Below are 144179 nucleotides of genomic sequence, written 5' to 3'. Positions count from 1 at the left end.
ACAGAACATGTTCGAAACGCGTTGTATTATGTTAGATTAAACATAAAACGAAAAATAAGAAAGTGATTGGTAGCAGAAATTACAAATACATATTTTAACAAATCTACCACAAAAAAGCACATCAACATACGAAACAATGTCTCATAACCAGTTTTCTGTTCGTATTTCTGTATACCATAGATCCAGTGTCTGAGAACTATCGATCTGCTTGATCCCATCTTCCGCCAACTTCTTTCGTTACTAACATTGTTTTCCTTCTTTAAGTTGATAATCGTAGGTTTAATTCGCATCAGGTTTCCGAGAAACACGTTCGTCGGTCATCATTTTAGGTTTCACAAAATCCCTGCGTAATCTGCGTGATGTACTTTCGCCTGGCTGTGCCTTCTTGATTTTTACCCTCCAGCAAACATTACACTATGGCCAAATATGCAGCATCCAGATTTTTCTCCTTTTAATCACCCCCTGTAGCTCATGCGTATATTCAGTTTTCTAGAACCCTGCTTCATCTGACATCTTAGGTGGCCATGAGATTTTGAGCATGCTTTTGAAACAGTATATTTCGAAACTTTCATTCCGTTTCCTTCCGTCTGTTCCAAGTCTCCAAGTCGCTCTCCGGTAAAGGAACGCACTTCGCATAATGATCTTTATTAGCTGTTTCCCCAGGCACAGGATAAATATATTTGATGTAAAACGTTGTTTCAGTTTTTGGAGCACACTTTTGCTAGATTTACTCTGCTTAACAGACTTCATCTAAAATACAAACAATGGAAAATCCAGGAAGGAATGTAACACTATTATGAAAAGGAAAGTAGCTACTCACCATACAGCGGAGACGCTAAGTCACAGATAGACACAACAAAATGACTCTCAAGATTAAAGCTTTCGGCCATTAAGGCCTTCGTCGACACACACACACACACACACACACACACACACACACACACACAATTGCGTGTGTGTGTGTGTGTGTGTGTGTGTGTGTGTGTGTGTGTGTAAAAAAAATTGTTGTCGAAGGCCTTAATGGCCAAAAGCTTTAATTATGAGAATCTTTTTGTTGTGCGTATCTGCGACTCAATATCTCTGATGTATCCTTTTAAAATATTTTAGTCAGATTTATTCTGCCTGTTATACTTTTTATAACACGCCCGTCTCACGCTATTGAACTTTCTAAAGTACAAAAAACTTACACTGTTATAGTTTCTGTCTGTTCGGTAACAGTTGTATTCATGCCGTGTTTCCTCACTACTTGTTTTTTTTTTCAGTTTTGTAATGGGAAGCAAGACTTTTACCCAAGGCATCCGGGATGGATTGCAGTTGTTGTTTCCCTTCAGTTGTGACATCTGTATCAACAGCAAATCGCAGTATATCGATGTTCTCTCTTCATTCCTACGTTCCAGTACCGTGAACTAAATTTTGTCTTGGTCATCCAGTCCTTTACGAACATAGCTATTAAGGACACCGGAATGTGCAACTTTTAGTGCAATTTAAGATCGATACATTTTCTGTTAGATGACGTGCGGTAGAGGAGAGAGTTTCTCCTTGATACATTTTTGTAATCTCTGTAATAGAAGTTTGGTATAGTTTCTTATTTCATTTCTGAAAAATGGCATTCATTTTTTATGTTTTGCAGACATTTTATGAAATCACAAAAATTACTTCGAAAACTTAAGGATTTTCCAAATGTCAAAACGTGTATCAATATGGTCGTGTAACTAAGAACAAATAGTTGACTGACATTTAAAAGAGCTGCAGTCGAGAACTTCCATGTTGTTATGTATTTACACTAGCAGACATGTAAGTCTGTATTCAGTCTCTTATTATCTTGGTAAGTAAATAATTTTACGTTTTAAGGAAATAATTTTACGTCATTACATTGTGGTGGTGTGTTGATTCAGACGCTTTTTCATTTTTTATGTATTTCCCGAAACCTTCAAATTTTTTAAACAGATTTTGCAATTCCGATCATTATGATCGAGTTTGTCAAAATACTGCCATGTTTCACTTTTGCGTGACACCATTCTGTACGCCGATTCAGTAATTATTGTGAGGAACTACTTTAAAAAAACAATAACAAAAAACCAAAGAAGTAAGTAGAATTGAGGAAATGAGGCGATTCCAAGTGCACGAACTGCAAACCAAACATTTCCAAGGCCGGTGGAGCGTCGCTAATGTTCCTCCATGGCGCACCCAGTCTGTCGATAGCACGCACATCGCTCGTTCAACTGTTCGCCTGCTGGGGCTCGTGGAATTGTTGAAAATGTTCGAAGTGAGTCACGAAGTCAAAATTTTACGTAAATATTGGAAAGATAATTAGTAATTCGATTCGATATCTGCTGTAAAGTACTGACATGAGTAAAAATAATCGCGTATAAAAGTATCAGTATCGGGAAGCGCTTAATGAACTGCGTGTCAACTTTCCATTAAGAACAACTTTCCAGAAACTGGCCGTATTACGGTAGGACAGTCAACCTGAAATTCTACAAACCTCTGCAATGGCACTATGCTATTCTTCGGCAGAGTATGCATGACCTGTTTAGTATATTTCAACATAATCCAAACAGTTGGACATAGCTCTCAATGACACCTGCAGAATCATAACAGATTGCTAAAATTCCGGTCCAGTCGAATGGCTTTACCACCTCCCAGAAATAGCACCACCTCCTGTCGGAAGAGAAATAGCCACGAATAAAGAAAGAAAGATAGTGGAGCAGGAGAGAAGGCATCCATTGCATGGACACGAACCGCATCCACAACGATTGAAGTCAAAGAGGAGTATCCTAAGAACATCGACAGCACTTGGAACCACTGCTGAGAAAGGTAAACTGCAGCTGTGAAGAGCTACTACTTGCCGGGAAGGGAGTTTCAGAAACTCTGCCTCCTGGCTAGGAAGAGAAATGAATGACTCTAAGTCCCTGGACAGATTGAGACTTGGAGCTGGGAGATCAAAGGTTAACTCCACTAGATGGGACCAAACTGCTCAAGATGATATTCAGCGCGACTGTGGAGAAGACCGGACTTTTTTCACCATGTACTTCAATGCCGACTGCGTCCAGCCTCCTGCACGCAAGATGAGCTCCATCAAGGAGCAGAACTTACATTGGAAATGAACAAGTTTTGGTCAAAAGTAATATAAGCTGTGTGTGTGTAACATGTATGTTTCTGATACGAGAATAAATAAGTATATAAATACTGAAAAAGTTAATAACATAACCATTTTTTCAATGTGACGATTAAAAATGTATGGCTACTCGTCAAGTGTGTTCCTTCTTCAACAATCGTGCCAGGTATTCTCACACGCTGTTCGAAACTGAAACGGTAGATATGCTGATTGGAAATGGTCTTTCGTACCTCCAATTACGCACGTAAGTGAGAATAGCAGAAGAGCCATGTAGATGAAGATAAATTTCTTTCTCGTGAAGGTACTCACTCCACGGATTTGTCATAGAGGTCTCAGAGTGTGAAACCTACAATCGACGTCTGCGGTAAAGCGCAAAGACAACTCGAAGTCTAGCATCCAACACACAGAATTCTTATCGAAAACAGACACTTTGAGAAATTAGCCTCTCGTAGAATTATAAGGAATATAGCCACCAGACAAAAGTACAGTATAAAAGTTTATTCACATTTAACCATCACCGGTTTCATGTTTTTAAATTTTTTTGTACCGATAGTCCATACAAGCTGTCATGCTGGGGCTCCACTTTCATGCTTTGCTGTATGTTACTGAGCGACGTATTCTTTTAATACTTTTGTTTTACTTTTATAAATTTCCTTTGTGCCCCGCATGCACTATGTATATGTTGTACATTTCACAAATAGTTGCATTAATAAGCACTATTCGAAGTTTTGGCACACCACAAACTATGTTCTAGATTGACAAATTGTAGTCCTGAACAACGCGAACGCATCTTGAACAAAGGTGACATCGTTTGTATAGGCAGGCGAGTACCGATGATAAAAAATTACGAATGAAACGTTCAGTTTCTCCTGAAGCCTTTCGATAACATTCTGGTTCGGTAGCCATTGAAGGCTTCACGTATTGACGTCTTGACAGACAAGCGTATTTCATTAGAATTACTGCGTCTATATTTGTTTAGGTTTACTCTTCTTGTGTAGTAATCGCCGTTCCTTTAGAAGTTTCTTTTTAGAGTTTGTGTGCTGCGGAGGTTCACTGTCACCATGAGCTACTGTGTATAAGGCAACAATTCAGACAGATATCTTGTGGAAACACTTAGTAACACTTAAATTGATACTGTATGCTAAAAATAATTCGTCTTTCTCAGGAATGCTTTTCTTGCTATCGCCTGTCTACATCTTAGACAGCCTCCGCTTCGTTTCCTGTGTTATTTTAAAGCCAAAGTAAAAAACTCATCTATTATTTTTAGTTTCTCATATCGCACTGCAATTGCCTCAGCATCGCTAGATGTAATTTGATTACACTCAATTTCCCTCGTTTAACTTTTGTTGAGGTTCATCTTACAATCACGTTCCAAACCACCATCCATTCCGTTCAACTATTATTTAGAATCCTTTGTTGCGTGGCAGAACTGAAATGACACTGGGAAATTGCAAAGTTTTTACTCATTCTTCCTTAACTTTAATTCAGTTTTAAAATTTCTCCTTGGCATTCTTTACTGCTTGCTCAGAGTACAGACTGAATAACTTTTGGGTTGGCTACAAACCTTCTTAACTAAGTCCATCCTCTCATGTCCTTCGACTCTTAACCGCCGTGTGGTTTCCGCACAAGTTTTAAATAGCCATATGCTCCCTGCATTTTATGTATGTTAGTTTCAGAATTTCATAGGGTTTAGTCCAGTCAAAATTGTGAAAAGGTTTCTTTAGATCTACAAGCTCTCTAAATGTATGCTTGCCTTTTCTAACCTCTCGTGTAGGACAAGTCGTAGCGGGCACATTGCCTCGTATGTTCCTACATTTCGCCAGGATCGAAACTGATCTTTCCTGGGGTCGGCTACTGTCTGTTTTATCTTCGCTACGTAAATAATTCGTGTGAATATTTTGCAACCTCCGCTCGTTAAAGTGATGTTTTGGTAGTATTCATACCTGTCAACAGTTGCCTCGTTTTGGATTGGATCATTGCTTTCGTCTTGAAGCTGAGGGTGTTTCGCCTGTCTCATATATCTTGCACATTAAGTAGCATCGTTTGGTCATAGCTGACTCTTCCAGGGCTATTGATAACTCTGTTCTGTTCTCTGGGCCTCGTTTCCTCTTACGTCTTTCAGTGGTCTGTCGAATTCTTCTCGCAGTATCATATCTGCCATACCATCTTCACCTACTTTCTCTTCTTTCTAGAATATTTTCGTCAAATTTCTTTTCCTGGTACAACGCGTCCCAGGAGGAGTGAGTAGTACTGAGGGATATGACAGGTACGATCATACGAAGCAAAAGAAGTCTACTTAACATGGGCTCTAAAAAATGTTAAAATGTGTGTGAAATGTTATGGGACTTAACTGCTAAGGTCATCAGTCCCTAAGCTTACACACTACTTAACCTAAATTATGCTAAGGACAAACACACACACCCATGCCCGAGGGAGGACTCGAACCTCCGCCGGGACTAGCCGCACTGTCCATGACTACATGGGCTCTAAAATGCGCATACCTTACCAGCTGTGAGCACTGTTTCATGTTCGATACTGTGAAACAAATCTCTTCAAGCTCTTTGCTTTCCATATCTTGAGAGGTGGCGCTTCAGTCTGGAACCGCGCGACCGCTACAGTCGCAGGTTCGAATCCTGATTCGGGCATGGATGTGTGTGATGTCCTTAGGTTAGCTAGGTTTAAGAAGTTCTAAGTTATAGGGGACTGATGACCTCAGATGTTAAGTCCCATAGTGCTCAGAGCCACTTGAGCCATACTATGGAACAAAAACAAAACAAGAAAGTGTCTAGTAAACGTGGGTTCTACATATGAGAGCTATGAGGACTTGTTCATCTACACTTGCGTGAAACATATCTCTGGCGCTGAAGAAATGCTCGTAGCTGTTAACGTACGTGTTTTGGAGCCTGTGTGTGCTAGTTGAACACTGACCACTCCTCCTAGGACACCGTGTTCACTCTTTCCAGCTTTCCGCTCTGACTTCGCTGCTGGGTACTGGCTTGTCATCGGAGCTCCGAGCGAGGTGGCGCAGTGGTGGCACACTGGACTCGCATTCGGGAGGAACTCCGTGATTTCCCTAAATCGCTCCAGGCAAATGCTGGGATGGTTCCTTCGAAAGGGCACGGCCGACTCCCTTCCCCATCCTTCCCTAATTCGATGATACCGATGACCTCGCTATTTGGTCTCTTCACCCCAAACAATCGAAATCCAATCCATCTCTGTCCCTGTTCTCCATCACCTTCACTTCCTTCGGAGCTCCCGATATTCATACAGCTGCTTTTCTCTTCTCCGGAGGTCTCTTTAACAGTCGTACAGGTAGCATATATCTGTCCCCTAGTACGGAAAAATTTGAATTGACTGTCATCTAAGACACGCTTGAGTCTCTTTTCGATTCTAACATACTGAAAAATAGGATAGAAGCCCGATTACGACGGTGTCGTTGGGCATTGTTGTCAAACAAATGGTGAGAGGAGGAAGTCGACTGAGTCACCAGTGTGTGTTGCGGAGGTGCTGTCGACAGACCGCAGGCGCCAGCCGGGCGGTCAGCGGCCTACTTGCCCGCGGCTGCCCCAGGTGTGTCAGTCTGTCTGCAGCGGCGGCGCGAGGCAGACGGTGCTGCAGCTACAGCAGGCGGGCCGCGCCCGCAGCGCCACGGCTTAATTTGAATGCGGCGCGCGCTCCGGCTTTTAATGAGCTATTTATTGTTGCGTTTTAATGGAACAGCGGCGGCGCTCTATGTTTTACTGTCGCCATTAAATTCTCCATCTCTTAATGAAATGGGCTGGCGCGGCTGCGAAGGAGCTCCGGAGAAAGAGCTGTGCAGACGGCGCACTGGGCGCGTGGAGAGAGGGAGGAGGGGGTTAGAGGGGGCAGGAGGAGGAGGGGGGGCAGGCTCGTTCCTCAGAATCGGCGATTCACCGGCTGATACTCGTGTTTTATATTTCAGAGCTAATGGAGTGGCTGGGCGGGATTACGGGCCGCACTCAGCCGCCGCCGCCGCTCATCTCGCAAGGAGGCGGCGGAGTAGAGAGTGGGAGTAGCGGCTGGGGGCAGGAGCAGGAGTAGGCCGCGAGTAGCAGAGGGCGGGGCGGGGTGGGTTACAGGCAGGCGCTTAAGAGCCGCCCGCGCCGCTGAGCGGCCAGCAGGCTGAGCCGCGCTACGTTCCTACATCTGCATCCGCGGCCCGCAGCCTCCAGACTGCGGCGCCGACCGGCGGGGGTGGAGGCGACACTCAAGCAAATTTGTATACTGTCAAAACAAATGGCATGCTGGCAGGTAGTGTGCCAACCAACTATCAGATAATGTCCAGCTGGTGATTACCTTTGCTGCGCAGTGCCGATGGTACTGTTACCGACGACTGAGCCGCTAAAGCGGAGTTATTGAACGTAGTTTTCCGAAATTCCTTCACCAGGGAAGACGAATGGAATATTCCAGAATTTGAAACACGAACAGCTGCTAGCATGAGTTCCTTAGAAGTAGATACCTTAGGGGTTGCGAAGCAACTCAGACCACTTGATACGGGCAAGTCTTCCGGTCTAGATTGTATACCGATTAGGTTCTTCTCAGATCACGCTGATACAATAGCTCCCTACTTAGCAATCATATACAACCGCTCGCTCACCGATAGATCTGTACCTACAGATTGGAAAATTGCGCAGGTCGCACCAGTGTTTCAGAAGGGTAGTAGGAGTAATCCATCGAACTACAGACCTATATCATTGACGTCGGTTTGCAGTTGGGTTTTGGAGCATGTACTGTATTCAAACATTATGAATCACCTCGAAGGGAACGATCTATTGATACGTAATCAGCATGGTTTCAGAAAACATCGTTCTTGTGCAACGCAGCTAGCTCTTTATTTGCACGAAGTATTGGCCGCTATCGACAGGGGATCTCAAGTTGATTAAGTATTTCTAGATTTCCGAAAAGCTTTTGACACAGTTCCTCACAAGCGACTTCTAATCAAGCTGCGGGCCTATGGGGTATCGTCTCAGTTGTGCACTGGATTCGTGATTTCCTGTCAGGAAGGTCGCAGTGCGTAGTAATAGACGGCAAATCATCTAGTAAAACTGAAGTGATATCAGGTGTTCCCCAGGGAAGCGTCCTGGGACCTCTGCTGTTCCTGATCTATATAAATGACCTGGGTGACAATCTGAGCAGTTCTCTTAGGTTGTTCGCAGATGATGCTGTAATTTACCGTCTAGTAAGGTCATCCGAAGACCAGTATCAGTTGCAAAGCGATTTAGAAAAGATTGCTGTATGGTGTGGCAGGTGGCAGTTGACGCTAAATAACGAAAAGTGTGAGGTGATCCACATGAGTTCCAAAAGAAATCCATTGGAATTCAATTACTCGATAAATAGTACAATTCTCAAGGCTGTCAATTCAACTAAGTACCTGCGTGTTAAAATTAGGAACAACTTCAGTTGGAAAGACCACATAGATAATATTGTGGGAAAGGCGAGCCAAAGGTTACGTTTCATTGGCAGGACACTTAGAAGATGCAACAAGTCCACTAAAGAGACAGCTTACACTACACTCGTTCGTCCTCTGTTAGAATATTGCTGCGCGGTGTGGGATCCTTGACGGAGGACATCGAAAGGGTGCAAAAAAAAGGACAGCTCATTTTGTATTATCACGTAATAGGGGCAGATATGATACGCGAGTTGAGATGGAAGTCATTAAAGCAAAGGCGTTTCTCGTCGCGGCGAGATCTATTTACGAAATTTCAGTCACCAACTTTCTCTTCCGAATGCGAAAATATTTTGTTGAGCCCAACCGACATAGGTAGGAATTATCATCAAAATAAAATACGAGAAACCAGAGCTCGAACAGAAAGGTTTAGGTGTTCGTTTTCCCCCCGCGCGCTGTTCGGAAGTGGAATGGTAGAGAGATAATATGATTGTGGTTCGATGAATCCTCTGCCAAGCACTTAAATGTGAATTGCAGAGTAATCATGTAGCTGTAGATGTAGATTACACTGACAAGGGAACTCCCCATCACCCCCTCCCCCCCCCCCTCAGATTTAGTTATAAGTTGACACAGTGGATAGGCCTTGAAAAACTGAACACAGATTAATCGAGAAAACAGGAAGAAGTTGTTTGTAACTATGAAAAAAATAAGCAAAATACTGAGTAGTCCATGCGCAAGATAGGCAACATCAAGGACAATGTGAGCTCAGGAGCGCCGTGGTCCCTTGGTTAGCGTGTGCAGCTGAGGAGGGAGAGGTCCTTCGTTCAAGTCTTCCCTCGAGTGAAGAGTTTAACTTTTTATTTTCAGACAGTTATTATCTGTCCGTCCGTCCGTCCGATGCGAGGTAACTGCGCCGTAGTATTGGGACAATAATTGTACAAATTTCGACAATCGTTCGATCCCTTAAGGAACTTTCCTATTCCTTACAGTTCAGAAAATATTCATTGACCTTGTTATTGAAGTCGAGAGCTATATTTGCTGGATTCATATTGCCCACGGAATACATCTCACGTATTTAATGCACTCTCGTCCAAAGTAGCGAACTGTCAACTGCCAGCCAGGGAGCCTCGTTAGCAGGAATACTCTCTCTTCCGTGCGCTGTAGTCGACAGACGTCGTGTGTTTCGATGTTTGTTTAGGTGTAGCGTCCCCATACAAAGGCGCAGTTACCTCGCATCGGACGGACGGACGGACGGACGGACAGATAATAATTGTCTGAAAATAAAAAATTAAACTTTTCACTCGAGGGAAGACTTGAACCAAGGACTTCTCGTTCCGTAGCTGCTCACGCTAACCACGGGACCACGGCGTCCTGAGCTTACACTCTCCTTGATGTTGGATATCTTGCACATGGACTACTCAGTTTGTATATTTTGCTTATTTTTTCATTGTTCCACACAACTTCTTCCTGTTTTCTCGATTGATTTATGTTCAGTTTAAGACCTATCCACTGTGCCAACTTATATCTAAATCTGTTCGGGGAGGGGGAGGGGGGTTGCGATGGGGAGGTTCCCTTGTGAGAAAAGAAATTAATCGTGATTATAATGGACGAACACTCTCTACCTCTAAAAAATATTGTCTCTATGTTAGAAAAATGAATATATTAATTTCAGAAACTTTCTCCTCACTCACAGAACCTCTACTTCAGGTATCGTGTTCAATTGCTGGCCAAAACTGACTATCTGTTGGCCCTGTGTTGCGCATGTGAACAGTGTCGTGAAATAAAACTTTAGACTTCATGACATGAAAAATATGAAATAAAGGAAATGAATCTAATCAAATGCCAAAAAAACTAATTGTGAGCTCAATGAAAACTTTAAATCTAAAACTCAGTGCCGGTGTACATTATGAATGTTGCGTGATATGAAGTGCAGTGTTAAAATATGCACAAAAAATAAATTACTGCTCTACTCGGAAGAAGATAACTGTTTGAAATTACTAATGCTCTTCAGTGAAAATTAACCTGCTTGCAAGCATCACACCTGACGATTCCGAGTACACACTGTTTGCTCAACAATGCAACGTGCGATCTGTCCTGAAACAAAAGGCACTTACCTCTTGCTCAGCATGCTGTTTCTTATGTCTGGAGTACTAAAGTTCTCGAACGCAAACACAAATCAACAGATGCAAGAGCTAAACATAAAAAAACGTACCCTAAATTTGTTTCTTTGTCAGAAACAATCTTTCACTTCACACACAAGTAAAATTACAATGAAATCCAGACCATTAGCTGCTTACAGGCGTTGATAAATATCAACGGGGACAGTTGAAAATGTGTGCCCCGACTGGTACTCGAACCCGGGATCTCCTGCTTACAATGCAGACGCTCTTTTTTTTCGTTAGTGTTCGTTTTATTTGTTAGAGGCAGGCGTTCCACGTCGCTTGTTCATGGTCACCGGCTATCCCTTAACTCAGTTTTTTTATTACAGAGGGCAGCTAACCCTCTGACCGAACACGCTGAGCTACCGTGCCAGTATATCCAACTGAGCCATCGAGGACACAGAGGATAGTGCGACTGCAGGCACTTATCTCTGGCATGCTCCCCGTGAGACACACACTTCCACCTTACTGTCCACACACATTTGTGGTACCCCTGCCCACTATACTCATTACTCGCGGCAGTCAGTCTACCAATTTCCGTAAGGGTATGAGCAATGTGAGTGCATCCGCATTCGGACATGTCCGAAAGAACAGAGACCATCTTCATATAGATGAGGCTTACCGGCTAATTATCATCTCCAGTGCGGATGCAGTCACATTGCCCGAACTCCTACGGGAATCGATAGATTGACTGACACGAGTAATGAGTATAGTGGGCAGGGGCACTACAAATGTAGTGTGTGGACAGTAAGGTGGAAGTGTGGGTCTCACGGGGAGCATGCCAGAGATAAGTGCCTGTAGTCGCACTATCCTCTGTGTCCTCGATGGCTTTCTTTCCGCTTCGAGCACCGAGCGGGTAGGTTCTTGTTTATTTCACTTGCCGCAGCGTCGCCTGTGTGGAGTTTTCCTCGTTAGCGTTGTTCTGTCTGCCGAGTGAGTCGTAACGCCTCCGCTCCGCCTTTACTTTCTGTTTGTGTTCGTTTACTTGCAGCGGCGTCCGCCGCTCCGCTATGGCTACCATGGTTTCTACGTGTGTTCCACGAAAAAGTACTGTGAGCTTTACTGTCGATAAAACAACGCGACACGTGCAGCCCGGCTCTCTAGAAATCCACGATTGGCTTGTCGATACAATCCATGTGAACTCTGATCAGGTTCAAATGGCTCTGAGCACTATGGGACTTAACATCTACGGTCATCAGCCCCTAGAACACAAAACTACTTAAACCTAACTAACCTAAGGACATCACACAACACCCAGTCATCATCACTCTGATCAGGCCCACACCGCTTATTTTGATGCAGACGAGTACATGTTTTACGTGAAATTTATGGCTCCCCTTGACGTTGAAAGATTACTGTCGCGACATGGTTCTCAAGTCCCGTTCAAGCATCGCGATAATTCTCAGATGCTGAAATCACATATACCAAAGTTCGAGTGTTTAACCTCCCGCCGGAAGTTGTTGACAGCTTTGTGAAGGACATATTGACTCCTTATGGTAACGTGAAAAACGTCCGTCGTGAACTCTGGTCTACTTAACACAGGTTACAGTGCTATGCCCGCATCTCGTGGTCGTGCGGTAGCGTTCTCGCTTCCCACGCCCGGGTTCCCGGGTTCGATTCCCGGCGGGGTCAGGGATTTTCTCTGCCTCGTGATGGCTGGGTGTTGTGTGCTGTCCTTAGGTTAGTTAGGTTTAAGTAGTTCTAAGTTCTCGGGGACTGATGACCATAGCAGTTAAGTCCCATAGTGCTCAGAGCCATTTGAACCAGCCATTTTACAGTGCTATAGTGGAATTTGATCCGGGCAAATGCTCCATCATATTTACAAGTGTGTGGTTACCGCGTTCGTGTCATGTGTACTGGTCAAGAGGGAACCTGCTTCCTATGTAATGAAAGTGGACACGTTCGGTCAAATTGTCTGCAGAGGGTTTTTGTATCAAAGCCGTCATTAGTGCAGCGTCGTAAATTGACGGTTGCTGATCTTGTCCCTCCCACTCCGGCCGTCGGGCCTACTTCTGCTTCGGATTATAATGAACAAACAGTCAGTTCTCACAATCGTGTCAGTGAATTTCCGCCTTTACTTCCGCGACAGGTCCAGAATGCTATTGGCCCCAGGATGGAACCTATAACGACGATCAACAAGCGACGTCGCACTCAGGATGGTGATGGTGAGGATCCGGCTGTGCCTTCCGCGCCAACCTCCTCCGCATCGATTGCGTCCCCTGATCCTCTCGATGCTACGGTACCTCCCGTCTGTGGTACGGTGAGTGTCGAAGAAGTTATCTCCAGCATCCCTCCTGCTCGCGAAGTGGCTCCTTCTCAGCTGCCTGTGTGTGGAGAGGGAGTGGAGTCTCCCCCCCACCCCTTCGTCTTTGTGTCCTCCGTTACAGCCTGAGGCGATGCAATGTCCCCCTGCTCCTTCGTCTTCAGCCGCCGACGGTTTCCTGCATTTGCCAACTACAGCAACTATCGAGGAGAATAAAATTAGCGACTATGTATCACCTGTTGCATTGGCAGTTCCACAGAATGGTTCCGCCTTAGTGACTGGAACTGCCTTACATGACCATGGTTCTGATGGGCAGGGAGCTGTGCCTATGACCCCTCCCACACCTCCGTCTGCAGAGACCGCCATCCCACGTAGCCGACAGAAACAGCGTATACAACCTGACCGTGCGGTGGCACGTAAGAAATCTAAGTAAAAAGGTTGCGATGACGTGGGTTCTGGTTCCCCGATGTCAGATTTCCCTGTTGATTCCGCAATGGACCTTGACTCTCGGCTGTCTACCTAATTCTACTCGGAGCTTCCGTACATCCCTGTGCAGCTGTGATCAATGACCCAAGACTACACGTTCCTTTCCTAAAACGTTAATCGTATGGAATCAGAATTGCGATTGGTTTAGCTGCGTTAGTTCATTTATGATTTGTACGCGGACATAGTCATCTTACAGGTGGTGTTATTTTGTACTTTCTCCTTACCTGGTTTTCGTATGATCTTTAATGCAGCGCGCGAATTTTCTACGGGGACCACTTATTCTTTCGCGAAGGCATTGTTGCTGCTGATATGGAAATATTGGATTCTGGCAGGGGCATAGGTTGTCAACTTTTTAATCTTACCTTGGTTCTTTTATACGCCCCTTCTGGCACTGGTCGCGCAGTGGATCGTTTTTATAAAGAGGATATTGTTTATCTGTTGCGTAAGAGTCCTCCGGGTAATCTGTTGGGTAGTGATTTCAACTATGTATTGCGTCTTGCAGATCAATCTCCTAATTTTAATTTCTCTCGTGAATTACATGAATTGGTCCGCACCTTACGCCTAAAAGACGTCTGGATATGTAAATATCCAACGCTAGTTAAATTTACCCACTTTACTGCGACTTCTAGTAGCAGGTTAGATAGGTTTTTCTTATCAGACTGTCTGAGCGATAGTGTTCTTGATGTTGAAGTCATCCCAGCTTGCTTTACGGGTCACTGCGCTGTGGCCACAACTCTCACAATCTTGAACGGCAACCAGTCAAATCGTTTCGCCCTCCGCGGATGTTAAACGTCGCTCCCCTAGCTGACCCCTCTCTCGACGACGTGATGCGAGTCGTGTGGGAGCGCACTCTACGATCCACTGGGAAAGACTCTTCCACTCTTGACTGGTGGACACAACTAGCAAAACCGAGGCTCAGCAAACTTTGATACTTTTCTGTGCTGTCAAAGCGCGAGACTATCGTAGAACTTGTGAATATTACTGTTCCATCCTGCGTGAACTTTATGCTACTTCGGATCATACCACTCTGCGAATTGCAGATGTTAGGCGTGTAAAATTGTTGACCTAGAAGAAAATAAAAATTGAAGGTTTGAAAATCCAATCGAAGCCGCGTTCATTGGTGACGGAAGAATTGACTTCTTTATATCATTTGCTTCGGCATCAGACCCGTCGCCGACGCGCTCGTATTCATTCTCTCACGACAAATAATGGACGTACCGTAATGGCCCAAGCTGATATAGTGCTTATCCTTCGCCAGTAATATGTAGAAATCTATGACGTCGATGAGTCCAGCGAAACCTTTTACGACCCACTTGTCAGCATCTTGGAAACGACAATTACACCTGAACATAATGCAACGTTCTTAGCTGCCTTTCCGCCTGAAAAAGTTTACAAAATTATTGTGGGATCGCCTTCTCTAAAGTCCCCGGGCCTAGATGGAATTTACGTACGCTTTTGACCGTTGTTGGGTGCTACCTTTGCCTCCCTTTTGAATAAAGTGTTACAGGGTAGGGCAGTGCCGACCTCGTTCAAAGTGGGAAAAATTGTTTTAATCCCGAAACGCACTGGACCGGCGGCCCCTGATAGCTCTTACTTTGTTAAACTTCGGTTGTAAGACTGTGGCGAGGGCAGTTAACAGTAGGGTGTCGGCTCTGATGGAGACGATTGTTGCAAAACATCAAAGTTGCGTACCTGGCCGTACCATTCTTAACCCTATAGCCGAGTGTCGTGACGTGGTTCAAGTTGCTGCTGTAACGTCCGTTCCTTGCGCCCTTGCTTTTCTAGGCTTCGATAAGGCATTTGATTGTGTTAATCACGACTTTATGCTTCGGATTCCGGAGGCAATTGGAAATTTTGGAAACTTGTGGTAAGATCTTACGTGACCAAGCTGCTGAGGTCATCGGTCCCTAAGCCTACAAGCCGGCGTCCGGAGTGGCCGTGCAGTTCTAGGTGCTACAGTCTGGAGCCGGGCGACCGCTACGGTCGCAGGTTCGAATCCTGCCTCGGGCATGGATCTGTGTGATGTCCTTAGGTTAGTTAGGTTTAATTAGTTCTAAGTTCTAGGCGACTGACGACCTCAGAAGGTAGGTCGCATAGTGCTCAGAGCCATTTTGAACCTGAGCCTACACACTACTTAATCTAACTTAAAGTAACTTATACTAAGGACAACACACACACTCACGTCCGAGGGGGGACTCGATCCTCCGACAGGGGAGGCAGCTGGTTTCACTGTTGACACCCGGCGAGTGCTCTCAAATCTGTTTACGGGTATTTCGGCTTCGGTTGTTGTCAATGGTTAACTGACGCACGCAATAAATATCCGTAGGACAGTGCCTCAAGGTAGTCCGCTGTCCATGATTTTGTTTGTGTTGTCTCTGGAGCCCCTGCTTCCTTACTCGATCTTCTGAGACAGCGTACAGTACGGACATCATATTGCTCCCACGTTCTTCTTTCTTTCCACGGTCGAAAACCCATACCGTTATGTGGTTGCTGGGACACTTCGTTCATTATATTGCAAAAGGCGAGGGGGAAGATCACATGAACTTCATGCAGTACGTGATCACTGCCTATTGGACATTCTTGGGACTGCCTCGATATCGAGACCGCTTCGCCAACATGTTGAATCTTGTTTTCCGTGGGCAAGGTGTTGGTTAATGTAATTTTTCTGATAAGTGGTTTTCTTTGTTATGTATGTTCCCATCTGATTTGCTTCGGCTTGTCCACTCATGGTTTCCCTGTTCGTTTTGTTTTGTGTATTGACTCATCATCGCTCCAGTTCTACTGTAAAATGAGTATAGATGAAGTATAGATACACATGAGCGTCGACAATCCTTGTAACCAAACTGGGATTTTCTTAGTTTGCTATTTCGAATGTAATCTGGTTTCGTTTTGCTTCTGTTTGTAGGTTCTATTAAAAACTATAAAAATAAATAAAAAACACAAAATAACAAAAAATTAAAAATGACAAAAAACCCATATAAAAATAATTGTTGATGCATATCATGTGAGCTTGGTGGTGGTTTGTCGGCTATGTTCTGTTTTTTCTTCTTTCCTTTTCATTTTTCATTTTTTCTTTATTATTCTGTTGTCATAATTTTTTTTTTCTCCCATTTGCAGCTTATATTACATGATGATTTAACTATGGTCTACTGAAGTGTCATGATAGTAATAAGTCATTCTGTTAATAAAAAAAATGGCTCAATCGGATAGAGCGTCTGGTTCGGGTTCGAGTCCCGGTCGGGGCACACATTTTCAACTGTCCCCGTCGATATTTATCTACGCCCGTAAGCAGCTAAAGGTCTGGATTTCATTGTAATTTCATTCTTCGAAAGCTGCAAGATCACCAATGGTATCTGTTCTTTCGGACAGTTACCATCTCCATATCTTAATATCGTAACTAAGTGGTTGCCCATGCGTCGTGGCATTGGGACTGTGTAGTCAAAATCCGGCTATCTGACAATATTATAAACAGGGATAAGGGGTAACCTTTAAGTAAGAGATGGGAACGTTCTGTTTCACATTAAGAAAGAACGGTCCTTGTCATGGGCTTCAATAACTGTCAATAGTGTTCGATATCGATTTATCGTTTCCGCGAGCTTTCACGACTGGTGCGCTGTTATGCCTGTCGCTAGAGGTCAGTTATGTTCGTGAACGTGCGGTGGACCCCACGGTCGGTGTATGGAGTCACTGCGGCTTCTTGTTTTTAGTTCCGGCGAGATAGTGTGACGGCCTACTCATCGGGCTGGAGACCCGATATGAATACAACCAATTATTCCGCCGGGAAAGTTTACTGAGCATCTTATTACTTCCGTACTTCCTTCCCTACGCCATAAAATCACCAGGAAACAACGTTCAAATCATCCTGTCTTCCGCACCAATTTTGTCATTGTATCACCCGTCTTCACTATGAAAAGCAACGGAGACAGCGCTCTTCATTGTTTCACACCCTTTCTCTGATTCAGTCTTCCTGTTTGCTCTCCCGCACCTCTCTCACAACTAGCAGTTCCATGGTATAAATCTTTGATCCTCAGTCCAGTCTATTTCTTTTCTTCTTAATACCCCCCTAACTTTACTTCTACATGCAGTATCGTACACTTTCTGTATATTCAGAAAGACCTTCGGTAGATCTCTGCCATTCTCATAGTGGCGTTCCTGCAACTTTCTCACTATAGGTATGAGATTTGTTGTGGAGTTTTCTGGCCTGAAATCAATGCGGTCTTTGCTCCTGCTGTGCCACTGGTCTCTGGATCTCTCTTCAGCATCTTCTCACAAAATGCTATACATTGAACCATGAGGGTCTTTCTCATCTTTTCGGCTTCCGTTCTTGAAGACAAGTATAGTTATTTCTTTCTTCCAGTCTTCTACAGTTATCACCTTCATCAATACATGCCTCATAAATCTATGCAACCAGTGGGTTCCCACCTCTTCTGCTCCTCTCATCATTTCCACACTTACTTCATCCGACTCCAATGTCTTTCTCCTTTCAAGTTCTTCAGTGCCGCTACATAATATTTATACTTAAAGTTACGGACACACTGTATACATTTCACTGCAAAAGCTGGCTCTCGCTATTATTGATTCCGCAGTGTATTGTTTATTTACTTACGATGTCCTATCATTAAAGACGATCTTTTCTGGGGCACTGTAAGAGCAATTTACCGCACACTTGACAGTTTACTGGTTAGACGATGGACAAAAATAATAAACCTTCGAACAGGTGAGCACACAACAGAAGCGATGTGACTGTGCTGTGTAGGAAATGTGAGGGTTGCCCAGAAAGAAATGCACTGCATTTTTTTTTCTCAGCCGAAAACAACGCTACGAATGCGAAACGTTACGTGTGTATTATTTGACGTCTCCTGAGTGAGACCCGGGTTCCCGGGTTCGATTCCCGGCGGGGTCAGGGATTTTCTCTGCCTCGTGATGGCTGGGTGTTGTGTGATGTCCTTAGGTTAGTTAGGTTTAAGTAATTCTAAGTTCTAGGGGACTGATGACCATAGATGTTAAGTCCCATAGTGCTCAGAGCCATTTGAACCATCCTGATTGAGAGAGGCAAGTTTCCGACTGATAGCAAAGCTGCAGGGCGGTTTCAAAATGGCGTCTATAAGTGATGTACGTTACAAGCAACGTGCCGTCATTGAATTTCTCACTGCAGAGAAAGAAACTGTGGGGAATATTCACAAACGCTTGTGCGAAGTCTATGGAGCATCTGCTGTCGACAGAAGTACAGTTGGTCGCTGGGCACGGAGGGTGAGGTCGTCAGAATGGCGGTTCGGCGGAGCTCCACGATTTGCAGCGGTCGGAGAGACCATCCAGGGCTGTCACACCTGACAGCCCTGACCTAGCCCCTTCGGACTTCCACTTGTTTGGGCGCCATTCGTGGGAGACATTTTGAGGACGATTAGGAGGTGATTCATTCGCGCTGGAGGAAGGCCATATAATGGGATGGAGATTATGTGGAAAAATAGTGTGTATAGATAAAACACCATTCTTTCGTCTGTGTAATTCTCATTAGGCTAAATAAAGAATTGTTGAAGAAAGAAAATGCGGTGCGTTACTATCTGGACAATCCTCGTAAGATTATACAGGTGGCCTGTATAGAAAAAGAGGTGAAGGCGAAGAAAGGATTAATTAACAAATTAGGAGCGTCCAAGAAAATTAGGAACTGGATGTTTCGAAGTGTTACGCGGATGTCGAAGATCAGTAAAGGAAAGAACTGAAAATATCAGCAAGGCGCTGTCAGGAAGGTCCTAAATAATGAAATGGGTTAATGATGAACGAGAATAAGATGCATTAGACAGAACAGGCAAGCAAAAATCTGCAGTGATAAATTTCTTAAGGGATGCCCTGGTCATTGGGAACTGTTCTAAAGCATATAGAAATTGAGGAATGGAAGGAGCGAAAGAACAACAAAAATCTAAAAATTTTTGAGTAGGTGAAGTAAATAACAAAGACGGAAAAGTGAGAGAACATACCAACAAATAATCTTTACAGAAGATGAGTTATGTTATGAGGAATTCGAAAGTATTTTGGCAATAGAAAGACCAAACGGAACTGGAATCGCGAATTGGACACTATTATCACAGAGGAAGATGTGTGTAGTAGGCTTGACGACAATAACACATAATACGAACAAAATGTGGTCGGTTTTAAATCTGTCGGAGCCCTAACAGTTTGTTTAAGCTTGCTCAGATGTATGACAAACACAGGGAGGCGAAAGTGCCCTTTAGTTTCTGGTACAGGGTACCACTACCCTGACTGAGCTTTCAGAGAGTATCCGGACATCTGCAGAACGGAGCTTGATTTCTGATCCATATTTTGCTGCAAGCCTCTCGAATTGGCCGTTCTCACTGCCTCTCTCCTTCATTCTTTTCTTGTGCCACGTCTCATTCTCTTTCTCCTGCTGCCTTCTCCCTCCCCTCACACCGGTTGCCCCCTCTTCTCGCAAGTAATGCGCGCTCCTCTGTTTAATTACCTCGCGGCTAAGAGCTCGGGCTTAATTAAGTTGCCTCTGCAGATTAAACCCGTTTGCGCAGGGAGACCATCCGAAAATGTGCAATAGCTGATCGATTAGTGCGTGCCAAGGAACGCCCGTGCCGTAGCCTAAGCTGATGCAGGCGGCAGAGAGCGGCAGATCAGAAGCCGATAAAGCAGGAAATTGTGGGATGGCTTAGTCAGCGAACGAATTTTTCTGAGAGTAATGGTGACGTGGACACCTCCTTGCAAAGAGGAAGACGTCAAAAATAACTGTATTCTTACGTGTGTACTCTTTTGATTCAAGCAGAAAATCCTTGAGAAAATAAAGACTAGTTGAATTATTGCAATGAGTTACTTTTTCGATTTGCAGTAAATTTTAACGAGGTTTCCGTTTTCATGGAAATAAATACGTCATAGTACATGTAACTAAAAAAATTATGGTTTCTTATTTCTCGTTCCAGTCGGCAACAGCGCGCTTCATGGCAATTTTACACGTCATGTATGATCCCTTGCTTGATCGCGGTCTGGAAAGCAACACAAAGGTGATTTTGCGTGGCATAGGTCCGCCATATCGTCGGTAGGTTTCCGGTAGTACGTGGCACCAGATATTTCAGCAAAGGTCACGGGTTCGTGGACAGGGACCTGGCTCCCGATAGCGTCCCATATGTGTTTAATGCAGTTTAGGTCCGGGAATTTGTTGTTTAACATGTCAACGTGGGTTCACTGTCATGCTCCTGAAACTACTGTACTACATTTCTGGCCTTATGAGACAGTTATCCTACTGGAAAATGCCACCCCAGCAGGGAAGATAGCAAACATGGAGGGATGCAAGTGGTCCACGATAATGCTCACGAAGTCCACAGTCGCCACAGAGCTTTCGATTACTACCACAGATTGCCTGGAATCCAAGATGAGCGTCCCTCATAGAGTAACACTACCGTCACCGTCCTACGGCCGTGGCGGAGCGCATCTTTCCAATAGCTCTTCACCAGAATGACGGTGTATATGGATACGACCATCGGCCTGATACAACAAGAATCGTGATTCATCAGACCAGTCGACTAGTTTCCACAGGCCCAAGGCCCAATCTCGATGATCCGATGCCCGCTGCACTGCTAACTGACGATGTCGTTGAGTCAACATGGGAGAATGTGGACGTCGTAGAGTCGTAGTAAAAGCCTCCGGAAGCTCTTTAAGACTGTTCGCAGGTGTTGTGGTTGTCTATGAGGAACAGAACTGATTTGCAGAATGCCCAACAGAATAAATGGTGCAGGCTATGGCAGTTGATCCTGATAGTAAATACATGTAACATACTGCGCATTATAGGAAAAGACATCCACTGCTGTACAACAACATTATTGATGACGAATTGCTGTAAACAGCATCTAGAGAAAAATATCTAGAAGTAACTATCCAGAGTAACCTTAATAGGAATGACCTCACAAAAGAAACAATAGCAATAATAGATGACAGACTGAGATTCTTAGGAAAAATCTTAAGGAAATGTAACTTACCCACGAATGAAGTGGCTTACAAGGCGCTTTTTCTATCGCTTCTTGAGTATTGTTCATCAATCTAGGACTCTAACGAGCCAGAACTCTTCCTGTGCAAGTTCTGTACAAATTCCAGCGTCGGACGTTTCCACAAATTTCCAAAATTTCTACCACTGAAATTTGCAGAGAGTACTTTCCGGGAAAAGTGGCACAAAATACTGCTTCTTCCCACATACGAGTAAATCTCGCGAAATGATCACGACGAGAAAATACGAGAAATTAGAGCCAATACAGAGGCTTACCGACAACCATTCTTCTCGAGCACCATTCGCGCGTGGAAACAGGGAAGAGGGGATCAGTTAGTGGTACCGTGATTACCCTCCGCCCCACACCGTCAGGTAGCTTGAGGAGTGTTGATGTAGATGTCGTCTGCTGTAGACTTTTTCTTTTTTCTTTTAATTTATTTAAAAAATCGATATTAAAGTATACTTACCACAATGTGGAAACTTCATCACACAATAAAGGTATGAGCTGATGCAGGTCACAATAAAGTATACTGCAGAAGGGAAGCAATGTGTTCCGACAACTGTAGTGATCCCACGACGAACAGAAACGGATTGTCGTAGCAGTTTCCATACACCTGATGCAATGTACTACCACAACATGTCAGGCATAGACAGAGGTGGTAAGACGTATTCCCAAAAGCTTTGGGTTGTAGGTATGCTTGCCAAGAACCACAAATGACAGATTAATTCTGTGGTACGTATCCTTCCTGAGCCCCTTCCAGAAACTACTCTGATGGTAACCATACTTCCCACGAACCATTAAACCACCGTTGTTTGGTAGGATATATACTTCCCCACAGTCCTGAAGGCCGTATTTCATAAGAAACAGAAACTACAGCTGGTGCAGCGGACTGCCAGTACATACCAGGAGCGTACAGAAGTGGTAACATATATCCTCTTGAATCCTGTAAAGAAATACATTTAGTGGGGACTGTATGCTCCACGGCCCGCGAAGACGTTAATCCGCGCGTTACACTGTACGACCACATACACTGAAGCGCCAAAGAAATTGGTATAAGCATGCGTATTCAAATTCAGGTATATATAAACAGACAGAATACTGCGCTGCTGACGGAAACGCCTATATAAAACAACAAGTGTCTGCCGCAGTTGTTACTGGTGCTACAATGGCAGCTTATCAAGATTTAAGTTAGTTTGAACGTGGTGTTACAGCCGGCGCATGAGCAATGGGACACAGCATCTCCGAGTTAGCGATGAAGTGGGGATTTTCCCGTACGACCATTTCACGAGTGTACCGTGAATATCAGAAATCCCGTAAAACATCAAATCTCCAATGTCACTGCGGCCGGGAAGAGATCCTGCACCGTGCGGGGTAGCCGCGCGGTCTCAGGCGCCTTGTCACGGTCCGCGAGGCTCCCTCCGTCGGAGGTTCGAGTCCTCGCTCGGGCGTGTGTGTGTGTGTGTGTGTGTGTGTGTGTGTGTGTGTGTGTGTGTGTGTTGTCCTTAGCGTAAGTTAGTTTAAGTTCGCTTAAGTAGTGCGTAATCTTAGGGACCGATGACCTCAGCAGTTTGGTCCCATAAGACCTTACCACAATTTTCCAAAAACATCCTGCAAGAACGGGACCAACGTCGCCTGAAGAGAATCGTTCAACGTGACAGAAATGCAACCCTTCCGCAAAATGCTGCAGATTTTAATGCTGGGCCGTCAATAAGAGTCAGCATGCGAACCATTCTTTGAATGGGATTTCGGAGCCGAATGCCCATTCCTGTACCCTTAACGACTGCTCGACACAAAGTTTTACGCCTCGCCTGGGCCCGTAAACACCGACATTGGACTGTTGATGACTGGAAACACGTCTCCTGGTCGGACGAGTCTCGTTTCAAATTGTATCGAGTAGATGGACGTGTACAGGTATGGAGACTACCTCGTCAATCCATGGACACTGCATGTCAGCAGGGAACTGTTCAAGCAGGTGGAGGCTTTGTAATCGTGTGGGGCGTGTGCAGTTAGAGTGATATGGAACAACTGATACGTCTAGATATGACTCTGTGAGTTGACACGTACGTAAGCATCCTATCTGATCATCTGCATCCATTCATGTCCCTTGCTTATTCCTACGGACTTGGGCAATTCCAGCAGGATAATGTGACACCCCATACGTCCAGAATTGCTACAGAGTGGCTCCACGAGCGCTCTCCTGAGTTTAACATTTCGCTATCCATCAAAATCCCCAGACACGATCATTATTGAGCATATCTGGGATGTCGTGCAACGTGCTGTTGAGAAGAGATATCCACCCTCTCGTACTCTTACGGATAGCCCAGCAGGATTCATGGTGTCAGTTCCTTCCAGCAGTACTTCAGACATTATTCGACTCCATGCCACGTCGTGTTGCAGCCCTACACGACATTAGGCTGGTATATCAGTTTCTTTTGGCCTTCAGTATAGATTAGTAGTTCTTCCGTTCACTTAAAGCAATCTCATAGGATTACGGCGCACACTGAGAAATAAACAAAAGCACGAAGTGCTTGGAAACATTTAATGGTGAAAAGGCCAGCTATTAAAAAGGAAGATGCTTTTTTAATCTCCGTTAGTCACCGCTACAGATAACTACGTGTCCTGCCAGTCTTCTAACGACGAGAATCTCGTCCTTCCCCGTGTAAATGAGCTACTGAGTTCCCCGCCGCACCCCACCTTTCCCCGGGACTGCGTCTCTCCGGTTTCCGCTGCTGCAGGCAGAACTTGCCACCTCTTCCTCCGTGTTGATTACTCTCTGTCCGCCTCGCTGACGTCCGCACTCACCATTCACGCTCGGAGACGCCGGCTGCCTGTGCTCTCCCGTGCTGCCGCATGCGGCTGCAGTTTCTGCTCTCTGCTCTCTCAGTTTAATTGGTTGTCTCGCCAAACAGTGGTTACTTGGTTCCCTCCCACCCCGCTGCCTTGCTTGCTCCTCCAACTGAGTTTCCGATTCGGCCATCGTCTGGAAAGCACAGGTATGACTCTACAAAAGGAGACTTCCCACCTACAAGCGCACATCCGCCTGGCGCTCGCAGACATGCTACGGCTCCGTAGCTACTGCAGGTATCGCACAGACTTCGCAGCTATCACTGCCGTGGCCGGCGGTGTCCGGCGGTCCCGAGGCTTTTGTACCTCGCGCGCAGGTCGGCCTGCCTTCCGGCTTCGCCGCGCCGATTTACTATCCGCACTTGTTTCACCGGTCACCACACATTTATTTGTTCCTTAGAATTACAGTTCATTATCTGGAAACATAAATTAAGCCATAGAAACCACATTTTGTTGGATAATAATAAATTTATATATTAACTACTTATTTCTGAAACTTTTTGCTAATACTACGACTACTTCCACTACTATCTGTAGCGTCTAGGAAGCCTGCATAGTCGATTCGCTAGACAAACAATCAAACAAGTCGTATTAACGACTTTTGTTAAAATAAGAAAATTAGAGATACTCAGCTTCGGCAATTACACAGATGTGTCGCAAGCAAAGGGTGGCATACGAAATCATCTGTCTTCTTCAGTACAGATAATCCTAAGTCTGTGCTACATAGAGAATACAGGCGAAATGAGTAGAGTTGATGCTGCTATACAAGTTGCTAATCTTGAAGCTACTATTGAACTGAGCCGCAACAGTCGGTCGTGGTACATATGTCTTCTTCACGTAGGGGCCATTGATGTCGCGTTGTCGTCCTGGAGGGAGGTCCAGTCAGCGTGCGATTGGCTGCCTTCTTCTCACAGCCTTCTCTTCCCTGTCGTTCCCTACTGGCGTGCCGGCGCTTGACTTTAATCCGTAACACTATCAAAAATGCAATGAAACTCTTAACCAGTTACCAAACTACTATAATCTCTATAGAATCTGTCCCGTGTTTGTTCATTTATTCTTGTGCATTCAATATGTAGATGGCTGTTTCTGCTGCCCCCGTCAACAACCACCGTCTGCTGGGTTCCTTGGGCGTCGAGAAGAACGTCAGCAGCGTTTCCACTATAACAAGCAATTTCACCAACCACTCTTAAGTCTTTAAGTCCACAGTTGCATTAGTACTTGTACCAACGCAACTATTTCATTCGGGGGGCGCCGACTTCAGTTACCTTCTCTCCATCTGCAGAGTATGTTGTCTAGCCTGCATGGCAGCATACGGTTGAATGCCTCGTGAAGTCTTTCTTGGCCTTCCTGGATGCTGCGGCTGCACTGTCGTCCAGGATGTGCCGGGCTCCTTGGTGCTGCTTTGGGATCCAACGTCCTCAGTACCTGACGTCCTTTACCCGCCGCATCTTCACAGAGCGCGCAGTCCCACAACGTGTGTTCCGGTGTGTCCACACTGCCGCAGCCGCAGCCGCAGCCGCAGCCGTCATTCATCTGTCTTTTGACTTTAGATAGACATGTAGCGTACGGGCCACGGCCAAACACGTAATGTATCGACTCACTAGACGGGTCAAGAAATCTCATTCTTTGTCTCTCCCTGATTTTAGGGCGAAAAATGGATGTTCTCCTGTTTGTGCCTGAAGTGTTCCATTCATTTTGCCATAGTTGTAACATGCAATCTTTTGTTAACTTTTACTTAGTGGCCTCAGTTCCAAGCATCTTTCGTACTTCCATTTGACTGCCTCTCTTTAACCAGTAAGTCCCTAATTTCCAAGTCTAGTGGGCATATTGTTAGAATTACTAACAAAGCATCATTCGGTGTAGTGCAGTAGGCCCGCGTTATTCTCAATAGCAGTGCTCTTGTTACTAATGAGCTTGGCTTCACCCCCTGCAATCTATCAGCCGAAACGGTCGCACCATATCCTATCACTAATCCGAATATAGATTGGTAGTACGCTTTCAGTGTTTTCAAGGGAAGCCGAAATTGCCTATTTGCAATGGTTATATATTCGCAACGTTTGTACCTTTTCTGCCTGCTCCCTCTGCATGGTACGGGGACCGTTATCGAGGGAGGGGTTGGCTGCTCTCACAGTAACACCGACAGTGCCGTCGCCGGAGTTCGACCGATGACGTCGGCTGACGAATTAGACACAGCGTCCAATCTCCTTCGCCAGTTCTTGGCGTGATGAATGTCACGACTAGTGTTCCGGCGTAACGACAGTTGTCGGCACGACGATGAAGAGCGGAGGAGCAGATGGGGCTGCCGTGAGACGCCGTCAGCCAATAGCACGCTGACTGGGACGATACCACGACAGGAGCGGCATCTAGGCCAAGGGAACAACATAAGCGCCGCTCCGCCCAGCCGCGGAAGTGGAACGAGTTCCGCCATACAAACGCTACAAAAAAATGGTTCAAATGGCTCTGAGCACTTTGGGACTTAACATCCATGGTCATCAGTCCCCTAGAACTTAGAACTACTTAAACCTAACTAACCTAAGGACATCACACAACACCCAGCCATCACGAGGCAGAGAAAATCCCTGACCCCGCCGGGAATCGAACCCGGGAACCCGGGCGCGGGAGGCGAGAACGCTACCGCACGACCACGAGCTGCGGGCACAAACGCTACAGCAGCGACTTGTGAACTGGATGGCTTCGCTTGCATTGAAATTGTATATACCGAAGGACACTGATTATTTGCATGTCGCCATTTGCTTGCGACACCCATTTGTGAACACGCAAGGTTAAGCATTGACAATTTAACGTACTGTTATAAACTCCATTAACACTATTTGCTTGGATTGCAGTCTAGCGATCCGAGAAAACAGCTTCCTAGGTACCCTGTATTAGCCGAATGGGCCGGATATACTACAACTACATTGCGGATTTTACCATTAAAACGACACTAAAGGCGTGCGAATGAATTATATTAGCCTCTAAAAGAACACGGCAACTATCGTGCATTCTTTCCTCAGTTATGGAATAACAAGACCAGTTATACGAACGTGAAGACGAAGGGAGCAACGATGTTTACGTCCTCGAGATGATTCGTGGCGACACTGGAAAGCAGAATTACAAACATTCTCAAACAACTTCAAAGAAGTTCAGAAAACCTTCGCATGTCAATTAACCTACAGTGACTGACATTCAGCATTTTTGTGAACATAAATTTTAGAATAAGATCCTCTGAGCACCTAAAGAAGTGGAAATATACAGTCCACACTGGAAAATCATCTACTGGCATAGAAACACAAGTAAGCATCAATAACAATTCGTAGACAGCTAATGATCACGCGCCACAGTCTAAAAAAGGTCCACCGCAGTAACTCTGGGCATCAAAACTGTCATTCGACGTATTTATCTCTTCAATATATAATTTTTTGACGATCTAATATAGGCCTAAATTTTCGATGTACATTTTGCCTGCGTTGCATTAACGGGGCATGCTTGTGAAAATGACCAAAAATTAGAAAAAAAAATTCTTCCTCTATAGAAAATTGCGTTTTATGCTGATTTCAAAAATCTGTAGTTTGTGGGCATTATCGTTTTCCGTTCGTCCTAAAAATGAGGTTGAATGTAATGTTGCACACGGGTCACGCCCATCTCTCAGTTTGAAGTGAGTCAGAATACGTGATGCAGTATTTTGTTCTTCCGTTTTTTCCGTCGTTAGTTACGGATCGTTAATACAGGTGTATTCTAAAAGGCACTGACTCCCGGAACAAAAGTACAGCCATGTCTAGAAGGCTGTGGTTCTAATGTAAACAAAGATCTGAGAATATATGGTTTCGGAACTTCATACGCGTGTGGTTTTGTGGTTACTGTGTGTTGTTCTGTTTCTGTGTGTGTTTCCTGTGCTACAAACGCCGAGAGTAAAGAAATTTAGCCCCAAACCAAAGTTTCGCGGCAACCAGTTCCAAACGCAACCGAATAGTACACGTCAGTTGTCTCAAGAGCCACCTGCGGAAACTGTGTGTACAGGCAGTGCTTCTAGACGTAAACTTTCGCTTTCTGAATGTATAAAGAACAAGCCTAGTAGTACTGTCAGCAGCAATAACGACGGAAATGTCATTGTGAACCTAAATATGCTGTCAAGACTTCTGAAGAGTGCTGTGAAACGTAAGTACTGTAATTGTGAAGATAGTATTGACGTTTCTGAGGACATTTAAGCAAGAAACGGTCTTTCAAGTCAGTTAGTGATTGCCTGTGACTCGTGTGAGATGCACAGTGATACTATTACAACGTCAGTAACTGACAGTCGATATATTCAGCTTGTTTATGCATTGCGATGTGTGGGAAGGGAAAGGAGAGCTGCCCAGACTTTTTGTGCAGTGATTGTTTTGCCTCCACCTCCACTGAGATTTGAAGGATACAGTGAATTAATACATAACGCTTTATTTGGGGTAAGTGAATATTCAATGAAGAGATCATCAGAAGAAGCAGTAGCCTTGTCTGATAATACAGACATTGTAGCAGCATTTGATGGATCTTGGCAGGAGAGAGGTCATACTTCTCTGAATGGGGTTGTAACTGCCACATTTATTGAAACTGGTAAGATACTAGATTATGAATGTCTAACAAAGCTCTGCCAGGGTTGTTCAAGTAAATTTATTGACACCCATGTTTGTGTAAAGAACTTTGATTGCTCAAGTGGAAATGTAGAAACGAAAGGAGTTCTAAACATTTTCAGAAGATCAGAGGTCAGTGGTGGTGTGAGGTATGAAGGCTACAGGCTAAGAAAGTTATGGAAAGACTTCAGTGGAAAAAACTGTCAGATGGAAAACGCATAGGTGGCCCAGGTCGTCTTACAATAAGTGAAATTGACGCTTTGACTCAATATTATGGACTAGCAATAAGGAGAAATGTAGGAGATTTGGAGAGCAGGAGATGAGCAGTTTGGGCAACATCGTTTCACGGAGTGTCAACAGATGAAACCCCACAGCATGGTTTGTGTCCAAAAGGGGAAGATTCGTGGTGCAAGTACTGGTTGAGCCATGCTACAGGCATACAATACACCCACAAGCATTCTTTATCACTTGCTGTAATGGAGGGAACTACGCCTATATATGGGGATCCGGCAAATAAAAATCTACTTAGGAAATGTATGCATGGTCTCTCTCAGAATGCAAATGAAAGCTTCAACAGCTGTATATGAGACAGAACAACCAAAGCTGTATTTTTTGGGCTAAGAGTGCTGAAGATTGGTGTAATGAATGCAATAATAACATTCAGTAATGGTGCAATTTCGAGGATCAATGTCATGAAGAAATTGAACATCCAGACTGGAAGGAATGTGGCTGCAGCTCTAACTGCTATTGATAAGCGCCGGGTAACCGGAAACAGAGACAGCTGCAGAAGCTGCTACCAAGGAGTCAAGGATAAAGGAAAGAATGAAGAAAAAACATATGAAGGGTAATGAAACAGGAGGACAATTGGAGTATGCAGCTGGAATGTTCTAAACGAGCATAGTGGTAAGTTAATAAATCTGTAAATCTTCTTTAGCGGTTTAACGGAAACCTGAATTTTCATCATTCAGGTACACTTTTCTCCTAAATGACTGAAGTTAAACTCACAAAAATTGGTACAGATATTTAGAATGAGCTCTTCCACCTCTCTTGCCTAGTATTTCCTGATAACTTTAAAACATAATGATGATGTCGGTGGTATTTGAGCTACATTTTTAAATATTTTTGTTGTAGTGAAATAAATTACTTGTCTTTTTCACAGATCAGCATCAGGGAAGGAAATTGGAGGCATGAAACACTAATATGAACGTTGTCTGTACTCTGACTCTTTTTCCAAATTGTGCAGTCAGTGGTTCCAAAGAAAATGGTACCGCAGTGAAATAGTGTTCCGTTTTTTATACTATTATAAATATTGTTGTCAGTACCAAAATATAATAAATATCTCAATGATTTTTTGGGGAATGCTTTGACTAATGACCCTAATTGTGTGTAAGAATTTTGAACTATCTCTCATTTACAGATCAGTTGCACTATGAGGGTGAAGATAATGCGTGTCCCCTTAAACACAGACTTGTGACTGAAATGGCAAGACGGGCACTGGAGGTGCATAATGTAATACAAGATAGCGTTCAATTAATTACTGTGAAATTCTTACGTTGTGCAAATCATGTGATTTCGAATGGAGTAGCCATTTCAGATCATAAATTCCAAGACATATGCCTGTAACAATACTTCTCATGCTCACGATGCCACAAACTACTCCATACTTATACTAAGCTTATAAGTTTCTCACAATCCACGTTTGCGTGTGACTAAGTTGCCCGATTCGAGTGAAGAAAACTCAACTGTTTCAAATTCCGGGGACCATCGTCCTAAGATGATACGTTCGCGTGTTGAGATGTATTGCGCAGAGACAGCGTACAGCTTCGGCCGAAATCGGTTGTCGGCGGAATCACACGATATCGGTACCACTGTGGCTACAGCGTTATTCTCCTTGCGGCCGCAGTCTACAGTAGATTTCAATCAATTGTTTTTAATCCGAGAACGATGCACATTGAGTTAAGCATTTCGATGAAAGTGTCACGATAAGGACCATCGCAATTCGTGTCTCACAAGATCAGGATCTATCCGTCGCATCCCGTGCAGGAGTCCCGTGTGGAAAAAAAAAAAATGGTTCAAATGGCTCTGAGCACTATGGGGCTTAACATCTATGGTCTTCAGTCCCCTAGAACTTAGAACTACTTAAACCTAACTAACCTAAGGACATCACACGACACCCAATCATCACGAGGCAGAGAAAATCCCTGACCCCACCGGGAATCGAACCCGGGAACCCGGGTGCGGGAAGCGAGAAAGCTACTCCCGTGTGGACAGGTAGTAGCTAGCGGTGGGAACATTTGCCCGTCTGCCCCGGCGCGTGACTCGCGTGGGACGGCGGCGGCGGCCACGTGCTGTGGTCGGACTGCGACGCGCTGCCGTATCAAATTAATGTGGAGGGCTCCGCGGCAGAAAGCCCCGACTCAGTTCGGGCTTTATTAACGCCGGCCAATCAGGATCGGCTGTCGCTGTGGCGACGAGAGGGGGGGTGGGGTAGGGGGGTAGCGGAGCTTTTATGTCGCCGAATCACCTAATTATGCCGCGCGGCGGGCCGCCCGATTAAATCAGTTCAAATCCTACGGCCGCGTAGCGCCTGGCCGTGTTATCGTGCTTAAAAAATCTATGGCCTCGGACATTTTCCCCGTACCCCCTGCCAGCTGCGGCATTTTTCGCATTTTTTTTGCTAAAAACTGCGCTGATTAACGTCGCCGATTAGCGCCTGTAGGGCCAGGTCGCTGGGGGCACTGGAGGTTATGGGGGGGGGGGCCGAGAGGGGGGGAGTGAAGTGGTTTCGGTGATCGATTTACGCCCTCATGAACGTCGATGTGCGGCCGCAAACGCATCCTTTTTAATTTCCCCCTGGTAACTGTAAAAAATCTGCGTCACCGAAAAATATGAAAATGACTCGGCCGCAGATAGCGGGGACGTGTTAATCAGCCCGCTGCCGATAAGCGCTCTTTTTCACTTGCCGGATGTTCGGGGCGGACAGCGCTATTTTCGCACGTCACGGCACAACTGAGTCGCTCCCTGCTGACAAGATGAGTTTAAAAAATGAACAGTAATACATTGCACTGTAGGGCGGTCGTTAAAAACGGTATGCGTTACAATAAAGCAATCACAGTGCTACACGAGTATGATCTTAACTTTGACATCGGTAGTGTTCTGACGTCTGCCTTCTTGGTGATACGTAATTAAGCTATTCGTTTCGGTGACGTCTTAGATGTGGCTCTTGCCATTTTGTCATATCTCAGCTAGCGTAGCAATCGCATCTACTTCGCGTCCATAGCGTTCCGAGTGGGTACGAGCGTGTCTTCAAATCGTGCGGAACCCAACATTAAACAATCCCTCTCATGCCCAACTGTTCCTTCAGACTCTGAAGCAAAATCGTACCAGCAATAATCCGGTCTCGCGAGCTAGCTCACGAATCGTGTGGCGTCCATTACTATCCAGTGACGTGCTAAGTGTAGACGCTGAAAGCGGCTTACCACTGGTCTGTAAACGCAGATCCCAGGCAAGCCTCTTGAAGACATTGATGCATCATCTGGCGCGTTCGACTTTTACCCAGTCCCATTATTCTTGTTTCGACACTATCGCAACGCCACTATCTTGGACCGATCGCTGCACGAGGCTGTGTTTCTTTCGTAGATGCTCATAAGCATGAATTGGAAAGGAAGGAAAAATGGTTCAGATGGTTCTGAGCACTATGGGACCTAACATCTGAGGTCATCAGTCCCCTAGAACTTAGAACTACTTAAGCCTACCTACCCTAAGGACATCACATACATCCATGCCCGACGCAGGATTCGAACCTGCGACCGTAGCAGTCGCGCGGTTCCGGACTGAAGCCCCTAGAACCGCTCTGCCACCGCGGCCGGTTGGAAAGGAAGAGTCCTGTTGCGCTGGGGTAATGAAGGTGAATATACATACAAAATCGTAACTCCAAGAAGGAGCTGTGCGACGTAAAAGAAAGTTGGTAGACATGTTTCTACAAATGAAGGAAGATGTCCATTCGAATTTCGCGCCTGTCGCATAAGAGTGGCGCTGTTAGTGCCACTATGAGAATGCCAATGATGTTTGCTCTAGATACACGCTGTAACGTTCGTGGGTGTTAGTTATCTTAGAGATTGTAATTTGATGTTACAATAAAAAGTCTTTAAGGCGACGGACACACCATCATCAGCACATCACTGAACCTGAATGCAGTCGTGTAATAGGGCTACAAGAAGCTGGATGTTTCTTCTGCGCCACTGCAGAAAGATTTGGCAGGAATGTAGCCACCGCGCGTGATTGATGGGAGCAGTGGCCTCCAGAATGTACTGTCGCAAGAGGACAGGCCTCCAGACGGCGAAACGGCGCTACCGAGAAGGTGACCATCGTATGAGTCTGGTGCACGGTACTGTGTCTGCAGCAGCAATCTGGTTGGTACCACAGCGACGTAACGAAGTGTTACAAATCGGTAAGTTCAAGGGCAGCTGTGAGCCACACGGCTTGTAGCGTGCATCCCACTGAGCCCGAACCACCGCCGTTTGCGATTTCAATGGTGTCAAGAGAGAGCTCAGTGGAGGGCAGGGTAGAGGTCCGTTGTTTCTGCTGAAAGCTGGTTCTGCCTCGGTGCCAGTGGCGGCCGTGTGTTGGTAGGAGGAAGCCAAGTGGATGACTGCAACCAACTTGTCTGCGTGACAGACACGCTGGACTTCACCTGGAGCTAAGGTCTGGGGTGAGATTTCGTACGAGAGCAGGGGCACGTCCTGACTGCAAATTTGTACCTCAGTTCGGTGAATCGACCTGTTGTGTCACCTTTCATGAACAGCATTACATTGGATGCTTCCCAACAGGATAACGCTCCCCCACATACTGCTGTCGTAACCCAACATGCTCTAGGAGTGTCGACCTGTTGCCTTGCCCTGCTCGACCACCAGATCTGTCTTCAATCGAGGACAAATGGGCGGACGACAACTCCAGCATCATCCACAATCAGTATTAACCGTCCTTTATTGACCAACCACGTGCAACAGGCATGGAACTCCATCGAACAAACTGGCATCCGACACCTGTACAACACAATGTATCCATATTTTTGAGCTTGGATTGAAGACTCTGGTGGTTACACCGGTTGCTAATGTACCAGCATTGGAAATTTGCAATGGCTTATCTCGAGCTTACATAAATCTGTAAGCTTGCAATGTTAATCACTTAAATATGTTACCTAGAAAAACGTATTCCGGAAATTTCATTACTCTATTACTTTGCAGTGTAGCGGTTTTCTCCTAAGTGTATCTAACGTGTGATATAAGCGACTTTATTCGAATGCGTTGCGTTACGTCCTTACGGCAGAGTTGCCGCTATTAAAAGTTTCAACCCTCGTAGGTTCCGAAACATAGAATGTGACGCACAATAAAAGTAACGCAGCATAGGTCTTTTGCTGGTCAACTGACAAGTTTTAATAAGTTTCCTTTAATTTACGTCTATGGTCACAATCTTTTCTGTTTAACAGATTACCGGGTCGGTCTTTAATGACCATCATCAGATCTGTCTCATAAAAACAAGGTCGTAATGCACTGCAGCCATAGTGGCATAGTCAACTGTTAAATGCGGACTATGCCACTATGGCTGCAGTGCATTAGGACTTTGTTTTTATGAGACAGATCTGATGATGGTCATTAAAGACCGAAACCGGAAATCTGTTAAACAGAAAAGATTGTGACCATAGACGTAAATTAAAGGAAACTTATTACATACACGGGTCACTGTGTTTTTATCGCGACGATGTCGCATCTTGTGAGAAGTTTTACTTCGGCAGTACTTTGAGGAGCACCAGTTGCAGGATGCGGGCGTTGCCACTGGCGCCAGCCACTGTGCGCGCCGCCTCGTCTGAGAGGCGAGTGAAGTCCCAGTTGGAGGGTGCAGCCCTGTGCGGATTAATGGTGCGCTCGTAAACTGGTTGGCTACGAGCGCAATGCGGGCGCGCGTGCCTCGCTGATGGGATGGCGGCCTCCATTACGCAGATGGCCCGCCACGTGGGCAGGCTGCGCGACCAGCAGGCGCCGGCGCCGTCACGTGTCCAGCCGCGGCGCTGCTCCACGGCTCGGGCGCCTCAGCCCCGCCGAGCAGTCCGGGCAGCTACTGCAGTGGCGTGCAAGTAAATAGCCGCGTGCGAGGCACGTTCTGCAGTGAGAGGGGCGAGGAATACGTTGCGCGTTGCCAGTATCGCCTCCGTGTTCGTCCCACGTCAAACGCTCCTGCCGTTGCCAACCCTGGTAACAGGCAACGCTCGGGCGAGTGCCACACCGGACCAGTGTTTCAGACCTTCCCCCCAAAAAAATTTTATGCTCGGAAATTGCTACTGTAGGTTCTTAATGTAATATCTGTCGCACTTGAATCAGGCCACGTACAATAAGCAGTAACGTGGCACTCGCCATATCTAAACTAATGAGAAAATCACCATTAAATTTTGTACATGCGTGCTGAAACGTCCAATACAAACGCGGTGAAGGGCGCTTCTAAGTGGAGTGTCACCTTGTGCACTGCCCCTTGTTGTGGAACATCGCTCCTCTATCTACCTCCCTATATGAAAACTACTGTAGACTGGGTTGCGTGCTTTGTTTTTGTAGAAATCAAGTTCACTGTCTCAGAGCACTACTGGTTGTTAGTGCAGGTAAATGAGCCCCAGCCTCTTTGCCCTCAGATCTGAATTCTACGACTATGATGTGTACGGGAAGACACGTTCGAAGCTCATAACGTAAGTGTTATCCAGTGACCCTCTTACTGTACGGCATGTTACATTACAACACAGAGAAAAATTTCTTTACAGGGGTATGTAAATGTACTCTGATGGTACTGACGATATTGGGGCCTCTTTTTTCTTCCTTCTCTGTTGAATGGTTGTACAGAAGAACAACTAATATTTGTCTTTTGCAGCTAACATTCTTTTCTTTCTAACATGTTTCGGCCACTGAATCCAGATGTAACTTCAGACTTTTTGTTCCGGCCTGAACACTAACAAAAATAGGCTGAATCTTAATAAAAGTCCCGACTGCAAATCAAATGAACCGTTCGATTCCACTTCGCGATGTATAAGCGATGCAGCGAATCTTAATGACCACATGTTGTAATGTTAATAATTAGCTGATAGTATGGTACGTTCACCACAGTTATGATGAATTTTGATGAAATTGTTATGAAATGTAGTTTTTAATCGGAGAAGTAAAAACATAGTAGAACACTAATTTAGTGCCATGGTCGCCGACGTGTTGCAACATCACCCGAAGAGTGGTATCTGACCATCTTTGTGTAGTTGAATCATACGGATTTCGCCAGAGCACTGTAAGATCATTTCAGAAGGGCCACCGAAGCCGCTCTATCTGATCACGTTGTTAAGAACTGGTCACGGGAGAGGACCTTACGACCAACACGTCCGCTCGAGTATCCCGCTTGACATGACATGACATGACATGACACAACGTGACGGCCACTTTTGTGTGTGCAGACACCATGATGAGCGGTACCTGCCAAACGTTGACCATTAAATCGACAGATTCGGCCAAGTTTCTGTAACGGCTTGGGGGGACCATCGGTGCTGACAGCCGTACGGATGTTTCGTTGTCCACGATCTCCTTATCGTCACGTAGTACTTCGAAAAGATGTAGGACCATGTGACAGATGCTGCACACGGTGGTGGCCCTCACTTCCTTCTTGTGCTTGATGACACCTGGGCCCATGTGGCAGGCGTCACCATGGATTTCACGCGAAACCTGAAAATTGAAGTAATGGAATGGCCTGTGGTATGTCCCGATCTAAAGCCCATCGAGCATTTGCGGGACCTGTTTGACAAACGTGTTCGTGGTGTCCCACCACAGACCCTCCAAGTACTCACAAGGGCACTCACTGAAGGATGGGAACAGGTACCGAAGGGCGACCTGGAAGCACGCCACGTAGTGTCAGGCGGTGATGAACACTCGCGGAAGGTATACACGTTACTGGAGCTGTCAAATGGAAGCTACTCAGGAGGACGGAATGAATGAGTTTTAACTTTGTTTTCGACACCTGTTCGACGTTTCAGTACTTATTACGTAAATGAACGTAGACTGTAACGATGATTTTCTGTGTACTTAATATGTGAAAGATAAAGAAATAATTTGGTAACAGATAAAGAAGTAATTTGGTAACAGATAAAGAAATAATTTGATAACGTATCCACACTCAATTATTGCCCAGTGGAGTATGGCAGATGCCGAAAGTCATGTTCCCCTAATTCTTTTGAGCCGTGTATATTGTGAAATGTGGTGGTGGTGGTGTGGCACTCCCTTAGGATATTCCCGAAGTTAATTTCATGCGTGAAGGTTTCTCGCCGTTATTTTGTCAGTGAACAACGTGAACAATAGCTGTCCAAATGTTGGAAAATGGAACCAAGTGAGGTGGTCGCACTAGTCATTCCTGTGATGGTGGACAGCCTGAGCAGCGACGGTAGATTGGGGAGTGCTTCTGCGGCCTCTTGTCTGGCAGGGGGAGAGCCCGGCCTGTGACGGGGGCAGTCTCCATGACGCCGCGGTGGCTGGGGGAGTGGCTGGAGAGGGGGGAGGGGGTGGGGCAGTACAGTGCTGTCGCCTGAGACAGCGCGCCGGGCCAGCAGACGTCGTGACGCGTCGCGCCGGGACGACAATAATTGAGCGATGAGCAGCGCAGGGGGGGTGACGCGAGCCGGGGGGGGGGGGGGGAGGGAGGGAAGTGGGAATGCCGCGGTATTAATAAAACCAGCCGCGGCCCGGCCCAGGAATCATACAGAGGAAAGCAATAAAGGCCAGGCCGTATAATGGCGCCGTCCGCGGGGGAATGAAGATTATATTGCCGTACGGATTTTTCCTGGCGCCCCCGGGCGCGCGCGTTACGAAACGATTCATTAAGCGGCGGATTCTTGCGCGCTCCGGGTCGCCTCTCCGGCGGACCCGCCGGTTATTGGGTTCTGGACCACCTCCAGTGCGTCCAGGCGACGTGCACACCACCCAGCCGCCTGGAGGCCAGCAGGGGGAGGTGCCGGCTTCAGTGAATGCTAAGCTGCTGCTCTGCGTACACACTACGTGTGCTTGTTACCTTATCAGACAGAGAAGTCAGGCACTGAGAAGCCAGTCACCAAAAGTTTTCCGTGATGGACTGGAATGTCTGCGGCTTGCATTTCCGCCAGTGCTATCACATTGGGCAGCTTACCAACAACTCCTACATACCAGAGTTTCATAGCTACTGACCTTCTGGAGACTGGTTTTCCTGGCATTCTCGTGATGGGCTGAAAATGAACTATCTGTAATTTTTTCCGTACCTCTACAGTAAATGCTGCTCTGAGATAGGAGATATTCGATTAACAGTGCACTGTCATTCCGAAGATTTAAATGTACAGTAAAATAGTCAGCGCGGATTAGACGTACCTGGAAACATGGCGAAGTTCATTTAATTTATACTCTTCGTCAAATAGTTGGTGTCGTAACTTTTTTAATTTCTGTATTGTAGGCTTATGATACCTTTTAATAATGAAGAATTAGCCTCCAATGCAGAGACTTTTGGCAAATGCTTGATGTAACAGCTATTATTTACCAATAAGACAGCGTAGTTATAACTGTAAAGAGAAACTTTGGACATACATCTAGATCGTTAAAAAATCAAATGCGGATCGCTACTTTATGAGGCCATAACGACTATTCGTCAAAATCAGAATTAATAATCAAAATGTTTTGCGTATAAAAACGAATCTTAACGGGAATATCTGTCTCACAATATATCTAAAAATTAAATGTCGCGTGGCATTGTTGGCTTCGACATCCCAGAGGAAAGGGTGTTCTTTCTCCACGCACATACACCCCATTCCCTGCGGGTACGTGAGAGTAACGTCGTAAGTGCATTTGTGGAGTGCAGCTGAATGTAATGGATGCAAGTATAGCGTCGTGTTATGTTTGTATTGTATCGGCAAGCATGCGACAATATGCGCTACGTACGCAATATCTGCCAACATCTGGAAACGGTTTTTTTTTTTCGGTGCTCATACCTCGGGTTCTGTTGGTAATAGAAAGGTAGGGTCTACTGTTCTGGATAACTGTTCGGTTAGGAATCATTTGTATACCCAACAGAAATATCTTCATACTGTAACCACCCTACAGTACAGAGTGAAAGTGTCAACATTACACACTCCCTGCAGATTTTGCAAATGGAGCAAATCGGTTGGCGTTTCTCCGTTAGATGTTTTCTACGGAGCGCTTTAATGGGCTTATGGAGGCACCATTAAATTCCTGGTCGGTTTCTGAGAGAACATGAAAAACTTTTTTTTTTTTTTTTTTCAAAACCGAGGTGCGGTTTCCCAGACGGCTATGCACAGTAAATGGGTGTAATTTTTACACTGTAGTCCTAAGATCCCGGTGTCTAACAACCTTCAAAATTTTCTTTATATCTTTATCCGTTTCCGATGTACAGAAGTTCAAAGTGACCCTACTTCTACACGCAAAATCCGCGTATAAAATCCGGTGTGACGCAAAAATGTAGTTTATAAAGAGACGTAGCACGAAGAAATATGCTGTAAAGTGTCTACGTTATCATCAGAATGGCTCTGGAAATTGTTGTAATACTGAAGCACATACAAAATGTTTGTGCACATAAAATCCGTTGTGACGTATACAATTAGTTTCGCGTTATTTCAGACTGAAATAAATAAACTATCAAGATATCTTTTCATATAAGAGCGTGCCCTGCTGTAGCAGTGAGAACAAGCGATCCAGCGAAAAATGTTCATATTGGGGCCCAAAAAAATGACTAACATGCTTCTGTTTGAAAAGACTGATTGGAAAGTGGAGTACCAGCCGCCCGATTCTACTTTCCTCATCACGTTTTATGCTGAGAATGAAGAAGAAAGCACCAGTAGGGGAGTAATAAAGAGAAGGAGAACATGGAAGTGGGGGAGAGCCAGTGATAATGAGAGAGAGATTCTATGACAATGACAGTGAGGAAGAGAAAGACAGTGACACCGAGAAGAGGGAGCAACGATGGGAAGGAGTGAATGAGACAGTAGCAGTAAGAGAAGGCAAGAGGGAGCCGGTGACAGTGAGAGGATGCAGTAGTAGTAAGACAGAACGAAGGAGGCTGTGGCTGAGAGACAGGGTACACTGACTGATAGAGAGATAATGACAATAAGTTGGGCAGAAGGAGTGTGAGAATGGGCAAGTGGGAGTGGATGGGTATGAACGACTTGCAGCGATGGACTAGCGGGTGTAAGAGAGGTACAGTTAGGGGAGCTTGTGGGAGCGAGAGGTGAGTTGCATGTTAATAAAGAGCGCGAATATGTTTGGTGTGTCGCAAAAGCCGTCAAGCGCCGACGCCTCACGGCAACAGACCACCGTCGGGCTGGCTGCCAGTTCTGCCCCTGCGACTGAACGGCGCTCCGCCTCCGTCATTTGCAGCGCCATAGTACAGAGGGTGTGTGAATCGGCAAGAGTGGTCGCTCGTGCCCCGAACCTTTTGTTACATCCGCCAATGTCACGGGCTGCCAACCGAGAAGAAGTGTAACTCCGCGACGAGCACTGCAGTTACGACGGAGCCAGCAGAGAGAAGTAGTCTGCTCCGGATCCAACACCGCCGACCGCACGCCGCCGTCACGGGCAAGGGACATCGAAACCGGTTAGCTGGCCTGCTGGTGTTCTGTCAGACTCGGTTGGCAAGTCTGTACAAACTGTTAACTCGTACTGACTGTATCTTAAGAGTTAATCTTTCTAATGTGCTCTGCTCAAGGAGAGAAAGCATTTAAACATTTGACAGTGAACTAGTAGAGACCGAATTGTGACTGTGAAAGCATTCTTTTTGTTGTTCCAACTACTTGCGTTTAGTGGTGAACTTATTTGCCTGTTAGCAAAGGCATTACTTGTTTCTTTTGACGGTCAATGAAGACCATCTTTGTTGAACTGATTGTGTTGTTAAATATAGAGGATGAACTACATGCTCGTGTGTTTCTTGTAGGAATGTTCAAAATTCAGGCTACTTTAATGCTCGCATGTCATACACTTTGGGAAAGTCTTTAAAGGTGCTGAAGAAGGTACAACGAGGCAGCTGGTACCTCACTATTCAGCGTCTTAATAAATAGGGGCGTATTCGCCTTTTTTGTGCTCCAATAGGAGCATTTTCCGGCTGATGATGATAATGAGAGAATGGAGAGGGTGGATCCCGATTCCAGCAGATAGCCTTAACGTCCCCATCCGACAGACGGCTCGCTATCAGACAGCGTCACACGCCGTCGCTTCATGAAGCACTCCGGCGAAGTTTGGATTTTATACTGCACACTGGTACAACGTCTTTTGAACAGGAAATTTACGGCACTACCTCTTCTCCCCTTTCCGGCCAAGTACTGGTAGTGAAAATTTTCATCGGATTCGAAACGACTTCCGTCCGATAAGCGCGCCCCCGAATAAGACTGCGTTAGCGACCTCGGCTGCGGAGGCGGCTGTCACATACGTGAGATTCGAGGAAGCAACTTTATCCTGAGACCACGGAGGTCGACTGTTCGAAAAACTCGCATGGCTCCTGCTCCCTATTCCACTGCAGTAACTCGGAGGGTCCCACTGAAATTATGCCTGAGCCCTGCGTCTGGTAATCCGTTAGCGATTGATGGCGTTTTGTCGCACTTAAATTTTCGATCCCGGCGATGAGGTATGATGTTCTCTGTGTGTAATGGTCTGTAAACAAAAATTTCTGCGTCGTAAAGACCATTGTGAAAGTGTTGTAAGTGGAGACAAACGATCTGCATCAGCGCCGAGTACGTGTTGCGAAGTCACCGCGGGTAGAACATCCGATCGGCATTGCACAGCAGAAGCGGCGGGATGACAGAGAGAGTGGTGGGAGCTGGGTAATCCGCGAGCGAGCCGCCCCCCCCCCCCCCCCCCCAGCCGCCCCTCTCCCTCTATCCAGTTATTGAGGGCCCGCGCAGCCAGAGTTAATTAAACGCATTGTTAGCTCGTTGGCGCGGCGCGGGTCATGCCGGCAGGCGGTCACGACTGGTGTATCCGCTCACACCGGAGGCTCTCCGTCAGAACCCGACGCCGGGCAGGTTCCTGCTGCAGGCGCTCCCACTATACAGCAGCAGGAAGAAACGGTCCCAGGACGTACCAACCTGACTGTACCGAAAGGAGCCATCACCCAATAATATTGTGGAGGACCATCTAAAGTGAGTCTAAAGATATTATTGTGTGTGTGTGTGTGTGTGTATGTGTGTTTGTGTCTGTGTGTATATAAACGTAGGCTTCCGCGGCCATTATCACAGTCAATAAAACGTTTCTGGGTTTGTGGCCGCATTGTCAATATGTAAAATTACCGACGTTTCGCTCACTGTTAGAAGTGACCTTCTTGAGGGTGTTTTTGTTTACTGACAGTGTGAGTTTATGCTTTCCACATCTCCTCCTAAATCACTATAAGATTTCAACTAAACTTGTTACACCGGATACACCTTACTGCCAGGTGACAGTCGCTGTGGGGTAAGAATAATCTAGCTATCAAAGGGGTAAAGGTAGGAGTGATAAAGGAACGCAGTCCGCAATGTTTGAATTCCCAGTCCTTATTCATCCAGTAGCTGAGAATGAGAGCACTTAGCGACTTACAAGAAATTTTACGCAGTACTCCAAACTTTTTCTCACTGACAACCCCTATAACACGATACTTTTCTGCTGTTCATGCACTTCTGTGTTAACAATTCTATTCCCAATAAATTTCGCATACGGTATCCACATATGTCGCTGAATGGACATAAGTACAAAATTATATGATCGTACAACACGTAATTCAGAGCGTATGATATCATAAACGCTAAGCACAAGGCCATATGCTGCGCGCTACACGCGTGGACGCACAGTTATAAACAAGTACCTGGTTCAAATGGCTATGGGCACTATGGGACCTAACTTCTGATGTCATCGGTTCCCTAGAACTTAGAACTACTTAAACCTAACTAACCTAAGGACATCACACACATCCATGCCCCTAGGCAGGATTCGAACTTGCGACCGTAGCGGTCGCGCGGTTCCAGACTGTAGCGCCTAGAACGGCTCGACCACCCCGGCCGGCAAGTACCTGGGCAACGACTAGTTTCTCCAATAATTTCAATGTGTTATCATTCTGCCAGTAATCCTACATCCACTCCTTGTTCATGAAAGAATCAAACTCTCTTGTATAAAATAGCTTTTAAAATCATATTACTTTACAAATGAGTTCATATGCACTCACTATCAAACTCTGGATGAGTTTAAATGATAAACGGGTATTCATTGGACAAATAAACTATACTAGAACTGACATGTGATTACATTTTCACGCAGTTTGGATGCATAGATCCTGAGAAATTAGTACCCAGAACAACTACCTGTGGCCGTAATAACGGCCTTCATACGCCTGGGCATTGAGTCAAACAGAGCTTGGATAGCGTGTACAGCTACAGCTGCCCAAGGAGCTTCAATACGATACCACAGTTCATCAAGGCTGGCGTATTGTAACGAGCCAGTAGCTCGGCCACCATTGACCAGACGTTTTCAATTGGTGAGAGATCTGGAGAATGTGCTGGCCAGGGCAGCTGTCGAACATGTTCTATATCCAGAAAGGCCCTACAGGACCTGCAACATGTGGTTGTGCATTATCGTGCTGAAATTTGGGTTTCGCAGGGATCGAATGAAGGGTAGAGCCACGGGTCGTAACACATCTGAAATGTAACGTCCACTGTTCAAAGTGCCGTCAATGCGAACAAGAGGTGACCGAGACGTGTAACCAATGGCACTCCATACCATCACGCCGGGTGATACGCCAGTATGGCGATGACGAATACACGCTTCCAATGTGTGTTCACCGCGATGTTGCCAAACACAGATGCGACCATCATCATGCTGTAAACAGAACCGAGTATCGTCCGAAAAAACGACGTTTTGCCATCGTGCACCTAGGTTCGTCGCTGAGTACACCATCGCAGGCGCTCCTATCTGTGATGCAGCGTTATGGGTAACCTCGGCCATGGTCTCCGAGCTGATAGTCCATGCTGCTGCAAACGTCGTCGAGCTGTTCGTGCAGATGTTTGTCGTCTTGCAAACGTCCCCATCTGTTGACTTAGGGATCGAGACGTGGCTGCACGATCCGTTACAGCCATGCGGATAAGATGCCTCTCATCTCGACTGCTAGTGATACGAGGCCGATGGGTTCCATTACGGCGTTTCGTATTACCCTCCTGAACCCACCGATTCCATATTCTGCCAACAGTCATTGGATCTCGACGAACGCGAGCAGCAATGTCGCGATACGATAAACCGCAATCGCGATAGGCTACATTGCGACCTTTATCAAAGTCGGAAACGTGATGGTACGCATTTCTCCTCCTTACACGAGGCACCACAACAACGTTTCACCAGGCAACGCCGGTCAACTGCTGTTTGTGTATGAGAAATCGGTTGGAAACTTTCCTCATGTCAGCACGTTGTAGGTGTCGCTACCGGCGCCAACCTTGTGTGATTGCTCTGAAAAGCTAATCATTTGCATATCACAGCATCTTCTTCCTGTCGGTTAAATTTCGCGTCTGAAACACGTCATCTTCGTGGTGTAGCAATTTTAATGGCCAGTAGTGTAATTTTACTGATACATTCAGTGATGTATGTGGGCACTGTGCCCAAAATGTGTTGCGGGTGGAGTTGGCAGTAAAATAGTAATAAATTAAAAGCTATGCCTGATACTGAATAGATGTAGTTTAATGGGGAAAAGGTTGTATGCACTAATTCTTCTTCCGTTCACATTACTTTGTTCGGGTGGGCGTCGGGAGGGCTGCAGGTATCAACAAAAATTCTCGGAATGTCTTGGAATTATGTGTGAAGTTTACTGGAAGTCGGTAAACCCTCTCATTCTCATATACTCCATGACTGCACTCCCTGTAATTTACAAGTCGTGGGTTACGCTGTCTCAAGATACATACACTTTGTGTAACTTTAGTACTTGAGTTATTGGATTAAAGCTCTCAGATGACAGTCTAGCTTTTGATGACTGGATTATAAGTGTTTAGAATGCTGAAAGTCAAAGTTCTGTTGTCCCTGGAAGCCGTTATCCTCTAGATAGGCAACTGAAACTGGTGTCTGGTGACTGGGCGACCGTTTTAGCCGTTTGGTAATAAAGATTCCAGCGCTTAAACCGGAGAAGTAGACAGCGTTCATTATTTTATCCCTTTAAATAATAGTCATTGTTAAATATAAAAAATTTTCAAATGGGACTTAACTGCGAAGCTCATCAGTCCCTAAGCTTACACACTACCTAACGTAAATTAACCTAAGGACAAACACGCACACCCATGCCCGAGGGAGGACTCGAACCTCCGCCGGGACCAGCCACACAGTCCACGACTGCAGCGCCTCTGACCGCTCGGCTAAGCCCGCGCGGCATTGTTAATTATAGTGTGAGGAGAACTGTAAATTCCTCAACAACAATATTGTTTCCTCCATATGATACACTGGTAGAAAAGAAACACATATGCATTATAAATGTGTATGCAGTATACATGTATACATGCACGTATGTACGAGGGCTTGCTGAACGCCTGAGACCGTTTTATGCTGCTTTCAATCTCGGGTTGAGGCAGTACATATCGTGCTTGTTACTCGGCCCAGTCTCCCACGCGAGTAGCAGCCCTCTGCCGGTAGAGGGCTCCAAATTATAGCGTATAACATGGCTGTGCGCGGGGCAAACGCGATATACGGCCTTGCAACGGACTTGTGACGTCACACTAGTCGGATTCTGTTCCACACTTCGCGAACGCGCGGCTCCGTGCAAGGCCCACGGGAACTTAGTATTTATTTGAAAAGGTACCCACTAAAGGTATTAATTTTGTCGCGTGCTATCGAGAACTTGCAGGCGTTTAAACACGCAGTCCAGTATTATTAAACTCGTCTGAAATAGCAATTCGCTCCTCGCCGCAGACGGATGCTGGCACTCGTACACGTCACGACCTGTCTTTCTCGTGGGTCGCGGTCAGTGCGCGGGAAACGGCGTGCTGTACACTAGTCTCGAAATCGAAGAGTTCGTCCACACGTGGAGCGCCCTCTTCCTTCAGCATGACAATGTCAGACCACAAGAGCGCTGCCACATCCGCAACAGTTCGACGCTCCGGGTTCACTCACATCGATCATACCCCATGCATCTGGATTTGGCCCCATCCGAGTTTCGTCTGTTTCCAAAACATACAGAACACCTTTGAGGACTTCGCTTTAATAGTCATCAAGCGGTTCAAGTAGAGGTGATGTTGTAGCTCTGTCAACAGAGTCAAACTTTCTATGCTGTCGGTTTCAACAAATTGGTCTTTCGTTCAGAGAAATGTGTTCGTCGTCAGTGTGACTGTGTTGAGAAATACATATGTAGATTTAAAAAGCCTTAAGATTTTTTATACAGAAAATTCGGAGGCTTTACTTTACAACACGCCATCGTACCAGCTTGAATATACGTTCCACATCTTCTAAGCCCTTGATCGATTTCAACCAAACTTGGTAACATACGAGACGTTTTCTCACTGCGTACCCCCACACCCAGCAAAAATTATCATTACCTACAAACATCAAAAATATCAGGTAGTAAAACTGCCGCTTCGGGCATGACATTTTAATTTATTAGTTCTACACTATTAATTCTATTTGTAAGAAGTTTTACAGACAGTATTCACTTTTGAAAGTGCTCGTAAAATATATCAATGCACGACTCACAGTTCAGAAGGGATAACTTCATAAACACTGAGCTGCGTTAAAGTGAAACTCCATGGCGAAATTCGCTAGAGGTACTAGTGAAATGGATGTACAAATTAGTATGAAATATGTCAAAAATATGTGAAGCCTGGAGTAAAAAGCTCCTGCCAAACTCCTAGATCTATTCCAGAAAAATTTGGCATAGATATCACTTACTATCTGAAAAGGAATACTGTAGGGGTAAGAGCCAACCCTTTGGGGTGGGGGTTTTATCGTAAAGAAATGAAATGAAGTGATCGTATGGCATTGATGGCCGGGAGGCCCCGTCTGGGGGGAGTTCGAGCCACCGAGTTGCAAGTCTTATTGCAGGTGACTTCGCATTGGGCGACTTGCGTGTCGATGATGATGACGACGATGATTATGATGACAGCACAACACCAAGTGCACGAGCGGAGAAAATCTTCAACCCAGGCGGGAATCGAACACGGGCCCTCTGCATGGTAGACAAGCACGCTACCACTTTTTTTCCATCTGAGCCGCTTTTTTTTAAAAAAAAAAAAAAAAAAAAGAATATGGATTTTGGAAGGTTTGTTTTTCTGTTTTCTATTTTTATTTTATTCTATTTTTATACAAATGGATAAAGGAAAACCGTTCCTCTTTGGCTACATGAACACAATGAGAGGAAGTCGTCCCGTTACGACAAAGGATACTCCATATTATAGCCCGCTGCGAATTTTTCGATGGCTGTCGTCTCGATGCTGTGTTGTTTCCGTTGTTTGTTCAATCTCATAAGAAAAGGGTATTGTAAAGGGGTGCTACGGTTGTCTTCTCAGGTCATCGATAATCCAGCTGCGTGGCGGATTATGGAATGCGCTCCAAAGAAAATTAGAAAAATATTGCCTGTATTTAGGGTTCTTAACGATCGCACATGTCGTTCGTTGAGGTAATACCAAAAATGGGGTACTGTCTTTTCGCCATTACCGAATAGGTAGTGAATAGCGTGGCCGCTAATCCACGTTACAGATTTCGTTTTTGCTCTTGGGAAATACATTTCATCGGGGAAAAGAAGTGGTTGGGCAGTTATCCTGTCGGGAGCCGTGCGTGTGAGAAAAGCCAATATCTGGAGCACCAAATACCAAAAGTCCTTTGCCGCCCCGTATTCGAAACGATGTTCATCCGTATCAATCACTTGGCATGTGGCACACAAGGGTGAATCGGCGAGGTGGATGTGATGTAGGCGGGACTGGCACAACTGTTTCCCATTAACAGTTACGTACCATGCAGACTGCATGTCAGTATCAAGGGTGGTAGCATTCACTGCCTGCCACACAGCACGTCACTTCGTAGTGGGGTGTTTGCTTTCAGTCACATTCGGCTTCCTGTTCATTTGCATGGCAGCATATATCGCACTCGTCATCATAAAGCATGTGGGTAGTAGTGCGGTACGGATGTAGCTTAATTCAAGGAAGAATTGGCTAATCTAGAAGAAAGGTGCTGGGATGTCCGATATCATCACAGGGGGTGCGAGTGAGGTTGGTCGTAAGGCCTCCAGTAAGAGATTTGTGAGGCACGTCGGGCTTCGTCGCCACAGTTGCAGGTGACAGCTTACGAACAGGGCCTTCGCTCTGTTTTGAACATGACAAAGGCCTAAACCCCCTCTGCTCCTCGGGAAGGTTAGAGACTCGTAACGAATCTTAAATAACATGTCCGTATTAAAAAAGGATCCCAAAACCGCCAACATGCGGTGAGTCAGGGTAGGTGGTATCGGGAGTACCTGTGCAAAATGGGGGATACGTGACGCCAAATAGAAGTTAGCATATCGTGTCCGTTGCAGGAGGTCCAGATGTCTCAGACGGTGGTCACTTATTCCTGCTCTCATCTAATTCAATAAACGCCTGTAGTTAAGGGCTGTTGAACGCTTCATGTCAGATGTAAATTCAATGCCAAGACAGCGGATTGAGTCACTGATTCGTAGCGGTGCGACGCTCTCGTCGGGTAGACCTCTGCCTATAGACAGGGCGTGCGATTTGTGGAGATTGAGTTTGTCCCCGATGCCGCGCCGTAGGTCGCCACCCACGCCAGTGCTGCACAAACATCGTCATTACTGCGAAGAAGGAGTACCAGATCATCCACATAGGTGCAGTAAAAAGTGTGTCCACCAAGGGACATCCCAGTCAGGCGTTGTCGGAGGCCGCAGAGGAATGGTTCCAAGACGAGGGCGTACAATATTGCCGAAAGAGGGCAGCCTTGTCGCACCGATCGCTGGATCTGTATCGGCGGCGTGAGACGGCCATTATATAACACCTTCGACGTCGCTCCGCGTAGGAGACGCATCAGAACCTTAACTGTGATATCCGGATGCCCCATGTGTCGGAGTACCTCCATCAAAAACGTGTGGTCGACTCTGTAAAAGGTCTGGCTAAAGTCGAGTGAGGCCAAAACTCCTGGCAGTTGGCGAGCTTTAGCTGGCGCGATCGTATCTCGATATCGGCACAGTGCAGTACGAATATTACGGTCACCACTTAACGACGCCTGGTCCTGCGACACAACATAATGTACCGATCGCTTTAGGCGTGCCGCCAGAAGCCGGGTGAAAATCTTCAAGTCACTGTTGAGTAAGGTCAAGGGGCAATAATCACTGATTCTGGATCCGCCTCGTGGTTTGGGTATGGGCACAATCTGTCATTCTAGGAACGCCTCAGGGATCTGCGTCGTGGGAGACATGAGATCGCGGCAAATATCGGTCCATGCTGGTGCCAGCAATTGCTGATATGTCCGGTGCTCCGAGTACAGCCTAGGGTAGTGAGCATGAAGGGCGTTTCCTATGTCGCGCTAGGTATCAAGGCGCCGTTCGTCTTCCGTCGTGATAGCTTGGATCAGTGTCCTGCGTCGGTGCCGTCGTTCTGCAATGACGTGGTACATGGACGGTTCCTCCTGGGCCACTCTGTCTTGAGTACGCGCTCTGACGATCGCACCCTCAAGGTGGCAACGTGTTAATCTGATGATCTGTGCCTTGGCACGGTTCACCGTCACCTGCCGTGCAGGTGAGTACGGCAATGTTATACATTCCCTGAAGATGCGTAGTAAAAGTCCATGGTATGTCTCTTCCATGCTGCAACATCTCGGCCGTAGCCTATCAAGGTCTTCCGAAGGGGTGGTTTGGCGCAGAGTAATCACTACGACAGTGTAGACCGGCGGCTACAAGAATCCCGCGTGTTCTCTATAAGGTGGCGGCATTCCAGAGATGCTAGGTGAGCGACGTTCAACTTCCAAGGACCACGGCTGCGCCACACCTTCTGGCGGCCGAGGGTAATGGCGCAGATGTCGGCCTCGTGGTCAGAAAACGCTGAGGGCCAAACTTCGGTAGCTCTCGTCCCCACAGCTATGGAGTGCGAGATGTAAATCCGGTCGATGCGGCTGGAGGAATGGCTGGTGTAGTGAGTAAATCCGGGCCGATCGCCACAAACATGTTCACATGAGTCCACCAATTGAAGATTATTTATAATTGTCGCAAGTTCTGTGCAGGGATAAAGATGTGGTAACTGATCCTTAGGCCGGCCGGAGTGCCCGTGCGGTTCTAGGCGCTACAGTCCGGAGCCGAGCGACCGCTACGGTCGCAGGTTCGAATTCTGCCTCGGGCATGGATGTGTGTGATGTCCTTAGGTTAGTTAGGTTTAATTAGTTCTAAGTTCTAGGCGACTGATGACCTCAGAAGTTAAGTCGCATAGTCCTCAGAGCCATTTGAACTGATCCTTAGGTGCTTGGCTACAGTTGAAGTCCTCTCCGAATATCAAGGCGTTCTGACGGCCCATGAAGAGGGTCGTGATTGTATGAGCGAAAAAGGCGGATCGTTCGCGACGCCGACCAGATCCTGACGGTGCATAGATGTTATTAAGTTTGACTTCTTGGATAGTAAGAGCCATGCCTCTGGCGTCAGGGAGATACTCGACGTCTTCTGCGGTTATGCCTTTACGGAGGAGGATCGCCACACCACTGCCATTGTCCGACGCATGTGAGACCCAAGTCTTGTAGCCATAGGGTTCCTTGAAGTCCGCGAAATACACCTCTTGAAGGAGCGCAACGTCGATGTCTGCTGCGTTGAGCAGATCCTGTAGCATCGCTAGTTTATGTCAGGCACGTATGTCATTGATGTTAATCGTCGCTAGACAGTATGTTTGGTCAGCCAGGTTTGCAACTAGATTGTTTAGGAGGCCAGGTGTGGGCGGCATGGGCGGCCCCACAGAGGCTGACGATACAGCCGTAGTTACTGTGGTTGGTCGGTGCTGGGTACAGCCGAGGGAGCATCTCTGCCCTCGGCATCCTCCTGGTGCTGTGGCTCGTCCTCGACATCATCCGCCCAAGAATCAGATGCAGCAATTGGTAACTGTTGATTAGTTCTGTCAGTAGAGCGCTCGCGCGCATGTTCAGTAGGCAGAAGCGGTGTTGTCAGACTGAGGCTCAAGAACTGTATTCGCCGTAGCATCGTGACGGGAACGGTGAATTGTGGTGGTAGAGTCCGCGCCGGATGCTCGTCCGAGTCACACATCCGAAGCAGGCAATCATCGGATGGCGTATAGCGCCGTTTCTTGCGTTTTCGAGGGGACCGTTGTTTTCGGACATGTTGTTCTGTGTCAGAGTGCGGGTGCCAATCGTCTGATGCGGTCTCCATCAGGCAGGAAGGCAGAAGTCGGGACAATTTCCACTTCCATCTTCTATTTAGGCTCGTCTCGGTGGCACAATTGATCACCGTCTTGAGGCAAGTCTGTCGATGACGTAGTAGAGGGGAATATGCTGTCCGCCACACTGTCAGCGACCACTGGCTGCAATGTGGTGCTTTGACCCTGGGTAGGAACAGCTGTGGCGGTTGCAGCCGCTGCATACCTAATGGGGAGTGAAGTAGGTGTCGCCGTGGATGGAACTCCACCAACCGGTGTCTGAACGCAGGCCTATCGGACATGTCCTTCCTGGCCACAGCCGGCGCAAGTACGCGGTTGTCCGTCGTACATGACAATGGCTCTGCAGCCGCCAGTTACTAAATAGGATGGCACATGCTTCTTCAGTTCAGTCTTAATTTGTCGCACTCCGTTTAAGACGGGGTATGTCTCATACGTTTGCCATTTTTCAGCCAGGTGGCTTAGCACGTTGCCGTACGGTTTGAAAGTTGTCATCACAACATCTGGCGGGACTTCGAATGGCAGTTCGAAGACCATCAGAGTACGAAGGCCTAGTCCGGTGTGGTCGATCGTGACAGTCCCTATGTGGCCATCAGGATGCTTAAATTTAAGTCCATGAGTGTGTCGGCACACAACATCAGTGCGCACTTTTTCATTGATCAATTTTATGTTATAGAAAAGTGGATTACAATGATGTCTTGAGGTGCAATATGAAGTTCTTCCCGGATGAAACGTTCAATGTCAAGTGCTCGAGGTATTGCGAAGTCGGCATGAAATGTGATCTTAAGTGTGGACTTGAGGTACGAGTGCGCCGTGGCACTACCGAGACACGGACGCGTGACACTCGCCGCAGCGGACGGTAAACAGGAAACACTCGCGCGCGCGGTACGCTAACAGGGGGACACAGGTTCAAATGGCTCTGAGCACTATGGGACTTAACATCTATGGCCATCAGTCCCATAGAACTTAGAACTACTTAAACCTAACTAACCTAAGGACAGCACACAACACCCAGTCGTCACGAGGCAGAGAAAATCCTTGACCCCGCCGGGAATCGAACCCGGGAACCCGGGCGCGGGAAGCGAGGGGACACAGGCACGACGACCTTGCCCCACCGCTGCTAACAGCGGACTGCCACTCAGCTAAGCAGGCGGACTTTAAGTGAAGAGAAAGGAAGAAGGTGGCATGAAAAGAGAGAGAAAAGAAGGCATGAACAGAGAAAGGAAAGAGGAGGAAATGAACAGAGAGAAGATGGAGGGGGGTGGACAGAGAAAGGATGAACGGACGGCGAAGGAATAGATGGACAGTGGGTTGCGGAGCACGTGAACCGAGAGAGAGGGGTATGGAGGAGATGGAAAGAGAGAAGGGGGAGGGCGGAGATAGATAGATAGAGAGAGAGAGAGAGAGAGAGAGAGAGAGAAGGGGGTGGGGAGGAGATGGACTAATAGAAGATTGGAATTTAAAAAAAATATACCCGAGCAACGCCAGTTACTCAGCTATTACTCAATAAATGTAGGTAGATAGCTGATGTAACCATTACTGCTGATGTATCAGCTCGTTTCGGTGATATGGGTCTACTGAAGATTATGAACAGTGGAGAGGAAATCCACTGTGGACAAATAGTGAAACTGAATTTCATAAAATACAGGTACTTAATATAACCATAATTTGTGCTTCGCCGACAGAACCTTCCTGAGGTACAGGGCTTCACTAGGACACTATTGACAATCTGAACTGAATTGTAAGGTCCCTGAAAATGTAATATTCCTTCTTAAATACGTAAAGGAGCAATAAAAACGTAGATACGGAAATTTCGTAAATTTTTGCAAATAAAATACATATCTTCCAGTGTCTGTTTCTGCGATAGTACGTAGATACGTACCGTAGCTTTACTCAAGCGCCATACATCTAGTACACATCATTTCCATTACATTTCGTTGACGTATGAGTGAAAAAGTTTATTCTATATGTGTCTGGCTTATCATGCGCCTTACAACAGTGACAATTTTTGAGTAATGAATCAGCCGGCCGAAGTGGCCGCGCGGTTCTGCCTCGGGCATGGATGTGTGTGATGTCCTTAGGTTAGTTAGGTTTAACTAGTTCTAAGTTCTAGGGGACTAATGACCTCAGCAGTTGAGTTTCATAGTGCTCAGAGCCATTTGAACCATTTGAGTAATGAATCGTGTCTTAATAATTTTGTACGGCATTCGTGGCATAACGTACTGCGGTTTCCTCTACAAACAGTTTTCTATTTTAGAATTGTTTCAGTGTGTAAATCAACCACTTCCTATGCAATTACCGATATCTGTTTCTTCGTACGGTAGTTCAAAACATAACTATAAAATGAAGTCTAAAAGGTATTTATACAAAACCTTGAAGAGAATAACTTAGTTGAGAACGTCTCATACATGGACAAAGATGTACTCAGCAATTCACCAGAGCGTACTCGGCATCCTCTATGAAACACAGTGGTGCTCAGCAGCGAGATAATGAGCTGTCTGTTGACAAAACTCTTCCACAATGTCGAGGAATATTCTAACTCTGACATGAAATGAATTATGCTTTCCATAATGTATGTAATTCACAATAGCACGTGTATATTATAATATTTCATAGCTTTATGTCGTTCCATTGTGTTGTATTTGAAAAGAAAGTGCAAATTTGAGTTCCAAATTCGTCTCTCACTGTTTTCTGCAGGATGTGGCACATATAAATTACGTAACAGTAAGTGAACGTCACTGACAGATTGTACACTGACGATTTAACTGACTATAGCAAATCCTGCAAGATTTGAATAAGATTTGTTAAAGAACATTGGCTAAATACCATGAGGTGAACTTGTTCCTATTTCGTGCTCCCGTTGTTCAAGATGTGGACCAGTACATGACATCGCTCATAAAAGTGTACGGTATTAGCTATGCCATATCTGTTTCCACGAATAATAAGGTCGGTTGTTTGCAATACACGCTGCCAAAAACTTCACCTAGGGTTCGAATCCTGCCTCGGGCATGGATGTGTGTGATGTCCTTAGGTTAGTTAGGTTTAATTAGTTCTAAGTTCTAGGCGACTGATGACCTGCGAAGTTAAGTCGCATAGTCCTCAGAGCCATTTGAACTGATCCTTAGGTGCTTGGCTACAGTTTAAGTCCCCTCCGAATATCAAGGCGTCCTGACGGCCCATGAAGAGGGTCGTGATTGTATGAGCGAAAAAACCCCTAGAAGGGGAGCTCCAGAAGAATCAAATGGGCTTGGCCTCTGACGTCATACGAGAAACAAACTCGGCCATCTTGTCAGCGTGTACTCACTTGGTATCGTGCTGTGCTATAGTGCAAGTATGTCAAGCCCAAAAGTTGACATGTGTGAAATAAATGAGGTCCTGGTTTACGTGGGTCACAAAAAGAGTACTTCAAAACACATTTTCGTAAAAACTTAAATTTATTTATAAAAATATTGCACAAATTGCATGAACAACAATAAGATTAATGATTTCTTCCTGAGACTTGACACTTCTTTTCTGCTACTACATTCTGTCCTTCTAAGAAAAGCTTATACACAGCTATTATTTTCAAAACTAACTCGAGGTGAATGTCTCAATTTTGGATCTATCAGAAGATTTATTTCGTTTCATAACTGAAAATATGTGCTCGCCTCGATTAGTACCCTCAAATACGAAAATAATATCATATAAACAGCTACGATGCCGGTCTGTAATACCCGAGGACGATATTATTGCACTTGAGCCCCCGTGACCACTGTCAGAAACTCGTGGTGAGATTATAGTAAACAAATACAGTGGTGACAATGGAAAATTCATCGAACTGTGAATAACTTCGAGACAGTAGTGCGCATGCTATTAAGTGTTTCAGCGCGTCCTCGAGAAATTTCACGATAAGAACTCTCGATAACCTGACCGAAGTGCCCTCGCTCGCAGGAGCAATAACATTGTGGTTGACTAAAACTGAAAAACACTTTCGTAGAGATCGATCAATTGTTTGTGCTTCAGTGCACTCTTCCGTCTTTCAAAGGGAACACTTTTCGTCCATAGGCTCAACTGCGGCGCACTGTGAAGGAAGTGGAGGTATCTGCAAATATCTGAGTGGAATCTCCTTTTATATTTTTTGGGTCTGTCATGTGGCAGTCGGTTTTGTGAGCCCGCGCCTAACGTGACACGACATTTACCTACAAGTATACTGGAGTTTAAGGGCTGTGTGCAGCGCGGGTAGCCCCGCGGTCAGGGGCGCCTTGCCACGGTTCACGCTCCCCCCCCCCTCCCCCCCGAAAGTTAGTTTAACATTAAGCAGTGTGTAAGCCTAGGGACCGATGACCTCAGCAATTTGGTCGCATAGGAACTTACCACCACCCGTGCACATCTACCCACGAAAGGCGTACATACGTGACTGGTTTCCTGAATTGTCAAGCGATAAGTGGTATCCGTTCTTACAGTGTCATAAAGAGTGATTGATGCAATTTAGCAGGTGTAATACTGGCAGCGAAGAGTCGAGATTTGCGTGTGCGTGATAATAACAGATTAAGTTCAGTGATCGTGGACCCAGAATTCACGAAGCTGTGGCAGCAATAGCCACAACTTGAAATGGCAACACAAAAGCCAATCCTGGAACAACAAAAGAGACAAAAAGAACAATAACGAAGGCAGCAAGCGGAAATCAGAGAACAGCAGCGGTTAATACCACAACAGCTCATGAAGACAGAACAGCATCCACCACCACTATCCCCATCCTTTCATCCAGAAATGAAGACTGAGACTTGTGCTAGAGATGGCTGCAGTTCCACTTCCAGACAACACGCAGAAGTGACGTTGCTAAACAGCGCGCTTTTCAGCTATCTACTAATCCACTATTTATGACCTTTCTACAAAAGTCATACACTCTCACTAAACGTGCGTGTTTCGGAATGTCAGAAATTCATAGTTTTTTCTCTAAGCCTTACGAGCAGAAAATGCATGTCGTGTCAGCTAGGGTCACATTTCTTCATTACCAAAATGGCTCTGAGCACTATAGGACTCAACATCTGAGGTCATCAGTCCCCTAGAACTCAGAACTACTTAAACCTAACTAACCTAAGGACATCACACACATCCATGCCCGAGGCAGGATTCGAACCTGCGACCGTAGCGGTCGCGCGGTTCCAGACTGTAGCGCCTAGAACCGCTCGGCCACCCCCGCCGGCTCTCCATTGTCGCAAGAAGTCGCATCAGTCATGTAGTGCATTGGTAGACTTGTAAAGATTCCTACGCCGAATCGATGGTGAATGACGTAATGATGACTTATGTACCTAATAAAGAAATTTCTGCAATTGCACTGAAGTAAAGAAATCCTACTTTCGAGATAGCGTTACGAATAACGAAAACCTTTGAAATGGTTAATGAAAGCAATAGTTGATGAAATCAATTTACTTCTTGTATAACCGCTTAAAATATCGAAATCAGTTCAGTAATCTTTTGATAAAAGTAACGTACATGCCGTGAAACGGCATCTCTACTCAACACAATAAGCGTGGAGGGAACTCACGAATTGTAACTTCGTAATCGGACTCGGGATTTAAACCCTTACAACCGCTGAGTGTTAGAGTCTCAGGAACAAATCAGCAGCGGCGTTTATTAGATTCAGTCTTCACGTTCAACCTCTACTACCGATCCTCGCAACACACAGTGCCCAGATTGTTTCAGCATACGTGCGGCCGTCGCCCGCATGAGGAAAAGCGGCGTGCACAGTGATGTAACTAACGGCATTTGACGGATGTTTGCAGAGGCCGCACCGCGTTGCACCAACAGTGCCGCCTCAACATAAACACACAACAGCTGCGACTGGAAATGCAGTTTATAGCCGGCCGGTGTGGCCGTACGGTTCTAGGCGCTTCAGTCTGGAACCGCGTGACCGCTACGGTCGCAGGTTCGAATCCTGCCTCGAGCATGGATGTGTGTCATGTCCTTAGGTTAGCTAGGTTTAAGTAGTTCTAAGTTCTGGGGGACTGATGACCACAGATGTTAAGTCCCATAGTGCTCAGAGCCATTTGAACCAAAGGCAGTTTATACCATAAATGGGAAAACGTATGCGCAGATTTGTTCCTCAGTTCTTCATGTAACATTATAAAAGTCACAAACCTACAGCAAGCACCGCATAGTTTTGAACAGCAAACGCACAGTAACGGCACAGTTCAAGAACCACTTCCTAGTCGTGCCATCACCTTAGGCACCAAAACGTTTTTCCGATGGGAGCTTTTTCATCTTATGGTTTTAAACATCAGTATTCTATCAGTAGTAGGACTATTCGTTGATCTTAATTCACTATGCACAGAATTTTCACCAGTCTTATGGTGTGCAAATAATTATCCCACTTATATTTAGTTACAGTCCTCTGCAGCACCTCGCTATTCTACATCTATACCAGTGGCAGCAGCATTGCGATGTGACCTCAAAATGGAATCACATTACGTAGCGGAACAAGACATCCTCACACCTATCACATCACGTCACATCACATCACGTCAGTTATCAGCGCCAATGTTAGTTTTACGCAAACCAAATGATTTCCTCCTCGTTTGCAGTGACTTTAAAGCAACAGTAAATGCGAAAGTGAAATCCCAGTCCGAGGCCGGAAGAGTTCGCGTAAAGTTATCAGTTTGCCAGTACTTCTCCAAAATTGATTTATCCGAAGCATATTTGCAACTGCCGCTAGCAAATCACGCGAGTTGGTGGTTGTGAATTCCCCAGTTGGACTGTACAGATGTAAGTGGTTGCTATTCAGAACTGCAGTTGCACCAGAAATTTTGTAACGTTTTTTGGAATAACTGATTCAAAAGATTTTAAATACAGTATATAATATGGACGATATATTAGTTAGTGCCGGTACAAGAGAGCAACATCTCGCAAACTTACATCTGTTGTTCCGGACACTACAAAAAATAATCTGCAGTCCACAGAAGTACGATTCTCTTAATGGAAAGTGAAGTACTTAGGGGACTATTGGGCTATAAAGGACTTCACCCAACTTAGCAACATGTGGAAGGTATAGAAAATATTCTAGTGCCTGCCAACTTAAAAGATCTTTCCCCACTTCCAAGCAAAAGCAAGTACTTTGAACAGTTCATAACAAATTCCACCAAGATCGCTTGACTTCTTCCTAATTTATGTAAGAAAAGGGCAAAATGTGAATGGTTAGAGCAGTGTCAGAGGGCTTTTCAAAAATTAAAGCAACATCTAAAATGTGCTCCATGTCTGTCGAGCAATGGCCCATCAGAACGCCTTACCTTGGCCATACATGTCTCTCAACATATCGGAGCTATCATTTTCACAAAAGCTCTGATGAGAATGAACAGTCTATCGTATACATGTCGAAAAGTCAAACTTTAGGCCAAATAAAATATTCACAAACCGACATTCTGAAATTTCATACATTTCTTTATGCCACCAAAAATTCATCTCATTACTGGCCATAAATCAATGATTGTCTTGTTCGGCCCAAGAAAATGACTTTCTGAAAAGTCCTAGGCAATTATACAATTCGCCGGCCACTGTGGCCGAGCGGTTCTAGGCGCTTCAGTCCGGAACCGCGCTGCTGCTGTGGTCGCAGGTTCGAATCCTGCCTCGGGCATGGATGCGTGTGATGTCCTTAGGTTGGTCAGGTTTAAGTAGTTCTACGTCTAGCGGACTGATGACCTCAGATGTTAAGTCCCATAGTGCTTAGGTTCGCAGGAGAGCTTCTGTTAAGTTTGGAAGGTAGGAGACGATATACTGGCAGAAGTAAAGCTGTGAGGACCGGGCGTGAGTCGTGCTTCGGTAGCTCAGATGGTAGAGCACTTGCCCGCGAAAGGCAAAAGTCCCTTCGAGTCTCGGTCGGGAACACAGTTTTAATCGGCCAGGAGGTTTCAGTGCTTAGAGCCACTTGAATTTGAAAGGCTACCAGGCGTTATCAGAGCTACACTGCTGCGACAGAGGTTCACTGTAGAAGGGTTTGATGGTGCTGTGCTGATACAGCATGCAATTCACCTGCGTCCACAGCTGGCGGCTCTCACCTCGAGCCAACCATCTCCGTCCCTGGAGCGATACTGGTACACTTTCAGACACCAGCCAGAGACAGTTCAGCTGTCACAGGACTAGTGACGTCGAAGCTGGTCTTCAATGGAGTGGGACTATTTGCCACCTCCAGCATCAGTGACTCCCAGCAGGGACTCAGAGACTGGGACAGAAACACTAGTGGCTTCAACATCAAGACTATGTCCCCTCAACAAGCAGGGGATACAGTGCGACCACAGACAGCAGCCGATGCTGAGGTGGACATAGAACCCCATCTGACCTGCTCAGCCATACCACCTCCTTACCGGTATGGTGCTCCCGCTACCGACAGAGGCACTTTCAACTGCACGTATACCTAAAGGGAGAGGGATTCTACGTCTGTGTCTTCGGGTAACGAGGTCGATAGACTGCGTTATATGCTGCCGAAGATTTCACCTGCTGTTAATAAGAGGTGCTCGCGAGCAGCCAAAGGGACTTGGCCTCCGACGACAAGCACGAAATAAAACTGGATGAACTTACTTCCCACTGCGCTGCGCTCTGGTATCTGCCTCGCAGACGATGCTTATTGTATATCACTTGGACAACTTTTAGAAATTTGAATACCATGGGCTGTCTGCATTCCTCCCTTGATGCGTCTCTGCCACTTTTCGACAGTCCATCGCGGACTGGTTTTTTGAGCGTCAAGCGATAATTATGCCTCTACACTTAGTGTATAATAAATAATGTTTGTAGAATTTTTGCGTGTCTACGTTATAAGTCCTTGGACATTGCACATAGGCAATATCTAGGAAGAATGACACGAAGCAATATAAGATGGAGTGAACATGTTGAAACAGGTGAAAAGGCGAACACTGTTAACACTGGTTCATTAGAAGAAATCTTTAAAACATGTTATAGGAGAGGATACTAGAATGACTTGAGTGAGACGCCCGCTAAACCTGCTGGCCAGAACAGGTAATTAAGATTGTGGAAAGGGCCAAATAAGGTTGGGGTCAGTTTCACCTTCTAATTACAACCAAAGCGGCACATAGCCGAACCTTTACCAAATGCAACTCTTTCAGGGCTTAAGGCCTCCAAACAGGAAATGTTAAAAATCAACAGGATAAAAATTCAGTTAAAATATCAAATAAAATAATTAAAAAACATGTATCACAGCTAGATGGAAAGCCTCAAAGCAAAGCAGATAGAACAAACATATGCAAGGTGCAATACAAATGGCTGAAGGCCTCAATTAAGTTTCAAAATATTACCATAGAATTTTAAAGGCAGAAGGCCGCAATGTTTATGCTTGAAAGATAATTTTAAGAATAAGGTTGCAAGACAAAGCCCACAATCAATTTTGCAAAATTTTTAAGAAAAAAAGAAAAAAATAAACATAAGTCTTAAAATTTAAGTAGCCGAAAACAGATAATTAAATACTGGTGGGAAAGACAATAAAGAAAACGGCACTCAGAAGCCTCCAGGGAGATCGGTCTGCCCTCGTTCACTTAGGTTTGACAGGTGGTGAGCCCAACTACACTTGATCCGTCGGAGCCCAACCAGGGAACAGCCACGGACCGACCGAAACAATGACTTGCTTGCCATCAAGCAGTACATGAGAACTCAAACACAAAAAGTTACGAACGTGATAATCCACAAATAAGTATGTATTAGCTGTCAAAATCACACACCATGTTGGACAGCGACCACAGGTGAGGAAAGGACACTGCCTGAAATTACATTAGTGACCAGGGCAGGTAGCCGGAACAATAACGGCCACAAGGCACAAAATTCCGCTGGTGCACGTGAATTGTAGTCAACCAATATAGTTAATTCCACTGCATGGCGGCTAAATTACAGCATTACAAACACTCGGTGTTGCTCACAGGAAAACCTCTCCAACAGCGAACCACCGAAACTAACCACACAACATAAATGGACGTGGCTTGGGTACTTGAAACCACTACTCAACTTTGACGTCCGGGGTCGGTGAACCACGAAGCTCGTAGCGATCGGACAGCTGCACACACGCTCTGACACTGTGCAGGGACTGCCAGCGGACCCAGCCGACTGCACCGCGCGGAGATATTCTCTCTGGTCCGCACCAACCGACCGATTGCTCTCAGAATGCCGACAACATCTAAAATATTCGTCAGTGGAAATAACGTGAAGTACGCACACAACTTGACAAACACTTTCACGAATACCTGAACGATACCCAACAGTAACTAATCAAGCACGAAGACAAATCGGGAGTCGATGCACACACACACATATAGCCCACTCATGAACGATCGGCGAGCGAAAACGCGACGTCCGGTAGGACGACCGACCGTCGATCCACCAAGACCGTGGCCCGGCTCACGTGATGCGTGACGGCGATGGTCGGGCGAGCCATGTCGACGCAGACCTCACTGCTGCTCTATCCAGACTGCACTAGTGACTAGTGACTCTGCTGATAACCCGACAAGATTTAATCATATTTCAAGATATTTTATATGGAATTAAGATCAGATGGTTTAGCGAGTCATTAGAAATGCAACAGCGTGCGTGAATGATCGTCAAAGTCGACTTCAGCTGTAACAACGCCTACGTCGGCCACATGGCGAATGGCTCGCTTTATCAGTTCATCAGTGAACCTGAAAGTGTTTTGCCATGTACGAGTGTACAGATTGGGAAGAGGAGCGACAGATTACAGAACAAAAGACAGCTGAAGAATACGAAATGCAGTCGATACACTGATGAAGATCTAAGTATATTATGCAAGGGGCTGATCCATGAAGCCCAAAACGCGTCCTTGCATGAAATACAGCTATTTGTTTTAGACATCCTATTTTCAAACACCCTCATCATCTCCAGGCTCAGAAAAAAAGAAGCTCGCGTCCTCTGCGTACACTGAAAACCACCTGTAGCTTTCACAATAGTGGCGAGGAAATGGTACGTTACAATGTACTCTGCACATTGTAAATAGAGTGGACTCAACACGCATCCCTATGGCACTTGTTTTTCGTTTATTTGTTATATTACTAGAGACCCGACTCGTCTTCGCACGGGTAGCAGTAAGTACCTGCGGCAGAAGATTTGGATCGCATAACGTATTTTGTTTTGGGGCCACGAATAAAAGTGAATATCATCACTTACGTATAACTTACGCGATGTAAGCAGCGCATGCCATGGAAGTAGTCTCGAGACATGAAAGTTTTGTATTTCGTACTGAATTGGCGTCTGTAGTGACATCTCATCTCATGCAATAGCCGGGAGTACATGGTGATGTAAGTAATATGTTTACGACCACTGTAAATATTCTGTGCGAAAATGCGTGCTTGTGTGTGTGTGTGTGTGTGTGTGTGTGTGTGTGTGTGTGTGTGTGTGTGTGTGTGTGATTCAGTAGGTTTCAGAGGCCGGTTAGCGTGGCACAAATAAAAGAAAAATAAACATGTATGATATGGAAGTTTAGCTATTGTTACAGCACCGCTCTTGCGAAACTTGGTGCCCACTGTAATGCATAGTTGAGACTCACTACCGCACTTCTTCGTCGTGGCACGACTCTTCACTGTGCCAAGAAAGGTTCAAGTGGCTCTGAGCACTGAAAGGTCCAAGTAGCTCTGAGCACTATGGGACTTAACAGCTGAGGTCCTCAGTCCCCTAGAACTTAGAACTACTTAAACCTATCTAACCTAAGGACATCACACACATCCATGCCCGAGGCAGGATTCGAACCTGCGACCGTAGCGGTCACGCGGCTCCAGACTGTAGCGCCTAGAACCGCTCGGCCACCTCGGCTGGAGCCAAGGATGGAATCGTATCCTCATCTAGGTTTGATACAAAGAAAGTAAATCCTGAAAACTGTGTCATCTGCTGTGGTGCTGAAAGAATTTACTGTATGTAAACGAAGCAAAGTTGCTGAAGTAGCTTTTCGGAAAACTTTTTACTTTAAGCGTAAAAAGTAAAACATATTTTTGGATTCGCTAGCTTTCTGGCTGGACAGTTGTTCTCAAACGATTGGAGGGAAACAGTTGCTTAAATTATTTGATTACTTCACGTTGTAAGTCTCACATCACAGCCTGAAGATGAGGTAGTTTATCTTTTCGTTGTTTATCATATTTATTATGGTATGGAGGTTCAAAGTTAAGTAACTCATTACCCGTTGTGCGAAGAATCTGCAGCGAACTAGAAGTACGAAATGCGACTGTCAATCTGGGTGAAACAGAAATTCGCAGTCTGCAATCGTCGTCATATTTCGAAATGCTTCGCTCAACGATCTGTAGAAGTACCTTGAAATCTTGTGTATTCGTTCGCAAGAAATTTCTGAATTCCAGTCAAGAACTTCGTGCCCATGTCCTTGTGATTTTAACAGGCCTAAATATCTCTCTTCCTTGTGGAGATTCGTTTACCAGTCTTTTATAATTTGAACGCGTCAAAACAAATAATATCTTTCGCCCTCCACCCAAAGTATCGCATTGGCATCTATGTTTGACTCAAGAAAAGCAGGAAACTTGCAGCTGAATCATTTGCTGTGCTGCTGCAAACTTTCTTTACATAAACGAGGTAAAGTTGCATCCCAAGCTGTTTTACTCTGTGCATAAATATCTAAAAACCACAGATTTTGGATTACATGCATTTCCGCTATGCAGTTGTGTCGAACGATTGCAATCAACTGCGTATTACTTAGGCGACTTCTACGTCCTTAAGCAGTTATCCAGCCGGTGAAAGGGTAGCTACAGTGTAACATGGAATCGAGCCACTTTTCGTTTCTGTCGAATATTCGCATCACCCAGGGAGGAGAACACGAGTTTAAAAGGCAAAGTGAAAAAGTGACACAGCCAGGACTCGGTCATACGACCTCGTGCTATCTAACCAAACCATCACATGCAGTTGGTCACGCTTTTTGCCTCTCTCGAGTTATGGCAGCTGTTCGGAGTGTGTGTGTGTTGTCCTTAGCCTAAGTTAGATTAAGTCGTGCGTAAGTCGTGTGTGAGCCTAGGGACCGATGACCTTAGCAGTTTGGTTCCATAGTAATTTACCACAAGTTTTTTTATTAGTGAAAACTGGATCAAAAATCCCTACAGCAGTTTCTGGGATTAGTCTGCACGTATAGGCAGAGACTGGGAGGCGACTCCATTTTATATATATTAGAATAATCCCATTACCTGGTACATGGGGTGTTACTGTATTACAATATGTACATTTTTACTACTTTTCTAGAGTACAACATCGATATTATGTCTACTAAGTTATCTACTACTACTACTACTACTACTACTACTACTGCTGCTGCTGCTGCTGCTACTACTACTTTACCTACCATCTTTAGACATGTTTGAGCAGTTATTTATAGTACACATTTTTTAATGCGTCTACAGCTTGAAAGAGACCGTTTACTAAAGCACCTTTTCATACATCATAGGTCTGCAACACGCGCAGTGTTCGTCACTTGTTGGTAGCAGAATGTCGATCTGTGCGTTGACATTCGTCAGATGTGGAAATGTAGGGATCTCTTACGATGACGGTCAAGATTTTGGTCAACTGCAACCAACGCGAAGGAAAGGAGCGAATAAAAGCCCCTATTACACGATGCGCCTAAACCGTACACCTATGCAAGAGCGCCCCGAGCGTGTGTATCTGTAACTACAGGCTGGTTGACGTAGACCTATTAACCATCCACGTGGGATACACCTGGCGCACATGCGCAGTAGATGGTAATGACGCGCGAAACGCAGACTGAACACTCTGATCTCTTGTAAAGTCGTTCGTTCTACCGCGCGAAACAAAAGGGCGCTGTGTGACAAATTGGAATGCCATTCGTTCAAATTATTTATGTGAGCTCAAGGTTCCTATTTAACAAGAAATGGTTATTTTCTTATGTCGGTTACTACTGTTCTGAATTGCAGATTCAACAGTTAGTTTTATATTACGACACTTGGTTACAAATGTGTATATACAGGGTGTAAATTGTAACTTGATAGACCAGAATAAGTCGAAAAATAAGCTTCTCTCGAAAAAATGTGTAGAATCCAAAGTTAATTATTTTCGAGGGGGACGTCTGCTGGGGCTAAAATTAGCCCGCAACCCCAGCCCTCTAGGGTTGGGGCGGAAGGCAAATTTCAAATTTCAAACGGGAACCCCCATTTCTTATTACATAATCAGATTCTACATAAAAAATACGTATATTTTGTCTTAAACATTTGTTTTGATTCTTGGTTGTTGGCTCTGTAATTCAAGAGGATCCATGTTCCCATTTTTGCGTGGAAAATGGTTACGGATAGATAAAAAATACTTATTTACTTCGTAAATTTTGATTCGCTAAAACTAAAACCCTCCCTCTGTTCCTATAGGGTGGGATTTGAAAGAGAGGAATTAGAGTTTTACAAATGTTCAACCAAATACTAATTTTTTCTGCAAATTCGGATAAGTTGAATTGAATTGAAAAAGACCATGGCTAAACTGTAAATTTAATTAATTCGTCAATTATATGGGACTTCATTCTAATTTGTCTGTGGTAATCCAATATCTTATACCACTTGTACTAGCTTATCAACTCTACGAATTTCAAAACTTGGTGCTAGGAGACAAAGTATCTATGAAATATACACTGCCTTTGCGTAAGGGTCACATTGCACATGCGAGATCTCTTACAACTTATGTTTAGTTGGTAATTTTCAGCAGTTAATGTAAGTTTGATACTGATGCAGCACTTGGAGATTATCCTATGGTAGAGACGACAAATATGCAATTAATGACTTTCGGCAGTAGGAATAATGCTTTCAGCTTATTAGGCAGTGACAGATGGCTGTTAGCAAGATACATTACTGGACGTAGTTGGACGTATGAGGTGCGCCTTTTCACACATCGAGTTCTTGCAGCGTGGTGTTTACAGTTTTCCCTTCAGATTCAGTGTTCAAATGGTGTTACGACCGAGTATTTGTCCTCCGTTTCTCTGCATCTCGGAAACTTTGTCCTCTCATTACTGCTGGCCGAAATCACATTGTGTTATCGATTAATCATAACTTCTGTTTGGGGTATACATGGCGCCATGAACAGTGTTGACACTTCTGCATGAAAACTTGTGACTAGTTGAAGAAGGAGTGGCAACTTTCAAGTTTGCCTACTTGTTCTACCTATACCCGTCTGAATCAAGTCTGTGGCCACTTAGCCTCACGCGGCTAGTGCATGAGATATTGGTACCGCTACTGGGAGGCGGGTCATATTAGGAAAGTCACTGCCTTGGTATTTATGTGTGTCCTGAAACCCATCCCTCTCAGACAGCACACTGTTTGTATGTTCCCGCTGACGACTGCCACTTTAGGTTTTGCTAGCAGCCTAGCAGGCCTCGACAATCTCCCATTTACATCGGTTACAAAAGTCTGGCACATCACCGCTCCACGAGAAACAAGAAAGTGGCCCTGGCACCTACAGCAGGACGAGCAGCAAGGCGTCGTTAAGAGGTGATACGTCTCCGTGAACAGGTAAATACACTGGTCCCAACATTCATCCCTGCAGGACAACATACGGTTTGTACGTTCTTGCTGAGATGAGCCACTCAAGGTTACATTAGCAGTTTAGCAGGCCTGAAACGGGATTCGTTTAGAAAGGCCGACACATTATCTTCAGAATGAACCGAAACTGGCATTTGCGGTTGCCGGAAGCCGGACCTGGTATCTACAACAGAGACTAGGACGAACACACAGGCGTGGCTGGGAAACGATATGTCAGAATGTGTACTGTAGATACACTGGTCTCAGCACACACCCCTGCGGGACATCAGACTGCGCGCACGTTCCCGCTGGCAAGTCGGCATTTAGCAGCACGTGTGGGGGCGCAGAGGGCCGCCCCCACCTACGTGACGCGGCCGGGCCGTCGCGGCGCCTCGGCTGCGGCCGGAGGCGGCCCGAAGCGCGTCCGGCGCGGCGGCAGGTAATCCGGCGGACGTCGGCACCGCCCCCGCCGCCCCCGCTGCCCCCGCCGCCGCCGCCCGCCTCACGCCTCGGCCGCTCCTTCCTCCTCTCCCCTCCCCCCGCCCCCGCCCCTCGCCCTCATCTCCAAAATGCAATTCCTTTTGGCGCGGCCCGCCCCGCGCGCGCCGCGCGGCGCACCCTTCAGCGGCTCGGACAGCTGAAAGATTTCCAATAAACGCGCCACCCAATTTCCTCCGGCGGGCAGCGGAGCAGGCTGGTATCCCTGCAGCAGGCCGCTGACTTGGTGCCGCCGCCGCCGCCGCCGCCGCTGGAAATTGAGCCCCACCTCCGCCACCCCCGCCGCCCCCGCCGCCCCTCCACCCCCGGCGGCAGCCGGCCACCGCGAAACTCGGCGGGCCCGCAGCAGCGCGGACGCTTCTCATGCAATTAAGACGGCGCCCGCCGCCCGGCGGCCGGCCAGGGCTCCCGATGATTGAGGTTCCAGATAGAGTAAATCATGTCTTTTGACCCTTCAAAAAAGGAAACCTATTACTGGTAAAGAGAGCAAGGGGGCCGGGGGAATGAGATAGCCTTGAGGTCCAGGGCCAAGTCCCGCGCAACTAAAAGAACAAATGGGCTTTTCTTTCATTTTCCCCCGTTCACCGGTCCTTTTCTCTTTCTTTAGCTCTTTCTTTCCTTCCCCTTTTTCGAGTATAATTTCACGGAGGAAATTGAGAAAAATCTCATCTTTCGTCGGCGCGTTCATTTTTCATGCCGGCTCCGTAGCCGACGACTGCCCGGGACTCGGCGCGAGCGTGAGTGTATGTGTGTGCGTACGTGCGTGTGCGTGTGTGCGTGGGAGGTAGGGAGCGACTGGACGCCGTGTCCGGCCCAATTACTGCCTCCCTGTTGGCGAACGGCCTGCCTCCAGAACAGTGCGACGCGTCGCCCACAGCGCGGCTTGCCGACTGTCCGTATACTTCATTGCTACGCGGGTGAGCTGCAGAAAGTGGAAACTTGACTGTGACCGTCCACAGTGACTGCGAACTCGTCACGTATGCATGGCCTTGTGTACGCTATCGCTAGGGCTAGTGACTAATATCTGGAAGGGACTAAATATATAATTCTTTGCATGTATAGGATAGCCCAAGCAAGTTGTAAAATTTAATTGGTTTTTTTAGGTTTCGCGTATATTTACATTCAAAATTACCATTACTTAAAAGCCAAACGCTTGTCTATTGAGCCCGATCTTTATACTAGTTTTCATTCGTCGCTTCAGTCCGCATACATACATCTGTTTTGCTTAAAGACTACACCACACAGATGGCTTCTGTTATTGGCGATGCACTGCTGAAGACGTTCGCGGGGTGTCCTCGTTACATTCTAAGTCACATCTTGACGAAACGCCTCTAGCTCTCTAACGATTGCGGCTTTCAGCTCATCAGTGCCGGTGCTGCGAATACACCACAAAACTTTGGTCTTGACATGATCCCACAGAAAAAAATCGGAGTCTCACAGATCATGTGCTCTCGCCGGTCATGGGGTATCACCACGTCGTGAGAGTAATAGACATGGGATGCGACTCCCCAGTGTGTGGGCTGTACCACGTCTTGCTGAAACAGTATGGCGTTTTACTCGACAACGTCCCTGCAGCTGAGCAATGCACAAATTGTTAATAATGACCTACACTTACTGACCTGCCGTTGTTGTCTTCAAAAAAATTTGGCCCAGCGATTCCAAATGGACTGTGTACGGCACACCAGATGGCGACCTTTGAGCTACCCTGGGACTTTTAACGAATCAGCTGCGAGTTTGTGTACGAATAATATCGGAAGTTTTGTTTATTGAAAAGCCCCCAATGTTTGCCTCCCCAGACATCACAATAGTGGTCAGGCATGAGTCTTCCTGGTCAGTTCTGTCTAGTAAAGTTGTGAAGAAATTGTGCCTATTCACTTTTCTCCCGGCATAAACTGTTAAGCTTGTAGGGATTTAACTATAAATCCGGGCTCACAATGCTCTACAAAGACGTGCCAAAGATTTCTAATGCTCTGAATGGCGACAAACAGATCGCTACGGGCATCGTTGCGGAGCTGCACGAACTTGTCGCCGGGTTACAACTGTAGTTTCAAATCCTCTGTACTCCACATTGGTTACGGAATCCTTCACACGCCATTGTTCAGTCCACCTGGACATCGTGTTTCTTTATGGAACACGGAAATGGCGGTCTCTTCCATGGCAGGTTGCACGTTGCACAGCCGAAACGCTCTGTGCCCGACAGAACTCCACTACCTCACAAGGGAACCTCCCCATCGCACCCCCATCAGATTTAGTTATAAGTTGGCACAGCGGATAGGCCTTGAAAAACTGAACACAGATCAATCGAGAAAACAGGAAGAAGTTGTGTAGAACTATAAAAAAATAAGCAAAATATACAAACTGAGTAGTCCATGTGGAAGATAGGAAACATCAAGGGGAGTATGAGCTCATGAGCGCCGTTGTCCCGTAGGTAGCGTGAGCAGCTGCGGAACGAGAGGTCCTTGGTTCAAGTCTTCCCTCGACTGAAAAGTTTATTTTCTTTATTTTTGCAGAGTTATGATCTGTCCGTTCGTTCACTGACGTCTCTGTTCACTGGAGTGTCTGTGTTTTGCGACCGCACCGTAAAACCGGGCGATTAGTAGACGAAAGGACGAGCCTCCCCAATGGGAACCGAAAACATCTGATCGCAAGGTCATAGGTCAACCGATTCCTCCACAGGAAAAACCATCTGGTATATTCTACACGACACTGGTGACGGCATGTGCGTCACATGACAGGAATATGATGTCGACCCACCCAACTTGTACACTTGGCGAATGCGTAAAAAGACTCTTCTATCTTGCCCGATTTAGGTTTGCTTGTGGATGTGATAATCACTCCCAAACAAGTGATGAAAACACAAGAGTTTGTCACATAAACTGCAACAAATGAATGCAACAGTTTCACAGTCGCACAGTTTTCCCCGTGCTCTGTCAAAACATATGTTTTTAACGTTTTCAAATTTTTCCGTGTGTAGACCGTCAAATCCTGCATTTTTTTTTTTTTTTTTGTTATCAGTCTACTGACTGGTTTGATGCGGCCCACCACGAATTCCTTTCCTGTGCTAACCTCTTCATCTCAGAGTAGCACTTGCAACCTACGTCCTCAATTATTTGCTTGACGTATTCCAATCTCTGTCTTCCTCTACAGTTTTTGCCCTCTACAGCTCCCTCTAGTACCATGGAAGTCATTCCCTCATGTCTTAGCAGATGTCCTATCATCCTGTCCCTTTTCCTTATCAGTGTTTTCCACATATTCCTTTCCTCTCCGATTCTGCGTAGAATCTCCTCATTCCTTACCTTATCAGTCCACCTAATTTTCAACATCCGTCTACAGCACCACATCTCAAATGCTTCGATTCTCTTCTGTTCCGGTTTTCCCACCGTCCATGTTCCATACAATGCTGTAATCCAGACGTATATCCTCAGAAATTTCTTCCTCAAATTAAGATCGGTATTTGATATTAGTAGACTTCTCTTGGCCAGAAATGCCTTTTTTGGCATAGCGAGTCTGCTTTTGATGTCCTCCTTGCTCCGTCCGTCATTGGTTATTTTACTGCCTAGGTAGCAGAATTCCTTAACTTCATTGACTTCGTGACCATCAATCCTGATGTTAAGTTTCTCGCAGTTCTCATTTCTACTACTTCTCATTACCTTCGTCTTTCTCCGATTTACTCGCAAACCATAATGTGTACTCATTAGACTGTTCATTCCGTTCAGCAGATCATTTAATTCTTGTTCACTTTCACTCAGGATAGCAATGTCATCAGCGAATCGTATCATTGATATCCTTTCACCTTGTATTTTAATTCCACTCCCGAACCTTTCTTTTATTTCCATCATTGCTTCCTCGATGTACAGATTGAAGAGTAGGGACGAAAGGCTACAGCCTTGTCTTACACCCTTCTTAATACGAGCACTTCGTTCTTGATCGTCCACTCTTATTGTTCCCTCTTGGTTGTTGTACATATTGTTTATGACCCGTCTCTCCCTACAGCTTACCCCTACTTTTTTCAGAATCTCGAACAGCTTGCACCATTTTATATTGTCCAACGCTTTTTCCAGGTCGACAAATCCTATGAAAGTGTCTTGATTTTTCTTTAGCCTTGCTTCCATTATTAGCCGTAACGTCAGAATTGCCTCTCTCGTCCCTTTACTTTTCCTAAAGCCAAACTGATCGTCACCTAGCGCATTCTCAATTTTCTTTTCCATTTTTCTGTATATTATTCTTGTAAGCAGCTTCGATGCATGAGCTGTTAAGCTGATTGTGCGATAATTCTCGCACTTGTCAGCTCTTGCCGTCTTCGGAATTGTGTGGATGATGCTTTTCCTAAAGTCAGATGGTATATCGCCAGACTCATATATTCTACACACCAACGTGAATAGTCGTTTTGTTGCCACTTACCCCAATGATTTTAGAAATTTTGATGGAATGTTATCTATCCCTTCTGCCCTATTTGGCCGTAAGTCCTCCAAAGCTCTTATAAATTCCGATTCTAATACTGGATCCCCTATCTCTTCTAAATCGACTCCTGTTTCTTCTTCTATCACGTCAGACAAATCTTCACCCTCATAGAGGCTTTCAATGTATTCTTTCCACCTATCTGCTCTCTCCTCTGCTTTTAACAGTGGAATTCCCGTTGCAGTCTTAATGTTACCACCGTTGCTTTTAATGTCACCAAAGGTTGCTTTGACTTTCCTGTATGCTGAGTCTGTCCTTCCGACAATCATATCTTTTTCGATGTCTTCACATTCTTCCTGCAGACATTTCGTCTTAGCTTTCCTGCACTTCCTATTTATTTCATTCCTCAGCGACTTGTATTTCTGTATTCCTGATTTTCCCGGAACATGTTTGTACTTCCTCCTTTCATCAATCAACTGAAGTATTTCTTCTGTTACCCATGGTTTTTTCGCAGCTACCTTCTTTGTACCTATGTTTTCCTTCCCAACTTCTGTGATGGCCCTTTTTAGAGATGTCAATTCCTCTTCAATTGTACTGCCTACTGCGCTATTCCTTATTGCTGTATCTATAGCGTTAGAGAACTTCAAACGTATCTCGTCATTCCTCAGTACTTCCGTATCTCACTTCTTCGCGAATTGATTCTTCCTGACTAATGTGTTGAACTTCAGCCTACTCTTCATCACTACTATATTGTGATCTGAGTCTATATCTGCTCCTGGGTACGCCTTACAATCCAGTATCTGATTTCGGAATCTCTGTCTGACCATGATGTAATCTAATTGAAATATTCCCGTATCTCCCGGCCTTTTCCAAGTATACCTCCTCCTCTTGTGATTCTTGAACAGGGTATTCGCTATTACTAGCTGAAACTTGTTACAGAACTCAATTAGTCTTTCTCCTCTTTCATTCCTTGTCCCAAGCCCATATTCTCTTGTAACCTTTTCTTCTACTCTTTCCCCTACAACTACATTCCAGTCGCCCATGACTATTAGATTTTCGTCCCCCGTTACATACTGCATTACCCTTTCAATATCCTCATACACTTTCTCTATCTGTTCATCTTCAGCTTGCGACGTCGGCATGTGTATCTGAACTATCGTTGTCGGTGTTGGTCTGCTGTCGATTCTGATTAGAACAACCCGGTCACTGAACTGTTCACAGTAACACACCCTCTGCCCTACCTTCCTATTCATAACGAATCCTACACCTGCTGTACCATTTTCTGCTGCTGTTGATATTATCCGATACTCATCTGACCAGAAATCCTTGTCTTCCTTCCACTTCACTTCACTGACCCCTACTATATCTAGATTGAGCCTTTGCATTTCCCTTTTCACATTTTCTAGTTTCCCTACCACGTTCAAGCTTCTGACATTCCACGCCCCGACTCGTAGAACGTTATCCTTTCGTTGATTATTCAATCTTTTTCTCATGGTAACCTCCCCCTTGGCAGTCCCCTCCCGGAGATCCGAATGGGGGACTATTCCGGAATCTCTTGCCAATGGAGAGATCATCATGACACTTCTTCAATTACAGGCCACATGTCCTGTGGATACACGTTACGTGTCTTTAATGCAGTGGTTTCCATTGCCTTCTGCATCCTCATGTCGTTGATCATTGCTGATTCTTCCGCCTTTAGTGGCAATTTTCCACCCCTATGAGAAGAGAGTGCCCTGAACCTCTATCCGCTCCTCCGCCCTCTTTGACAAGGCCGTTGGCAGAATGAGGCTGACTTCTTATGCCGGAAGTCTTCGGCCGCCAATGCTGATTATTTATCAAAATTTAGGTACTGGCGGGGATCGAACCCGGGACCGAAGACGTTTTGATTATGAATCAAAGACGCTACCTGCGTATGTCCAAGCAAATATGAACATGTCCTGGAATTCTGGAGAGCGAAGTCGATTATGTGTGAGTGCCTGATCTTTGATAGTTGACACACGATCACGTAAACAATACTGCTCTGTGTACCTGTGCAGCTTCGCAAAATCGTAGAATCTTTTCACAAAGTATTTGACTCGCCGAAAACCAAACACATGTAACGGCTGCATAAGAGGTGTACAACCTGGAGGAATGGTAATCACGTCTACTCCCACACTAAAATTGTCTGAAAATAAAAAATTAAACTTTTCACTCGAGGTAAGACCAAGGACCTCTCGCTCGTTCCACAGCTGATCACGCTAACCACGGGACCACGGCGCTCCTGAGTTCACATCCTCATTGATGTTGCCTATCTTGCGCGTGGACTACTCAGTTTGTATATTTTGCTTATTTTTTTCATAGTTCCACACAACTTCTTCCTGTTTTCTCGTTTGATCTGTGTTCAGTTTTTCAAGGCCAATCCACTGTGCCAACTTATAACTATATCTGAGGGGGGTGCGATGGGGAGGTTCCCTTGTCAGGAGGCACGTGGGCTGGCCAGCCCTCCGTGCTGAACTGTGTGGCATACTATGTGCATCTGATTAAATGTGGTGGATGGCGCCATCGCACACTCCTCAGATTTAATGCTAAAATAGCCCAGTGGATAGCCCGTGGAAAACTGAACACAGTTCAAGCATGAAAGTAGAAGGGAGATATACTGAACTGTCAAAACTGAAGCAAAACAGGAACAGTGAACGGTCCAAGCTCAAGATGTGTAACACTGGGCGTATTGGAAGAAGTACGGCGTAGTAGTTATGTGGTCACGGTGTTGGACTGCAAAGTAGAGATCCGTGTTCAGGTCTTCCTCGTGTCACACTTCCCCTGCAGAAAATTATGAACTTTCCGTCCGGTCACTGACGTGTCTGTTCTCCGTCTGCAGCCTTGGCAGTTGTCGTATTGTATACTGGTTACAGAATATGAGTCATGTGGTAAGAATACGTGACCGTCGCAAGTAAATGTGATGAATGATGAGAGCAGGCGACCACACGCCCACACCGCCCGGCGAATTCAAGAATCGAAACTTCTAAAACGGAACGCAAGAGTCAGAATATGACGTACTTGTGTAGAATCAATAGGACATACGTACGTCTGGAGGTCCCATCCTCGCGTCTTGCTGTTGCAAACGGACGTTACACCACGACACAGACATAAATTTGACTACAGCGAGCAGACATGTCAGTGACCGGACGGACAGCTCATAATTTTGTGGGAAAAAAATGGGGCTCGAGGAAGATTTCATCTCGGACCTCCACCTTGGAAGTCCAACACCGTTACCACACAACGACAACGCCGTGGCTATTCAGAGTCGGTCGGCGTTGCTCATCTTGAGCTTGCACCGTTCACTATTTCGCTTCTTTTTTTTCACAGTTCAGTACACCTTTCTCCTGTCTGTGTTCAGTTTTAGACGGGTTATCCACTGGGCTCTCTTACCACTAAGTGTGAGGTAGTTTTCCTTGTTAGCAGTGTGGCCAATGAAAAGGCACTATTTCGCGTGGGCCACACTGTAGTACATGTATTATGTAAATACGTTGTTATGTTGTGGAAGTCTGATGAGACGGAAGGAGCCCCAAGGTTGTCTTTCTGCAAATTTCCAGAATATGTGCAGTACGAAGCATCGTACTCCAAACAAAATATATCGCTGCGCCACGGCGAAAAACCAAAAAGATTAGAAAAGCTGCCGAACTAAGGATGGTTTGGCGATACTATGACAATGTTAAATAAGTGAAAAATAACACTCTATTTTCTGATACAATGTTCTACTCAGATAATGTACTCGGCGAGTTTTTCAAATTGCTGAGTCAGTTCTCTGTGGAGGATGCATTTAGGAAAGTATACTGAACGTACAATTAAAGTTACACAAGGTCAAGAGAGTAACAGCGTGTAGCTCATTGCCTGGTTGTAGTAGAGTTCGCTAGAAAATACAGTTGAGACCAACGTGTGTTTGAACATTGTGTTACGTAGTTGATGGTAGTATGCACCATCATTACAAGTGTTGTGTCTCGGACTGAATTTAGCTGAGCGAGAAGAGGGATATGTAGTTGATGGTTATTGCACCGTACGTTGTCCAATTAACACTCATCCATGTGTGTTGCCATGTCTGGTGTGAGCGGAAATAATTTTTTTAACTAAGGAAATAATTCAGAGAGCACAGAAGCTAATAATTTATATGACTAATGATAGTATCACAATGGAATCGGGTACGTCTTTCTTTTCTTACACAACTTATAGCCTAATACTGAAAAGAAGGAGACTTATTAAATTTTTTTGCATTGACAAAACGGCCAGTTTTATTCAAAATATTACTTCGCTGCAAAACAAATAATTTTTATTGAAACATATTCTGTAGGAGAGATATAATAATTAATCTTCTTTATGCAAAACGGGTTAGATAACTGAATCACTCAAACGCTAACCGCTGATCTAGCAATGCGTTTATTTACATTAACATGTGAAAGTAGCATTTAAAATATTAACGCAAGCTACAAAGTAAATTTCAAAAGTAATGCAACTGAAATGGTATTCGTGCAAACTCTACCACATACGGGTAGCACAATAAACAGAATTTTATTCTATTTATTTTAACGACAAAGATAAAATTTACTTTGACGCACATCGTTGTGGATCGTAGAACAATGTACGTGATACATATGTATAGTTTACTGGACAGTTTTCTGTTCTTATTATTACAACTAACTGAAAGAAACATCATTTAGTACCTTTGATGTATTATATAGGCACGGCTGTTGGTATGTTTCATTAATTTAAAAATAAAAAGTAAGTTTTGTATATACTAGCAAAAGCTCAGCAATTCATAGATCATATTTGTTTGTCTTTCGATTACTACTATAAGTCTTATCTACAGCTTCGACATTTAACTTCTGTGAAGGTTCTGTCAGTAGAAATTCTAGTAACTAACAACAATTGGATAATGCTGAAACGGATCAACGTCAATCACATTCGGGACACAATTCGCTTCTTAATATAATATGGCCCTTATTTCATACACACAGTGTTAAAGGGCGACAGAGAGGAGTCTGCGGATGTGGTAAAGAGATTACCCGGAGCACAGAATCATTCAGAGCGCATCACACAGTACATACAAGCAATTTCAGACACGCAGCCAATATGTGAGAAATTTCGTGCCCCTAATTATTCATTATCTTAGTAAAAATAGAACAGGTAATATCGCACGACTTACATGCAGTATGCCTCCACACTATAGCATTAATTCTCGTTCCCACCCCCCACCCGTCCCACCCACCCACACACACACACACACACACATACATACTTTAGAGTTGCCCATTGATGCATGAAGTGAAAGTGGCAGTTAACGTGTCTGTCAAAACGAGCTCAGTATTTTTTTTATGCATAGGCATCAAAGTTTTTAGTGCCTGTTAGACCAGGCCAGGACTCCAAGAATCAAAAGAAAGCGACATGAAACCCTGCACTTTGTTAAGCGAGGGGAAATACGCACAAAAAACTACATCCTTAAATACCGTGAAAGTTGCTTATACAACCGTTATTCCCTGTAATGTAGTAAATTTCCAGTTTTACGTTGTAACAAGCTTTCCATTTACACTTCAATCTGTTAGATGGTATATTATCAATGTCTTATACAATTTGATTTTTTGTGTACAGTGAAATCTTGATTTCGAATTAACGCTTAATTTTTTAGGTTGTTGTCGTTTTTTGTTTGATTATAACCCAAAAGAACATTCTGAAAAAGTAACACTAGGAAATGGGGCCTGTACACAGAAAGCTAGGTCGCGTATGGTAAATAGTTGTTAAACATAGGCAAAATTGATTAATGCTGAGGAGAGCTTCCCAAAACCCCAAGTAGATTTTGTTTCTGATCGACCGTCTTGGAAATACTGTTCCAGGTCTATTAAGTGACGCGCCGGCCGCGGTGGTCTCGCGGTTCTGGCGCTGCAGTCCGGAACCGCGGGACTGCTACGGTCGCAGGTTCGAATCCTGCCTCGGGCATGGATGTGTGTGATGTCCTTAGGTTAGTTAGGTTTAAGTAGTTCTAAGTTCTAGGGGACTTATGACCCAAGATGTTGAGTCCCATAGTGCTCAGAGCCATTTGAACCATTTATTAAGTGACGCATCTAAATTTTTTTCTCTTGTAGCCTGTTGAAACTGCACCCGAACGTAGTTCAGGTAGTTGATACGCTGTATTGTTCGTGTGAGTATGGGTAGATATTGAGTCTGTTTAAGTTCGAGGTCGTTACTGTCTGTTTCAGTAGATCTACTGTTAAGATTGCAAAAATCAGTGCGCTTTTGCTCAATTCCAAGCATGTTTTACTTGCCTACTCCGTATAGATTTTTTCCTAACGTTGTGTACACTACTAGTCGATTTATATTGGGTTCCGTTCCAAAGCATAGTCTAAGGATTCTCCATTTGGTCGTTTCTGTTTTGTTGGTGAGTGTATGAATTTGCACCCACATGGGCGCTGGGAGTTTGAGGATTGGTTTTATGAAAGTGTGATAAGTGTGAACCATAGTCTCCGTATTCTCGCCTGTCACTTTGCTCGTTATAACATCTACGAGGTTAAGTCTGCTGCGACTTCTGTCTATGAGATTTTTAATGTGCTACTGCCACGATAGCTTTCGCTCAAGAGTGGGTCCTAAGTACTTGGCAACTTCTCTTGGTGCGATCTCGTTTCCTCAGAATCTACTGGACACCCCATTACTTCGCTGAGCCTTTTTGTACACATATATTTATACCGTGGAAGCTATCTTTCCACGGTGTTTGGTGAAAGTCCTTTCAGTCAGGGGGACTACTGTTTGGTCTCTTTCCTGTTCCAGTTGCTAATGATGCGCGGGCAAAACGACGGTCGAGAGGCTGCCAGGTCAGCTGTAATTTCTCTGATTTTCCTGCCGTGGAATCATCTTGGGACGTCTGATCCCGAAACTGTTACAAGAGGACAGTATGAAAGACGTGATGCGGGGTGCACCGCGGCGGTGAGTGGTGAGTGAAACTTGAATGTAACTTTGAAAAGGAGGAAAAGACTACGTACGTATTCTGTTGCCGGTCTGCGAAATTGTTCCATACGGCCCTTTTACTCCTATACTGCAGAGAGGTCATAAAAATACCAATGATGTGTAAAATGTCGCGTTTTCAGTTGCACCGAGTTGAACATAGCAAAGAAACAAACAAACAAAATGATTTTGTCTGTAAGACTGTATTTCAGAAATATTCATGCCAGAGGAGTGTTCAAGGTTATAGTTGCAGAATTCCTTTCATACGAAAAACTACCCCTGGTTTATTTGGGTGACACTTGTACCTACACTTCACGTAGTGTTACAAGGAGACATTGTGCTATGTTCTTCGAAAGCATCACGGTTAGTCAAACTGTCAAGCATTTTCCCTGGAGACACATCAAGTTCTGTAAGAAATTTTTTTCGGCACCGCAGTCAGCTTCTGTGTCACAGAAGTTTAAAGCGGGAAATTTGGAAGTAGAAGATTACAAGAGGGCTTCAGTGTGTCTCCAAGAGCTTCAAACATGCGGCTTAAGCTTTCCAGTTTGTTACACTGTATGGAAAAGCGTAAGGTGATTAGTGGACGATACGTGCTTTCGTGGACGATGAGCTAAAACCACAGGCATAAAATAAGTGAAAAATGATCATTATCTCTCCAAGACAAAGATCTGATGCCAGTTCTTCCATAAATTAATTCTAATGTCTCACCCACTGCGCAGACTACGGCGACCATCATTTCATTATGGTTTTAAAGGAGATGACCGACATCTAACACGATTTTAAGGGAGATTTAGTCTTAATAAATTAGTAAATTTCAACTGCACAAGTACGTCACATTTTCTTGGAATGGGTGACAGTGGAGATTTACATTAAAAACTGGCAAATACATGAGTATTTAATCTTATTTCTTCATGGAGGTTTTATATCGTTTTACCACTGCCAGAGCACATGATGAAAACTGTTTCACTTCAGCTGCAAATGTACAGAGACATAAGCACTGTCAATAGAACAGGTACGATTACGGAAAGAAGACTACATGAATAAGGACTTTTGGTTTTGACTGTCCTCTGTTTTCGATTACTGCCAACTTAAGCTCTGTGTCTGTACAGACTCTTTCGAAGCATTGCGAAATGGTGTTGTGTTGTGTTAGTTAAATCTGGAACAATTAATGTAAGGAGTGTAATGGGTATGCGCATGAGCTCGTAGCGTTTTTCTGTAAGTTTGATAAACACAACAGATACACATAACAGAGACTTTAGTCATCAATAACATATTATCCTTCACTATTTGCAAAAGTTTTCCAACATTGGGGTAACTTCTCTTCTCCTACTGCACACGTCTACACACGTCACGTGGTTTTGATGCGAAGAACTCGTCTAGCCATGTTCGGAGCCCATTTTCATCCGGAAAGTAAGTTCCTTGAAGGTTGTTCGCTGGAGAGCGGTAAAGGTGAAAATCTGAGGGCGCAAGATCATGTGAATAAGGTGGGTGCGAAATGACTTCCCAACACAATTCCTGTATAGTGTTTATTGTCAGTGTAGCAGAATGCAGGACGACGTTAGAGTGGACTAGCTTCACTTCACGTAGTCTGCCTGATCGTTGTTCTTGGATTGCGTCTGTAAGACGACTCAGTTGGTTCAAATGGTTCAAATGGCTCTGATCACTATGGGAGTTAACATCTGAGGTCATCAGTCCCCTAGAACTTAGAACGACTTAAAACTAACTAACCTAAGGACATCACACACACATCCATGCCCGAGGCAGGATTCGAACCTGCGACCGTAGCAGTCGCGCAGTTCCGAACTGAAGCGCCTAGAACCGCTGGGCCACCGAGGCCGGCCGTCTCTGTTGTTGACACTAAATGTCAGCAGTGATGGCTACACGTCGGGGAAGCAATTTGCAGCACACAACAGTCTCGCTGTTCCATCAGTGCAAAACATTATCTTTTGTTGATGAGCACAGATCTTTATACGGTGAGTTGTTGCTTTGTTTGGATTCAACTGTTCCTTTCTGGTCCTTCTCTGGCCATTTCTTGTCACCAGTAACGATAGAGGACAGGAACGGTCGGTGTTGTTCAAGAGCCAACTGATGAGGAGCAATCAGAAGTGCACATAGGCCATCGAGGCGATTTTTGTGATTTTTGGCTTTGAGCATGCGGTTACCCATAGCCCAATTTTCTAAAATTCCCCATCGCATGGAAATGTCGCACGATGGTGGGCTGATCACAGTTCATTACATTTCCAGTTCTCTAGTACACTGACGTGGATAATTGCGGATTAATGCGTCGAACGACCTTCATCAAACCCCTCTACTGAACTCAAACAGGAAATACGTCGGATACGTTCCGGTTTCTTCATTTGGCAAACCATTTTCTAGCACCCACCGCTCCATTCACAATTTCCAAATGACATACAGACGTTATGTAAACTCAAACAGCAACAGTGAACTACGAATGAAAAATGACAATCGATAAACGAAACCATAGCAACCGGCATACTAACATGCAAGACAAAGACTCTACGAACTTACGTTCCAACCTAATATTTAAACATGTACATTTCTATAATCAGCTTTAGAAAGTCCTTGTTACATCTGTGTGTCATTTGTATCATTGCTGTTGATCGGAATGAGGCTAGTGCAAGCGTGAGTCGCCGGAGCTGACCGAGAAGCAAGTAAACTTTCCCCTCTCATGTCCCCTTTCTGCTCCTTGCATTTCTGCGAGCCAAAACGTCTTCTTTCCGGAGAAGCACGGACAAGAAATGACTATATGTCAACAATAGCGTCGATTCTTATAAGGGATCTGTTTGAAATATGTTGGTCAGGGAATTTGAACTATCAGTAGTGCTTCGCGCGGTTTTTATAACAGTGATCAGTTTGAAATGTACGGGAGAAAGATGTCAGTCAGGGAGACGGGAGAACTTTAAAATAGTGGTATAGTACTGGAAAGCCCGGGAAAATGCGGGCGAGTTGGTCACTGTATCCGGCACGTTGCAGGTTGATGCAGCTAATGTCAAAATCTTTTCTGTAAGAAGAACTTGAGCGAAGGGGCCACGACCGTTGGGCGGACGGAGGTAACGTCGATGAAACCGGTGCGGGGCAAAGTGGCCGCTGATGGCCGGCGCGCGATACTGCCAGTGCGGGTGGGGGGGTTGCGTGATGCAGGCGCCGCAACCCTAGCGGGGGCGACATGCGAAGGCGAGAGAGGGACGGCCGAGGTGTTTCCAAGTGTCGGGTAGCCGTCCGTGGCCGACTGCGCAACTGCAACACTGAGCAGCGAAGAAGAACAGAGATGTACAGGAATGTTTCACAGTGTACGTGAAAGGTGATAACGCTCGACAACCAAACCCAGCCCATCACCAACCCAGTAACTCCTCCAACACTGTAGGTATGTGGGGGAACAGTGGAGGACAGTGGCTCTAAGAACCTTTGGACAGTCCGAAATACACGAACAGCCTTATCTAATGACGTCCTTTCCAGACAGTATTTTCTGGCTCATGTTGTCTTTAGCTTTCACCTTACACGATGAAGTATTTAGATATGTTCTGAGCCGCCACTAGATCTGTGACTTTTATCGTGTTTAGTTGTCCTTGGGCGTTGTGGTATTCTCCTGATATGTGCTATAGTTACGCAAAAGGTAATTGCAACGCCACACAGTTCTTCAGAACAGTGGCAAAGTCCCGAACAGGAACACAGCTTGATGTAAGGATTCATAGCTGACTTGATAAACAATTGTAACGTGTAAATACGTAATGTGGCTATCTGTCACTGGTGAGACATTTGAATTTGACGGGGTGCTGGTAAAATTGCGAGTGCCACTGGGCTGAGTTCTTGGCCAGTTTCTTTTCAAGAAATACTTATAAAAACCCTGAGAGCCGATAAGAAAATTTACCTATTTGATGATGAAAAGATAGTCCTCTTGAAAGACGTGGTTGGTTCAAATGGCTCTGAGCACTATGCGACTTAACTGCTGAGGTCATCAGTCGCCTAGAACTTAGAACTAATTAAACCTAACTAACCTAAGGACATCACACACATCCATGCCCGATGCAGGATTCGAACCTGCGACCATAGCGGTCGCTCGGTTCCAGACTGTAGCGCCCAGAACCGCTCGGCCACTCTGGCCAGCTGAAAGACGTGGAATGTAACGTAAATGATTTAGCAAATAGTGCAATAAAAATATTATATCGCGCCTTATATAAAACATATTGACATTTAACTGTAACGTAAAACCAGTGGGACGAAATTTTATCGTCACGAAGTGATCAAACAACCAGTGAAATCGAACATTCTAAAATCTTGTGAATAGAAAAGGATGGAAAGCTGTCCAGAAAGTATCACATCCCGTGACTTGTGTCGAGACTACATCTGCTATCTTTACTACAGGAATAATCTCCGCTTTCTCTGTGTTGTAACACGAAGTTTTGTTTATATTCCGTATTTTCACTTTATTTCGTGTGTCGATGGAAAATTTTGGAAAAACCTTGTGTGTTAACAAAGAACATTCTCCGTGCAGAGGACAGTCAGAGTGACCCGCAGTGTCACTTTGCAAACTTCATGTACGCTATTCTTCAAATTTCTCGGTCATCTACCTCTGGTGTTCAGTGGATTCATAACATTAGCAGTTGTAAGAAAAACGGATGCTAAATGGAGGTCATAAGAATCCTATGGAAAAAGTAATTCATCGACTGAAGAGTTAGCATCCAAATCCCTCGTCCCAAAGATTTTAAGTATTGCTCATCAATCTGGGACCCTACTAGGGGCAATTAAAAACGAAGATGCTTCTTCACGAGTTCGTTTATAATGGCAGACGCCAAAAGAGGTACACCATGAATCGCTCATTCTTACAGTTCCGAGACTATACGTCCCTAACAGAGTCGAACGATAGAACAATTCTTCTTACATATATACTTCACCAACACAAAAAAAATTCAAGCAGCTCTTATCCAGCTACACCGACTGTCATTCTTCCTGCAAATTATTCGCGAACTGAACAGGAAATAGACAAGATAATAACGGCGTACAATGTACCCTCCACAACATGACTTGTGGAGTATAAATATATACACATCAAAAAAAGTTTTGCATCAGTTCGGTTCCGAGAGTTCCGGAACCTCTACAGACAATTGGAATAGAGATCAACATAAACATCACTTCCGCCCTTTTTATTGCTCACGAAAACCACACATTGCCTGCTGTGCCACCATACAGCGAGACCTTCAGAGGTGGTGATCCAGACTGCTGTACGCACCGGTACCTCTAATACCCAGTAGCACGTTCTCTTGCATTGACGCATGATCCACAAGGCACTGTTGCTCCAGGTTGTCCCACTCCCGAACGGCGATTCAGAGGAGATCCCTCAGAGTGGTTGGTGGGTCACGTCGTCCATAAACAGCCCTTTTCAATCTATCCCAGGTATGATCGATAGTGTTCATCTCTGGAGAACATGCTGGCCACTCTAGTCGAGCGAATTCGTTATCCTGAAGGAAGTCATTCACAAGATGTGCACGATGGGGGGCGCGAATTGCCGTCCATGAAGTCGAATGCCTCGCCAATATGCTGCCGATATGGTTGCACTATCGGTCAGAGGATGGCATTCACGTATCGTACAGCCGTTACGGCGCCTTCCATAACCACCAGCGGCGTACGTCGGCCCCACATGATGCCACCCCAAAAGAGAAGGGAACGTCCACCTTTCTGCACTCGCTGGATAGTGTGTCTAAGGTGTTCAGCCTGACCGGGTTGCCTCGAAACACGCCTCCGACGATTGTCTGGTCGAAGGCAAATGCGACACTCATCGGTGAAGAGAACGTGATGCCAATCCTGAGCTGTTTATTCGGCATGTTGTTAGGCTCATCTGTACCGCGCTGCATGGTGTCGTGGTTGCAAAGGGACGTCGGGAGTGAAATTCCGCATCATGCAGCCTATTGCGCACAGTTTGAGTCGTAACACGACGTCCTGTGGCTGCACGGAAAGCATTATTCAACACGGCGGCGTTGCTGTCAGGATTGCTCTGAGCCATAATCCGTAGGTAGTAGTCCCCCTTGGGCTTAGGCTCACTTTCCTTGTTGAGAGCCCCTTCTGGCACAAAGTAAGAACGTGGACGCGATCGAACCGCGGTATTGACCGTCTAGGCAGGCTTGAACTACAGACAACACGAGCCGTGTACCTCCTTCCCGCTGGAATGGCTGGAAGTGATCGGCTCTGGGCGCACAGGCGCTGCTTATGCATGGTCGGTTACATCTTTGGGCGGGTTTAGTGAGATCTCTGAACAAAAGTACTCTGTCTTTGATACAATATCCATAGTCAACGTCTACATTCACTGATGAGCCAAAACATTATACCCATCTGCTTAATACTCTATCCCTCTTTGGAACGAAATACATAACAGATTCTGCATATCAGATATCCGACAGTTTGTTTGGTAGGTTTGTGGTGGTGTGGGGTATTAGATATTTCCTCACAGGTTATGTGATTCGCGTAAATAGCGGGCCGCTGATCTACGTAGGCGGTGATAGCGCCCGATAACGACCCAGATGAATCCCATTGGATTTACATCAGGCGAATTTGTTCGCCGAGATATCAACGTGAGTTCACTATTGTGCTCCTCACACCACTGAAGCACTGTTCTGGCTCCGAGGCACTGACAGTTATACTGCTGGAAGACGACATCGCCGTCGGGGAAGACATCAAGCACGAAGGGATGCAGGTGGGTCGCAGCTGTCAACGTGTCTTCGATTGCTAAAGTGCGCGTCATTTATGTTGGCGGCCGAGTTTAGGTTCGTTCTGCGCATCTGACGTCACAAAACACAGTCAGCCAATGAACAGAGAACGACGTTGCCAGATCTCGACTGCAGTGCATAGCATGGACGAGTGTCTTCAGTTTTAGAAACGTTCAGTCATAAATAAAGTAACAGAACAAAAGCAATGTCTTGATAGCAGACTTTCTTTTATAGAAAGTTTGCAAAAACCGTTCTTTATACCAATTGCTTCATATTCTATTAATTAATTAAACCAAACAAGCAATAAGACTCCTAATTCAGGCGATAGCAAGGAAAGGTGTTTGTATCAATCTCACGAACCGCTTTTCCGCACTAAAGAAGAGCGGTAATTGTTTATTTCCTATTGTACTTTGACGAAACGTAAGTAATTCATAGTCATACCAAAAGTGTTTGTCAGTATTTTGCGTGACGTGTTAGAGTGCTCACTGCGTTCTCTAGGTAGATGATCTGCGTTAGCGGAATGGTTAAGGTGTTGGTCTTCTATGCGTAAGGTTGAGAGTTCAAACCTTCTGTGGTGCTTAATATTTTAATTATTTAAAAACAATATCGAAGTGCCTTACTTCATGAATTATATTCGTTTGAATGCAATTTTTTGAAATTTCTAGTGCTTTGTCTCTTCATTAACCCTTTCGCTGCTCCAGGCACGTGTTCCCCACAGTCCGCGCTGTGCACGATTTTGTCTTCACTGCACAGCTCGCCTGTGCTGACACATGGTGTTCCCACTGCTTTGACAAACTTATCATTCGATTCCACAAAAACTATTTGGCCCAAAAATTTGATTTGTACACGTCTTCTTGTCTGCTACCTTCCCCCCATAAATGACTTAATTTTGTTTCGATGTTCAACGCAGCATTAAATGTAGTAAACCATTGCACGAAATTTTGAAGAGTTTGCAGAGGTAGAAGTCCATAGCTTATATTTCCGTATGGTCGATTTTAATTGCCACAATGTTGAGAATGAAATGTGGACAAGATACCTAAATTTCATATAAAATTTACTGTATAACAATATCTCATTTAAGTACCACATAGGTGTCGTATGTAATATTGAGAAATATTCTGTCTTTCGCGACTGTAATAAAAGTTTTATTTACACCGGACGCGTTTGGCTTTATTTTGAAGCACTTCAATCAAGGAAAGGTATGGCACATACACATTGGTACTCGTGTTCTCTTTCTTGTTTTTGTTCCACAGTCGCAGTTTTACCAATGGCACTGAAATATATCCCTCTTCTGCAACTGTAATAAGCGACTTATTTAGACCAGACGCGTTTCTCTTTTGAAGCATCTTCAGTGGATAGTATTTTGTCTCCTCCATTGCCAAGTCACCTTTCGTAGTTTTGTGCTGCGGTAACACAATATTCAACGTGTGTATTGGCTGATCAGTGTTTTAGCAAATAAATGATGTTTGTGTGTGCCACACACAAAAATTATACTTGACATAGCTGAGAGTACTTCACCGATAGACGGTATATTCAAGTCCTAATGTTTTTGTAAGTCCACAGTTTTGTTTAATGTATTTTGTCTACTTCCTTTTGATTCATTGAAGTGCTTTAAAATAAAGCCAAACGTGCTCAGTGTAAATAGAACTTTTGTTACAGTCGCGAAAGACGGAATATTTCTCAATATTACATGCGACACCTATGTGGTACTTAAATGAGATATTGTTATACAGTAAATTTTATACGAAATTTAAGTATCTTGTCCACATTTCATTCTCAACATTGTGGCAACTAAAATCGACCATACGGAAATATACGGTATGGATTTCTACCTCTGCAAACTCTTCAAAATTTCGTGCAATGGTTTACTGTATTTAATGCTGCATAATAACTGCGTTGAACATCGAAACAAAATTAAGTCATTTGTGGGGGGAAGGTATCAGTCAAGAAGACATGTAAAAATCTAATTTTTGGGCCAAATAGTTTTTGTGGAATCGAATGATAAGTGTGTCAAAGCAGTGGGAACAACAGGTGTCTGCACAGGCGAGCAGTGCAGTGACAAAATCGCGCACAGCGCGGAATGCAGGGAGCACGTCTTTGTAGCAGCGAAATGGTTAATGCGGCCGTGGTGGCTTTACTTCATGAACTGCGCGCTCCCCCCTAAGCGTAAGCTTGCGAACTACGCCATACTATGGCGCTGCTTCTATTGGCGCGTGCGTCGTGTGCAACTGGCAACGCAGCAATCTCCAGCGTCTGGGCGGGCATGCGCGAGCCGCCAAGATAAAAGAATTGAACTATACCAAAGGCGCAGCAGACTGTCTCCCATACCATAATACTGCTCCCACCGACCTGCGTCCGTGGCGCGCTGCACTATTCGAGCCACCGTTCACTCGATGACGGCGTTTGTGGAGACCACCATGCGCTAGTCTATGAAAAATATGATTCACCTGAAGAACCGTTATGTTTCCTTTGACTGATGATCGTCTCCCGATGGTCCGGTGCCCACTACAATCGTAACTGACGATTTCGTTGGGTCGACACGTGAACACGTAGGGAAGGTCTGTTGCAGACCTTCACGTTCAACATTGTATGACGAACGGTGTACTCCGAAACACTTGTGCGTGCACTAGCAATGTGCTCTTTCCGCAGAGATGCCACAGATCACCTTCTATCCTACTTAGCAGCCGACAAGCGTTCTTTGAAGAGTCGTGGACATCCAACCTTTTAGTGCCTAATGGTAGTTTCAATGTCCTACCACTTTTTGTAGATGCTCACGACAGTAGCACGCGAACATTCGACCAGCTTAGCAGTTTTCGAGGTATTCGTTCACATCTCTGCGTAATAACAATCTTCCCTTTGTCAAATTCGCTCACCTCAATGGATTTCCCCACTTGCAGCCCGTATCTTCCCCAGGATGATCCTATGTCCGTGTCTGCATACTTTTGCTACCACGTCAAATGCCCACAACCTCACCAGGCTGGAGCCGCGTGACCGCTACGGTCGCAGGTTCGAATCCTGCCTCGGGCATGGATGTGTGTGATGTCCTTAGGTTAGTTAGGTTTAAGTAGTTCTAAGTTCTAGGGGACTGATGACCACAGCAGTTAAGTCCCATAGTGCTCAGAGCCATTTGAACCATTTGAACCTCACCAGGCGGCATCCAACGTCGCAGTGGGCAGTGATCATAATGTTTTGACTCGTAAGTCTATATAATGACAATTCTCATTCAGCCTGTATTATTTAGTCACACGTAAGTACAATTTATTATTAAAAACATTTCACATGTACCTGTTGTTAACGAGTTGTCCGAAAATTATGCTCCGCGCGAAACTATATTTAATCTCCTTCTACTGTGGAAGCAAAGAACTACATCGGTCACAGTGCAACAAAACTGGAATTCAGTGAAGAACTGTAATTTTATCGCTTGTGAAAGAAAGACTTGTCAATGCGGTGTTTCAAACCGCCAGTTATCCTTTCACCTCGCCAAACGTAAAATAGATATCCATTGCGTAGCGTAATAGTAATACAAGGCGATCAACTGTTAAAATCAAAGCTTGACCCCTCCCTCCCTCCCTCTCTCTTGACCGCCCGGCGCCGAGTACAAGTATTTTGTGGGACACCATTAAGGCGGCTTGATCGCCCCGGTAGTGATGAAATGATGATGAGGCCAACACAGCAACTAGAAGCTGTCCCCCAGCGGAGAAAATCTGCGACCCAGCCGGGAGTAAAACACGGGTCCCTTCGGCTGGTATTCAACCACTCTGACCCCACAGATAGCGAGACGGACTCAGGCAACTGTGGACGAGAGAAACTGCAACTGTGCAGCGTGCGTGGAGTCAGAGAAACTCGCCTTTTTCGCCTTCCGTCACGTCGATTTTATGCTGATTTCAAAAGTGAACACGGCAGACATACGGGCATGCGTGGTCCATATTTATTTATGATCTAAGCCTTCAATTATGATTTTCCGTACACGAATCTGCATTTGGTTCGCCCAACGAGTATATAAGGCGAGCAGCAAGCCTTTATCGTCCCCCAACTTTGCTGTCTTTAATAAGATCTTTTCACGACAATATGCGTGGCTCTGCAATCTTCGATGGCAGTACATCTAAACCATTCAGTATTAACTGTGGCGTAAGACAAGGCTGTGTGTTGGCACCTACACTTTTTGTAATTTTCCTCTCGGGTCTGCTCCAAGTGGCTTTCGAGAATTGCAATGTTGGAGTACATCTGCATATTAGGAAAGATGGAAGGCTTTTCAATGTCAGTCTTCTGAAGAGTAAGACAGAGCGCTACGAGATAGTCGCTCGTGAACTCCTGTGTGCTGATGATGCTGCAATTCTTGCGAACTCCGCAGAAGAGCTGCAAGAGCTAGTATCAAGATTTAGTCACGCATGCCACCTATTCTCGATGAGTGTAAACAGCAGTAAGACCGTAATTATGGTTCAGGGTGTTAACACAAAGCCGAATATCACACTAGATGGCACTACTCTGCAAGTCGTAGATAACTTCTGCTATCTTGGATCTACTATAGAATCAAACATGTCTGTTGACAAGGAAATTGATGCTTGCGTTGGAAGAGCCGCGAAAACTTTTGGCAAACTCTCTACACGTGTTTGGAAAAACAACAAACACTCTTTGACCACCAAAATTCTTGTATATCAAACTTGCTTCCTCAGCATCCTTTTGTATGCATCGGAAACATGGACTACCTATGCCAAATAAGAACGTCGCCTTAATGCTTTCCACATGCGGTGCATGAGATCCATCCTAGGAGTAACGTGGAAGGACCGAGTGACCAACGAAGCAGTGCTATGTAAAACTAACTGCATAGGTATTTCAGCTATCTTGGAGTAGAGACGACTCCGCTGTCTGGGACACGTCCACCGTATGGATCCTGACAGATTACCACGTGAGGTGATGCTTGGAGAGATCTCTATAGCCAAAAGACCTGTAGGACGTCCTGTATTGAGGTTCAAGGACTCCTGTAAACGAGATATGGAGAGCTTTGGAATCGAGACAAACAGATGGGAGGCACGGGCTAGCATGAGACCAGAGTGACGTGATGATATATCATCTGGAATGTCGAAGCATGATGAAGGGTTGTTAGACAGATTAAGGCAGAAAAAGCTTCGCAATTGCACCACTGCTCCTGCTTCAGCAGCCAGATACACTTGTGACAATTGCGGCAAGAGATGCCGTGCTGCCATTGACTTGACAAGTCATATGAAAAAATGCAACCCATAAACACCCAGACACTGCAACAATCATCTACCAAGATGTCGCGGCCAATATATAAGCCTTCAACTATGATTTTCCGTACAGGAATGTGGATTTGGTTCGCCATACGAGTATATAAGGGAGCAGCAAGCCTATATCGTCCGTCTTTACGGCCTACTATAAATATGGCTAAACGCTTTACAGCAGAAATATGAGCAGAGGACTAAGTTTGACAACGGCTGAATTGACCGCTATTTTGTGTTCCAAGCAACACGTAGTGAAAATATGAATATTCACATCTGAGTCGCTTTACGAGAATGCAGAGATCGTTCCTTTGACAACGTCACGGCTGATTACGTCCCTCATCCTGGTTCACTCCAATATTATGCTCAGTTTTTCATGGCTCCTTCGCTGAAGGTGCGTGACATCGCTATCTTCGTTGGTCACCACGCGTACATACACCAGTGCCAGGGGTGGAAAGATATGTGACAATGAGAATCAGGCAATATCAGCGAGAAGTAGATGAAATTTGGTAAGCAAAATAACCACGCTTCAATAGTTACTTCGAGCGCTACTTTTTGTTCCCATATTTTTGTTCTCCTACGAAAGAGATTTGCTGTGTATGTCTAATTTTTGTACCATTGACGGTGTATTAAGTGGCTGAATAGGGAATTCATCTGATGACTAAAACGCGCATTTTAGTAGTTGCGCGGGAAATGGTTGAATTAATAAAGTAACTTTGAATTAGCCGATAAGATACGAACTACGCTTTGAACCAAACAGTGCCGGTAAATTCAGATAATGATGTGTCCAAATTGACACTGACTACGAGACAGGGATGCGTGCCATCTGCACTTCTATTCAGCCTGTATTCAGAAGCAGCTTTTCAAGGTGATTTGGCACGTACGGAAATCAGACTTAAACGACAACGGATCAGCAATATTACAAATGTAGACGATGTGATCGAGATTGCTAAAAAATAAATGATCCACAACAGCTGGTCGTCGTTATAGCATAACAACACCAAGAAGAGACCCAGCTATGATTTCAAAGAATTTAAATCTCTCTGAAAATAGTGCTACCAAATATAGTGTAACGTCCATAGACTAGTGTAACGATATTTTAATGCCATGTTCTCTCTTGCTTTCTTTCCTTTTCGTACAGTGTATACCATAAGCAGGTAGAAGTTTTACGAATTGCATTTTTCCTGTCTAGATTTTAAGATGCTCGCTTGAGCACTCGAAATGGGGTATCATAGTATAAATGTGCGATCGAGACAAGTTTTATATTGAAAATTAAGATCGCGTTCTCCACATACCTGACCATGTGAAGACTTGCATAAATTTTTCTATTTCCCTGAATACTGTGTAAATGTATTTGTCTCGGAAATTGGGAGCACTAGCGAGAGAGCAAGATTAATCGTGGCGTACTTTTAAATGCTTGCGGCGTCGAAAAGATTTAAAAGTATCGCGCCTCGTTTGACGACGCCCATACAAAGTAGAGGAGAATAACAAGAAAAGTACGAGAAAAGTTTGCGGCGGCGGGGTGGCTTGCGCGCGCAGCCGCGGGATGGCAGGGGGGCGGCGGCGGCGGCAAAACTATCTGATCAACCTCCGGCGTAGTTGTTCAGCTCGGGAAATTGAAAAGGCGCGAGTAATAGGGGGATCCGTACAGTCGGCGGCGGGTGCCCATAGACCGCTGCGGCGGCCCAGAACGGCCCAAGTTTGCGCTCGCGGGGGAGGTTGGGGGAGGGGGCACCGGCGATAGAGGGAGAGATAAGGGCCGCCGCCGAAATGAAAGTGCCGCCGCTTGCGGTATAAGCGCGTCGCGGACGAGCAGCTAGGCTGCGAGTGCGGGCGGCCGGCGAAGACTGCAAAGTGGTGGGCGGCGAGAGTTCCCGCTCCGCCTGCTGAAGCAGGGGTAGCGGTTGCGTGCCTCAACTGTGCCGCTACTGTGTGTGTGTGTGTGTCCCATAGATGGAAAGTGCACCGCTGACCACACGAGCTGCTGCAGCAGTGAGGACGGAAACTGAAATTTTATGTATTACGTGCTTACGGTGTAGTAGACCACCTCCGTAGCATCGCTGCCTACAGTGCGGAACGATCTGGTTTCGATTCCCAGTACCTCCTTGGTCATTCCTGAGGTGGAAAGACCTGGAACGGGGACTACCCAGCTTTGCGAGGCGAACTGACTAACCTCTCGAACAGAGAAACATTATAAAAATTCATGTTTTGGCAATAATGGCTGGAGTGATTGATGACATGCTTATCACGAGTTGAACGATGAGAGCTCGTTCCCCGTACTGCCATAAAAGCAGCAAGCGGCCAGTCCGAACGCGCCCAAGGCCTGACTTGTGAGTAGTGTTGTTGTGTACATAGTTCCGCGTAGTCAGCGCGTACACAACTTTCCCACTAGAGCGCGCCCCGCTAAGCACAACAGCGCAGGCGCAGCGCTCGTCCGCCTCCGCACTACGAGATGGCGCTGCCGTAGAGACGGACCAAATTCTGCTTTCGCCGATCCGCGTATTAATATGTAACGCAGCCAATGAGATTGCTGCTAACCTAGAACCTTTTCTCTTCGCGGATCACACTCGCGCAGTGATACCTGAACGCGCGAGGTATTATGACGAGTGTACAGACCTCCGATTAGCCAGTCTGCATTTGTCTGCTCCAGTCTGTACCAGTCTATAGTCAAGTTTCAGTCTGCGCCTAATAAGATTATCATATTCCTGTACATAGCCATGAAGATAAATGTACAGACACTTTGTCAAGTATCAGAGATATGTGAGAATAAGATTAACATACCAAGACCAAAGGAACTTCAGAATGACAATTGTAAACAGCATCCAGAATCAAGTTACGCAATATCTATGATTTTTATTATTTTAATAAATGTGTGTGAAAATTAATCAAGTTCTGTTTAAAGTTGGTCACCGTCAATCTGCTACTCTAAGCGTGCAAGTGGCATTCCTATCGTCTGACCTAACGGCAGAAGATAAACACCCCACGATAAGACCACGAGACATATTGCTGAAACTCGCCTACTTCATTAGAGCGACAAGTCAGATAATCTGATGGTGTGTGTACCGAAGGTCTTACAGTACGCACATCACAAGTGTCTACCTTTTTTGGTGTAATGTGAAGGGTACTGAGCTAGATCGCTGGTCGATCATCAGCTATCGGCTTGTTATCTTTGGCGCGTCCCCGGGCATGAGCATCTTTGCGTTTTCGGATGGGGCGTGCGGGACGACGAGAGGCAGTCGGTTTGGGGCGGCCGGTGAGGCTGGCGGAGTTGTGGCTTGGGCGTAAGCACATGTGTGATGTCTGTTACGCTGGGGCTGTTTGCTAATCGTGAAACTCCTGCGGCGGTTACTGGTTGCCTGCAAGGCATTTCGTATAAGCTGTGCCAAGCCTCGCAGTGAGAGGGGAGTCTGGAATTGATGTTGGCCTAGATCTTTGTACAAATTGAGGTGCCTGTGTGAGAAGCACGGCGTGGCCCTGTTGGTTGCTTCGTCCTTCTGGCAGCCACCGCAAGCGGATGTTCGGCCGGAATGTCTACAGTTTGTGGTGAGCATAGTGTGAACAAGTTCTCGTAGGATGTGCTCCCAGCCCGACTCTGAGCCTGTGTTACTTGTGGGTGCCGACCACTTGCCTGTTACTGCTTCCGGGTGTCCTGTAAGATTTCACAGCAAAACTGTGTTCTTGTGGCATTCTGTGTTTCTGGCTCAGCCTCAGACTCCGACTTCGCCTGAAAGGGGGGGGGGGGGGGGGGGCTTCGATTGGACATCTTTTGGAATTCCTTAATGCTGTAATTTAAACATAAAAAATTGTTCTTTTAGAATAAGCGCCTGTTTCTTTGGGACACTCCAGTTCAAACAGGAGTGGCGTAATGTTAATGTGTATTTGTTATTCGTCAAATGTAGTGTATTTAATGTCTTGCAGTTTTCTGGGGCACGCAGTTGTGTTATTCAACTCATTTTGAAGTGTTCTGTCGGGTGAATGACTGCTCCCCACTTCAGTGTATTGTAAGGTTTTTTGGATATTTGTCAGTGGGGCGTACTGATTCATTTTGTTTTTCTCTTTCTTTTGAATTACGGAGAATTGTTTAGTTTATCTGGTTATTGGCTTAACTCGCGCTTCACGCACTAAGTCAGCTGATATTGAATTTTTTTTTTTTTTAAATTCGTGTTTAATGTCAGACAGATTCAAATGTAACTTAATTTATGTAATTTTAAATAAATGTGTTGGATTGACCTTAATGAATTATGTGCAATCGAAGTAACGGACCCAGTCCTTCGTTATTGCTTAACAGTGGCGTGTAGTACATAATTATGTTTGTAGATGATTTGGTGGTACACAGCAACGAAATTTAGTACCCAGAGGTGCACCTCTGGCTGCAGCCATGGGTCTAACATGGCTGAGCAGCGACTCGAACTTAAATCGGATGTCCGATACTGGTACGTCACCTATGGTGGTTCAGCTCTATGCAACAGTTCATCTATTGTGCTGGTTATCGAGTACTGGTGTGAGAGTCTCTCGTCAACTCACGAATATGTTTTCAATGGGTGAATAATGCGGAGAACGTGCTGCGCAGGGTACTATCGAATGTCGACAGTTCTGAGAGAGGTCAGGACAGCACTGGAAACCTGCCGTCTTCCATTATGTTGTTGGAAGATATCCCCATGGAGACCTCGTAGACAAAGCGCAGCCACCGACCTTAACACATCAGAAATGTAACGCATTCCGTCCTAGTTACCGGATGTGTCTGTGATGGGTGCCTAATGCCACCTCGTACCACCTCGTGCTGTGTCCGCACGATGACGATGAATACAATCTAGCAAACGTTCGATCTCCTACAAACCTTCGACACGGATACGTCCCTCATGATGTCGTATGCACAACTGGGACCCACCGCTAAAGAATACGCAGAGCCACCCCTGTGTCCAGTCTCTGTGCTGACAGCCCGTGGTACTCAAAAGTTGGTCAAGCTGCCAGCGTGAACCGTCGTCCCGCTTAGTACAAGTCCATCTCCATACTCATTGTGCACAATGTGTTTATGTGATCTTGCACATTCAAGCGAAAAGAGTGACCATCCTCTCTGGCGCTAGTCGTTGGGGCCGTTGAGATGCAGCATGACGTTGAGAATGGTCCTCAAGAACCCATAAAATCCGCATTCGCATGACAGCCTTGGTATCCATACCAACACAATAGGAAATATTTCGGAATGCTAAACCGTAGCATCGATAGACCACAATCTTTAAGAAGTCATATTCCGAACAGTGCTGCTACAAGTTACACATTGTGGCGCCACACATAGGCTCCTGGAAAAGGAAAAAAGAACACATTGACACCGGTGTGTCAGACCCACCATACTTGCTCCGGACACTGCGAAAGGGCTGTACAAGCAATGATCACACGCACGGCACAGCGGACACACCAGGAACCGCGGTGTTGGCCGTCGAATGGCGCTAGCTGCGCAGCATTTGTGCACCGCCGCCGTCAGTGTCAGCCAGTTTGCCGTGGCATACGGAGCTCCATCGCAGTCTTTAACACTGGTAGCATGCCGCGACAGCATGGACGTGAACCGTATGTGCAGTTGACGGACTTTGAGCGAGGGCGTATAGTGGGCATGCGGGAGGCCGGGTGGACGTACCGCCGAATTGCTCAACACGTGGGGCGTGAGGTCTCCACAGTATATCGATGTTGTCGCCAGTGGTCGGCGGAAGGTGCACGTGCCCGTCGACCTGGGACCACACCGCAGCGACGAACGGATGCACGCCAAGACCGTAGGATCCTACGCAGTGCCGTAGGGGACCGCACCGCCACTTCCCAGCAAATTAGGGACACTGTTGCTCCTGGGGTATCGGCGAGGACCATTCGCAACCGTCTCCATGAAGCTGGGCTACGGTCCCGCACACCGTTAGGCCGTCTTCCGCTCACGCCCCAACTTCGTGCAGCCCGCCTCCAGTGGTGTCGCGACAGGCGTGAATGGAGGGACGAATGGAGACGTGTCGTCTTCAGCGATGAGAGTCGCTTCTGCCTTGGTGCCAATGATGGTCGTATGCGTGTTTGGCGCCGTGCAGGTGAGCGCCACAATCAGGACTGCATACGACCGAGGCACACAGGGCCAACACCCGGCATCATGGTGTGGGGAGCGATCTCCTACACTGGCCGTACACCACTGGTGATCGTCGAGGGGACACTGAATAGTGCACGGTACATCCAAACCGTCATAGAACCCATCGTTCTACCATTCCTAGACCGGCAAGGGAACTTGCTGTTCCAAAAGCACAATGCACGTCCGCATGTATCCCGTGCCACCCAACGTGCTCTAGAAGGTGTAAGTCAACTACCCTGGCCAGCAAGATCTCCGGATCTGTCCCCCATTGAGCATGTTTGGGACTGGATGAAGCGTCGTCTCACGCGGTCTGCACGTCCAGCACGAACGCTGGTCCAACTGAGGCGCCAGGTGGAAATGGCATGGCAAGCCGTTCCACAGGACTACATCCAGCATCTCTACGATCGTCTCCATGGGAGAATAGCAGCCTGCATTGCTGCGAAAGGTGGATATACACTGTACTAGTGCCGACATTGTGCATGCTCTGTTGCCTGTGTCTATGTGCCTGTGGTTCTGTCAGTGTGATCATGTGATGTATCTGACCCCAGGAATGTGTCAATAAAGTTTCCCCTTCCTGGGACAATGAATTCACGGTGTTCTTATTTCAATTTCCAGGAGTGTAGTAAGATTATTGAGCCGTTGTAAAAATTTGTTGTTATGAAGAGCGAGGCGCAGCGCGTAGTGTGAAGCAGTCGCCCTCCATTTCTGGCGGTGGCGCCGCTGTGGCAATCGCAGCTTTGCTGTCTCCCTCTGGTGGGAAAGCGGAGAGGTAGCATGTTCACGTGCATTTAAGGGGCGCTATATGCTCGTCAGGGGCAGTTGGTCAGTCGGAGTGAGGCTGGGTCAGTCTCGCGTCACAAGTTGCTGGTCTGTCTCTCGTTCGCATTTGTGCGGCAGTTAGTGTCTGTCTGGCGTCGGAGTGCTAGTATGTCTGTCGTTTGGACCAAACTTTAAAGCCAGAAAATGAGAGTCTTGCCACTCCGCCAGTAACAGAACTCAGCTAGTGGTCGCCCGGTCGGGGCTGAGTTCCCGCATCTGAGTCTGCACGTTAGGCCGCCAGTCTGCTCGAGTTCCTCGGGCAAGTCATTGGCGGTTGGATCGATCGGTTGGTCGGTCGCGCACTGAGACACAAGATGACTTGTCCGCCTTGAGCGTCGGCGCATTTGAGGTCCCCACGTGAGTTCAGAGAGCCGCGCCGTATAGAAAGGGGTAGTGGCTTCGCGGTCAACAGGAGTCAAACCACGACATTGGACTGGCCGGTGCGAGCTGCGACGCCTTGAGACGGGAGATCGGCGCGCCTTCCTTCGTCCGTTGAAGCGACTGGCAGCGGACGGTTCGGGAGAGAGTTGAGGGTGCTGCGCCAGGTCTTCGCCAGAAATCACAGTTGACTATAAGTTAAGTGACTGGAAATATGTTGTTTCATTGTTAAATTCTACTTGTTTTCTTGGTGAGGTCCCCAGCCGCTGTGTTTTGGGGTCGTCCCACCATTCTTCTCCGTTTGCCCACCCGCAGGAAGGTGGTTATTTATGAACTGGGTGGTCCGTTTTTCCCTTGTGGAGTAGGGGCGGGTCAGAGCAATCTACGGTTCGGGTTGTTCAGTAATCCCCCTGTCAATCTGCCATACGTTAATAGCTGCGTCTGTCATGTTTGTCGGAATTTATTCCTTAAGGTGCAAAGGCCGAATTTTTGAAATATGTTTTTATCTTCTATCATCTTGAGAGGCAGTATATTTGTAATGTAGAGCATGTTGGTACATTTTATGTAAGACTGCATTTCATGGGTATTTATTTGAATGGTCATTTTAGTGTATTAAGTTGCCACCCTTCCACCGTAAGAGTTTTCTTTAAAGACAAGTTGCACTTTCGGTGGCAAGTAATTTTTTTTAGTGTGAGTGTTTTGTACCATTTCCATGTGTTTGTGTGAGTTGTTAAAAATTTTAGTTTAAAGTAATCTGGTGTGTTGCAGATTTGCACCAGTGTAGTCTTTCAGATGTTGTTGTGAGCGGTCATGACTACGGCCGTGTTAAAAGGGAGCGGCAAGTTTCTCAGCCAGAAAGCTCATACAGTCAACAAAACAAAAACAAAATTGTTATTTCTGTTTCTGAATAAATTGTAACTTGATATTTAGAGGGGGCTTTTTGGTTATAATTTTTAAATTTTTTTAAAAAAAAGGAAATGGTTTTTAGGAATGAAATTTCCATTTGTTGAAAGAAATTTGTTTTCATCAGTTACCCACTGGCAACTACTTCCACGCTCACATAGTGTGATCAACTGTGTTAATGTTCTTCATGAATCGCTAGTAAATAAAGTAAATTCTTTAAGAAAAGATTTTGAAAGTAAATCCACGGCTCAATTATGTCACTCACAACCAAGGCTTAATATGATTTTTTTTTTTATAAATATTGGAGATGTAGCCATTGCTAACAACTTCGTGCGCTTGCACTGAAACCCTTGCCATGTGCATATCCCAGGATATAACTTCATGGCAAAATCACATTTATTGCATACTGCGTTCACGATAGAATTTTAGTAGCCAGCAGTGCTTTAAATGGAAATCTGTAGTTGGAACGGAACAAGGAGTGAAAGACCAAAACGAATAACGACCAAAAAGCGGTGGGAGGCCATAACAAACGACACCTTCAAACTGCGTACAAGGTACACTGCGCAACACAGTACGAGGATCACTTTATTGAAACCGCGCAATTCTCTCCCATTGCAACGCAGTAGTTTGAAATTTGGCTGAAAGGTGCGTACAGCCTTTCTCCGTAACGATGCAAAAGCGTGGCGCCCTGCGACTCCCCACTTGGACTCGACGACGCTTCAGCCACCAAGCAAAAAAAAAAAAAGAAAAAAAAGCCACAGCTCAGAAGCTCATGACAGGTGTGAGACCAGTTAATGATGTCATTTCTGCACCAAAGTTCACCACAATTACGCCCAATGAGACCGTGGACGTGGCATACGATGTCACATTTCACCCCGTCTTTTGACGGCTCTGCTTTTATGAATTGGCAATGAAAAAATTTCAAGGACGCCGCCGCTCGGAATCGACAAGAAAACGCCTCCGTGGATGGCAGAAAGGGCTTCAATGGGACCACCCCTTCCCTTGGAGCGTTGATTCACACGTATTACACGATCGAACACGACAGTTTACAGTGCGGCGAGCAACAGGACGGCTCTCTTGACAACATCTGACACCGGACTATTCAACCCTTCGCTGAAGGCATCATGGGGCTGCCGCACCACTGAACGTCATTTGATGCCTCTGGACTGTAAGCGATCGCAATTTTTGCTATGGCATGCAGGACGCAACCACTAGGGACAACTCGAAGCACGTCGACGAAATTTGAACGTGATCCAAAGCATCAAAGGTTGTTTATGCTTCTTCAGCCCTTCTGTTCAGCGCCCTCCTGTGCCATGCCACAGGGCGGGGGGCTCCAACATTGACACATATGTGAATAAAACGCCAAAGGCTCCCTTTAAGCCCGGATATGGGAACACAGTTGGCGCCACCTGCACACTTTTGTTGAGCACATTAAAAATGTAGATGTACAGAGACACCGACACCCATTCGGCTGAGTGGCGCCCTACTGCTGCTCTAGAACCTGCTCTCAGGCATGCAGTGTCTAAGGGGAGTCGAAGGGGTTGCCCGCCATCAGGCGCTAGAGCTCGAGTGGAGTGAGACTCAGCTGAATGGGTATGGAGGTCTTTGAATAGGAACGTTTCTACTGTGTTCAAAAAATGGTGCTTGCGTGGCATCGAGGGTATTTCTGAATACGGGGCGTTAGAACTGCTTGCCGTTTTATTCACAAATGTGCCAATGCTGCACCCTCCCGTGATCATTACACACAACGGCGCGAAAGAGGAAGGCTGGCATAGGAAAATAATTTACTGCTTCGGATCACCTTAAAATTTTTTAGAATGACTTTAACGGCCCCTGGTGGTTCCACTTTGTAGACCAGAGCAAAAACTGCCATCGCGCTACACTCCAAATCGGTCAGATCACGTCCAGTAGGGCTGCAGTCCCACGATATCCTTACGGAAGTGTGGGATCGCATGGAGAGTGTTAGCAACGTGAAAGGTTGCAAGAGCAGCACTGTAAAACGTCTTCTTCGATCGTGAAATAGATATGGTTATCAACGCCCCATGGAAAGGGGTTGTTTCATAGACGCCCTTTACGCCACCTCCTGCGGCCTTTTCTTGTCTGTTCTGAGCGGCAGTGTGTCCAATATATTTTCCTAGGCCACCCGTAATATAAATCGCCTGATAACAATGCTGGACGTTGCAGTTTTGTTTCCATGGCAGAGGCGTCAAAAGAAGGGGTGATAGGGCGTACTTGAGGTGAAATCTGGTGGCAACCTGACGTCATAAACTCACCTTACATCTCACATGAACTTCTGACGTGTTGTCCCCTTTTCTGCGTGTGCCGTCACCTTGCGTTACGGAGTCCGAGTGACTTTCGGTGGGGGGGGGGGGGGGGGGGCGCCCCGCTTTTTCAGCATTACGGAGGAAGGCTGCAGGCAACGTTGTGCCAAATTTCAAACTTTTGCGTTGCAATGGAAGGCGGTTATGGGGTTTGAGAAACGTGGTCCTTTAATTGTGTTGAGCAGTGTATTTATCATTCGACCTGAGTTCGGGAACAACCCAGAATCTAAAATCTGACAGAGGATACGATAAACAAAATTACAAAGTTATAATGAAAGTCGATACGTCATCTAATACAAAGGAAAAATAAAACTATACGCAGCTTACATGGCCATTATCTCATCCAAATCATATGTTTGGTATAGCAACTGGCAGTGTTAGTTTTGTCAGGCAAAAATTGCGATAGTGACCATACATACCTGTAACCTATTGTCTCATCAGGAAATCGCATATCGCGCCTGCCTGCATGCATGCATATGCGTGTTCGAAGGAGCAAGCACTGCGGCGGCTACAGCTGTAATGAAATCCATGAAATGTATTCGTAGTTGCGAATATGGACACCATCAGCTGTATAATGGATTAACGACAGTGAATATTTGTGATGTTCTGGGACTCGAACGTATTTCCCGCTTATAGAGGGTGGTCACCTTACCATTAGGCTATTCAAACACGTTTCACGGCCATCCGTTTTGTACATTCCTGTACAGAGGAGACACCAGGCAAGCTTCTTTGAATTAAGATGTCTGCCCTGCATGGGAGTATACGTAATGGATGAATGAGTGCAGGTTGTAGACGCGTACTTGACGACATATCGAGGTTTGAGTCTGGCAGTGAAACATGTTCAGATAGCCTAATGATAAGGGGACGACTGCTCGCGATAAGCGGCAAATTCATTCGTATGACATCAGTACAGTTTAGATCTACCTGTTATTCTTTGACAGCAACGAGAATTGCACTCATTCGTCTTGTATTACTACAGTAGAGGGTGTCGAGTTCGTTTCCCCTAGGCATGTAAGTTGGTCATGGCATGGCATTAATTCATAATTTCACTGCCAGCTGGGCACTTTCAATTCAAGTATAATTATTTTAAACTTTAACTGAGTGATGGAAGAAGTGCGAGAAGTCGGAAAAACTCATTTATTAAAAATTTCGAAGTAATTTGTCAGTTATTAGCGTATCATTTAGACAGTGAATTCATAGCACTTAATTCCAGTAGCATGGACGTAATTATGGGCGCAGTTTAAGTAGATTGTAAGTTGTTGTCTGGAGAATTATGTGCCTAGTACGTCGATTACGGACTGAAAAGACTCACCATGGTTTAATAACGAAATTCGAAACTACTGAGGAAGTAGAGGCAGTTGCACTCTCGGTTCGAAAGAGAACGTGCAAATGCCCGCAAGCAAGGTTAGTAGAGAAGATATGTGCGTCTGTGAAAGGATCTATAAGCGAAGTATACAACTACCACCTTCAAATCTTAGCAAAAGATCTAGCAGAGAACTCGAGAAGATTCTGGTCCCATGTAAAATCGCAAATTTGGTCTAAGGCTTCCATGCAGTCACTTTATGACCAGTTTGATGCGGCAGTTCAACACAGCGAAACGAAAGCGGAAGCTTTAAATGCCACGTTCAAGAAATCGTTCACACCATCGTTTCACCATCGAATGGATCCCGTATGGACGACATATTAATAATCATCCGCGGTGTAGAGAAACAATTGAAAGTTGGAAACAAAATAAAGTGCCCAGATCCGGATGGAGTCCCATTTCGGTTTTTCAAAGAGTACTCTACAGCATTGGTCCCTTACCTAGCGTTACCGTGAATCTTTCACCCAGCGCAAAGCCGCAAGCGACTTTTCCGTCCTCCATGCGATTAAGTGTTGTTCACTCTGTTGGCCGCCGCACTTGTTGTGCGGTGTGTTCGGACAGATTTATAGTTAAACGCCTGAGAGCGAATTTTTGAGTGGCATTGTGTGGACTGGTTATCTGACCGGTGTACCACGCCAATAGTTAGACTAGGGGCGAATAGGTGTCCTTGACTTCATCAAGGCGTAGGGAGAGTTTGATTGGCGAAGGTCAATCCAGATAGAACGAGAGTTATCTTATTTGTCAGCAGCGAGCGGCGTAGACAGCAGTCATCGCAGCTTACGGTATTGTGCACTACAGCCCATGCGAGCCCCATATTTCCTCCACCACAATACACTTCGCTGCATTTCACACGCGACAGCCTCAACCGTCCCTAGCAACATTCTAACGGATAATTATTCAAGTTGAGTAGGCGCGGCTCTCAGCCATTCTGCCAAGTCAATAACAATCTTAAGCTTTCTATAGAAATTTCATTAGCAAATCCTATCCTTAAGAGGTAACATCACATTCCGAAAAGAACCCGGAAATAACTTGTTCAGTTCATAACTAAAAGTGCCATTGTGTTTTCTCAGAATTTTTGCAAAAAAAAAAAAAAATAATAATAATAATTTTCGTTAGTTTCATGTTTTTCTTATACTAACTAGCACTACTCCAGTACCCAAGTATCCCACTAGTTACGTAAGAAATTTTGTGAATTTTTGTGTCATTTCCTTACAGCGGACGACTCCAGAAGATATTTATTGCTGAAAGTTTTTCAGGCATTTCTCTTTAGAACGTTAGGAGCGTCTGTCTGACTTCTGTAGTAGTGTGGGGGTGGAAATTGCATCTTGCAGGAGCCACAGGGTAAAGGGTACATCTCAGATTAATCCGTTGCGCAGAATGACAGAATAGCACCCACACGTCGCTCACAACAGGTCCGGAATAATGGAGGTATATAGCGCCGCAAAACTAGCTGAACTGCACTTCATTTATGAAGAAGCTAGGCAATCCGCGGCAAGGACAAAGGAGGTTGTCTCAGATTTCCAATTCGTCACATCCCGAACGCAATAGCCTTCGTTGCAGTGCACCAAGGACTGTGAAAAGTGGAGTCTCTTCGTCCTCCATGCGAGAGTCATGGATCACATCATGATGCCGCAGGATTAAGATGTGAGGAGGAAATTCTAGGTACAGTTGAGGAACAACTCACCGTAAGTACACGAATTTTCGCATGTCATGGGAGCGGAGAATATCCTATATGACTGTTGGTCGCACACTGCATGGAGAGTGAACGCATCCTTGTCACCTGACTTCGGCATCTTCACGAAGCGGACAATCCACGAAGAGCTACGTTCTGCATCTGGCTCTTGGAAAAGTGTGGAAGCAACGCTGAGTTTCTTCGGAAAGTCCTGGTGACAAATGAATACATGAAGGTCATGTTAATATACATACACTCCTGGAAATGGAAAAAAGAACACATTGACACCGGTGTGTCAGACCCACCATACTTGCTCCGGACACTGCGAGAGGGCTGTACAAGCAATGATCACACGCACGGCACAGCGGACACACCAGGAACCGCGGTGTTGGCCGTCGAATGGCGCTAGCTGCGCAGCATTTGTGCACCGCCGCCGTCAGTGTCAGCCAGTTTGCCGTGGCATACGGAGCTCCATAGCAGTCTTTAACACTGGTAGCATGCCGCGACAGCGTGGACGTGAACCGTATGTGCAGTTGACGGACTTTGAGCGAGGGCGTATAGTGGGCATGCGGGAGGCCGGGTGGACGTACCGCCGAATTGCTCAACACGTGGGGCGTGAGGTCTCCACAGTACATCGATGTTGTCGCCAGTGGTCGGCGGAAGGTGCACGTGCCCGTCGACCTGGGACCGGACCGCAGCGACGCACGGATGCACGCCAAGACCGTAGGATCCTACGCAGTACCGTAGGGGACCGCACCGCCACTTCCCAGCAAATTAGGGACACTGTTGCTCCTGGGGTATCGGCGAGGACCATTCGCAACCGTCTCCATGAAGCTGGGCTACAGTCCCGCACACCGTTAGGCCGTCTTCAGCTCACGCCCCAACATCGTGCAGCCCGCCTCCAGTGGTGTCGCGACAGGCGTGAATGGAGGGATGAATGGAGACGTGTCGTCTTCAGCGATGAGAGTCGCTTCTGCCTTGGTGCCAATGATGGTCGTATGCGTGTTTGGCGCCGTGCAGGTGAGCGCCACAATCAGGACTGCATACGACCGAGGCACACAGGGCCAACACCCGGCATCATGGTGTGGGGAGCGATCTCCTACACTGGCCGTACACCACTGGTGATCGTCGAGGGGACACTGAATAGTGCACGGTACATCCAAACCGTCATCGAACCCATCGTTCTACCATTCCTAGACCGGCAAGGGAACTTGCTGTTCCAAAAGCACAATGCACGTCCGCATGTATCCCGTGCCACCCAACGTGCTCTAGAAGGTGTAAGTCAACTACCCTGGCCAGCAAGATCTCCGGATCTGTCCCCCATTGAGCACATTTGGGACTGGATGAAGCGTTGTCTCACGCGGTCTGCACGTCCAGCACGAACGCTGGTCCAACTGAGGCGCCAGGTGGAAATGGCATGGCAAGCCGTTCCACAGGGCTACATCCAGCATCTCTACGATCGTCTCCATGGGAGAATAGCAACCTGCATTGCTGCGAAAGGTGGATATACACTGTACTAGTGCCGACATTGTGCATGCTCTGTTGCCTGTCTCTATGTGCCTGTGGTTCTGTCAGTGTGATCATGTGATGTATCTGACCCCAGGAATGTGTCAATAAAGTTTCCCCTTCCTGGGACAATGAATTCACGGTGTTCTTATTTCAATTTCCAGGAGTGTAATTTGCAGACTTGGGCAAATGAAAACCCTCACACCAGTCGACCGGCGGATTTCCAGCCAGATCTGCTCTAAATATGTGGGCCGGGATCGTCGTAAATTTGCTGCTGGGTCCATCAAAGCTGCCTGCGATGCTAACAGGTGCTGGTTATCTTCAAGTATTACACTCTTTATTCACAGAGTTTCTGGACAACATTCCTCTTCAAGAAGCCTCGAGTTGTGGATTATTCACGATGGTGCACCTCCTCATGTCAGTAGAATGGTTCTTAGATATATAGACCGTCAGTTACCTAACATAGGAATTGGCTGGGGAAACCATGTGTGTTGATCTTCTAGATCCCCTGGTTTAAATCCATTCGATTTTTACTTCTGGGGGCACGTCGATGATCTCGTTTACAGAGAAATCATCGAAGATGAAATCGCTCTAAAACGACGAATTTAAGAAGCTGTCACAACCATCAGAGGTGACGTTGGAGTATGGGGACGGGTCAGAGCCTCATTGTATCGTCGCTTCCAAGCCTCCCGTGCAGCTGACGAAGATTATTTCGAAATCTTCTTTGAAGGACGCGACAGAAATCAGGGTTGTTATTCTCTTACGGACGTTGATAACTGCCTTAATTTAGTGTGTTCTGATTATCTTACGAACCACAGAATGTGCAATATTCTTTTGTTTTGGATTGTACATAAAGTTCCGTATTATGTAACATGTCTTCCGATTTTTCGTTTGTTTTGTAGTTTTGCATAAGCATGAGTGTTACACACATTACAAGAAACAATGTAAGGATAAGCACTGGTAGTGTCAGGATAAGCTTTAAATTCTCATTTAAACGTTTTTACACCTCCATGCTCAATTTTGCCTTTGATTGTGGTAACGGACGCTGTAGATAAACAAATAATTACAAATGATTGTTATTTTACACTAAGCATCTGCGTACAGCAGGTCATTTGGGTAAGTATCAATCCTGACAGATTCCTCTATTTGTTGTAAGAGTCGCAGAAGGTTCATTGGTACCTTCATAAATTCCCATTCATTGTGTTAGTTTTTTTTCTTTGTGTTTAACACTCTTCCTGCAACAATGTGACATAATTTACTAGCTGATGTTTTCTGCAGGGTCTAACTGCACCTGCAGGGTCTAACCACACATGTCAGTATTGGCTAACGGTTTTGTGTCCATGTGTCCACATTTAAAAACCGGAACTGCTGCCCAGGGGTAAGTGAGCAGTAATTGCTTCCTCTTGCCGCATGTACTTTGAGTTACTGAGTAACTAACCCCTTTCAAACAGGCCTAGGAAGGCCGCACTTTGCCGACCGACCGCCATGTCATCCTCAATAGGCATCGCTGGATGCAGATACAAATATGGATCTGGTCAGCTCCCCGCTATCGCGGCCATTGTCAGTTTTCGTGACCGGAGTCGTTACTTCTCAGTCAAGTACCTCCTCAATTAGCCTCACAAGAGCTGACTGCACCCCGCTTGCCAACAGCACTCGGCAGACCCAGATGTGACCCGTGCAAGTGGTAGCCAAGCACAACAGCGCTTATCTTCGATGTTCTGACAGGAACTGGTGATCTACCGCGGCAAGGGCGTTGGCACTTTGAGTTACCAACCAAGTTAAAAACATACGACTCCTAACAGCCATAATTATTTGTCGGGTTCCAATGGTTCAAATGGCTCTGAGCACTATGGGACTTAACTTCTGAGGTCATCAGTCCCCTAGAACTTAGAACTACTTATACCTAACTAACCTAAGGACATCACACACATCCATGCCCGTGGCAGGATTCGAACCTGCGACCGTCTACAAATGACGTAAATACTGATGTAATGTCGTTCAGTATACTGTCCTCAGTCACCACTAAAAATATCTGCACTTATACCCCTTTCACCCCATATATATACACCAACGGAAAAAATAACAGTACAAAAAAAATTAGGAAAGAGTGATGAAATTCAGGAATAAATAAAATATTTAAGTGATTAACATTGCAAGATTAGAAATTAATGTAAGTGTGAGATAGGCCATTGCAAATGTGAACCGCTGGTGCATTAATAACTTGTGTAACCGCCAGAATGCTGAATGCAAGTATGCAAACGTGCATGCATCGTGTTGTACAGGTGCCGGATGTCAGTTTGTGGGGTGGAGTTCTTTGGTGTCGGAAGGTGCAGGAGTTGAACGCGGGTCAGAACGTACGATGTACCTGGATACCCACTAGGGGTCTCTGTGCTCCGGCGTGCGCTAGAGAGCCTGTATAGGAAGAGAGTGGCCAACCGGACAATACGGCGACCATTTTTCTGCCAAACTGCGAGCGGGACTTTTGAATGGGCAGTAGTGGAGTACACACTCACCGAATCAGAAGCACAAGACAATATGGCGAAATCATTCGTTAAATGCCTATCTTTACAGCTGTAATATACTTATAGTAGCCTACTACGTACAGCACAGGACAATTTGATACAGTGGCTGTAAAAATTATTCGTTACTTGCATTTATCTCCTTTAGTTTACTAGACATAGTGCAATGAAAGTAACGTAAATAAAAAAATATAGTGTATAGCATTTGTTTTGTATCGGAAGTGCATAACGCTAAAGATTTAACGTACCTGTATTACGTCAGATGAATGACAGTCGTAAGCAATTGTTTACAACCAAATGCAGCACAAGCTGGCATCGTTTACGAACGTCTGAAGAACGAACTACAGATGTCAGAAGCAATACTGCATAATTACTAACGTGTTTACTTCAAACACGTAGGCCTACCGACTTCGTCACAAAACGCTTCATTATTTCAACTCGTATTTAAGATCGCATACGCAAATTACGTACTAAAAACGATATACAAATAAATCGAACATGCATGCACAACGCATAACAAGTCTCTCAATAATTCAAATACCTTTTAATCGTTTCCAAAAGGCCTCTGAACTTCAATTCAACTCAAAAACACGGCGAACATAGGAAGCGCGAGAGACGTTTGGCAGAAAAATGGCGCCAAAGCTAATCAACCAATCACGGGCAACTTCACCTATGGCCAGTCTCTCTGTATACAGGCTCTCTAGCGTGCGCCTGCACCGCAAGCCTCGCCATGCGATTGCGCCTCTCTCTGTACCATGTGAAGTCCGCTGCCAATCGCGTTTACCGTGGTCAGGTATTTAGGAGGCCATGTCGCGCTACCCCGGTGCGTCCCTGGGCAGTTTCCTTTTATTCTCCTCTCCTCGTCAGGTTATTCCTGAAAATCTGATAGTTACTGGCAAAAAATATTCCGAGAAAAAAAGCAAACAGGCTAGTACTGAGATGGTAGGCCTATTTGTTACAAAGATTAGGCTATCATTAAAGCACGATTGAAGAAAAGTATCCATTGTACGGGATCTAAGGGTTTGAGACCGTTCCCTTGATCACATTTATGGTACTGCACAACGCTGGAACGTGTTTAAAAAGGGCCGACCGGAGTGGCCGAGCGGTTCTAGGCGCTTCAGTCTGGAACCGCGCGACCGCTACGGTCGCAGGTTCGAATCCTGCCTCGGGCATGGATGTGTGTGATGTCCTTAGGTTAGTTAGGTTTAAGTAGTTCTAAGTTCTAGGGGACTGATGACCTCAGAAGTTACGTCCCATAGTGCTCAGAGCCATTTTTTGTTTAAAAAACTACGTAATTTTCTTTTTCTTTTACCCTGTAAATTGCTGTTGTTAATCACGCACTGTGTGACGCATCATAGGTAAGATTTCAAAGTGAGAAGATGTGTAAAATAAGGTGTAACTAATGCACTCACAATCTGATAACACAGTAACTCTATTGTTCATGGATACAGAGTGAGTCACCTAACATTACCGCTGGATATATTTCGTAAACCACATCAAATACTGACGAATCGATTCCACAGACCGAACGTGAGGAGAGGGGCTAGTGTAATTGGTTAATACAAACCATAAAAAAATGCACGGAAGTATGTTTTTTAACACAAACCTACGTTTTTTAAATGGAACCCCGTTAGTTTTGTTAGCACATCTGAACGTATAAACAAATACGTAATCAGTACCGTTTGTTGCATTGTAAAATGTTAATTACATCCGGAGATATTGTAACCTAAAGTTGACGCTTGAGTACCACTCCTCCGCTGTTCGATCGTGTGTATCGGAGAGCACCGAATTACGTAGGGATCCAAAGGGAACGGTGATGGTCCTTAGGTACAGAAGAGACTGGAACAGCACATTACGTCCACATGCTAACACCTTTTTATTGGTCCTTTTCACTGACGCACATGTACATTACCATGAGGGGTGAGGTACACGTACACACGTGGTTTCCGTTTTCAGTTACGGAGTGGAATAGAGTGTGTCCCGACATGTCAGGCCAACAGATGTTCAATGTGGTGGCCATCATTTGCTGCACACAATTGCAATCTCTGGGGTAATGAATGTCATACACGCCGCAGTACATCTGGTGTAATGTCGCCGCAGGCTGCCACAATACGTTGTATCATATCCTCTGGGGTTGTAGGCACATCACGGTACACATTCTCCTTTAACGTACCCCACAGAAAGAAGTCCAGAGGTGTAAGATCAGGAGAACGGGCTGGCCAATTTATGCGTCCTCCACGTCCTATGAAACGCCCGTGGCCCGTGTTTGTTACAACACGCAACTGAACGTCGGAGGTTTCAAGCGTCAACTTTAGGTTACAATATCTCCGGATGTAATTAACATTTTACAATGCAACAAACGGCACTGATTACGTATTTGTTCATATGTTCGGATGTGCTAACAAAACTAACGTGGTTCCATTTAGAAAAACGTAGGTTTGTGTTAAAAAACATACTTCCGTGCATTTTTGTATGGTTTGTATTAAGCAATTACACTAGCCCCTCTCCTCACGTTCGGTCTGTGGAATCGGTTCGTCAGTATTTGATGTGGTTTACGAAATATATCCAGCGGTGACGTTGTGACTCACCCTGTATATACCTCTATGCAGTTTCGGTTCTTTGACATTTCAACAATGTTTCACTTTGTTGACATGCGCAAGATATGACAGCATCCGTTGCGTCTTCCCTCATTGCACACGTTTACTTTCTAACAGCGAAGGCGTAGGTAAGTTTTTTTGGAAACATGAAGATTAAAATTGTTGTGTATACGAGTTGAAAGCTGAAAATGTAACGAACAAGGGGCAGTACCAGTAAGCAAACAAGCATTTTTTTGGAGTTCCATCTTCATTTGTTGCCGATACAAATACAGTAAAACTGGAATTAAATAGATTACGAAAGCAGCACTTATTTATTCGAAGTATATAAAAAAACTAGTTACATTAACGAGGCTAAATGTACGAGGGCAGTTCAATAAGTAATGCAACACATTTTTTTTCTCGGCCAATTTTGGTTGAAAAAACCGGAAATTTCTTGTGGAATATTTTCAAACATTCCCGCTTCGTCTCGTATAGTTTCATTGACTTCCGACAGGTGGCAGCGCTGTACGGAGCTGTTAAAATGGCGTCTGTAACGGATGTGCGTTGCAAACAACGGGCAGTGATCGAGTTTCTTTTGGCGGAAAACCAGGGCATCTCAGATATTCATAGGCGCTTGCAGAATGTCTACGGTGATCTGGCAGTGGACAAAAGCGCGGTGAGTCGTTGGGTAAAGCGTGTGTCATCATCGCCGCAAGGTCAAGCAAGACTGACTGATCTCCCGCGTGCGGGCCGGCCGTGCACAGCTGTGACTCCTGCAATGGCGGAGCGTGCGAACACACTCGTTCGAGATGATCGATGGATCAGCATCAAACAACTCAGTGCTCAACTTGACATCTCTGTTGGTAGTGCTGTCACAATTGTTCACCAGTTGGGATATTCAAAGGTTTGTTCCCGCTGGGTCCCTCGTTGTCTAACCGAACACCACAAAGAGCAAAGGAGAACCATCTGTGCGGAATTGCTTGCTCACCATGTGGCTGAGGGTGACAATTTCTTGTCAAAGATTGTTACAGGCGATGAAACATGGGTTCATCATTTCGAACCTGAAACAAAACGGCAATCAATGGAGTGGCGTCACACCCACTCCCCTACCAAGAAAAAGTTTAAAGCCATACCCTCAGCCGGTAAAGTCATGGTTACAGTCTTCTGGGACGCTGAAGGGGTTATTCTGTTCGATATCCTTCCCCATGGTCAAACGATCAACTCTGAAGTGTATTGTGCTACTCTTCAGAAATTGAAGAAACGACTTCAGCGTGTTCGTAGGCACAAAAATCTGAACGAACTTCTCCTTCTTCATGACAACGCAAGACCTCACACAAGTCTTCGCACCCGAGAGGAGCTCACAAAACTTCAGTGGACTGTTCTTCCTCATGCACCCTACAGCCCCGATCTCGCACCGTCGGATTTCCATATGTTTGGCCCAATGAAGGACGCAATCCGTGGGAGGCACTACGCGGATGATGAAGAAGTTATTGATGCAGTACGACGTTGGCTCCGACATCGACCAGTGGAATGGTACCGTGCAGGCATACAGGCCCTCATTTCAAGGTGGCGTAAGGCCGTAGCACTGAATGGAGATTACGTTGAAAAATAGTGTTGTGTAGCTAAAAGATTGGGGAATAACCTGGTGTATTTCAATGCTGAATAAAACATCCCCCATTTCAGAAAAAAAATGTGTTGCATTACTTATTGAACTGCCCTCGTATCTTATTGCTAGAGCAAACACGGATTTAAGAAATGAAAAACGTTCGAAATTGCCGGCCCCGGTGGCTGTGCGGTTCTAGGCGCTTCAGTCTGGAACCGCGCCACCGCTACGGTAGCAGGTTCGAATCCAGCCTCGGGCATGGATGTGTGTGATGTCCTTAGGTTAGTTAGGTTTAAGTAGTTCTAAGTTCTAGGGGACTGATGACCTCAGATCTTAAGATCCATAGTGCTCAGAGCCATTCGACCCATTTGAACGTTGAAATTGCCTTCCTGACACTATCTTATTCATGTAAGCTCTGTAATTTTTAGTATTTAAAACAGCTGTTGGGTGCACGCAACAGAAATAATGAACAAGAAGTAATCGCAAACAGGAGCCTGCTAATGTTTTGGGTTATTAAAGATGGCGGCAGGCTGCGCCCCATTTCAAGACAACGTACAGCCTTAGTCTGTGGTGCCATCTCTCTTCTTCTTTTATCTCTATGGGGACGGCACAATCACAATACACATGGCCCAGGTTGGGCTCGAGCCCGCGAAGTGGAGTTTACAACGCAACGTCATTATCCCGAGTGCACAGAGACTGCTGTTCCTTCAGTTGGGAATCAGCCTCAAAGGACACCATTCGCAGTGTGCATAAGGGGTTAGAATTTTTGAACATATTCTCAGTTCGAACGTAAATTTCCTTCAGATGGAAAATCTTTTGTCAACAAATGAACACGGATTTAGAAACATTGATTCTGCAAAATTCATTTCGCCCTTTCCTCGAACGATACTTTGTAAATCATACATACAGGGCAACTGATTCCAAGCGTTTGGCACCATACTTCACTGCAGACTGTTAACGAACCTACCAACATACGGAAGAGGTTCGTAGGCATCCGAGTGGCTCGAGGTCTTCTTAAGTAACTAGTAGAACACAGTACGGTGTGCTGGGTCCAGCAAGTGTTCATCAGAGACAAGGGTATCTTCGGGAGTGCGCCAGGGGACTGTGATACAAACTCTCTTTTTCCCCAGATACTTGTACATAAACGACTTGATGGACAAGGTGAGCAGCCGTGTGCGGCTGTTTGCTGATGATGCGGCTGAGTAAAGAAAGGCGTTGTCTCTGAGAGACTGCCGGGGGATATAACATGACTCAGAAAAAAAATCTAGTTGGTGTGCTGAATGGCAGCTGGTTCCAGATGTAGAAAAATGTAAGTTCATGCAGATGAGTAGGAAAATAAAGCCCGTGATGTTGGGATATAGCCTCATTAGAGTCCTTGACACGCCGATTAAATCTCTAAGCGTAACATTACAAAAATGGAACGAGCAGGTAATGACGATAGTAAGAAAGGCGAATGGTCGACTTTCGTTTATTGGGAGAGTGTTAGAAAAGTCTGTAAGAGAGAAAGCGTATAGAACGTCATTGCGACTGATTCTCGAGTACTACTGCAGCGTCTGGGATCCGCACCAGGTCGGATTAAAGGCACACATCCCAGCAATTCAGAATCGGTAAGCCAAATTTGTTCCCGGTAGGTTCGGTCAATACGAGAGTTTTGCGGAGATGCTTCGTGAAGTCAAATGGGTATCCTTGTAGGGAAGATGACGTTCTTTTCAAGAAACACTATTGAGAAAATTTGGGGAACCGGCGTTTGAAGCTGACTGCTGAACGATTCCATTGTCGCCAATGTATTTCAGTTACCTAATCAAGACAGGTTGCCAGAAAAAAATCATAAAGTATGAACATAGCTGTCAGCCTGGTAACTTATGTAGAGACGTACAGTGGAGGCCGCTTTTGGCAGTCCATTAAGAGGTCACACGCTTGGGGAAACCGCTGATTTCACGATCACTGATGCAAACTGGTTGTAAAAAGCGACGCAGTTACTTACCATCTGTAAGCAAACAGCCCCAATCTCCATACGCAAGGCTCTCAAACAACAAGCAAGGTAGAGGTCGGCAGGTTCGAGAGTTGCAGCGAAAGAGAGCAGACTTGCATGAACGAGTCTCCAGCAGATACTATGTACGTGAGCGTCATATTTAGTTAACTTTGTGCACTATGAAGGACTTGCAAAAATTTACCTGTACGTACCTGTCGACTAGGGTTGCTGGTTTCCAGCGCCTACACGTACCTATGGTTCGATGTCACTTTCACTGTGATGAGTTACTGAGCCTAAGTGTTCAATTAGAAGAACAGAATCCAGCACTTCCACGGTCCGTCGTCAGTAGAATCACATGTTACAGCGTCTTGACCAAGTAATAGGCCCTGATGGCCAGTTCTTCTAGTAAGCCCCATCTATGATTTTATAGGAAGTACCAGAAATTAGTTATATGTGGTGACTACAATATAAATTTTGTATATGATGGTGCACGAGAAAGTATGCTGGTAGATATTCCAAATCCAAATGATCTGATGCAGACTGTGGTTTTTTCCAGCTAGGGCGCAGGGGGACAGTAGCACAGCCATAGACAAAATTTTTAATCATTCTGCATTGCTAGATCGGCATTCTGATAGTAAAAGGGTGAATGGCCATTCAAACCATGATGCACAGATTTTAACACTAAAAGGCTTTTGCGCTCAAACAAATGTCACATATAATTACAAACTATGTAGGAAAGTTAATCCAATAGCAATAGCGAGTTCTTTAAACCTAGTCAAGCTACAAGAGTTGCAGTATGTTTATAGTGCCGGTAACACAGATGATACATATAATGCTTTCCTGAACGCATTTCTCATGCTCTTTGAGAGTTGCTTTCCATTAAAACGTTCTAAACGGGGTACTAGAAGTAAAAGACAGCCTGGGTGGCTGACTAGGGGGATAAAGGATATCATATAGAACAAAGCGGGAATTATATCAAAATGCTAGAAGTAGTCACAATCAAGCTACAGTAGCCCATTACAAACAGTACTTAAAAATGTTATTAGGAAGGCAAAGAGTATATGGTATGTAAATAGAATAGCTAATTCACAGGATAAAATTAAAACCCTATGGTCATTTTTGGCTGGCTGGCTCTGAGCACTATGGGACTCAACTGCTGTGGTCATTAGTCCCCTAGAACTTAGAACTACTTAAACCTAACTAACCTAAGGACATCACACACATCCATGCCCGAGGCAGGATTCGAACCTGCGACCGTAGCGGTCGTGCGGTTCCAGACTGTAGCGCCTTTAACCGCTCGGCCACTCCGGCCGGCAGGTCATTTTTGAAGGAAGTGTCTGGTCAGCAGCACAAAGTCGACGATATAAAATCAGTTCGTAGTAAAATTATTTCTGTTACTAATAAATCAGATATATGAACACTATTTAACGATCATTTTCTGAGCATTGCTGGTGAATTCAATAAAAATTTAGGTTCTACGGGGAATCATGTAACTCTCCTGGCAAATGCCTTTCCGAGATTGATGTCTCAAATACTCCTGTATGATACAGACCAGGGGCAGATTGAGTCAATAGTTAAATCACTGAAGACTAAGGACTCCCATGGATATGATGGAGTGCCCAAGCAGAATATTAAAGTACTGTGCTGCACGTGTTAGCCCTGTATTTAGCCATATTTCTAATTTTTCCTTCAGGAATGGTCAGTTTCCTGAACGGTTAAAGTAAAGGCGTTTTATAAAAAAGGAGAAAGGGATAACGTAGACAATTTTAGACTTCTTTATATGCTATCACTGTTTGCTGAAGTTATTGAAAAGGCTGTGTATGTAAAGATAATTTATCATTTTATATCATACGATTTGCTACCAAATGCACAGTTCGGCTTTAGAAGTCGTTTAACTCTTGTCTCTGTGAGGTACTGGATGGGTTAAACAAAAGGCTTCGAACGCTAGGCATATTTTTTATTTAACTAAGGGTAACTCTAAAATATTTCTGTTTGCTGATGACACTAGCTTGCTAGTAAAGGATGTTGGGTGCAACATTGGCTCAGTTTCAAATAGCGCAGTTCATGACGTAAGTTCATGGCTTGTACATAACACACTAACACTAAATCATAGTAAGACTCAGTTTTTTTACAATTTCTAACACACAATTCAACAAAACTTGAAGTTTTCATTTCACAGAATGGGCATGCGATTAGTGAAATTGAACAGTTCAAATTTCTAGGTGTTCAGATAGCTGTCGTGGAAAGCCCACGTTCAGGATCTTGTTCGAAGACTTAATGCTGCCATTTTTACTATTCGAACAGTATCTGAAGTGGGTGATCTTTCGACACGAAAATTACCTGCTTTGCTTATTTTCATTCACTTATGTCTTATGGTATTATATTTTGGGGTAACTCTTCTAAAAGGATACTTTTGGCTCAGAAACTGGCGGTTCGGGAAAGAAGTGGTGTAAGTTCTCGAAACTCTTGTCGACCCCTGTTCAAGAGTCTGGATATTTTGACATTGGCCTCTCAATATATATATTCCTTACTGTCATTCATTGTTAACTATATTAGCATATCTCTAAGAATAAGCAGCTTTCACTCGGTTAATACTCGGCAGAAATCAAACCTGCATTTGGATCGGACTTCCTTAGCTCTTGTGCAAAAAGGTGTGCAGTGTACTGTAGCATCTATTTTCAATAAACTACCACTCGAATTCAAAAGTCTTAGCAGTAATCCACGCGCTTTCAAATAGAAACTTTCCTCATGGGTCACTCCTCCTATTCTGTCGAGGAGTTCATTGAAAAATTAAGCTGATTCTTATTGTATTGTTGATTGTGTTTACTTAAACTTAAGGCTTGAGTTTTTTCGGGTTCATAAACATTTTATTTTTACCTTTTATTACTTTTATGTTGCGATTTCATGTACTGACACGTTCCATGTCTTAGGAGATTCGCTCCTCAGTTTGGTCCTACGGAACATGACGTGTAAATAAATAAATAAATAAATAAATCAGTGTCTGTGATCTTCTGCATGTTTTATAGCTGACACGTGAAGAAGTAATAAAAAGCAGACCAGTAAGCCTCCTCACCGTCTTACTTCACTGTCATCTTCACATCCACCTCCTCAGCCTAATGTGTCTTTCTGTGCTGTCTACAACCACAGAAATCTGTAAAACGTAAGTTTCACCCGCTTGCCGTTTCACTCCTATACGCAGCCGCTCGCATACCAAGAAACGGATGAACTCAAACTCCGAGTCACCTGAGCGTCGGCTACTACTAGATAAACAAGTCGCGATGCACGTAAGGACTGCGAAGGTAACGTAAGTGAAATTACGGCTCTTATGGAGGCATACGCACAGTGGTTTTTCCGTCGCTCTACTTGCGAGTGGAACAGGAAAGGAAACGACAAGTAGTGGTAGAAGGTACCCTCCGTCTTGCACCGTATTGTGGCTTAAGGAATATGCACGTAGATGTATATCTTTCAACCATGCACCACCCCACAAGTGGCTTCACTATGGGATTACCCCAACGAGAAATTCGCAATGAGTTGTAAATATACTACGTACGCTCACCCTCAACCTGGGCTGTTTGCCTTTTCTGTTTCGGTGGCTGTCTCTGGGCTCCCTGTCGGCTAACAGGAACCTGGGCACTGCCGTTGCGTGGAACGACTTTGAGGGTTTTCAAGAAGGGCACTTTGTCGTGTTTGAAGCGTGGAGTCTGAAGTGTGTGCATGCGGTACGGCCAGTATGCTTGTGGTACGCGTAATAAAATCGCGAAAATTACGAAGTAACTGGACTTCTGAAGGCAATTTAGTTTTCCACTGGCACAAGCAATATTAAAGGAGTCAAATTATACGGAGGATTAAATTTTTTAATTGGGGATTCACCCGTGGAATACAAATATATCGCTCATAAATGTAATTTCTAAAGAAGCTTTGAAGATTTAACAAGCAGTTCCACAACCGCGAGGAAACTATTTAGATCACCGATGTCATGGACAGCTAAATCCACGTCTGTTATCTTGTAATCCGCCATTTTGGAGTACGTATTTCAAATGGCAAAGCCGGCCGGAGTGGCCGTGCGGTTCTAGGCGCTACAGTCTGGAACCAAGCGACCGCTACGGTCGCAGGTTCGAATCCTGCCTCGGGCATGGATGTGTGTGATGTCCTTAGGTTAGTTAGGTTCAATTAGTTCTAAGTTCTAGGCAACTGATGGCCGCAGAAGTTAGTCGCATAGTGCTCAGAGCCATTTGAACCATCAAATTGGAAAGGGATCACTTGAAACATTTTTAAGAGATCTTTATTTGTGCAGGAGTTACGACCTGTTAAGGTTTGAAATTCCAAGGAGGTGATCAATTCTGTTTGTTGTTGCAAGTGTTCGCCAACGGCACATACACAGCAGGAACGCATTGAAATTGTGTTAATGAGTGGTGGACGAAGTACGACAGTAATTGCTCCTGACTTCAGTGCTCGGCATCCTCAAAGAAATGACATTTCACATAAGACAGCATCCAAGTTATTGGACAAATTTCGTGCAACAGGTTCTGTGGTGGGCAAGCCACGCAGTGAATGTCCAAGAACAGCTGCCGATGAGGAGGCTGCAACATAAGTTGTGGCATTGTTAACGAAAAGTCCACATGGAAGTGCGCGCAATGTCCGATGTTAGTCAGCGTTCACTTCTGCGTCTGTTGCGCACACAACTTGCTGTTGCAACATCGTCTCTCGCAGAATGACTCTGATCGGCGGCAGCAGCTTGCAGAATGGCCAGTGTAACAGGAGTTCAAACTTCATAGGACAGCTGTTGTTCAGTGAAAGAGCTAATTTGTATTTGCAAAGAGAACTAAACAAACAGAATCATCGTTACTGGTCAGATGCAAATCCTCGTGGGTGATCCCCATAAAGGTCTGGCGGCGAAAGTGATGGTTTGGTGTGTGATTTGGGACACAAAAATCGTGGGTCCGGTGTTTATAGACGGAACCTTGAATGGGGAGAGGTATCTTAATATGGTCCATGATTATGCGCTTCGGATGCTGCTGAATCTGCAGGGTGATTTCCCGACCCTCTTTCCAACAAGATGGTACACCTCCCCGCTATGCTACTGAAGTCAGATAGTTTCTGGATGGACAGTATGGAGGTCACTGGACAGGCAGGAGGAGTCTTGCCGAATGGCCACCACGGTCCTCTGATCTTACACCTCTTGACTTTTATCTGTGGGGACATTTGAAATCAACTGTGTATGAGGTAGAAATCAACGTTGTAGTCCATCTTTGTCGGCGTATTGAGGATGCGCGTGCCTCTGTTGACCCACAGACCCTGCGATGTGTGCAGCGGGACTGGCGAAAAAGACTCCGATTATGTGCCCGGCGCAGTGGTCTGGATACACCCCTATGAAAGTCCAACTTTGTGAGGAATCGTAATGGCGTCTAATATGAAGTGTCTGTGAGTGGCGACGCAATTTCTAGGAGTTATGGTGACAGTGGTGGCCATCTTGAAATCCGCCATCTTGGATTTGGGTTACGTGTTTCAAATCGGAAGGGGGACAGGTGGGACATCATTTTGAACTGCTTCTCTCTCAGGAATACAAATCTGAAATCTGTTATAAGATATCTTTATTTGTGTAGGAGTTATGACCTTTCAAAGTTTAGGACACTTATCAGAGTCAGCGTTACAGTATATGCCCAACATGATCGCCCTGTACAAAGGGTAGTAATTCAGTTTTAATTACCACCTTGAAAAAATAAAGTTACGTAATAAACTTTTGGTTTGTCTGCAGTTCTATCCCACATGAAAATCCCTGGGCCACTGTACCGCAGCATGCCACAGATGTCGTATATTGACAGAGACGAAGCTTACTGTGGATTACCAGGGAGTAGCATAGCAGGCACGTGCCCTCATTCGTGGCATAAATCTAATATTGACCGTTCACCACGAGAGGGGTGCGATGCAATCGGCTACCTAGGTGCTGGCCTTGAAATAACTGGCGTAATTTTCACCCCTAAGAGGGCCAGGAGATGATTAAAAACGGCGAACGGCGGCGCCGATGTGTGACGTGCATACGTGAGAGGGGTGGGGCGTCTGCGGCAGCCAGATAGCCCCGCGGGCTTTGAGGGCGACTTTGTAAAGGACAGCGAGAGCGAGGGGGCGGGGTGCGGGGGGCGCCGCTAGATAAGGCTCGTCGAAAATTAATTCTGTCCGCTCCGGCCCGACCCGGCAGGGGTCGCCTCCGCTGCCTGCCTTCAATGCGGCAGCCGGCGAATTCACACCCCCCGTGAGAAAAGAGGGCGGAAAATGGCCCCGGCAGGCACTTCATCCCGCTGCGCGTTTCGCCTTCCTCCTCCGTCCGCCCCGTCACACGTGGGGCGGGGCGGGCGCCTCGCGCTGGGCAAGGAGCGACATGCGCCCAACGTCGCCGCTCCTGCGAGTGTGGCCCTAAAATTAGTGTAACAAGTCCCCTAAGGGGAAATGTTCATTCACCAAATCAAAGAGGTGTAGAAAGCTACTGAGGTACTGTTGCACGGGTTACAAGGGTGCAGTGTGACGTAGTAAATCGTATCACTTATCTGCTGCAGGTCCTCTGGAACTTTCAGAGTTGAGCGCGCCCTCTTTCTAGCACACCATTGTTTTCTTATTATGTTCGAAAATACCCGAGGTACATCGGTCACGCGCAAACCTGCGAGTACAAAGACTTTCTTTGGGTTTCGTGTGGATAGGTTGCGCTTACATCCGTCGCACCATAATTACTTGAATACTTTGCTAAAGCGATGAATTATGAGTCTGCAAGCATCACGCTGATTGCTAGCGTAACAGTGAGCAACTATACCGTTTATTCGCAGGAGTGTGTGTAAACATAGACAACGTGTAATGAGTATCTTCTTTCCTTCTTGTAGTGTGTCAGCCGTGAGGTTGATTTTCAGCAGAGCTCAATTCCTCTCTTCTGTTTGCCTTCCTCTTCATTTCCACGTACGTGTTACGTCCAACATCGTTCATGGTCTGTTGTATGTATGGTATCCTTGGTCGCTCCCGCCGATTCCTTCCCTCAATAGCTCCTTCTGCTATTGTTCCAGTGATGTTGCGTCTTAGGATGTGCCCTACAGGTTTGTATCTAATTGTTCAGATGTGCCTCCACAGAGATCTGCGGTCCTGTATTCTTATAAGCACCTCTTCATTTGTTACTTTGTCTCTCCAGCTGATCTTCATCATCCTTCAATAGCAACACATCTCCAGGGCCTCTAGCCGTCTTCTCTCTTATCTTCATGGATGGTATACAAACAGTAACCACTTACATCAAAGTGACATGTTTTTAATGTTATTATGGATGCATTACATGAGACTTTGTAACAAGGCTTTTCCTTTTTATTTAAAGGTAAGTGTTTGATTCATGTCTGCCTCTCTTCTGTTGATAGGTAAATGCTTGACAATGACCACGAGTTTGAAATTGACCAATAGCAAGTAAAAGTAATACATCAAGTTACAATGGCAGCGGAAACTTGTCTTCATTTAGTTTTAAGTTCGGTAAAACTCGTATGGCATCTGCTAAAATCTAAGGAATGGCCCAAAACGGGTGCGGTGATAAGAGTGTGGCTCTCCGGTGTCGGTTCTCACGCAGCACGGGAGTAAAATTGTACCTGATTCATACAAACTGCTGTGTCCGGCTTCTTGGACACTGAGGTGGCTAGTAATAATACAGTTAATGAGACTACTCTGAATAAGAAACACTTTATTAACTACAACAAATATTATGTTTGCTCACCAGGCTCGGTGTAGCTATGAAACTGCAGACTTGGACTTCCGGTTAAGAACACACCAAAAATGAGCCACGATTACTGAGTGAAGAATTGACGCAAGTTCAAATTGGCTGTACCGTGGCTTCACTACAGTTACCTGGAAACCCAAGTTTGGGTTTAATTCTAAAATGTCAACTCTTATTAGGCGTCTAAGTCCAGCACCAGCGTATGTACTTCAGAAGTTTGGGCATTAATTTGGTGAATGTATGCGCTACTGGAAATTAAGTTACGCTTTCTTTTCCATAGCTGACATATTTTTGTAATATTGTGACATCTCATTAGTTGATTTGAGTCTTACAGCGTTTCTTCATGTATTAATCTCAACTAAGCCCAGCACAGTGTGTGCATAAACACTACACTTTTTGCGCTGCTGACGCATTTTGCAGACATCTACAACTTTTACGACATGTTAAATGTTGAAAATAACTAACTTGTTATAGAACCATCTGTTGATAACAGTAAGAACTACTTACTCATGCCACAACCAACGGACTAAGAACGATTGTATTGGTGTGGTACTAAGATCGAAATAGATTTTTGTGCTTGCGTCAGGAGGAAATGGAATGTAAATCAGGGCTTCCTATTATTTCGTGTTTAGTGGGTTTTTGGAACAGCATTTACGGAAAACTGGTGTTCAACAAATACAAAATACTTATATTTGACAAGCAATTTTTTTAAATTATTTACATAGAAAGATGCTGTCTACGCAGTCAAACATTCCATGACGAATGATATACAGGGTGAAAAGTATTTAGCCCGCATCTCGTGGTCGTGCGGTAGCGTTCTCGCTTCCCACGCCCGGGTTCCCGGGTTCGATTCCCGGCGGGGTCAGGGATTTTCTTTGCCTCGTGATGGCTGGGTGTTGTGTGCTGTCCTTAGGTTGGTTAGGTTTAATTAGTTCTAAGTTCTAGGCGACTGATGACCTCAGCAGTTGAGTCGCATAGTGCTCAGAGCCATTTGAACCATTTTTGAAAAGTATTTAAACTTACAAACTCTGGGAGGTTGTAGCGGACATCAAAACAAATATTTTTCCCTAATGTCATTTTTTCCTATGGTGATTATTTAAACCAGTGGAAGCCGTATTGCGCTCTTCAATTGTTAGAGGCCCTATTACGATGTTCAGTTGTTAGAGGGCGTATTACGCTCTTCAGTTGTAGGCAACTGCTGTCCACCAGTGTAGTAGTGCATTGTCTCTGTTTACTAATGGAGCGATATACCTGGAGTGAGTACACTGAGGGGGTTGGTGCGTGCTACATAGCGCACCACAACGGACGAGCTGCACAGCGGGTTTATCAACAACAATATCGTAATCGCCGTATCCCGCATCATACGACCTTTGCTGCTGTGTTCCAACGTCTGCGTGAAACCGGGTCATTTAGCAGATTACCTGGACAGGGACGCCGTCGCACAGTAAGAACGCTGCAGGTTGAGGAAGCTATCTTGCAGCATGTGGAGCGGGATCCTTCAATCACACTCGTGCAATTGCACGTAACATGGGGGCGAATCAGACGAATGTAAGAACAGTACTTCGAGAGCAATTGTAACGTCCATTTCACTTACAGCGTGTCCACAACCTGGAACCAGTTGATTATCCACCCAGAGCATAGTTTTCGCAGTGGGACCTGGAACAGTGTTAAATGCATCCTACATTTCCATCCTCTGTGTTGTTTACGGCTGAATCAACTTTCCTGCGTGATGGAGTCTTCAACATGCACAGTTCGCATGTTTGGAGTGAGGATAACCCACATGCCACAGTTACTAGCGTTCATGAAGTGCAGTTCTTCGTTAATGTGTGCGTCGGTATTGTTGGGGATTGTTTAATTGGGCCGTATCTGCTACATAGGCCATTAAATGGCAGGCACTATTATAAGTTTCTCGCCAGAGCATTGCCAGAATTGCTGGAAGGCGTTCCGCTCCCTACCAGACAACACATGTGGTTCCAACATGACGGGGACCGACGGTTCCCAGAAACGTGGACTGGCAGAGGTGGTCCTGTACCATGGCCTGTTCGATCCCCAAATATGTCCCCTCTGGACTTTTTTGTGTGGGGAGAGATGCGCAACCTTGTTTACGCAACTGCTGTTGCATCGGAAGAGGATCTGGTTCGCCTGATAGTAGCAGCAGCAGGAACAATTCAGGATACTCCTGGGGTTTTTGCCCGTGTCAGGCAGAACATGATCCGACGGTGTAACCTTTGTTTAAGTGTCAATGAAGGAATTTTTGAAAATCTACTGTAACTGAAATTGGGTTGTGTTAATGTGTTGCCTCTTGGTCATAAAAAAATGGAAAAGTATTTGTTGGTTTAATTAATTTGCCGCCAGAGAAAACTTCCTCTACCGGTTTAAATACTCCTCATAGGAAAAAATGGCATTAGGGAAAAATATTTGTTGTGATGTCCCCTACAACCTCCCACAGTTTGTCGGTTTAAATACTGTATAGTTTCAAATCAAAGTTAGCAGAAGAATGCAGACATCGTTGATTAATTTTTCGAACTTTAAGGTACTTTACTGTTTTTGGCTATGTTCAAGTGCACTCGGAGTAGGGGGAGGGGGCGAGGTGTTTAATTAAAATTGCAGGAGTTCAGGGGGGGGGGGGACTCACCCCCTGCCCCTCCTTGACCATGGCATGCCCCAAGGTGCCACGCTTTCTGGAATGGCCATGGAAAATGGAAAGTGCTGATGCTGCTGTCAGTGACATCAGACGCGTGCAATTGTCTCAGCTGTAATATGACATCACAGATAAGGAAGTGCTCGTGTTCACGTCTGGACGTTCTCCTCCAGGACTGGCCCTGCCTTACAACTACTATACCATGGGACAGGCCGGAGCAGACAAAAACATTACGTAATCCTTGGATGTAATGCAACCTTGCAAAGTAACCATAGGACCCAAGGAACACTACGATTGGCTGCCCAAATGATCATCAAACTCCCGCATGTTTTATTCTTGGGGCGTAAACTCGACCAGAAGCTGGAAACAGTGTGAACCGAGACTCATCCGACCATTGCACCACAGTCCAGCAATTAAGGCTTCGGCATCACCTCTTCCTGTTATCGGCATTTGCATCAGTGATGAGCGGGTTTGGAATTCCAGCACGCCATGAAATTCACTACTTAAAGAACTCTCTTCATGGCGTTTCGGTACTAACAGGGATCGCGAGAGCGACGTTCAGTTGTGCAGTGATTTTTGTAGCTGCGTCCTCTCATTTGTCGTCTCAATTCCTTTCCATCATCTGTCTCGATCACTCAAAAGACATTTCCGACCATGTTGTCACTTAGTGGCGTTTCCATATTTTTGTCCAACCTCTGTACATGCATACACTTGCACGGATCGATGAAATTGTTAATCTGCCCTCAGATTCATCCTTCCATTATCATGAATATGGGACCTCGAGCCAGGTAATTATCTTTCCATTAATTTACGTTCACGCCCCTATTTTCCTGTTTTGACTTTAAAAACGGAAACTGGTTGTGGAAGCAAGAAATATAAAGAAATACAGCCTAAGCGAGAAAATACCGCACTAATCTCAAAAATAGTGCAATAATTTATCGATACCTTTCAGCAGTACCTGTAAGTCGTTTGATTTTCCCTACACATTAAAAAGTCATCCGGTTTATGTAAACTTGTGTGGAACAGAACGTGTGTGTTGCCTGTATTGCCGTGTTACTTCGCGGATTTTGACAACTGAGATGTGGCTCACAGAGGATGATTTCTGCATCGTGAGGCAGACTCAGTAATAGTGTAAATTAGATTCTTATGTGATACGTTAGTATTGGGATCTATGTTAGTACGAGTCACTCACATATTAGCCATGTGCGAGGAGGCAGAAGGAGAGGGAGAGAGAGAGAGAGAGAGCACACGTACTCTGGATTTCATTTGGGAAACACTGAAAAAATCTTTCAGTTTTCTTTTAAAAGGTACTAACAAACATCATTGCGAACCGCGTGTTACTATTTGATTTTGAACAGGCAGACTGGAAGATTTCAGAAAAAGTTTCGCCACAACTGATCACATGCGAGGAGTATGCACACTGATAGAGAAATGTGCGGAGTGTAATATCCCACTTCGTATTGACTTTGTAGACTGCCAGAAGGCGTTTCACAGGATCGAAACTTAGGCGAAGAACAGAGCTCGGATTGATTACAGGTAAGCAACGTAATCCGCTAAATTCACGAGAATGCTACTCTACAGCCGAAAATAAAGGAATACCGGTTCACTAGAAAGGTTCCCGTGAGAAGAGGCGATAGAGAAGAAATCCTAATCTCAGTTAAGTTATTCATCTAGCGTCTCGAAGATGTGTTCAAATGAGTATGCTGAGTATAGAACGCCTGCCGGTGTGGCCGAGTGGTTCTAGGCGCTTCAGTCTGGAACCGCTTGAGCGCTACGGTCGCAGGTTCGAATCCTGCCTCGGGCATTGATGTGTGTGATGTCCTTAGATTAGTTAGATTTAAGTAGTTCTAAGTTCTAGGGGACTGATGACCTGAGATGTTAAGTCCGATAGTGCTCAGAGCCATTTGAATTTGAGTACAGAACGGTATCACCCTAGATGGAAAACGTGTGAACTATCTTCGCATCCTAGCCGGGTTGGGGATTTTCTCTGCCCGGAGACTGGGTATTTGTGTTGTCCTCATCATTTCATCATCATCATCATCATTATTTGTGACAGTGGATGGATTGGACTGTGTATAAAATTGGATTATGTGAGAAGTTGGACTATTTAACAGATTGGACTATGTAACAAATTGGACTATGTAACAAATTGGACTATGTAACAAATTGGACTATGTAACAAATTGGACTATGTAACAAATTGGACTATGTAACAAATTGGACTATGTAACAAATTGGACTATGTAACAAATTGGACTATGTAACAAATTGGGACTTTGTACGGGGGCTGATGACCGCGCAGTTGAGCGCGCCACAAACCAAACATCATCAACGTCATCATCGCATTGCAGATATCATGCTCTCTAGGAGGATCGAGCGTGGTGGCGCAGTGGGTAGCACACTGCACGGTTACTGAGTGGCGAATATACACAAGTTCAGAAAGGCCGTGCGGTGGCTTCACTAGTCACCTGAAAACCCAAGTTCGTACACACTTGTCGACACAGCTGTGATAGCGTCGGCGCGTAGGCTCACTTCACAGGAGACGGTGAGGCTATGTTTGCACTTTGCCGCCTCTGCTCCAGACGGTGGGGCGCTGTAGACACGGGGACACGTGCGACGCGACCGCTCCAGACTCCAGCTCAGGGCGGCGTCGGCCCTGGAGCGCTGAGATGGATGGCGCCTGCGAGGTGACGCGCCGCTGATTGAAAAAGAGCGGCGCGACGCCGCGCGCCGGGGTGGCGCGCTAGGGCCGCGGCGATCGAGCCAGGTCCCTGGCGGCTCAGCGCCCGACATCCCCCTCCTCATCCAGATTTTAAAGGGGCGGGGCGAAGCGGACGGATATTCCGCGACAGCCAGAGATATGGACGCGGCGAAACTTCGCGGAGCACGGCGCCGGAAGAAAACAAGGATCTGGGTCGCAGGCAGACAACAGCCGCGGGCGCCGAGGGGGAAAAACGCCAGCGTAGAAGTAAATGGGAGCACTCGGAGAGGGCCGCTGACAGCTTCAGCTGTGTCGGTGTCGACGCCAGGGCAGGTGACATTACCGTCAGTCTCTATGGTTCAAATGGCTGTGAGCACTACGGGACTTAACTTCTGAGGTCATCAGTCCCTTAGAACTTAGAACTACTTAAACCTAACTAACTTAAGGACATGACACACATCCATGCCCGAGGCAGGTTTCGAACCTGCGACCGTAGCGGTCAAGCGGTTCCAGACTGTAGCGCCTAGAACCGCTCGGCCACTCCGGCCGGCGTCAGTCTCTTGTCCAAAGTCTTTGATGCAGAATTGTCTGCGATCTTGCGAGCACTGGAACAGATGAGATATTCTTCCTGTCATAAATTTCGTGTCTTCCGATTCACTAAGTGCCCTTCACTCTTGGCAACGTTTGTATCCAGCAGATATAATAGTCCAGACTATCCAGGATGCCCTCCTCCACCTACAGCGATTGGGGAAGGTGGTGGCTTTCTGCTGGGTTCCGGGGCATGTCGGCATTGCTGGGAAAGAAAGGGCAAATCTCGGAGCCAAGGAGGCGTGTCTCGATCCACAAGTATCTCAGTGTGCTATACCCCTGCACACACTCACCTGGCTGTTGAGCTCACGAGTCATGCGTCGGTGGGAGGATGAGTGGCTGGAAGTGACTGACAATAAGCTCCGTATAGTCAAGCCCACAACGCGTGTGTGCTGTACTTCTTTTCAGCCCCGTCGACGGGACGAGGTTCTCCTCACTCGGCTTCGGATAGGCCACAGCCCTATGACGCACGGCTTCCTGCTCCGGCGGGAGGACCCTCCAGTGTGTGGTGCTTGTGGCGTCCAGGTCACTGTGCGCCACGTTTTATTGGATTGCGTTTTATTTTCAGACCAGCGGGCCGCGGCTGACTTGCCAGCGGACCTGCCATCTCTTTTAGGCAACACTCGGACGAATGTGGTTAAAGTTACTAAGTTCTGTGCCATGTCAAATGTTTCTACAAAGATTTTAGGGAGAGGATCTTAATTTGGTCACTGTGTGACAAGCTCGCCCATATTTGATGTAAGTGGTCAGCCAATGACAATTTCCCGTGGCATTCTTGTTGCTACGTTTTCCCTTTCCTTGCGTTCTACTTTCTTATGTAGCATTTTCCTTATTTTCCTGCTTTCTATGGGTGTGTGTTTCAGTTTTATTAGGTCTGTCCACATTCGTTCCCTTTAATGTGTGTCAGGGCGCTGATGACCTTTGCTTTGAGCGCCCATAAGCCCCAACACACACACACACACACACACACACACACACGTCCAAAGTTCGTGACTTTTGCTAGGTAGGAGAACTATGTGCTAAACTTCTACTAGGACCTAAGGAACTAACGATCTGACAGCCGAGCTACGAACCCTTCAGCGCGCCGAAAAGTTCGTGGCTACAAGTCAGTCATCCTTTCTGGTTGCCGATCATCGCTAGAACTATCAAGACTGACGATCCAGCCACTAAATAGCATATCACATCGTGAATACGATATTACATATCATCGCTAGAAATCAGGAAGTTACCATGTACTGGGTAAAAGCACACTGCGGCATTCCTCACAACGAAACGGTACTCAGGTTCATCAAAGCAGCTGTCCATGACGGAAAGAGGGGGCGCATGGAATTACCAGCTACAGACTTTCAAACGGTATCAAATTCATAATCAGAGAGAAACGGCCCACAGAATGGCAAGAGGCCTCCAAATACGAAGGCACAGATTGTGCCGGACTGAACACGGTACTAATTACTAACTTTCGGCGAGATGAACATCGATGTACAGAATCTGATGCCAACGCCCGACAGCCCTGCGGGAAACTGACACATGCGCGCACACAATACTGTAATCGAGCTACGAGCTTACAGTTGAAGTTCAAGTAGAAACAAATTTCATAGGAATGAGCGCAAGATCACGGGATCAGATGTACCTTCATCTTTCCAGTGTAAGTCGCAACTGGGCAGTCGTCTGTGGAAGTGGGAAGTATCAACATGCCTTCCTTCAATGTGCTAAACATACATCAGCTATCAAGGAGGAAGACGGGACCAACCGGCGAACGCTTTGGTTTGTGGCTATCACTGGAGGACTTGGTCACTCTTGTTACTGATATTGGTCGTATAAATTACACCAATAATGGCACACTCCATACAGGAAGAATTTAAGTGTGCTTACAACCATTTCAGAACCGCTATGCGGCAACATTATAGTTGTCAAAATCTGTGATCAAGTGGACTGTCAGGAGCAATCACAGAAGGGGCGACCTGTAATGTTAAAGTAGGAGGCGTCTGGATCATTTAACTGTTATCTAGGTACTAAATTCTACAAGTTCGTCACTATGAGACATGGTGACGTGGAGAAGCTATCTTCTTCTCTTGTACACGGGAACTACAGTGTGGCTACAAGAGGCGTAATAGGAAAATTCGGCAACCAGTTCGAGGAAAAATAAATATTCTGTGCCTAAAACATATAAACTGGAACTAGGTGACGTCAAATTAGAGCTTCCTATAATATTGCAACAGCTTTGTATGGACAACTACTACGTTTTGCATTTGGGCAAAACGCAAGATTTTGCCAGAATTTTTAATACAATGGAGATGCGCGTCTACCTAATATCGAACCATGACTTCTCTATGGAAGGTGTCTGCCAGGGAGACAGCAATGTGATCGTCGACAATGATTGGACAGTTGGCATTGACAATTTAACGTGAATGATCTCCAATTGTAGAGTAAAGATATGTAATACAGTTTCATGTAAGATCAAAAGTGCAGGACTAAACAGTGTTATCGGTAACCGCCGTACAAATTTTGTAAGGTGTTCACACAAGAGACTACAAGAAAATTTTACATCCGCCTTGGCTAAAGAACATAATATTACCAGGTTGGAGGCTACAGTATACAACTACGGAATGGGTCGTGTCTTTGACTCTATCCGTGACGGTTTAAGTCTTTTAAGCTACACTGTACTCTGTGGAAGACACGTCCATGTGGTGTCAATTAACGAATAACTTGCAAACAGCTGCTGTGTGCTGTTTAACAACGTTCTGCAGTTTGTCTCCTTGTATAATAACAAAAGACGAAAATTGACTGCTGTAAAAATAACACATCCTCACATTCAAGACAGAGAAGAGCTTATAAATAATGTTCTATCTGCATACCGTTTAGACTAACTCCTCCTAAACAGTGTGGAGATTCTCAACACTGCCTCCAATAAAGACAACATTAAGTACTACACAGAAGTGCTATATTAACGTAGGGGAAATACATTTTTCCTCAATCCAAAACATTGTTCTTCACAATGATGGATATCTCTGAATTAGGACTGCTACGCACAAACAATTTTATCCTGTAAGTCCTAAGAGATAGAGGAAATACATCGCATGGTCTTAAACAACCCCACATTATAGAAATTATGCCTGTAATTGCAGTTACTGTGGTGTGCGTACAAATAGGACCCTGAAAATAGAAGAGATCGAAGCCAAAGAAGCAAAACTCGATTGCATGCCGGATATCGTTTTCTTGTGCCGACTTGCGAAGACAACTGCCATAAACAAAGAATATAAATAAAGAACAACAGGAAAATGAGAAAGCTACTGCAGATGTTTAGGGAAGGCTTACATATTGCTTTAAACACTGCGTATAGCGAAATATGGCTACGACTGGGGAATGTAAAATACCTGCATTTACTGTTAATAGCACTGGTAAATGGCCGTATGTTGAATCCTGGCCGAAAATATTAGATTGGATCACGTTTACTACATTAAAGAACACATGAAAAAATTTGTTTATGAAGCTCTATTCCCACCTGGATCTCCTCACAAAGAACGGTTACATTTTACCTAAATATGCTGGACTGGATATTGTGCACCTAGCGACAAGAAAATCGTTTGCAGAGGTTAAAACCAACAGAATAACTATATTTAATGGCCACTCGTTTGCAATAGCTGTGAACATAAAGTTACACACGGAAATTCCGCAAGAATGTGCAGCAGATGAGCTAGTAGCGTACACCTAGGTTGGTGTGGAGTGTTGTAATAATAGTGTTATGTAGAAAGTAAGAAATAATATTAAAATCTCCGAATGCTCTCGCCCAGAAGAAATGCTGGAACGAACAGAAATAATCATCAACGCCATAAAAATAGTAGTTTCCAGTGGATCTACTTAACACGCTAGATTTACAAGAATGTCACTCTGTAAGTGAAAATAATCACTAGAAAGGTTCTCGCGACGGGACAAGACGCGATAGAGAAGAAGTCCCCCATCTCAGTTAATTTATTCATCTAGCCTCTGGTGAATGTGTTCAGAGGTATCAGCATTGATGGAGAAAGTCTGAACCATCTGTGCATTGCAGATATCATCCTCTCTAGCAAGATGGAGCGCGGTGGCGCAGTGGCTAGCACACTGGACTCGCATTTGGGAGGAACATACTTCAAATCTGTGTTCGATCGTCAGATTTAAGTTTTCCGTGGTTTCCTAATGTTGTTTAAGGAAAATGCCGGGAGGGTTCCTTTGGAAGGCCGATTGACTTCTCCATTCTTAACCAATCCGAACTTGCACTCAGTCTCTAATGACTTCGTTGTCGATTGGACGTGAAACTCTAAATTTCCTTCTTCGTTCCTTCCTTCCTGCCTTCAGAAGTAGCACAAACGAGCTTTTAACAACGACCCGAAAACTCAAGGATGCTTCCAAGCTGTAAGCCCGAAACCTACCTACGAAAGCCCCGAGTCACGAGCCCATCCAGTGTTACTCTCCATATAAAACGATGGTCTAGAAGTAGTAAATCAATATATTTTTCTGAGCTATAAGGAAAAGATAACCACAAAACAGGGATCGCATGGGGAATTGGTCTCACCTGAATGACATCTGGCAAACTTGGCTACATTCTTCGCAAATCGACTATCCCTATAAATTTAAAGAGAGCTATTTATGCCACACGCATCATGCCACTAACAACATACGGACTTGAAACAACGACACAACAAAAAGGGCAAATCGTCTCCGGGTCTGTCAAAGGACAATTGAGAGAGAGCAATAGTTGGAGTGGGTCCGAGAAACAAGATCAGCAACGCAGAAATAAGAAGAAGAATTGGGGTCTTTGCTTGTGCGTGGCAGATAGCGAGACTGAAGTGGGTTTGGGCAGGACACGTGGCTAGGAACAACTTCAGTGGATCGAAACACTGATGCAGTGGTATCGGAGGGAGTGCAAGGAATGTGTCAGACGTCTTCTGACGAAGATGGAGAGACGACATCCAGCGACATGCGGGAAGAAGGAGATCCGGACCAGCCAGCAAAGACGGACAACTTTGGAAGTTGCCTACGTCCAAGAGTATGTATTTAGAAGCTGCTGAAGAAGAGAAGAAAACTCAGGCGTTCGCGTTGGTCAAAGATGTCACGTTACATGTGGTGCACTAAGACGAGAGGCTGTCGAACTGAGAGTGATCTGTGACCACCAGTCAAGCAGTTTATCTTTGGCTCTCAGGCAAAGAACTTATGGATGCGGAAACGGAGTACGGGGTGTCGGCGGGTCACGCGACCTCGGCGCCGAGCTCTTACGGCGAGATTGCGCGAGAGAGCGGCATTAAACTTTGCATTACTTCCGTCATTGAAGATCTCCTTTCATTTTAAATTTTACAGTCAAATTCCGCGAACTGACTCTATAATTTGATAATGAAATTCTTTTCTTGAGTGGGTCCCATTACATTACCTTGCTGATTCATTACACAACTGCTATGCGTCGCGAAGTTTTATTGTGATTTGATTCTGTACGTCTAATGTTTCTTAGATTCGCCTGCCAAGATGTTGACTGGAGTTTCTTGCCGTGTTCCTTTGTGTGAATCCACATGCTGTTTTTGTGTTCACTTCTCGCCCGCTGCGTCCTAACTGTTTACGGATTTGTCACATTGGAATGTGTGGTATGCCCTTAACACCACAGAGAATTCTTTGTTAGTTTGAGATTTACGGAGCATCTGCTGTTCTAGTAGCTCTCAAATCCTTTGTCTTACCAGATAGTCATTAAGGTGGCAAAAAACAGCGAAGCTCTTACCAAATAAGAGTTCGCTCTCTAGTCCTATACAAATTTATGGTTATTTGAGTCACTTTCGACGAGCTTTCTATTTTGTTTTGGGAAATCGATGCCTTAGTGGCGTGCATATGTATAAATGTGAGTGAGCGTATGTCGTACAACTTTTTATTTGTACATGTGAAAGAGTAAAATCCAGAAGTTTAACAGTAGAAGGTAAATGTAACTTTTCCCTGCGTTTCTAACTTGCAGTCACTGAAGACGTATTTCAGTCTCTTCACAAGAAGCAGCACTATTGAACTAGTGTCTGCTTCGTAGGCCCAGTACCTTCCTTTACCAGCTTTATTCTGTGTGTTAACCAGGTCACAGTTTGGCAGACTTGTAAGTGCAGGTTTGCACTTAGCTGGTGATGATCCGATCTTGAAATGGAGCTTATACAGCGGGCAGTTGTTAATTCAGAGCGCGTGCGGAACTATATGGACATCTTTAATTCTCGTGTTGTTCCTTTAGAATGCCTTACATCTTCTCTTGCAGTTTGATCTCTTGGTAATTTTTGTAACTATGTTTACCGTGTAACTTCGCGTGGTTTGTACTTAAGAAACACGCTGTCCCGTATTCCATGACTTCAGCCACTGGCCATATGTTGATGACTGTAACTGTAAAAGCTATTGCTTTTACTATTCTTTTTGACTTTAATACACATATTCATTCCATATGTTTCGTATTCCATGCCTTCAGCCACTGGCCATATGTTGATGACTGTAATTGTAAAAGCTATTGCTTTTACTATACTTTTTAACTTTAATACACATATTCATTCCATATGTTTAGTAATATTTCTTGCCCATCCCGAACATTATTTTCCGTAACTCCCGTACTACCGCTGCTGTGGTCACAATTTCTTCTCCTTGTAATTTATTGAACCTCGTACACTGCGCTCACTGATACATGAATGTTCTTTCATACAGCGGTTGAGGTAAGTTAGCCGCTGTACGAGTCCAAAAATGGTTCAAATGGCTCTGAGCAATATGCGACTCAACTTCTGAGGTCATCAGTCGCCTAGAACATAGAACTAATTAAACCTAACTAACCTAAGGACATCACACACATCCATTCCCGAGGCAGGACTCGAACCTGCGACCGTAGCGGTCGCTCGGTTCCAGACTGTTGCGCCTAGAACCGAACGGCCACTCCGGCCGCCGTACGAGTCCACATGATGCGGGACGTATGCAGACAATACTCGTTACGCATAGCTATGAGACAAGCGTGTGAAGGATCTCAGTATGAGGGCGTAATTCATAATTAAGAAGTCCACGTCAAAGATAAGGCTTTTCAAGGTATAAAGTTAAATGGTTCAAATGGCTCTGAGCACTATGGGACTTAACAGCTGTGGTCATCAGTCCCCTAGAACTTAGAACTACTTAAATCTAACTAACCTAAGGACATCACACACATCCATGTCCGAGGCAGGATTCGAACCTGCGACCGTAGCAGCCGCGCGGTTCCGGACTGCGCGCCTAGAACCGCGAGACCATCGCGGCCGGCGTATAAAGTTAGTACATTAGGTTCGAGTCAGATCAGGGATTAACTTGCAATCATTCTCTTAAATTCACGATGAAACACGGCAGAGCATTTTCGTAAGGTTTGAGTTGCTATCCTATGGAGGCTGCTTAAACCGCAAAAAACGGGATATTTGATACGTCTGACAACATCGATCACCAGCGAACAATTTAGGAACGTTCTATTCGATATGTGCAACAGTTTCTCTGTGCGTAGGTGACATGTCTAGGTGTTTTAGGTTAATTTTACGAATGAAGGCGTGTCAGTATGTTTACATCAAAAAGTGACAATTTGCCATTATGCACGACTGCAGTGTGGCAAATCTAGAACCTTCTACGAATTTTGCTCAGTCTGAGGCATGCCGGGGCACGCGTAACGGTGTTGTCGCATGCATGTACTTTGTCGAATGCCCCCCTTCCCCGCGGAGCAACAGGTTGACATCGATATTCGTAAAATCAAATGTCCCAAACGTGACACTAGATGTATTATTTTCTCTTTAGGAACAAATTAAAGAGATAACCGGCTCACATATTATCAAGTTCAAAACCACATTTCTGATTAGTTTTACCGGCAAAGGAATTTCCACAGATTTCTTAATAATCGAATCACAAAGTAACTTCGTCCTAGCCAAAATTTTCGAGCTAGACTCATCTGTGGAATGTTTCGTAGGGGTACAGAATTCTACTGTGGATGAGTTACTGGGCTGAGAAAAGTGAGTGTCGCGATCATGTTCCACGCATCTTTCACATACGTTATCCTCTTCTTTGCCGCTGTTGGTATTAGTTTCTTACAGGAACTTTTCTAGTTGTTAGTTTGCGATATATAACCTCCATTCTGGAGTTGCAGTCCTCGCAAAGGAGGCTGAAACAACATGCATGGCTGTGAGTGAGGGAAAAACGTGTCTTTCTGCCGCTACACATGCCGCATGCTTAACATCTTGTTGGCTTCTGTCTCGCGTTCTTCGGCCGACGTTTGTTTGATGGTTTTTCTGACGTTTCGCGAGGGGGGTGAAGCTTTGATAATGCCAACCACTCATGCTGGCGAAATGTCAGACATATCAAACAAACGTCTGGCTAAGAACCCGAGACAGAAGTCAACAGACAGTTTGTCAATAAGTGGCCACGTAAGCCTTAAAAATTTTGTACTTAAGATGTTAGCTGCTCTGAACTTCCGAAAACGGGGAGTGGTGAACAAAGGCATATCTAACGGGACCTGGACGCGGACCATTACTGGTGGTTCAGAATATCCCTATACGAAATTTGTCTTTTTAGTGTTAATTTCAGCGCCTTACTTGTATTAATAGCCGTTCAACAGCTGTGACTTTCAAAGTTCAGTATACGGTGATTTAGCCGAATCTGGTGTAACTATTCGCCGCAGTTTGGTGTTAAGGAGCTAACACCTGCTAACCATTAAATTCATAACATCAAGCACGATATGTAATAAGGAAATTTTGCTTATTGTGCGCACACAAGGATGGATTCTGGCAGGAAATGGATGAAAGAAAGGTCTTATGAATATGCGTCCGGAAAAGTACAGTGTACGCAGAATGACAACAAATAATACCGGAATGCAGAACAAAGCTGCATCGCTTCCACGTCACATATTCAGTGTGGATTCCATGGGATTCAGTACACCCGTCCACACGTCGCACCATGGATAGCTGCACTCTTTTCATGTTCAGACCTCTATCCTAATAGCGTCACAGGCGTCGTGAACGCGCTGTTGAAGGGTCTCCACATCAGGAACCGGTTAATCATACACAACACTTTTCAGATGCCCCAGGAGGTAAAAATCCAGAGGGTTTAAATCTGGTGATTAGCAGGCCACGCTACAGGTCCTCCGTTCTCCTATTGAACACCCAGTGAAGAGATGCTGAGGTACTGGCGAACTGTAATAGAGAAGTGGGGTGGTGCTCCGTCACGCAGAATCCACGTACCCTGTTGTATTGCCAAAGGCACATTCTCAGGCAGCCCGGGCAGAGTATTCCGTAGGAAGGTCAGTTACGTATCTCAGTCGATGCTTTGTGGAATAATATATTATACGGTCGTCAAGAATCCCTGCCCACACATTGATACTGAAACGATGCTGTTAAGATGCATCAACCATTCCACGAGGCCCACAGATGACGATTATGCGAACTGATGATCCCGGTTCTGGTAAAAGTTTCCTCATCGGTAAAGAGGACCATAATTGTCATGGTCTGGTGCAAAAACCGTCCACAAAATCCTCCCCGCAGAGGGAAATCCGGTGCTGATAATCCCAGCACTCTTTGCAGGTGAAAGGGATAATAGCGGTTGTCACGCAGGATACGTATAATCGTTCTTTGGCTTGCATCATCTTGGCGGGCCACTTGCCACGAACTAGGGTTCGTCTCAGTATACTGTAGAACCTGATCCTCCAAATCTGGTGTACACACGGTCTGCCACCTCCATGCGCTTTCGTCTCTCTGAAAGTAGCCATGGTCACACAAACGCCCGAAAATAGCTTGAAATGTTGTATGCTGTGGTTGGTGTCCGTGAGGTTACTTGTTTTGTTATTTCCGTGCTGCCCCTCGACCGTTTCCATCTGCTTGGCCGTACACAAACACCGTCTTGTCTTCTTTCCTACATGAATATCGGACTATTCTACTGCGTCAATCACGCAGCCTGCAACACACAAGCAACACACGGCATATGGTCAGAGGAGCTTTCATTCGTCAACGCCGTGTATCGTGGCAACGAGGCATTTCCGGACACATGTTCATAGGTACCTAGTTTGGGTGTATACAGGGCGTGAAATTTACACTGAACAGACACCACTGACTGCAACGTTGGTTGTAACGGCCGGGTATCGAATGATACTGAACCTAGATGGCAGGTAGGGGTACATCATTCCATGCTGCTACCAATCTACTGTATGTCAGAATTTATCATTCGTAGTGGCGTGCCAGACCCTCAGTAACCCATTCAACGATACATAACTGAGCTTCAGCAACATCTCATTTTCGAATGGTCAGATTGAAAATGAACGTAATGCTCGTTTGCATAGAGTACGCCTCAATTAATTCTTGTATATATGAAAATGGTATCTGTTCTTTCGGACATGTCCGAAAGAACAGATATCATCTTCATATAGTTAAGTCTCACCGGCCATTGACCATCATCTTCTGTGCGGATGCACAAACAGTGTCCGAACTCTTACTGGAATAGGCAGTAAGGCGGCGAGTAATGAGTATAATGGGCAGGAGCACTATGAATATAGTGTGGGACAAGAAGTTGCGAATGCGGGTCTCACGGGGGGCGTGCCAGAGATAAGTCCCTGCAGTCGCAATATCCTCTGTGTCCTCGGTGGCTCAGATCAGTCTGCCTTCGGCAGGGCAACAGAGCGGACGCGTACGTGTTGCCTTCGTGCGGATCGCGAGCTCGCCTTGTTTACATTCTGACGGCCGTTGCTTGAGTGCCGGCTTACCTTGTACGATCCATGGCGAAACGTTACGGTAAATCAACACTCCGATTTACTTTCTGCAACGATTATGCCCGACCCAAAGCACTCGAGGTGGAGCGTTTTCTGCGAGAGGAAGTGAAGATCCCGGCGACCGATATTATCGGCATACATTTGTCAATCGTGAGCAGCACGGTCTATGTGAAAATCATTAATGACGCGGCGTGCGAACGCATACTATGTGAGACCAAACAGGGGCTCCGCTTCTGTGATGCTGATGGCAATGTGGGGAAGGTAACCGTCGACCACGCAGGCTTAGGTATGCGAACGATACGCATTTTTGAACTGGAAGTCGTCGCGGCACTACGCCCATACGGCACAGTCCATGGCCACACTGCGGAGAAGTGGATACAGTTTCGGACGTATCCTGTCCTAAACGGGGTCCACAGGTCACCATTGATCTCCGAAGCCACGTCCCGTCCTACTTACAGATCGGCGGATGCCGTGCAATAATTATATACGACGGCCAGCCTCGGACCTGTTCCGGGTGCGGCAAAGAAGGCCACCTCAGATACGAATGTCTACAACGGCGTATTACGCAACTTCCAGCTGCCGAAGAACCACCCACGTCGCAAGCTACAGTGCTACCGGTGACCTACGCCGCTGTTCTAGCTTCTCCTCCCGCTTCGCAACGTCGCCCGGTCACCACAAACGACGCCACCAACGAGCCCGACCAGACACCGACGGAGAGCGCCTCGGACGGCCCGCCGCCTCGGCCGGCCATCGACGCCGCTCCGACGATACCGACGCAACCGGACGCTGGCCCCGACCTCGGCAATACGATGGAGATCGACTCGCTCATCGTTCCTACAGCGGCCTTTCTGCCAGAGCGACGCGACTCCCTTCCGTCGTCGGACACGGAGGGTCGCTCAAGGAAACAACGTTCTCCGAAACGTCGCAAGCGAAGACGTCGCACAGTTTCCGGCCAAGAGGAGACGTTACAAGTCGAGGGGGACGTAACCGTCTACCAGCACGAGGCCTCAGAATCCACTACTGCTGACGAAGACGTTATGAGCGCGGACACATCTATCGGTGTGCCTGCGCCCCGTGCTGACGCTGAACTAAATCATGAACGTATCACAGGCGACACTACACCACGCACCATTACAACATCTTCTGCAGATAAAATGGAAGATACACAGTTGTCCGCTTCCACGGCGTGGCACGAGGAGGAGGTCGCGGAGCAGGACCCGTTACGGGACTCTGCGCCGTCACGGCCGCACCACTAATCGTACTCTCCCCAGACTCCCCTGCGGGCCAGCGGGATAACGTTCCGCTACGACGCCCACACCCTTGCGCAGACAGCGGAGTGGACCAGCCTCCAGCAATCCGACACCAGGCCTACCGGATAGCAACCATCAACACCAACAACATCCGTTCCAGGATGAAAATCCACCTTATGCAGATGTTCTGGGCTTCGGATATTGATTTCGCCCTTGTGCAGGAAGTTCACTTGGCTAGTCTCCCGGATATCAATGGCTATACCGCCCATGCCTCCGCGAGTGACCCTATGGGCCGCGGAGTGGCCATCTACGTCCGCCACGGGATTTCTGTGACCGATGTCGCCTTCCTTCCATCAGCTCGGGGCATGGCACTCACTGCCATGGGGACACGCATCATTAATGTCTACGCTCCCTCAGGCACCGACCGACGGCATGAAAGAGCCCAGTTTTATTCCGAGGGAATCGCTCCCCTGTTTTTAGGGCGTTATGACCATTGCCTACTAGGAGGTGATTTTAACTGCGTTCTGCATCCTAAAGATCAGATTCCCCACTATACTACATGCCAGGAACTACGTATAGTGGTGCGAGACCTCCTGCTTCACGATACCTGGGAAGTACAACACGGCGACCGCTCTGGCCATACCTTTCTTACCAGTCATTCCGCAAGCCGACTAGACAGGATATATGTCTCACAAACTCTTAGATCTGCGATACGGGGCGCCGAACGCTGGCCGCTGGCCTTTTCCGACCATTGCGCTTACATCTGTACGGTCCTCCTTCCGCCGCAATCAGTATGGCGCAGCCGTGCGCCATGGAAACTCAATACTTCATACGTGCATGACCTGGCATGTCACCAACAAGTCACTGAAACGTGGACAGACTGCGAACGACGCCTTCCCCGTTACCACTCGACATTGACATGGTGATTGGACTGCGCCAAGCCGGCGATCCGGAGGACACTGATGAGATACGGGAAGGACATGGCCGACTGGCATCGCAACACTGTTGACTTCTATTATGCGATTCTCCGAGATCTGGACGCTCAACCGCCAACCCCGGACAACCAGTTGGAACGGCAGAGAACTAAGGCGAAGATAATTGCGCTGGCACGCCGGAAACTGCAAGGGGTCGTGATACGGACGCGACGCCACGATCACGCGGATTTAGAAATTCCATCCATGCATCATATAGTGTCCGATAAACGACGGCGTCGTCGGCAGATCATCAGCACTCTGACCACGCCTCATGGCACGCAGGTGACCACTCAGAATGACATCGTCCACGCATTCGTCGAGCACTACCGTCGTACTTACAGTGAAGAAGACGCTGAAACTGCAGCAGACGACTCCATTTTGCATTACGTCACGCGCACGCTCCCCCACACGGAGGCGGATGCTTTGAAAGTGGAGGTCACGCTAGAAGAAGTCAACAACGCAATCGCCAAGGGTGCTGTCAACAGATCGCCCGGCATTGACGGCTTACCGATTGAGTTTTACCGTACCTTTCGGAACCTCATGGCACCACGGTGGACGACTATGTATCAAGAACTGATGACATCTGACCAAGCAATCCCACCCGCCTTTGCTGAGGGCATCATCATTCCAGTCCACAAACCAGCCCGTGGTTCGATGGTCACGAGTTACAGACCGCTCACCCTACTCAATGCCGATTACAAGATTTTCACGCGCTTACTGGCAATGCGGCTCCGAACAATACTCCCTCATATCCTCTCGCCAGAGCAAACGACGCCTGGAGGACAGGTTAACATACAGACTGCCACAGGGGAATGCCGCGACTTAATTGCTATGGCGGCGGCGTGCAGACTCCGTGCAGCGGTCGTCGCTATAGACTTCGACAGCGCCTTCGATAAAGTGCGTCATCGTTTCCTGTTTTCGGTGGCAGCCCGAATGGGCATCCCCCCTCCGTTTTTAGACGTCATCCGGCGTCTTTACGACAGTGCCAGTTCACATGTCCAAGTCAAAGGACGTTTAGCAGGGCCGGTACCTATCTGCCGTTCGATACGGCAGGGGTGCCCCCTCTCTACCCTCCTGTATGCCATTGCCCTTGAGCCCCTTATTGGGGGCTTGACGACGAAACTCTCTGGCCTCACCCTACGCCAACACACTTTTCGCTGTCGGGCATATGCTGATGACCTCCTCCTCCTCATTCGCTCCGGCTCTGAGATTCGAGAAGTCCTCGAATTGATTACCCGTTATGGGGCTGCCGCTGGCAGTGCCATGAATGTCGCCAAATCTGTTGCAATGCACATTGGACGAGGCCTCCAGGAGGGTGAAGTGGCACCCCTGCCGCTTGTGCGGACTTTCCGGTACCTGGGCATTATCTTTACCCCCACGGTCACACGCACGGCGGCAACGAATTTCCGTCGCCTGTTACACGTCATCCGCAACGACGTCCGCCAGAACCTCTTGCGCCGCCAGGACACACTTCAACGGGTTGAGTTTCTTAATCTTTATGTGGCATCAAAATTGGTTCACCTCGCGCAAGTTCTCCCTCTGCCAACTGCAATTGGGCGCAACCTTCAAGCGGCTTTTGGCTATTATCTCATGGCTGGTTCAATGTTTAAAGTGCGTTATGACACACTTACCCTGCCCTCACGGTACGGTGGCGTCGGGCTCGTCAATGTCCGTATGCGAGCTGCAGCCTTGTACACGAGTACCATGAGAAAACAGTGGATGGGCCAGGGTACATCTCTAACACGCAGCTTGCTTGAGGTCCTCCTACCTGCTTCCACCTCACCACCGGAGTCTGTCGGCCATATCGTGCCTCATTTGTCCCATATTTCGACCTTTTTCGTCGACTACAGTTACGTACATACCAGTCTCCCAGATACACGCCCACCCAGAACTAAGGATTTTTACAGCCTGTTGCTGCGCTGTGTTCCCCGGAATGTGATGGAGACCAAACATCCCTCCATCCAGTGGCCCATAGTGTGGACTACCGTCCACCAGCCCTTCCTCCCTACGGACGTCCGGGCACTGTGGTATCACATAGTCAACAGGAAATTTGCCAAGAAGCAGCGCCTGCACAACATTGGCTTGTCAGAATCCCCTCTTTGTCTCCTTTGCCAGCAACTGGACACTGATGAACACCGTCTGACATGCGCCTCATCGCAAGATGTATGGCGCTTCGTGCAGCAAATCATTGCCTGCTATCTCCGGATGCCACCAGACACAATCGAACCTCGAATGTTTCTATATCCGGAGGACAGACATTTTCCCGCCGCCAAATGTCATGCTATTACGTGGGTCAAAGGGTGGGCGGTCGCTTATCTCTTTCATGAGGGACCTAAATCCCGCCTCGACTTCTGGACTTATTTACGAACAGCCCATGCAGCTCTCGAAAACACGCCACGTTACCGAACATTATTTGCTAACTATCTTCGAGCGGTCTTTGTTAGACCTCCACGGAATTGGGGGGTGCCTGGCTCAGAGGGCACCTACCCCCTCCTCCCCCGGCGGTGTCTGAGTTTCAACCGCCTACGATCTATTCTACTTCTGACCTCCGCGGATGGGAGAGCGCGTCGCAGATCGCGTGGATTTTATTTCTTTTTGCTTTTCCTTTTTCCTTTCTTTTTCTTTACCCAGTATTTATATTTCTTTTCTCTTTCGCCGATGTGTTCCCATAATTTCATGATATTAGTGAATATTAAAAAAAAGGTGAATAGAGCGTAAATTCTTAAAAAAACAGAAAAAAGATGGATAGAGTGTGTGCCATGTAAGCAGGAGATCCCCGGTTCGAGTCCCGGTCGGGGCACACAAATTCAACTGTCCCCGTTGACTTATATCACCGCCTGTACGCAGCTAGGGGGTCTTCATTTCATTGTAATTAATTCTTCAACTGATTAATAATTAAATCAACTATGTTTGCACTGAGTCATCGGAATGTTACTCCCTGACTGGCATTAAATTGGATTAAAAGTAAAACCTCCGTATGAACATCAAATGAATTACGGTGGTCAAAATGAATGTTGCATATTAGTTTAATCTCAGTGCTGGACAAACTAACAAACAAAACTTATTTTGTTCTGTCAGGTAGTCATAAGAAAACAAAAAAAAAAAAGGAGTTAAACACATCTCCACTTGATAAGCACAAACAGAAGAACAAATATAAAACCTTACAAAACATTCCGCGGCAAACGCTATAGTTCTTTCTGACTGCCCTCTCGCACAACACGTTGTTTGTGAACCAACTGGCCCTCCTCGTAGTTGTAGACAATCTGAACGCGGTGAAGCATACAC

The sequence above is a fragment of the Schistocerca americana genome, chromosome 7 (assembly GCF_021461395.2).
Source record: "Schistocerca americana isolate TAMUIC-IGC-003095 chromosome 7, iqSchAmer2.1, whole genome shotgun sequence".
NCBI classification, from domain to species: domain Eukaryota; kingdom Metazoa; phylum Arthropoda; class Insecta; order Orthoptera; family Acrididae; genus Schistocerca; species Schistocerca americana.
Note: the sequence above shows the minus strand (reverse complement) of the source record.